Raw genomic sequence first — 144,179 nt, 5'->3', positions numbered from 1 at the left:
TAAAATCACAATTTGCTTTTCTCTTAGCACTGTTTTAATGTGATGTCATAGTCATGTTGATAACCTCTGCAATATATTGGTGAATACTGGAATTTACTATTTGTAAGATCATGCATTAATATCACTTGCTACAGTAATGATAAAACTAGAGCATAAGATGCCACAATGAAATTAAACATTGAAAGGTTAAATTAGCTATGCAGTTGTAAAATGGATGACAATAAATTGTCTATACCATATGTTGTGTAGAAGTCTTCTTCTACATACTTAGGTCCTCAAAATAACACACACGGGGACTTTTAGCAAGGATTAATACAACAAATAATACAGATGTTGGTATAATCATAAAACCTGTACTGCCATCAGTCTCATGTGCCTATATTCATCTATTAGTTCAAATTTTCGTTCTTTTTGACTCATTTCTAAGCTCTGACAACATAGAAATCATATTTATGCATGATGTAATTTGCTTTATTGTCTGCATGCATGATTTAATTTGTCACATATCTGACTTTAGAGTCTTTTTTTTTCTGAGCATCGTGCATTATGACGGTTATTAGTTGTTGGCTATGATGGGTAAATTTGATTAGATCAGTGAGTTGGTTATATTGATAAATTCACATTGTTATGTGGATCAAAATTAGATTTAAAAAAAATGAGATGAGAAGCCAAAAAGCCTACACTTTGAACTTATCCCCAAATGAAATAATTGTGGTGTGCTCATTTCAAACATCAAGAATTTATGCTTCAGTCTGATGACTACGTAATAGACATAGCATCAAACCAAAGTGAATTAACTGATACTCCCTGCTCAGAGGCAGATCCATGAATTCCGTAAAGACGGTGCACATTTTCAAAATTAAAGGGGGGCGCACGCACTCCTCCCCCATCTTTTTACTTTTATTTCTTTTGTTTCAACAAAAAATGAAGTGGGGGGGGGGGGGGGCATGCACCCGGTGCGGTCCTCCCTGGATCCAACACTGCTACTCATGATTACTTTCATGACATAGGCCCTACTGTAAAATGAAGCATATATGGGGGAAAAGTTTCATTCAAGTTGACATAAAATAAACTTGGAGTCAAAAGGTGCCTGAGCTTTCAATCATAGCAGAATCTTCATCACAGGCAAACTGACAATTAAGCAGTTAACCATGACTGGAATTGCTCTGTGTGTGTGAATGTAGGTTTAAAATCCATCCCAGTAAAACATCCATCACACATAAACTGCAGGAATGATTGTCTAAATGAATTTTTGTTATTATAGCTAAAGATGCATGATATACAGGCAATGACTTTCATGACCAAGACATGTTTTGATTCATGATGTAAGAGTTCTGATTCAGATTCAATGTATTAAACTGAGATGTGTGTGCCAAATTTTCCTACTCACACCCAACTGTTGAGAGGCCCTGGAGTCTCTGCAGGCAGCTCTGTCTGCTGTCTGTCACACACCAGACTACATCAATAAATATCATCACTTGTTGATCATGCAGCAGGCAAATCAAATTTCTCTCTAGGTTCCTAATGCCTTCTGACAGGTGTAAGAGAGTAGAGCTTGTAAAGTTATCGCTGTGTGACCTGTATACTGCTTCATGCTCACAATACTGAGTGGTAAGTGCTTCCTTGAATAGAAGGCATTACTGTACCAACAAGCTGATGGTTAACTGCCCTTGTCAAGTGATTCTTTTAAACTTGTTCATTATGTGTTCAGTATGTCATCATGTCCTCCAGTTATCAATTAAATGCATGTGATTCCCTTTGTGGAGCAGGTTTGATATAATATTGAACTTGCTTTGAAAAGGTATAGCAGATCAGAAATAGGGAACATTAACCTGAACTCCATTGCTATCAGTTTTTTTTTTATGACTCATCATTGATCTAGGACCTATTCCCTGCACTTGAAGAAGTTAATTTCCTCTCTAAAATTAGATGATGTTGACAGATACGAGTGAAATGAAAATTGATTAACAGCAGCTCATGTTCCTGATTGATTTCCTTAGCTATTGGTGAAATACTTGATGTGCTTGATGAGGAATAAAAATCTTTGTCTAGGCAGTCTTTTCCACATCCAAGCCAAGTCTTCTGATGTAATATAGACCAGAAGTATGTTTATACTGTATCTATGCTTGCTTTTCTTTTAGCAAAATTCTATTGATTCAAGTCTGGTAGATTTTCTAAAGAATGAGGATGAAAAGGTTAAATGCTATATGGTATTTGTGTGTGTGTGTGTGTGTGTGTGTGTGTGTGTGTGTGTGTGTGTGTGTGTGTGTGTGTGTGTGTGTGTGTGTGTGTGTGTGTGTGTATGTGTGTTACTGAAACTGCATCTTACAAACAAACAAATAAATATAAAAAGTTATAACTGTAGGTCCTAAATGAGAGAATGACAGTGCCATACATACATCCAAGATTCAAGCAACCAAGCATATAAAGACATATTTCTGTGGGGGCGCTATGGCATAGAGGATATAGGCTCCCGACTCACAATTTGAGGACCCAAGTTCGATTCCTGACCAGTGCTTAAACAATGTCCTTAGACAAAATGTTTTTACTCACCATGTCCCTCTCGACCCAGGTGTATAAATGGGTACCTAGGGTAATAAAAATGGCAGGGCCCTCTGCACAGCAGTGGCAAACCTGAAAAGGCTACCCTGGATTAAGAAGACCCTATCATTATTATTATTATTATTATTACTATTATCATTATTATTATTATTATTATTATTATTATTATTATTATTATTATTATTATTATTATTATCATTATTATTATCATCATCACCATCATTATTATTATCATTATTATTATCATCATCACCATCATTATTACTATCATTATTAATATTATTATTATCATCATTATTATTAATGATAATAATATTATTATTATTATCATTACTTACGTACACCACATATTGCATACTTCTTTTTGTATAAGTCTTCCTGCTTTCTTCCTGTATTTTGTTTTTTTATTGCATATTCTCTGGGTATTGTAATTTTGATACCATAATACTGTGCTGCCTAATATCAGATATAACTTCGTTAAACCAAGCCAGCTCTTGCAAAACCAGGTATCAACTTGCCATGTAAATGATAGCATATAGTTTTGGGACAAAGTATCAGGTAAATGTTCTAGCATTTATAGGTTTTTTACTTCCAGAAAGAAAAAACAAATAAGCAAACAAAGGCATAGTAGAGTGTCAACTTTGCATAAAGCTCTTTAAAAAAGCCTCTGAAGCAGAGAGCATTCAAATCTTAAATCAGCATTACACTAAAGGCAATACATACAAGTAACTATCTTATCTGGAAGCATCAATGTACAGTAAAATACTTTTTGATTAGATCATTAGATTATGAGGTCTGAATCAGAGGCTAAATATCTACATGTCTATTACCCATCATCTCCACATCAGCAATTAGTCTAACAAGTGCAGACAGCACCTTTACTGTCAATGCTATTATTTTAAATCCTGGCAATCACTTGTCAGTGTGGCTTATATCATAGACTGTTACAAACTGTCGATGAGCCAGCGGAAAATCCAGTTTTAATCTTATTTAGCCCTTTTTACACTTGTGTTTCTTAACCCCGTACTTTTTCTGACCCAGGACTATCGTTATTCCCGTACCAATTTTTTCAGCTTTTTACACTTGCCAATAGATCCCCTACTAAGCTCTTGTCCTGGGCTAAGGAGAAAATTGACCTTTTTACACTCGTATATCCTAGCCCCGTACTTTCCAAACCACATGAATATTCATGATTACGCTGTGCACTGTACAAGTACATGCACGCACAGGCAGCACTTGATTACCTCGTTTCTGATTGATCAGTGGGGGGTCGGACTTAGTCTCCGTCGCTTAGCCCTGGATTATTTTTCCGTTCTGTTTACACTCGCTTGCTTGGCCACCACCGCAATTGCGGTGCTAACCCTGCTATTTTGCAGGGCCAGATAGTACGGGATTATCGGTGGGGCTAGCCCACTTTCGCAAAAAACAAGTGTAAACAGAAAGTGGGCTAAGGAAAGTCCGGTACCAATGGTGGGGCTAAGGCCACCCCCCTCCCCTAGCCCCACCGTTGGTACGGGACATAAGCCCTTTTTACACTTGTGTTTCTTAACCCCGGACTTTCTCTGACCCAGGACTATCGTTAGTCCCGTACCAATTTTTTCAGCTTTTTACACTCGCCAATTAGTCCCGTACTATCTCTTGTCTGTCTGGGGCTAAGGAGAAAACTGACCTTTTTATACTCATATTTCTTAGCCCCGGACTTTCCAAACCACATGAATATTCATGATTATGCTGTGTACTGTACACGTACATGCACGCACCGGCAGCACTTGATTACCTCGTTTCTGATTGGTCAGTGAGGGTCGGACTTCGTCTCCGTCGCTCAGCCCAGGATTATTTTTTCGTTCTGTTTACACTCACTTGCTTGGCACCGCAATTGCGGTGCTAACCCTGCTATTTTGCAGGGCCAGATAGTACGGGATTATCGGTGGGGCTAGCCCACTTTGGCAAAAATGAGTGTAAACAGAAAGTGGGCTAAGGATAGTACCGTTGGTACGGGACTAAGCAAAAATTTACAAGTGTAAAAAGCCCTTAAGCAAAAATTTGCAAGTGTAAAAAGCCCTTTTGTTATGTGAGGACTAAATTTTTACAAAGAGGAGAAGTATATATGAAATATCATCATGGATGAAAAGCTACTCTTAAGTCCAACAATAAATCTATCACAGTTATGATCTCTGAAAGAATTATCAGTGTATAAACTATACATATATCTCTGCTATGATTGTAATCTTAACTTGGTTGACTGGAGAATAGAAAGTTACGTATACTTGTAATAAAATGTGCCATACACACGTGCATTTGCATTGAAATGTATGCAAGTGAAATGGTATTGTAAAAAAGTATTGTATTAATAAGTTCTATTGAGAATTATGCTTATTTCACACTTCACAGCAGAATGGCAATCAATGTTTAAGTTCTGTTCCTGCCTCTCTTAGATCACATAAACACAAATGCAGATCTTTTTTTCATTGGAATAGGGCAAGGATAGATATATTTCTGCAATTTGATGGAAGTTTTATGTGTTGCCACATGACATTCATATTGGTTACAACCTCTTTCTGGGGATCACATGAGATGATAACTTTAATGTCTCACAATTCTTCCATTGTTCTGTTTGAGAAAAAAAAAATGTGATGAAATTCAGACAATGCATTTTGGTCCATGACTTGAGAAAACTACAGCTATTATCCTCTCACAGTCACGAGCCATCATCACATCTCTCAGGTAATTCATAAAAAGCGAAATATTCTTTATTATCTAAAAATGGGAAATTTATTTCAAAGACGTCATTACCTCATTTGATTTTTATTCATGTTTGTGACCAGAATCACTGTTTTAGGTTAATGTGTGAAACTTTGAATTTCCTTGATATTTTAAATTTTGTAACTGATTAATGAAACTACTACAGAAGCTCAAGTTTAATTTTGAACATGCATTGCAAGAAATGCTTGAAATCATAGTCATATGCGTGACATACCAATAGTTGTGCTACACACTGATCAGGACAGACTATTTGTGTGTGACAGTGCATAGTGTCATGGGTCTATATGAATGTTGGATTGTAGGAGTTATTTTCATCTCTAGTGTAAACAAAAACTTTAAGCTAAATGTAGAGGAGAGATAGGTGGATATGAAAATGAGAATGAGACAATCAGGGAAGAATTCATGTCTGGTTGGACAGTCTCCTGGGATTTTTGCAAGCAAACTTCAGAAAAAAGTTACCAAGTGCTCAAATAAGTCTGTGATGCATGTCACTAGGAATGTTTTCAGTGGAAATACAAGTCTCCTGCCATGCAAAGTACTCTCGGTTACTACTCCGTGTTCTCTAAAGTGAAAGCTCAAAGTAGCATATGGCTGCTGGGGAGGGACTAATAGCTCAAAGTAGCACATGGCTGCTGGGAGGGTCTAATAGCTGCAGTGACATTCTGAGGCACAGTGTGTACTCTTCTCCAGCTACAAACAATGTTTACAGCTGGCTTTGGTCTGAGACCTGCATGACAAGTTATCAAAAAAAAAAAAAAAATATATATATATATATATATATATCAATCTATTAAGGAGCATGACTCAACTAATCAATCAAAGACCCTAAGTGGATTTTCTGTTTTCATACAAGTGTTAGATTCAAATTCGTAGTTCTTGCATCAAGCTGTTTCAATTGCAACTGATGGACAAATTGCCCTATATCATCATAAATAAAAACAGATTATTGAGAGTTTGAGTAATAGCCATGATAAAAACCACTGGCATACATAACCAGATGAGACTCAAACCTACAATCTCTTGAGTGTGAGACAAACATCATATCCAACTGAACTTCCACCTGATCAATAGTCAGTGTTAATTCTAATCATGTAATCCCTTATAGCAGTGGATATACTGGTATTCATTTTAATGAGGGGGCACTGTGGCATAGTGGATAAGACTCCAGACTCAAAATCGGAGGACCGGAGTTCGATTCCTGCCCAGTGCTTTCGTCCTTGGACAAGATGACTTTGCTCATGATGTCCCTCTTGACCCTGGTGTATAAATGGGTACCTGGCAATGCTAGGGTGATAATAATGGCATGGCCCTCTGCTAGAGCAGTGGCTACACTGAAGAGGCTACCCTGAATAAAGAAGACCTTATTATCATTATTATTAATGAGTAATTCTTGGCATCAAGCTGTTTGCAACTGACTGATGAATTGCCCTTCATCAACATGAAACACCAGATAAAATTGCCATTCAAGCTGTGAATCAGTTGCAAAGTGTCAAATTAACATGAACGTTCTGTTGCATTATTGATCATTTATATTTTTACTTTTTTTAAATTTTCCTATACTACGTATAAAATGTTGTATTTTGTAATTGTATGATTTTTTACTTCATGGACTCACAGAAGAACAGCCATTGGCTGAAGTGAGTGACCTGTGGTGAAATGAAATAAACTCAAACTCAACTCAACTATATTGTATAGCACTTCACAGGATTATATTTTGTTTGCTCTCATATGATGTAGCACCAGAAGTCTTTATCACCTTCCTTGGTAGTGTGCTGCTGTACTCAGAGAATACAGGTAAACATAGACCAAAGTATTTCCAAAGGAATAACTGGACAATTGTCCTATGATGCAGTTTTGGGAATGTGATTATGATCAGACTTGTTCAAAATCTCACTTTCTATCCCCCTTTGTGAATTCCATGAGCTGAATGGTGGATACCCTAAAATGTCTATAACACAAGACTACCAAATTCACATTTCTAATCAGAAGATGCTAATCCTTTATTATTTTTCTAGCCTTTATCATACCAAGATTAAGATAACAATCTGTCATAGGGAGGAGTTGAAAGAATTGAAAGTTATTATACTTATCATTTCACAAGTTTCAGTTTCTTACTGAAACTGAAACTGAAACAATCCAGAGGAAATGTATAATTTCATATTTTGTTACTATTGAATACCTTGGTAGCCCTTATCAGAAACTCCCCTTTATTTCAGCCATGAGAACTAAACCATGATTCATAATGCACATCACACTGCTGTGATAATGTCCTATAGACACAAGTCCACCTGAGAAAAACTGCTAGATGAAATTGTTTGGCTGAAAAATATAAAATGTTCTATTTGACAGAAATGCCATGTCTTGACCACATCCCCTTTAAATTTACAGTCTAAGAATGATTGTAATTTTGGACCTTTTCACATCTGAAAGAAGGATGATACCAGCTACTCACTGTATGTAATCTTAATTCAAAGCTGATTTCTCAAACTGTTATCAGGTGACCGGCTATTTTACCAGCTGTACAGTTGAACATAAAGTGCGACAAGTCATATTCTATTACAAAATACAGAGTTTGGAGCACATAAATAACTTCAACTTATGGAGACTATAATAGGTGACATGAATTCACATGAATCATAATTATAGTTATAGCAATAAAATACGAAACTTAAAGTTAAAAAAAAAATTGTGATATTTGAGCCAACCTGCAGCAATTATTCATGTGAGTGGTTCGAGCTTTAATACAAAAAGATAACTGTTCTAATGAAATGAGAAAGTTTCACAATTTATGGATTGCATGTTAAGCTCACTCATCTCAACTATCAAAAAGATATCACTTACAAATAAGAAACTGAATAGTATGCATTCTACGTGCTACACTCTGTGTATCTGCAGCTGAACGTTTCAACTTTAAATCATTGGTATTTTTATGCTATACAGGTTGTGTGATCACTCATGCAAATTGGTTTTATCCACGATGTTCCCATTAGTAAACCTACTTCCCAGATATGATTGATATGAGAAAAGAGTGCTTTACTGACCTTTAATGGGTAAAAACAAACACTGCTGTCAATGTAAAGCCTTCACCTCCCTGAATCTGCTGATACTGCCATGTTTCTTCTTCCATAGGCCTACAGGTAGGTTACCACCTGCCAAGACAGAGGCTCACCCACAATCACAGCATAGACCAAGATATTCTGTCTCCACTCATGACAACGTACATGTACCTCCTGGATTCCTGAAATCCTCTTCTTCCTTAGGCTGCACAGGATTGCTAATTCAATCCTAAAACAAAGATAGGTATTCTACTGTACCTCACTCCATGTGTGCTTACATAATGTATGAGGCTGATGGACGGTTGGATTTCCAAACTCAGACAATACTCTAATACCACAAACTTGCAAACAAGGTATAGAATGTAATCAAGTTGTTGGTGAGTGTGGCCAAAGTGGATCAGGTTTCCATGCCAGTATGGGAATTTGGACGATAATGAGCCAAACAGTATTGATTGTATGTAAAATGAATCCTAAAAAAAGGAAACGAGATGCCAAATTGGATTGGTCGATAGATAGAAAGAATGGTATGAGCAGGAGCACAGAATTTGCCAAAACTGTCTAGCTTTAAAAGTAAACACAATCAAGTCTTCATATATTACACATTTTGAGCTTGATTTTGGACAATCTTGTGGTGGGGCTTTCTCGGTTGTTACAGATTCCATACACCTAGAGGTTTGATGATCCAAAAGTGAAAAGAGTTTGTGAATCAAAACATAATTATGTGGCATTATTCTAGAGGGTCATTATATGAAAGGAGGGTCATTATTTCAGAGGTTTGTACTTGCGAGAACGAAATAAGGTTTGTTAATCTACTAGTAAATCTTCAATATAACAAACCTTATTTCATTTTTAGCAGGCCTACATAAATCAACTGGCAGGTAAATGACCATATTTCAGCCACTCAAGGGAAATGGACGTCATCCTTGCAGCAATTGTCATCAATACGTTACTAGGGCCCCTTTTTATCAAAAGATATAATCGATTTTAGTAATTCCTTACCACACAGGCTGCCATAGACTTCCCATAGAAATCAACTTTATGATCAATTTTAACTCTTCATAAAACAGGGCCCTGGAATACATCAGTCTACTGAAGTCATCCTTTCTAGTCTTCACATAGCAATCTTCATCCATTACTAAACATTCTAACAACTATACAAACAGAGAGTAGAAATCGTGATTCTAATAAGGCTAACACCATTTAAAGATAACACACATCAACTTTTTAGTGTAGGTAGCACAGTGATAATGGTAGTGGATCTATCCTTTATGTCACCAGGGCAATGCTTCTACTTGATAAGGCAGGTCAAAGTTACCTTTCATTATCACAGCTACACATCTAAGGAAGATAACAGAAACACATGATAAGTTGAAATTTATAGACTGGGAAACAAAAAACCTAAAATGGATGTTCTTTGTTACAAGTATGAATCTAAGCAGATTGAAAGATGTCTATAAGATTATACCTAAATTTCTTTATGTGACTGAACCATCTTATATTATGTGGAACAAACAGTGGAAATTAAATCACCATAACCACTGGCATTAGAAAATGATCAGACTAAAACAATAATCAATTCACTCCTTGAGATTACTTTATTAATGCATATTAATCTGAAATAACTAAAACTACTGCTGACTATTTCAAACATGTTTGTAGGGTTTTCATGCACACTTTGATATAATGTAGGGTGCATACTGACCAACTTGAAAGAGAAAAGGTGGGTGAGGTCAATTTGTTTAAAATAATGTCACAAACTTCTCACATTGAGTATTGGATATGCTTTTAAACTTTGTGTTGATATATACACACAAAGGGAAACTCTGTTGCAGTACCTGAAAACTTGAATAAATGCATTCATCGCTAAACAAAATACCTTTTTGTACTTTTAATGAGTTATCAAAAAAAAAAAAGAAACATATAGTAGATGGGGATCCAAATGATGATGTAAGGAGAGCTGTGTGATCACTGCAGTTAATTTTGATATACCATAAGACTGAAATATTAGAAGGCTTGAAATGATACTGGTATGTAACTCCCCAGCTGTTATTTTTTTCAGGTTGATATCACTTTCCAATATAACCGCAACTACGTTCCTACTGTTCAAACAAAATAACTTGACAGCACATTATTGTTGAATGTTACATGCTAAGTTTTCTGTTTACAAGTCTGTGCCAAGAGTGACAATAGGACCTACTGCTGACGGTAAATAAAGATATGATTCTACAAATATCCCACACATAAACACACAAACATACACACACACTTATGCATGTACAAAAACTAAGTTAATAATTGGCAAGACTAAAAAAAAAAGAGTGTAACAAATCCTAGCTGCACTCTAAGACTTTGAAAGAGAACCCTATAGAGTACTGCTTCCATGCACCTGAGAGGAATACACTTAGAGGCTCCCTCTTTGCAGCCATTAAAATGCATCTTTTCATAAGTCACATATATTCAGCTAACATTTCACAGACTCTTTGAACCAGGAGACATCAGAATAAATGAAAAGTGATACAATGCATGGATCTCCATTTAGGGAAGCATCGGATTCTGGAGACCACTCTTCCACAAATTGAAGATTTGTTCCCATTCTCGCTGTGCCAATTGAAATGTATTACCAGTGGTAGGGTACAAGGAGCTTGCACTCAGGCAGCAGGGAAAGGAGATGACACACAATACAAGCAGAATATCACTTTCAAACCAGGTCAAGGCCGCTGGCTCACTCAGCCTATGCTATGTGTCAAATCACTTTCACCTTGGTTGTAATATGTTTGTCTCGAATGTGTGCTGGATTGCTTATAGTATTGCTTTGCTATATCAGTTGTAATGGACAAGGAAGCATTATGAAGAGCAGTTTATGGTAGTGTCATGTTGATTGAAACTTTTGTGTGGATTTAATATGTTTTTACACACATTGCACAGCAGCACAGCTGAAACTCTGAAAACTATATCAATTTAATACTCTCATCACAGCTGTGTAATGACAATCAAACCTGCCTTAGCAGCCACCTGTCTATAGAGGTCACCTGCCATATGTGGCCCCTTGAGAGAAAGACCTTGTTAAAGACCCTGGCTATTATAGCAGCCACCTTAAGTGTCTTTAACAGTTACTAGTACCTTTTTTCATCTCCCTTGGGTACCAGCTAGAGACACTCACAGGTATGACTGTAAATGCTAAAATTCTTATATTTATAACAGTTCCTTTCAGCCAGCTCATTGAAATCAGTTAAGATGAATTTCAGATATTCTTGTCTCCTTTTGCACATTGATAGATCAATATTTTTATATTCAGAAATTTTACAGTTCACTTCGATTCCTAATGTCTGTCTTCCTGATCTTGTCCAAAGATTTGGTTTTACAACATCAGATAAGCCTGAAATCAGAGATGTGTGAAACGGTTCCATGACATTTGCTCCTGGGAAAATTACTCCAATGAAATATCTGTAAACTAGGCCAAACTTAACCCGCTGAGGACGAGTCCCGAGTATGCTCTGGCAGGGGTCTATGGGAAATGCCTGCTGTAGCAAAATCAGTCTGTCCTCAACGGGTTAAATCTACACTGTATACCCACAAACATAACCCCACCCCTATTCATCCTAATCCTCACATCAAACCAAACTAAAAATCCTATCACAACCTTAACCGTAACATTAAGTCATTGGAGAAAATAAGACCAGAGCAATGTCCCACAAGCAAATGTCATGTCACCATATGACACACAAATTATCAGCATGCAAGAGCACTGGTGTACTCTCTTCCCTTCTTATTGAATACATGAAATTATCACCTGCTCCACATTGAACAAGTCCTAAAATATCAGAAGTCAAGAATTTTATGTTTTCTCCACATTGTTCTATGTTAATAGTTGAAGAATATTGTATAAGATATCATCTGCAAGCAAGGATGGTGCAACAGCTAGCAAAGGATTGACCTCACTGCTAACCAGTTTCTCACACAGCCCATTGACATAAATGACAGCAGTAGAAATGGCACGCCCATTAAACTGTCTGTTTGTGTATGTTTGCATGACATCATAGCTGTCACTGGTTTGAATGCAGTGAAGCATTCCAGATGGGCCAGGAATGCAGACAGAAGCTAAGAGTATCTCTCGCTAGTTCTCTCTCAACACCAAAGGAGAACTTCTCACAATAGAAAAGCTTTGAGAAAACTAGAACCTGGTAAACACTCAGAAATTATGAGCTGGTACTAGTTTGGTTCTGAGCATGTCTATTATACATTGTGTGTGTGCCCCTATGCATCGATTATATGATGAACAAGACATTGCCTAATCTACTGAATTAAAATGCACAAAGATTGAATGTGTATAGAACCCTGTAGTGGTAACTGACATATTAACCTGAATATTTCATATTTGTGATGCATATAGGTAGGCCTACAGCAACCATCGGCAATGCTTTGATTCTTTTTAATGACAATAATATTCAGGATCTGTTATATTCAGCAAATACTACAAGAGTAAGGAAGAATATTTATGATTCTGGATTAATTACATGTATTTTTTCCCTTCAAGTAAATATGCGCTCTTCCCAAAGAGTTTGATCCCAGTATCTGGCCTTAACTTTTCTGGATTCCACTATTATCCATCATTCATGGGCTGGTACAATATTCTCAAAGCCTTTTGTAAGCACAAAGCAGCACATAAGTTGGAGCTTAAATGTCGATCCCTGCTATGCAATGAGTATAATATTCATTCTACTCACAATACTGGCAGTATCACTATCAGGTAGAAAGTTATTTTACTCATGTGATGGTTTTGTCAGGAAGATGAAAGAGAGGGAGACCAACAAGGTGTGGTCAACTTTGCTGATTCAAAGAAACAAATGCACACTAGGAGTAATAATTGTTGCTCAATTTTTTTCTACACCATCTGATGAAACATACAACTTTAATGATATGTAAATCATCCCAGCAATATAAAATTTCAGGTAAAAGTACATTTGAAAGTAAAATATAGCCAATTACTTAATATTGTTCAGTGCAATATGACTTTAATAAACAAAAGTGATGGTCCACTCTGAAGGATGCAAAATGTCAAGGTGGTTATCTGGTAGAATGAAATACCCTGAACATGTAGTCAAATTAGTTGGTGTTTGTTTGTTTGTTTGTTTGTTTGTTTGTTTGTTTGTTTGTTTGTTTGTTTGTTTGTTTGTTTGTTTGTTGTTTGTTTGTTTGTTTGTTTTTGCCTGCCAGGCCACAGTGGTTTCACAAGCTTCTTTCAAACATACTGAATTTTCACCTTGAGATATTTTCTTCAAGATGACTGAATATAATATAATATGTGTAATGATTGATTCATTATATCCAGTCACTTATTTATAAAATTCTATTTGTTGAGAACATAACACTCCCTAATTCTGCTTTCCTTTCATTCTTTGGTACCCTTTGTCCTGCTTTTTGACTTCTTTCTTACCTCCCATCTTGTTCTTTACCTGGTTTTTTTTTCTCTCTCTCTCCCTCTTCACCTTGTCATTCCGTGTAACCAAGGAGGTGGAAGACCTCCATGATGTAACACAATATCACTGTTTTACAAGATCTTGTGATTTGTCACTTTAAAACTTTATGAAATTTTGTTTGCACATGTTTGACAAAATATGCTATGAAAGTGACAATAATCACTGTAATGATTGTATCATTATAATTGATGTAGATGGATAAATCTATAAGGCCTATAGTTCCTCAGCCTATTACAGGCTGTGATTGATTCTTATCTCTCTGACGTACATGTATTTTGGTCTTCATTCTCGCAGCTGTTTATTAATCTTCTAGGGTTCTACAGGTACGCTATCAGTGGTGAGGCATAAGCCATACTTGCAGAGCTCTGCCGGAGACCAGTTCCAGATTACATTGTCTTCATGAATGAGTTAGCAATACATTTTGTATGTAACTGAGAATGGTTTGTTCTCTTACTGTAAATTGCGACAGAAATGTATTCAACATTTGTGTGAGTACACTGTTAAAAAAGAAATTTATGCACTTCGTTTATAAAAAAAAAACCAATACTATTAATATCAGTTAAAACGGCATTTACATTTTATAGGTCAATTATTTAAAGGAAGTTTGATTAATGCAATTTTGATTATGGTTAACCATTTAATATAGATTTATATCCAACATCTTCAAATCCTCCAAAATAGATATCTAAGAACATCAATCAATGTAAATTTGAGATATTCAACAGATATGTTATATAAAAAGGATTTGATTTGATTTGATTTATTGGTTTCTGCATTATTATTGTACATACACATACATGCAGAACACTGTTGGTGCCATACAATCTACATAAACATTAGTTGTTAAACAAAGTAGTTTTCCTCATTGCCTTTACAATGCACAGCAAACGAATCAGCATATCACATATCATATAGATTTAATTTACATACTCCCAAAATAGTACTCCAATAACATCGAGATGACAAGAAGTTAACATTTTTATACACAGTGTACAAAATTGCTTACAGCCTATAACCCCTAAATGTATAGATTATATATCCGAGTTGAAATCTTTTACTCATGATTTCAGAAATATGATATTCAAGTTGCTGTATATCAGAGCGTGCTTCAAGAAAAAGGATTTATATTATCACGGCACAAAATTGTACAATGCACTGTCAACATGCCTGAAACAACACAGCGACTTATGTTCCAATCCCCTCATTTAGGGTACGGCTGTCATGTTGTTTATCAATAATATTATTGTATTTATTTACTTGATTACTTGGCAATCTGGTTCTAAGATTATTTTTGTTTTTTTTTGTATGTGAATACACTCTGTTTTGTGTTGTAATGCTCTGTTTTACTTAATTCTATGTCGTATTCATGTATTCTATGCTTCCATAAACATGTATAAATGTTTTGTAATACGTCATTTTACCAAGTGATATGACATGAGGAAGAACAACCCTACACGTGCTGTGCTGAAATAGATAAATGAAATGGATAAATGAAATGAAATGAAATGGAGCACAAAGCATTTCATGTGTACAGAAAGATTATTTCTATTGTAATTCCCATGATGCAACTAGGCTGACCTTCTGAAGACAAGCTGCTCAATGGATAAGAATTCAGTTGTGAGATTTATAGAAGTTTTCTGATGATATCCAACATGGACTCTTCTGTTTCCTACCCTTGAATTCTCCATCAAATTTGATTAATGAGTTCTTTGTCTCTGTGACATAACATTGGCTTCATAAATCACAAAGTGCTTTGTGAGCTGGTTTTTTAGCTGAAAATATAAAGATTGCAGTTTATCAGTGTGTCTGAGGCCCACATAGGCAAAGGTAGAGCATGTCCCACATCTCAACAGTCCAGATAATCTTTGTCCAGATAGAAATGTCATACAGCAAACAGTAGAGATCTGTCAAGTTAAAACAAAGCAAACAAAAATCATGGATAGAATTTGATGTGATTTATTGCAAATAACACAGAGCATTTTGATCAGGGTATCTCCCATATTTCATTATATGAGGGGAATTTCTCTATGAAATATATATATTTTTTTTAAAAATGTGAAATCTAGGAAGAAAGAAGTAGGCATCTCCCTGGTCAAATGTTTGTTGATGCAAACTTTGACAGAAAATGTTGAATTGTATGTTTATGCAATTAAATTAAATCACCCAGTACTATTTTGATATTCAAACAGTCTGAAAGAAAACAAAGGGGACATTTCAAGAGAGTAATAATCATGTATTGATTTCTACTTTAGTGTACCTGCATTTCTGCAAGAACCACGAGAAATCATAGGCATTTTCCATCTATCGAGAATTCTTCCAAATACTACCAGGCAGGGTAGCTTCAATGCAATATATAACTCTAATTTAATACCCACTTCGTACATGCTTAGATATATGCAGTCTCCCTATCACAGGCCTCCGCTGGAACAGACTGTGATGGTTGAGGTAGCCAACTACATACCACAGGATATCCTATGACACGAGGGCTACAGCCCAGCTAATGAATAAATGCATTAAATGTCATTTTCATTAAGGTGATTTGGCTCTGCCTACTTCATATTGATGAAGCTTGCTGGGTGCATATAAGAAAAAGTACCAGGAATGGAAGGCAGATTAAAGTTAGTCCTTTCTGACGTGCCTTATGAAGGTCAAATTGCCTCACGCTATGACTAGTTTATGGCCTCACTGCATTGCTGAATTCATACATGCAAATGGGAAATGAAATTAATTCATCCACTAAGAATATAGCCTGTAACTGGTTAATACCAATCCTGCATATAAATTCTGGAGTAAACCAAAGCTCTGCATCTGAGGAAAGCGGCTCCCCCATTGATTTCCTTACGTGTCTATTTGACTCTCTCTTCATCTGTCTCTATTTCTTCTCATGGGCTCTCTCTCCTTTCTCCCTCTCTTTATGCTTATTTTCTGCCCTTATACTAGCTTTTGTTATACCTTCAATGAATTCCATATTCATACATCCTTTAGATTGGAGAGTTGCAGAATTGGTCTGTAGTATTGGTCTTCTTCTTTTTCTTCTTCTTTTTGTTACTGTTATTTTGGTTTTGCATTGTCCTAATGTTATTATGTTTTCTAGTATTTTTGTATGAATAGCACTGCATGTGCTTTTAGAAACACCAGTGCCAGTAAGGGCCATATTAATGCAATAATGATGATGATAATAATAATAATAATAATAATAATAATAATAATAATAATAATAATAATAATAATAATAATAATAATAATAATAATAATAATATTCTATTGTTATTAGTATTGTTATTATTATCATTATTCTTCTTCTTACTATTATTATTATTATTATTCTTACGTTATGTAATTTGTTTCTTTCTGCTACTTTTCATGTGCTTCCTTCCTACATCCATTGAATGATTACTTTAATGTCTGCAATTGAAATTCTTTGTACATCAGATACCTCAAAAAATATACAGAAAATACATTGCAAGTACACCCAAAGACATTAAATTAGAGAAAAAGAAACACCAAACTTGCAAGCATTCTGATGAGATACAATAAATTGATCAAGCGATGTCAAAATATTGTCCCAAAGGCGTTTACAATGGTCTTATGAAGCAGAATTACATCATTCCTCAAAAAAAAAATACAACTGCATATGAAGAGAATTTTTTTTTTTTTGCATCCTCTCAGACTCAAACTGATTACCTGTGTACTTCACACAAAATCTGTTGGAGGAGAGGGATTTGCTCCCTATAGGCCTATATACACTGTATTTGCAAATTAAGTGGCTACAGCAATATTTTGAAGAACACATCGCTGAAGTTTGAAGAAAAGCAGGTAATTCTTTTCAAAATTGTATATTTTCTCATTCAGGTGCAATAAATGTGCCATCAGAAAGCTATTACAATTATGAGTATACATGTGATGTCACAGTAGTGGAATGACAAAAGAAATATAAAAAAGGAATCTACATATTCATTTTTTTTAGCATAATGAAACATTTTTGGCCTACTCTTTCCAAAGACATGGGTAATGATTACCTTTACACATGTAAGAATTTGATTGTGGAATGTGCACTTTTAAAATCAATTGTTAAGCATTTTTTTTATTAAAGAATAAATCATATCAATTAATTGATTTGCTAAAAACAGTATTCATTTTACAGATAATTTTCCCTTCCATCTTACATATGCACTAACATGAAATATGAAAAAAAAGTTTAGCTTTAGAAAAAAGATTTCTAAACCCTGCAGAATAAGTCGACAACATGCAAACAAACTTACCATTAGAATGCATTTATAACTTCATAGATCTTTCTTCCGGTCACACAGATCTCAAAATGGCCCATACGAATACTTTTCATTGTATTTTGGTCATTTCTATATGAAATCAATATTTCACAGCTATGTCACTCTTCCACTCACCAATGCTGTAAAGGTATTTAAGTGTGTGAGTGTGTGTGCACTTAGGCCTACTCCCTTATCTATGCATAATTATGTTTGGAAAACTTCCACAAATACACATTTGCCCAAATCATCCCCCCCCCAAAAAAAAAAAAAAACCAACAACAACAACAACAACAAACAAACGAACAAAATCCGTCGAATAGAAACTGACAAAGCACACTAAAAAGGAAACTCACAGCATAGTGTAGCAACATAACTAGTCCTACATAACCTCAGTCACTTGTAATTTGTTTTGCTGTACATTTTTTTTCAGCATATTCAACTACACATTATAGAGAACAATGACAAATTAGTTTAAGAGCAGTTTCAAGTACAAGGAATGGTGTAAAGCATACTAGTACTTGACATTTGTCCAAATCAGAGACTCCAACCCCAAGCACCTTCTGATCTGGAGATTCTCCCGCCTGAAACCCCTAGCTAGCAAACGGGAGACTCCAACTTGATGTGCACGAAGCGCGAAGTTCCTTGTGGCCGAGGTCCAGCTCTAGGGTTCTAGATGTTATCTCGTACTATCTAAGGCTTATCTTTCAACATACGATGACACTAAGTAAAAAATCATTTCAAGCGTGAGAAATTAAATCTCAAGCGGGAGAACAGGAGATTTTGCAAAAAATGGGCTTTTGGCGGGAGATCTCCCGTCGAAAGCGGGAGAGTTGGAGTCCCTGCCAAACTCAGTTGAAATGTATTACATACGTACATGTATCAGGTTTACATTCACCATTTTGGAAAAGTCTAAATAAACCTTTTTACTGACAATGTTATCACATTCTTTTCAGAGAATTGATGGAGCAATGGCATATTCAAAAACAAAATAATATCCTTGTCCTATATCTGTACCTTACCACCTGTTCTTGGTGTTTAATCATATAAATGTGAGTAAGGTTTTTATATTCGTTATGTTCTTGGTCAGCGGCTTTACACACATCATGAGACACTGCCAATGGATACAGGCACCTCATCAATTCCTATATCTGCCAGCGTGGGTCTTTGCATCACATACTATCAATGTAGGGGCCATTTTTGTTCTATTTTTATCATATTGCCCCACAGCACCTTCCAAAGACAAGCAACATTTTCTCAAACCAATAAAGAATTCAATAACATGGCAAACTTGCAGAAATTGTTTCTGTTGAGGAGTGGAAATAATTCCTTTTCCAGCATGACTGCATGATTGTGATCACATTAACTGGTATCGTGTGCTCGTAAAGGCTGGAACCAACGTATTGTAAACAAATCATACGTATAATACCACGTGACTGGAAAACATTCGTATGATCTCCGTACAGACTTGCCTCATCATGATGAAACACTCCAACCATGGCAGAAATCCTTATCAGGTCAGACTCCAATACATGTAATTGATGTAATTAATTATGGCTAATCACAGCGCAGCCGGTTCAAGACCTGCTGGGACAACCATTTCATATGGGGGAAATCGTCCAATAATCATCCATTATGTGTTTCTCTTTACACCTCACCTGACGTAGCGGTGCATGGTGCCGGTTTACTGATAGAAAACTTTGAATGAATCAGAAAAAAAAAAAAAAGTTTGAATAGGCTTGAAGCAGTACTAGCAAGTATAAGGAGAAAGAAAAGTAATTCACAATTTAAGAGACTAAAAGAGTCTATGGAAATTTCCTTACAATATCCTATAGGGCATATTCTCAAACTTATTTTGGGTATCAGTCAATCCCTTTCTGTTAATTTGTTCTTGTTTATTATGTTACTTTAGATTTTTCATCACTCAACCTGAAAATATAAGACACACACAAAAAAGGATTTGTTAACAATATGAGGAACATAATTATTTACACCACTTTCCTTTACAGCTGTAGGAGATATTATAAACACAGGTAAGCATGCCTGTACAGTGACAGGGCAATTAAACTGCACATAAATTGAATATGAGACCATTCTGAAGCAAATAATTTTCACACATCAATAGATAATGTACTCTTAAATGAATCCCACAAAGATGGGAACAATCATCCCCCAGCATTCCCACTGATTTCCACTGATCAGTTACTAGCCATCCCCTCTAAGGTTGAAAATTGTCAAGGTCAGCACATGGGGGGGGGGGGGGGAGGGGTTATTATATTTGTTAGAACACTGGTTACAACATGAAGAATTGAGACCTATGATGTATTGTTTGGGATAGGTACATGATCATTGTGTTTGTATCACATTCCATATTTCAGTAGGCCCTAATATTGAAATTTTGAGTTTGCAGATTGATAATAGGGTACCGGTATGACAAACAAATGACATTACAGGCAAAACTTGTGTGAAAATGACCAAAAATAAAAAGGTAGTCTTTAGAAAATGGTGTATTTTCAATGATCTCTGTTATGTCTATTGTTTGATGCCTATGTCATATAGTACATGTACATGCAGGTAATATGAGACTATTAAGCTCATTTGCATAATTGGCATGAACATGCATACAGAGAAACCCAGCAAACTTTGTTTTGGGGGAATTACCAACTATTCATCCTTCCTTTAATGTAACATTTGCACTACGAGTAATCAAATATTTTTGTTGACAGTTAATATGCAAATTATGACATCATCGCAGAAGTCTAATATGAGACTGTGCATGGTAGACATTGTGTCAATGTTAAAATGACAATGAGATTATTACGTAAAGTTCTTCCGAACACAACACCACTGTCCAGATTTTTACAAAATAGGTACCGTGGTATCACATGTTGCACAAAAGTTCAATGAAAAAAAATAATCCTGATAGGCCTAGCTCAGTTGCAAAAAAAAAAAAAATTGTAAAAAATAATAAGATCCGCCGAAATATCACACAAAACATTGAGACCTGAGCAGTCTTTTATGGTTAAAACCATGAAAATTGTGAATTCAAATGTTTAAAGTAATCGTGTACAGTAACTAACAAACATAAAATGACACTTAAACTGGATATTATAGCACACCAAATTAATAGTGGCATTGATTTGGAAGCACTCTATTTTAAGTACACAAATATTAATTCATTAGTGGAAAATTGAGCAAGGAAAATGGGATTCCTACATAAATTTACTTGTACATACAGCTGTGTATTGTACTTTGTGATACATTTTTTATACACTTTGAATATAAAACAAGGCAAGTGCCATAATGTGTCTCGCCCATTCACGTACAAGAAATTTTAAGCGAATGGGATATAACAGATAAAAAAAGAGATATAACAGATAAAAAGAGATATAAAAGGGTAAAAATTTAAGGCAAAAAAGAAACGTGCCATAAAAACTTAACATTGGGCCCTTAAAGTTCGTTGACCCCTGCCTGTGACCTTTGACCTTGTGGAGACCATCCACTCCCTAAGGGACATCTACCATCAAAGTTTGGTCACAAATGGAGTTATGGATCAAAAGTTATGACCCATAATAGAAATGCGCCATAAAAACTTAACATTTGGCTCTAAAAGTTTGTTGACCCTTGCCTGTGACCTTTGACCTTGTGGTGACCATCCACTCCCCAAGGGACATCTACCATCCAAGTTTGGTCACAAACGGACCTATGGATCAAAAGTTATGACCCATAATAGAAACGCGCCATAAAAACTTAACATTGGGCCCTAAAGTTCATTGACCCCTGCCTGTGAGCTTTGACCTTGAGGTGACCTTCATATATGGTAACATGTGAAACTTTGTATGACCCCTCTTCCCTCGAAGTTTGATTGCAATTGAAGCCCAGAGTAAAGAGTTATTGAAGTTTGTGTAGCATTACGGACAGACGACGGACGGACGGACGACGGACGGACAGACGCCGCAGGCGATCTCTTAGTCTCCCCTCACCTCTGGTGGGCTCGACAAAAAAAACTGTCAGAAAAGAAAATGAGGTATTTTGACGTTGGCTGCAAGTTAATGAGGCAAGTCACTTGAAATCAGTCAGATGTCAATACAGTGTGTGCATCCATATTCACATTGGAAATTCACTTGACTATCACACTGAAATGTAGCTTTACAAATTACATATCATTGCAGTCATCACAAAGAAAGTTATTCTTGAGAAATGCTCCAGCATCCACATCCTTGACACTCAATCCAGTCAACATCTCCCTCATCCTCATCACAGAAAAATGCATCACAATAGTGACAGAAAGTTAGCGGATCCTTGTCAGCCTCTTGCGGCACTGTTTGTGTTGCATGCTTGGAAACTGTGGTCTTGGGTGCCTTTCCTTTGCTGCTACTTGGCTTTGTTTTTCCTTTGGTCTTTGGTGCTTTTCTTTGTTGTTTAAGTCTTTGGATTTCACAGATATATTCATCAGTGGTTAGTTCTCCAGACTTATGTTTTTGTCTCTTGTTTATCTGTTGTGGGCGATTTACTTTGGGAATGGGCTGCAAATCTGAGGACAAATTTGCATTGCAAGTGCTGGGTTGATACACCAAGTCTAAAGGATTCTGCTTACTTGTACTGGCAGCTGCCTGTAGAACTTCTGATACAGCTGGTGATTGACCAGTCACTGGAGAAGTGGCAGGAGCTGGTGTAACAGCCACTGCTGGTCTACCTTCACTAGGATCTTCACTGTCCTCTTCACTCTCCGTCACAATGTCCATCTGTTGCTCTGCCTGTTGTACAGTATGTTGAATGAACTCTCTTTCAGTCGTCTCTGATGGCATGTATGCGTCTTCTGGGATGGCATCGGGGTTAAAAGGATAGATGCCACATGCATGGAATCCAGCCGTGGCATTTGCCAATGTTGCAGTCTTTTTCCAAGCAGCTGTGAAAAGGGGGCCAAACCTGTGCTTGGTGATGTTCTGCTGAGGGTTCCTTCGCTTGAACAAGTTTGTTACTGTTTGAAAGTTGCTTTTCAAACTTTTGTACACTGAACGATCAAGTGGTTGCAGATACTTAGTTGAGTGACTAGGTAGGCACACAAGTATAATTTCATTGGCAATGCAATACTCCAATACTGCAGTGCTCCTGACATGGGATGCGTGTCCATCAATGATAAGTATCACTTTGCCAGCTATCGCATGGTTGCGGAAAAATCTGAGCCAGTCCAAGAAGATGTCAGCATTCATGTACGATGTGTCTGACATAGCAAGTTCTGAAGAAGGGGGAAGACCATATTTAAACTCGTCCCACTTTCTCTTTCCCTTCATTATGATATAAGGGGGAATATAATGTCCTGTACCGCTGCAACACCCAATAACTGTTACATTTTCACCCCTCTCTGAGTTGGTAATGGCTACGACAGACCGCTTGCCTTTCTGAGCCAAAATAGTTCCAGGTCTGTTTATCATTGGAAGACCTGTCTCATTGGCATTATAGATCCGTTCTGGTGCTTGATGTAGGTTTTCTCTGTCCAATATATCCCCAAGTATATTGAAATATTTGGATACCTCAGTTCTGTTCATGCCGCTTGCTCTTGATTTTGAAAGTCCTTCAGCCTTTCGTGGTACAATGTTGGGGTGGCGCTTTAGGAAGCCAACCAGCCAATAGCGCCCTGCAAGTTTGGTTTCCTTATTGAAGTTGTGCGAAAGGTTGTTTCGCTCTGCATATTCATATGCTAATGAACGAACATCAAGTCGACTTAATCCATATCCTCGAGACTCCATGGTAAGTATAAGTTGTGCCAAGTCATTTTCACTCTCTTCTGACAGCGCTGGTTTTCTGCCAAGTGGTACAGATGACTTTCCATCTTTCAACTTTCTGGCGAGTGTACTCTTTGGAACACCATAGGTTTTTGCTGCAGTATCCATGCCTAACTCTCCAGATTTGCATGCACTGATGGCCATCTGCATGGCATCACCTGACCATGAAGCACGATTGGTTTTCCGTACATAATTTACCGGCATCTGCATAAAGTAAACAGGAAATGGCACAAAACATTTAATGACTTGTTAAAGGGACTGTACAGTACTGGTTGAAGTGGGGATTCATGTGTTTTACGTTCCTAAGGGTGGGATTTCACGGAGCACGCGAACGATTTGCGAAGGACGCGAATGGAAAAATCCAGCATTCGTATCTTAGTCTGCAAAAGATCGCCAAACGAACGTGAGGGTTCGGAAGCATCATCAATTGTTCGCGAATGTCGTTTTTACTTCGGCGAGAACTTCAAAAAAGTTTGAAATATTTTGCGAACCTTTTCCGCACACTTGGTCGTGATTTGCTCGTGAATTGTTCTCGAAAGTGTCTTTAAAGCCTCGTCATATGCGCAAGACCTTTGCAAGACACGCGCGATGTTCGCAAAATGTTCGTGAAACCCCAAACAGACTCCGAAACTTTGGAGAATGTCTTGCATATGTTACGCGAAATCTGCGAAGTTTTTCCAATCATTCTACGACGTAATCGCAAACTGTTCGCGTACCTTTTGAGACATTCTCGCGAACGTTTAGCGCACGTTATGGGGGGTGTGTGACCTATACGTTTTCTACAAATAAAAATCATAGCATACATCTAAACATCAAACAATTATTAACAACAATAGTAACAAAAGAAATTAAAGACTAGCAAACAGAAAGAAATGTTTGATATACAAAAAGAAATCGCAGAATACACTTAAAATCAATCTTAAGTATGTAAAATTTCATTTGAACTATAGAGATTGTGTGAGGAACTGCAAAAAGAAAAAAGAAAAGATCAAATGCTTTACTAGTGGAGATAAGTCCTAGGAAAAAAAAATGTAGGCAAGCACACTGTAGAGAAATGAGAGAAAAGAAAGGAGAAATAGAGGAAAGAAAAAAAAAATTCAAGACAGCTTCCACCTCTCCTTGGGTACATTTTCTCCCATGATTATTGAAAACTTTTCGTTGTTTGCATTTTTACGTTGCGTGTTCTTCGTGTACGTAACATGCTGTACTTTAGCAATGATACACACGACATTCGCACATACGTCGTGGAAACTTCGCACAAATTGCGCAAGAATAGATTTCGGCTTCATTGTCGGAAAACATTCGGAGAAAAACTTTTCCGAATGTTGGGTTTTGTCATTCGCGTCCTTCGCAAATCGTTCGCGTGCTCCGTGAAATCCCACCCTAAGTGAGCTAGATAATGAGAAACCTCTTATGAAATATGAAAGAGCATGTAATTTTAAGAAGGATGCAACGTTTATTTGATGAAAATTGGTTTTCAAATGGCCAAGATATCCAAAAAAGTGATAATAATAAAAGACTACCGGTACAAGCCACAACTTTATTAGGATCTCTTTGTTTCACCTTGTTTTTGGATATCTCAGCCACTTCAAAACCGATTTTCATCAAATAAGCTTTTGATACCCCTTAGAATTGCATGCTCTTTGACATCTCATGCAGTGGTTTCTGAATATCTCGCAAAATGTTAAAAGCTAAATCCTCATCTCGACTAGAACTGTACACACCCTTTAAGATCCGAGGTGACGTAATTGTAATTCATTTACTTCATTTTCCTTATCTAAACTAGAGAAGCACTCTGAGAGCGCAGACCTCCGCCAAGCATGCAGCTCATTTCAACCACTGATCTTGTTCTTCCATAGAGATATCAGTGATTTCCACCCATACAAACTTATAGCATTGTGCGCTGAAAGTCGCCTGATCCCAATATCCCGGGTCCAGAAGCCTTTGTTACGGTACGTCATAAACCCTCAGCTACATAGCGCGCCTCGCCCTAGCAGAATTAAACTATTGAAAGCAGGCACTTTAGTGCGCGCATGCAAACCTCAAAAGTCAAATACGCGCAGCCTGAACAGTTAAAATATCAAAAATCCTTCATAAATTCCCCTAAATTCTTGGATCACTACCAAAATTCAATCATTCGTTAAGCTGGTATCATTCTAAACCTTTCCTTCAAGTTTCATCCAAATCTGTTAACTCCTTTTTTACTTATTTTGCACACGGACAAATTATAACTAGCTAACAAACACAGTAAACCAACGCCCAATGGTAGCGAAAACATAACCTCCTCCCTTGGCGGAGGTACATTGTAGGAACCCTAATAATTAATTTCTAACTTGATTAATAATGCTTGCAAGTTGGTTTTGAACCAAATAGGAGAGGTTTCCAAAAAAATGTAGCCACTAACATTGACACCAAACATCATGAAATGGGTACAACGTAAAACCTGTCCGCCATATTGACGTCTCATATTACCTGCGGTGGCTGCAGCTTGTTGCAGCACAGTTGGTCCCCTTTGAAGCCATATAACACGTATCTTTAGTGCAGGCAGTACACAGACCAATACTACATTAAACCATTCAATAAGCTTACGTAAAAAATGCAAAGAATTGAGTTCACACACAATAACTTTACTTACACCAGGGTAATTGGCGAATGTCAAATTTTATATCAAGGCAAAAAAAAAAAATAGTGTAATTTTTACATACCTTGTCAGTATTTGGTGATATTCTCAGCAAACTTTCAGTCAGCGAACAGGAGAAATATCAAGAACTAAGCACGGCGATAATATCAAACTATAGATGGCGCTATGCATTTGAGAAGTGGTTTAGGTGGAGTAATAGGGTTGTTAAGTCACGTGTGCCATATTACCTGCAGTCTCATATTACCTGCATGTACCATATTGGAATAAAGAAAATGCTAGTCATAAGAAGGCCATTCCCGAGTAATTCAGGACCATGATAGCTTTTTACGCTTTAGTCCTTTAGCAAATTATACCCAAGAAAACCCCAAATTTCATCCATTCTTACAAAAAAATATATTTAACTGAAAATGGAACAGAAAAACAAAATGCAAAATCTGACGGACGTGGTTGTCATTTTCCGGTTGCCGTGGCAACCAGCAATATCGGATATAGCTGAATCATATATCAAAATGTTTATAATAATATTTTCCCCAAATAACATTAAGGAAAAGTCACCAAATTTGACTGAAATTGGGCAAAGGGCGAAGGAATGACAAATGGAAATGAAGAGTTTGTTTGCAAATAAACGATAAGTCCATTTGCCAAATGGAGATATTTGCGATTAAAGGTCAAGAATGATAAGCATTTTTTTTTGCTTCTTTTGACCATAACTTCAAAAATGTATAACCTTTATAGGTAGTGACCAATAAATCATTTACTGGTAAAAGGTATTATTTTGTACTTTATGACAGAGACCGTACTTTAAAATCTTCAAAAATGGACCAATCGGTTTTTGCGAACAAACTCTTCAAATATAGTAGGGAGCATAATGTGCCCCTTGGGGCTTTATAGGGTTAAATCCTCCCTCCAAGGAAGGACCTATAACCCCTGGCCACAACGGACAGTAAGACAAGCCAGTCTTACAACTTACAAGGTAACATCACCCTATTACGGACCAGGGGAAAGATGGCGGACTTGCCCTAGCTGCAATCGAAGTGGGATGAAGAACCTGAAAAATAAAACAAAACAGTACAATATTATTGAGAAGATGGCAACGGTACCTCCATCTAGGCATATCACAATCCATAAAAACAGACACTCGATTCACAATTTACCACTCACATTACATCAGCACTATTCACCATCAGTTTTTATGAGATTTTTCTCCGTGTCTGCATGTAAACGGGATGCAACCTACGAGTAGATTGGGAGGCGATGGGGGAAAAAAGAAGATACCAAAGAGTGTTAACGATCACCTCCGCAAATACTGCAGTTCTTGCTAACCATCATCGTGTTACCATCGCGGCACACGAGTAGCCTCACAACCTGGCGTAACCATAGTAACTGCGGCAATGATGTAAGGAAATGGTGGACAGCTGCCTCAGTCTCCTTTCCGGAAGATATCACATGATCACTAAACGTCGCCAGAGGGAGGGAGGTTGTTTCCTATCCTTTCTTCTTCCTCTCAATTTACTAATTAGGCCTTAAGTGTGACGCTTAACATTGCTGCAGGCAAACAAAGTATTCTTCATGAACAACATTTCATTTTATCCAAAATAATGGACCCCATTATGTTTCGTTTTGTTTGTTTGTTAGTTTGTGGTGCTATTGTGACAAGCTGATAATATTATGGGCGTCCTCCAAGAGGTGAATTTATCCCTTAACAGCTTTGGAATACAAAGAATGGTACGGAAAGAGGAAATAGACATCTGTTACAAATCAAAGACTTGATTCTTGTCGCTTTTCACTGAGTGTTTGTGTGTAAAAAAGCAAATATAAGAAAATGAAAAATAATAAAACTCACGGTAAATATGGAAAACCGCAATATGAAAACAATAATAAACCCCATGATATGGTGAGCGTTCGAATGATATATCACAAAGTTAAATCTAACATTATATACCCTCAATTTTTCTAAAAGTTCACTTTGCACTTTTACAGATTTTGACAGATTTGCATATTGACAGCTTAATTCTTGATGCAGACCAGTTTTAGATTTAAAAGACTAGTATTTGGGGAAGTTTTCATACCTGGATTTTTTCTTTGATTTTTGGTATTTTGTATTAAGAATTTGCAGTACATTTTTTTTTCCTCAGGCATCTTTACAGTACATGACCAAGCTCCTTCAAAAGGCTCAAAGAATTACATGTTTTTGCATATATCTTAGTAACAAGTAGAAGGAAGGCGCATTTTTCCTGTAAAATTGAACATATTTATTTATAATGATATTCTTGTGTCAAATATGCCAAATAGAAATAACAAAACAGAGGCAAAAGTTTAAAAGGGTTGAAATGAGATAAATCTAAAGATTGCAAAGGTGAAGAATTGGTGGTTTGCTGGCATCTTAGACTCATCATCCTCTTCCTTATCGCCACTATCATAGTCATCATCAACATCATCGTCACCATCATCATCATCAACATCGTCATCATCATCATCATCTTCATCAATATTGTCATCATCATCATAATCACCATCATCATTATCATCGTTATCATCATCGTCATCACTACGAATTATACCACAGAGGTGAGAGGAATATTATATGTATAAACATATGTTTATATACAGTAATTATTTAATTTACTTAATTAATTATCTAATTTACTTAAATGATGCCTCGCTCGGATGACCTCACCAGTTTGATTAACTTGTTACTTTTTTAAGCATTTATACCATAAGTTAATCATAAAACATTATATACTATACTTTGTACATCCCGTAAACATTGTAATATTCTCGATATTTTGAATTTTGCATGTTACGTCACTTCTGACTTTGATACACTGTACTAAAACCCTATGTTATATTTTTGGAACCCACATCCTACAAGCTTTGCTTTTTAGTGGGTTCCTCATATTACACGTTAATTATATGTCCTTATACATTTGTGCATTATTGGTTCAAACTGACCATTGTGTGAAAAAACTTTTCTGCTTCAAATCAAATGGAATATAAAACTTGTACGAAATGTGGAATATGGAACGTGAATTAAAAAAAAAAATACGAGCCGTAATTTCCCCCTTTGTATTGTTAATTATGTATATTTATAGGATTTATATTTTTGCATAATGTATTTATCATTATGTATATTTTCCTGTTTTTTCTATAATATTGGATGTGAAATAATTATGATTATGTTGGGTGGATTTAATGCAATTCATTGGTAGTGAATTTCGGTAGATTCGTATAATTGAACGAATGATTAGAGTTATTTGTGTGTGTGTGTGTGTGTGTGTGTGTGTGCGTGTTTCTTTGGTTAAATGTAAGATGCTGATATAAGTTCATTTTAGTGGTTTTTTTTTTCTTTTCGTCCTGAAACAGCTGTTCATGTATCATGTTTGTGTGTAAATGTACTTGTATACATGTATATATTTGTGTAACTGTCAATTGTGGTGTGATGGACCGGGTCCACTGTACTTCTTTCCTTGTACTTACCTGCCTGTGGGCAGGTAGTATCCTAGGAATATTCATCACATGCTTTAATTTGCAAAGGAAATAAAGTATATAAAATAAATCTTATACTAAGTACATAAGGATTGGGAGAATGCAGTAATATTAGCAGAACACATCAATGAAACTTGAGAAAATCAGACAAGGTCAGGTATCCGTTTAAACTTATGAATTTTCGACGTTTTACTGCGGCCATCGCTTGTGATGTATATATGTAGAACAATATAAAGAAATAATGAAAATTCTACAATTATTTTACTTTTCTCGTATGATAAAATAGCACTTGACTTGCACTGAGGGGAATAAAAACCTTTGATATATTATACGTCAGTAACAAGTCGATGGAATGTAAACCTATATATATACCCCCCCCCCCCCTTTCCGCCGCTGTTCTCAGCCTTTTATTTTCATCTCATTTTTTCCAGCGCGTATCGGTTCAAGCGACGTCACGTGAGCGTGTGACGAGGAGCGCTGGTCAGAAACTGTTCACATGATGGCGCACTTGCTCGTGCGAGAATGGTACGACTTGGACTGCATTTATTTCGTCCATGAGTTTTAGACTTTGGATTTGAACATCTATAAATTAGCTATACTGATGGGTACAGAGTTTTAAAATTTATATCAATTGGGATAGGAATAAGAATACTAATTGTATTTTCAAAATTCAAAGCAAATCGGAAAAAAAAAAACAGAGCCGGGGGGGGGGGGGGGGGGGGCTACATTTTTTGCATAATAACTACATAGGGTGTAACCACTTTGCCACCCCCCCCCCCCCCCTCCCTCCCCGTACCTCGGAAGCGGTATCAGAAAAAAAAAAATGTGGTCAAGCTTTTGCCGATTTGCCAGCCGATGAACTTGAAGGGAATACAGTACATTACGCTGCAGACCCTCCTTTTTTTTTTGCTTGCTTACGGATGAAAATACAAACTGCCCCCCCCCCCCCCTCCTTAAAAACGCGGCGACGGCTGTAATGAATAAGTTGTGATGACATGAGAGTGTATGATTGGGTCCTTAAAGAAGAAGAACAATAGATGAAAGCATAATATACATATTTATACATTCTACATACTAGATATGTCTAAACTTATTATTGCTAATTGTAGGGTTGATGGCATCGCTAAATAATTACTGGAATGTGTGAGCCTGAGCATACGTCATCATTCTTTTTTTGTGCATTCTGCTTGTATGGGGTTTTTCAAAAAATATTACTGATTTAACTGCTCTTAAAGGACCACAATAAATTCCGCGATACACCGATTTCACTATCGATTCGAGCTTCAAAAAGATGATCAGCATAGTTCCAAGTTCATCGGACGATCTCGCTTCACCGGATAGGCCTATTGTACCGCGGTATACTCCTGACAGGCTGACACGTTTATTGTGTATGGTAGGATAGAGACTGCGATCCGATGCACTTCGGCGGATGTCCTGAAGAAGAAGAAGACGAAGAAGAAGAAGAAGAAGAAGAAGAAGAAGAAGAAGAAAACAACAACAAAAAACAAACAAACAAACAAACACACAAACACAAACCCAAACCCCAGTACAAAAACAGAACAAAGATCAAAGACTTTGCTTCGGCCTAGCTATTAGAAAAAAGATCTTTGTGGACATAATATTATATTCCAGCTGATGTAGACATTTGTCATTGATGCCGTGTAGAGGCATCACGATTGTGAAAGGAAGGGTTTCTAGCTATTAGATAAAAACATGTTATAGGAGAATGAAACCCAATTAAATTAGGCCTATATACTGGTGGATTTACGGAATGCAACTCAATAGGGGCCTACACACAAAAAATTACCCGAGTCAGTTGACTCATTTTAGGTCAAATCTACTGAGTCATTGCTGTTGTGACACACCTTTTAAGTTCTTCTGAGTAAAAAGACTCGTTTTACCGAATCTAAAGAGTAAAATGACGCACATCGAATTACAATAATGAGCCACGAAATCGATGACTCATATTGCATCATCTCTATTTGACTCAGTAACTGTTATAAATGAGTCAACCGACTCATTTTATGTGACATGTGAGTCCAGTGAGACGATTATAATCGATCATGTAATAACTTCAAGCAAAAGAATTAACTATTTTTCAGAGAATATTTTCTGATATTTCTGATTTTGCCGCGGATGGTAAATTGCATAATTTTTAAATATTTATAATTTCATATAATTTATGAAATATTCAGCTCTGTTATCAGAACAGAATTCTTGAATAAATGGATAGAAAATATATTTCAAAACAGTAACCACATACATAAATACAATTTTAAGACATGGGTATATATTAGAAGCATTGTCTCGTGATGTGTAGTTAGGTGTTAGGAATAAGTTAAGAGTAGGTTAGGAATAGCTAGTTACGAGTAGTGATATAGGCTACCACAAGATATAGGATCTGATTCCTATACTCCGTCTACGGTCGTGCTGCATGCGTAGGTCAGCGACTGGATCAGCATGCTGAACAAGAGACGTTTCAATCATTTTGCGTTTCGATTCTCGCACAGTGAGTCGCTTGACTCAGCATACTGAGTCGCTTGACTCATTTAGTGACTTTACTGAGTAAAAAGACTCAATATTTGGCAAAAGTGTGTCACCATGCACAGACAAACTGAAGACTCAGGCAAATGAGTCATTTGACTCAGCTGTTTGACTCAGCTGTTTCACACTTGGGTCAATAGTGACTCAGTAAGCGTGAGTAAAAAGACTCAATATTTGGCAAAAGTGTGTCGCCTCACGGACAAACTGAAGACCCACGCAAAGAGTCATTTGACTCAGATTTTTTTTTGTGTGTGTAATACACAGCGACGGTCACACGAAGAAAAATATTCCGTTGTGCCGCCATCACCGCAGAAAAGACAACATGTAATTTGATGTCACGTGCGGACACTATAAGGAAAAAAAAAAACCTAAGAAACTTGCCAAACAAACATTTAAGTCTATTTTCACATTTTCAGCCTAGACACAGCAATTGACTCACTTCATTTTAGAAGCAGGGTGATTTGAATTGGGGGGCTACAATAACATGGATAGGCTAGGTTATGGTACTAGTAAAATCACCAACATGTTCGAAGAAATATCAAGTATAATTAGGCCTACTGGTACAATAGGGCTATTACTTTCATTAAGAATTAACTTTTGTGGAATTCTCTCTTTTTACTTCGTTGTAACGATTTTAATTGTCCTGCCATGCATACAATGCAGTGACATCACGCACTTTCTTCTTCACCAACAATTTTTACGGTGGCACCAAAACTTAAAGATTATAGGCCTAATCACTAGGTCTACATTCCCATTTAGGTCCTCATGTAACTTTTTAATGCTTTGCTCAATATTTCCTTTCAACTTCGCAGTGATGCATTCTAATCTGATATTGCTGTATTCACTCAATTCAAATGTAGGCTATATCAGGACCTATTTGGGTTATCGATTTATCTAATATCATTGCCGTGATATTCACAATTTCAGCTTGTACCTCTGATGAGGTATTTTCATATTTTTATAATAAAAATTTAATCTACTTGGTAACCATGTCTTACATCATTAGAGCTATATGGCCCTATTATGAATAAAATATCCCTGGTACTAACTAGGTCTATAGGGTGTAGGCTAAGCCCTAATGCAGTTGTAGGTATAACTGTATACATCTAACAAAATCCTATAGGATTATGTTAGATTAGATGTTATCAATTGCTTGACATATACACGAAACACTGCATACATCAAATAATTCAACACAAAATCAATTTTGTCAACTGGATCCCAGTTGATTCCAGTTGAAACCAGTTGACAATTGGTACCAGTTGATTCCAGTTGGACAAATACCAGTTGATACTAGTTGATGAATACCAGTTGATGATATCAGTTGATTTCTAGTCACTCATTCCAATTTCCTTATTGAAACCAGTTGCCTTAACTGGAATCAACTGGTACCAGTACCAGTTGCCAACTGGTTTTTCGACCTGGAAATGTCGCCTTTTATTATTATCATCACTTTTGGGGGATATCTTAGCCATTTGAAAACCGATTTTCATCAATTAAACATTGAATCCTTCTTAAAATTACGTGTACATGCTCTTTCATATCATAAGAGGTTTCTTATTATCTCACTCAGGAATGTTCAAAACATGAATCCCCACCTCTACCAGTAGGGCCTACTGTATAGGCCCTTTTAGGGTATGGTCTGTAAAATGGACTGTCCCAGACCCCTTCACAAATTCGTACCAAAGATGCCAAAATAAATGAAGAAAAAATTAATTAAAAATCTATGATGCAGTTTGGCAAAAACAAACTGAATAGCTGTAGATATTAAGTATGAATTCATTTACAAACTGCATTTTGGTTGGAAGATGAAAGCTTTTACGCATGATGGAATTTGAGGGGACTATATTTCATTGGCTGCATGAACAGAAAAAAAGGTGATGTTTTGAGTGAAAAGAACTCGTAGTCTGGCTTTGCGGACCCTTGGACAGAATTTGAGCCGAAGAACCCACCGTGGAAATTTGACGGATGAAAGGATATAATATTCTCACTTATCCAGGTTAGTGGAGATGAAACACCTCATTTCTCCCAGCTACAATTTTAAAGAATTTTTTGAAATTTGAATTTTAACACACGTCTCTATGGGGAATTATTTACCCGTGTGAGCCCTTTATATATAGTCATTGTGCCAAAACAAAGTGTTGGATAATGGATATAGAATTATAGCAAAAACATAATACGAGTGTGGAAACGGAATACGTATAGGATTCCCATAATGCGCTTACATAGGATGACAGCTGATGCAACACCATTGTGAGATTTCATCAGCTGCCGCGTGTCTCTATTATTTGCATTTCCTCTTATTTTAACGAGCTGTAATTACTGTAACAGTTCTTGAAGAGTCACAAGCCATCGAAATAACATAGCCAAATCTTGTTGATGGAGGGTCAAGAAAATGAATGAAATAATAATTGATATGTCAATTTATAATCATCCAGGTCTTCAAAGAAAAAAAAGAAAAGAAGAGGAGAAATATGTGCAACTCAGAATGGTTTACTAGTATACAAAATCTCGCAAGTGTGTACGCGCCTATACCCATTGGCGTGTACGTGTACGGACCGTGCGTGCGTGCATGCAAATCGAATGAGCTTAGTGCACTGTCAGTGCGAACCTGAGTGCGAACCACATTTCTTTTTCGTCGACGGCCCGGGGATCGGAATACAGTAGCGAAAGAAAACATGGCGGACAGTATATCTGCAGGCGTGGCAGGACTCAACGTGACAGACAAGCCAAAGGCATGATGCTGACTTTGTAGCTATATTTTCGCATTTACAGAACACAGTTAATGTTTGCTCTATGTTGTCCAATAGACTATACCGCCTTTGCAAGCGTGGGCTACTTCTAACACGCCAAAGAAGAATGTCTGTGGTTAGTGCTTCGATTTGTACGTGTGTATCTAGCTACACGACATTGCACACGTGGGACTAGCGAATAATCAGCAGCGCTCCCATTTTAGTGCTTTATTATTTCTCTCGTTTTGCGCGAAGGGCAAGAAAAATAAAGAGTTTGAATGCAGTGGGCTATTACACGTAAGCCCTAGATAGATTCTAGGGCTTATCTTTCATGATCATCTGTGGTTCACCAGCTGTTCAAGCGCCAAAAGGACAAGGTTCAGCGGCGCGGCGCCAGTCACTGCCCAGATGCAGATGGCAATCGTGCCGCGTACCGCGGATGCAGATCTATGCCGCCTCCTGAATATTCTTGCAAACCTTCGTCCTTGGCCTTGACAAATCCAACTCCCGCCATAGCGGCCGACCCACCCAGCCGAGCTGAGGCACCACACCAAGGGCAAGGCGAGGTGTGGTGGCTCAACCTGCTCAGCTTGGCTGGGTGGGTCGGGAGTTGGATTTGTAACAATACATTGTGAACCTATATTTACGTGCTTGTGTGTGTGTGAACGAACCACAGTGCAGTGTGGTTCGTTGAAGTTATAAGTATTGAATTTAGACATCACTCTACTCTCTTTTTGTAGTAGGCCTACCCACGGCCACGTACATGTACATTGTATATGTAACGTTACAGACACAGTGAGTACATCTGCACATTGTACATGTACTTTGTGTGCCCTCGGGTTGCACATCATCTGAAATTAATTAGCCAGTCACTGACTTGATCGAGAGCATGGCTTCTGCTGCTGCACCAGTTTGCTAGAATAATAAAATGCAAGTCCCGCAACTTTGTGTTTTAACCCATTGATGACGGTTTGATTTTGCTACAACATGCTCTTCCCATATAGACACCTGCTCAGGTATACTCGGGACTCGTCCTCACTGGGTTAACACAAGTTCCTAACGATGTCACTGTGCTGTGTCAAGTGGTGTGGCAGAATTAGTGGGAGAGGGGGACATAAGGAAGTCTTTCCAAGATAAAGCTTATGTGATATTTCTGATAATATCTGCAATATTTGTTATTACAAATTATGTATGTAATGAGTGCAGTTTCATTTCTCTTTTTTTTCTGTCATATGATAATATTTCTTTAAAAAACCTGGAAAATGTGTACGTATGATCTGTTTGTGCATTCAAACTCTTCATTTTGAGATTTACTGTCTCATCTGAACTGTGTCCTACCAATGCTCACAGTATGTACCAGATATCACGGCAGATAATGTCTATTTGTCTCCAGTCAGACAGTAGTAGACTTGTTCAGAGATGGTTATGTGTATGTACATGTGAATGTTCACATGATATCAAAACTTTTAATGTTCATTGTAAAAGGTTGCCTGTCAAATAATTTTCAGTTTTACCATGTTGATAAGTGTTTGGGTGTATTTTATCAATTGTTGACTTAAAGGAAATGGAATTCCCTTAAGCTTGGGCTGGGACTAAGTTTAAACATGTGACCAACACTACTTTTAGCTCACCTGGTCCTTAGCTGAATGGCTCAAGGGATTTGTAAATTGTACCACATATAGGGGTAAACTCGGCCTGGTAGGTAAAATCAGCCACTAGCGCCCTCATTACAAGTGGCTGAGTTTACCCATAACGATTGTAATTACTTATCTGGTATCTGTCTTTATAGGTTATGTGTTTATTAAGCTTGTTAACATTTTGATCTTCTTTAAAAGTGGTGTCTAGATTTAAACCACACTTGGTTGTCAAGAGGGGCAGGGGACATAACTATTATGTTGGTAGTTCCTCACAAAAGGGGTGGGGGGGGGGAGGGAGTGCTAGGGCATTGCCCAAATACGGTACCCTGAAGTAGTACAATGTAATATTGTTTAGATCACTGAGCTTTTTCTATCATTTGCTGTTTGGAGTCTCTTGTGTGTGCATAAAAACATTGATCGTGTTTTTAAAGACTGGTGGCTGAAAAAAAGTACCTTGTGGCAGTAAAATCAATATTATAAGCTCCTGGGTTTTTAACACTGTGGATTCTGCTAATGACTAGAAAAGCAACTTCCAGTGTTAAAGCAGCCAGAGATTTTAGTAGAACATATCATGAGGTAGGAGTGCTTCTCAGCTCCCATGGCTCTGGCAGGGTAAAACAATAATGATAATAACAGTAATTATGATAAAAGAAATTGTGTTCCTCTGTAGTAGCTTTTGAATGGAAATGTGTTGAGTTGTAAAAGTCTGAAAGAAAGAAAAGAGTGAGGCATAAATGATATCTTTTGAAACCGAGCTATTACTGCACTGGGTTATTGTCGAGCCCGCTGGAGATGAGGGGAGACTAAGGGATCGCCTGTGGCGTCTGTCCTTCCGTCGTCTGTCCGTCCGTCGTCTGTCCATAATGCTACAAAAACTTCAATAACTCTTTACTCTGGGCTTCAATTGCAATCAAACTTCAAGGGAAGAGGGGTCATGCAAAGTTTCACATTTTACCATATATATGAAGGTCACCTCAAGGTCAAAGCTCACAGGCAGGGGTCAATGAACTTTTAGAGCCCAATGTTAAAGGACAAGTTCACCTTCATGTACATGTGGATTGAGTGAATGCAACAATATTAGTGGAACACATCAGTGAAAGTTTGAGGAAAATCCGAAAATCCGTTCAAAAGTTATGAATTTTTAAAGTATCTGCGCAATTACTGCTGGATGAGAAGACTACTACAGTTTTGATGTCACATGCGTACAAGGATATAATGAAAATAAAAAGAGAATTTCACAAAATTTTACTTTTTGAATAAAGTGCACATTTCTTGGACTTGTTACTGATGTATGTTAAGGATAATATTATTCCCCTTGCCTTCTGAAAGAGAGAAGTCGAGTGTTCTTTTGTTATGTGAGAAAGGTGAAAATAAGGTGAATTTTCTTTATACTTTCTTTATACCGTTGTACTCATGTGACATCCCAAGCTACATCGTATAGTAGTCTTCTCATCCAGCCATGACTGAGCAGAAACTTTAAAAATTCATAACTTTTGAACTGATTGTCAGATTTTCTTCAAACTCTCACTGATGTGTTCTGCTAATACAAACTGTATTGCTGCATTCACTCAACCCACATGTCTATGAAGGTGAACATGTCCTTTCTAGTTTTTATGGCGCATTTCTATTATGGGTCATTACTTTTGATCCATAACTCCATTTGTGACTACATGGTAAACTTGGATGGTAGATGTCCCTTGGGGAGTGAATGGTCACCACAAGGTCAGTGGTCACAAGTATGGGTCAACAAACTTTTAGAGCCCAATGTTAAGTTTTTATGGTGCGTTTCTATCATGGGTCATAACTTTTGATCCATAGGTCTGTTTGTGACCAAACTTGGATAGTAGATGTCCCTTGGGGAGTGGATGGTCACCATAAGGTCAAAGGTCACAGGCAGGGGCCAACAAACTTTAAGGGCCCAATGTTAAATTTTTATGGCACGTTTCTTTTTTGCCATAAATTTTTACCCTTTTATATCTCTTTATCTGTTATATCTCTTATTTTTTCAGCTGTTATATCCCATTTGCATACAATTTCTTGTACGCGAATGGGCCAGACACATTATGACACTTGCCTTGTAATTAAATTCATAGAGCATGGAGTATTAATAGGAAAAAAGTCATTATGTATGATTATGCATTATAAACATACAGTAATTTGAAACTTACACCGTGTTTCACTTCAGAAAGATCCGGAAACAGCTCTTCAGATCTGGTGTTAGCAGGAGATATGAGAAGCGTGCAATCTTGTCAGTCTAACTTTTCAATATCTGCACTCTTTCTGTGTATCTTTGTTGGTTTTTTTTTAGCCTTTTTTTGAGGGATTTATCAAACAGTACGTTGTCTGTACCAAGTGTTTGCACTTACATTTAAGTTTTGCCACAGCTATATGAAATGTTGAACTGCTTCATCAAACTGACTACTGTGCAGTGTAAATGATTTCTATGGTACGTCTACATGCATTGCATTCCCCCTGATTATCTCCCTTTTCTCTGTGTAGGAAACTGTGGCTTCTGGTCATGGAGAGGCAAAAAAATCCAAGCAAAGCAAGAAAAAAGACAAAGGGAACAGTGCTGAAGGACATGAGGTTGGTTCAGACAAGAGAAAGAGAAAGAGAAAGAGAGACAGTAGTATTGATGCTATGAAAGTGTATCTGTACACAGAAATTCAGTTTTCTGACATTGTAGGTTGTTGGTAATATCCCTATTAAATATAAGAGTGCAACGTCACTCACATACAGAGATAGCAATATATAAAGAGACATAGAGCAATTTCTAAAATGCCAAAAATTACATGCGCCTTGATCTAAGAGTAATTGTCTGGCGTTATCGACTGCATTCAATTGCGTAGTTCGATAATTTTCTGTACGATCAGTGTACCACGATACTCTCAAAAGACGCAAACGCACGCACACGTCCACGTCCACAGCTAGGTTGGTGCTGCTGCGCCGCGCCACTGACCAGGCAACTGCGGCAGCATCTACTCATGGGGATGCATAATATGGCTCGATGAGGCGATACCGATAGACGGTATTCAATACAGTACTGTGTGCAGACGGAGGCGAACGAAGAAAACGTGCACACCCCGAACTCTACATGACCATACATTTGAACTTTCTCAAAGGTCACCCATGGAGGGCGCTATGTACCAAAATTTTATTAAAGAAATACATAGGAAATATGCTAAAAAACATGATTTTTCCTTATACGGTAATTTCTTTGTACTCAGTATATATGTATGCCTATACATTTGTAGGCATAGAGTTGAACCAACATTAAAAGACAATGACAGTACAGTGACAGAAATAGCACAGAAATTTGACTAAACCTTGGGCTTTGCATCACAGTCAACCTCGGATACCTCGACGTCGGATAAGCCGAATATCACTTACCTCAGGTGCAAAATGAAAGTCCCGATTGTTCCTATGGAGTTTCCGTGTATTAAAATTTGTGTAGCTCAAAGAAAATAACTCGAAGTTCGGTTACCTCGAAGTGAAATCTAATGTCCCGATCTTAATTAACTTATTGTTTTTCCCAGCATGTTGCTCGAATCGAAATTGCAACATCACTCAGCATCTCCGATTAAACGCGCGTGGACAGCGGAGACATGTCACAAATTTTTTCACATTCGACTGTAAATATTCTTAACAAATCGCGCGCCCAAAGAAATACCCGGTAGGCCTACACAGCTGACAAGAAAAACACCCAACACCTACCTACTACACACGTACACGATATGCACATAGCACTCGTGCAAATGGAGTGCTTACGTTAACACTACGCTCTTTTCTTTAACCACTGTGTTCTGATTTTTGATCGTGATACCGAGTCGTCATACCGTGCGCGTAGATTTCTCAACCGTCGTGGCGCACCTGCTTAGGTGTTGACAGTTATATCTTTGGCATTAATCACGGTCCACTGTTCTAACATTAATCTCCTGCATAGTGCTTTTATTTTAACTTTTTTTTGGCCTTTCACGAAGTTTGTTTCATTTATTCTTCCCCGAGAGCGCAAGCACTGGATTTTTTTTCTTCCAGCAATGCGATTATGAAAATAGTGTGGTATATGATCTGGAAGTATAGGCCGAGCATAATAAAGAATGAAATAGACAGGGCTCCACACTGACTTTATCGGGTCACCAATGTCATTGATTTTTATTTTTGGTGGTCGAAAGTAAAATCTGCTGACGCAAAAAAAACACACCAAAAAACGGGGAAAACATTAGAAAAACTAAATCGGTCCTACTACACATAGAAAAATTAATATTAAGCATTACTGAAGTGATACAGATGCCCATGTCTTAAACAAATGAATAGAAAATTCAATCATCTTATTCTGTGTTTTAAGATTTAGCAATTAGGCGTAGAGATTATTATAAAAGTTGATGCTTATACTAGGAGGTTAAAACTTACGTTTGAAATGAGAAAGTGGGAGCATTTGCTGACATTTGTTAGCATCCGAAAGTTACCGTTATTCATTTCTTATTGTAAAAGCAATCATCCAACATATATTAGTATGTTAGCATCTTACGGAGCCAAATATAACCGTTAATCATTTTTAAATGTAAAAGCAAACAACCGACATTCATTTTAGCATCTTGGCGGAGCTGAATGCTATCCTTATCCATTTCCAAACGTGAAAGCAAACATCCGCTATTTGTTTTAGCATCTACATTTGTAACTGAGTGCATTAATACCGTTAATCATTTCCAAATGTAAAAGCAACAATCTGATATTTATTTTTTCATCGTACGGAGCAGAATATTACGGTTATTCATTTCAAACATCCGACATTTATTTTATTATCGTATCCGGAGCCGAAAGGTACTGCTGTCCACTTCCGAAAGTGAAATGAATCATCTGACAATTATTTTATCATTGTACAGAGCCGAATGTTACTGTTTTTCATTTTTGAACGTCAAGGCAGACATCAGACATTTATTTTACCATCAACGTAGCTGAATTACTGTTATTTATTTCGAAATGTAATAGCAAATATCCATTTTTTTTTCACATCGTATGGGGCAGAATGTTACCGCCATTCACTTCCAAACATGCCAAACGTAAAAGCAATCATTCGACATGTATTTTAATAACTTCCGGAGCTGAATGTTATTGCCATTTACTTTCTAACGTAAAAGCAAACATACGGCATTTATCTTATCATCGTACGGAGTTTGATATTATTGTTATTCATTTCAGAACATTAAAGCAAACATTCGACATTTATTTTAGCATCTTCCGGAACTAAATGTTATTGCAATTTACTTTCATATGTGAAAACAAACATCCAGCATTTATTTCATCATCGTTAGGAGTTGAATATCATTGTTACTCATTTACGAACGTCAAAGCAAACATCAAACATTAATTTTACCATTGAACGCAGTGGAATGTTACTGTTATTCATTTCGAAATTTAAAAGCAAACATCAGAAAGTTATTTTAGCATCGTATGGAGCAGAATATTACTGCTATTCACTTCCGAACATAAAAGCGATCATCTGACATCTATTTTAGCATCTTCCGGAGCCGAATGTTACTGCTATTTCCTTTCGAAAGTATATAAGGAAACACCCGACATTTATCAAACCATCGTATGGAGTTGAATATTAGTTTTTCATTTCCGAACGTCAAAGCAAATATTCGACATTTATTCCAGCGTCTTCCGGAGCCCAATGTTATCCTTGTTCATTTTGGAACGCAAAATCAAATATCTGACATTAGTTTTAGCACCATACGGAGCTGAGTCTTATCGTTATTCATTTCCAAAAGTATTAGCAAACATCCGACATTTATTTTAGTATCATACCGAGTCAAATATACCGTTATTCATTTCCAAAATTAAAAGCAAACATCTGACATTTATTTTAGCATCTTACATAGCTGATTGTTACCGCTATTCATTTTCAAAAGTAAAGGCAAACATCCGCATTTTTTTGGTGGCATGATCAGGCCACCAAAATCTTTTTTTTTCTGAAATTTTAATTTCAATTCTGATTTTCATTCAATTCATTCATATAAAAGTCGATCCAATTGACAAACATGCAAACAATCAGTAGGCACTACAACAGATACTATGTTGAACAACGATATTATAAACTTCGAATAAGTCGAAGAAAATTCGACGTACGCGTACCTCGAACCATTTTCTTCAGTCCCGACGAATTCGAGGTATCCGAGGTTGACTGTAATTTATAAGTCTTTCACCAAACAGTCAAATTGGTTTCACATGTAGTGGTATTTTCACCACCACACAAGTTTTACCTTCGTTCTTTTGACATATATTTTCCGGAAATATCATTTTTTTAAAGAATACATTCTTTTTTTATACTTCATATTACTGTGTGCTGTGTGTATTGTGGATAATACAATGTATGTACAAATTGGGTAACTGCAGCTTGTCTGATTTGCATTTTATAATGAGTTGCTTGTATCACTCATTTAGGACAAATTAGAATGTTGCAACTTGCCTACATGTGTTATCTGATTGGTATAAACTTGCTTACTTGCCAGCGTGAATTGTAGGGAGTGTTACAACAGCAGTAGTAACAATAATGACATGTACCACAGTGCTTTCCAGGTAGTGTAAAAGTGGAATATTTTGCACAATTATCACTTCTCCTGCAGTGCAGCATTCCTGCCAAGCATTTCTGTAGAGGAAAAACTCCACTATTGCAAAGTAACTTTACTGCCATTATATGCAATGCACTGGATCACCAAAATGTGATTAAACAGAACAAATAATGATAGTCTTGTATTTGAGTGCACTAGAAATTACACATGAAGACGTCAGGGCTGATCTGTATTTTCACACTTTTCACTTTGCTTTCTTGAATTGCAGAGCATACAATCACAGTATGGAGTGTTAAACTGGAAGGGCAGCTTTTTCTTTAAACAAGCCATTTATGTACATGAATTGATAATATTTTTGCTTCCTGCAGATGAACCCATGGCCAGCTTACATCCAGGAAAGGATTGACCTGTTTGACCAACTCAAAGCTGCATCTGATGCTGCCCTAGCAGGTGATTACCCAGTACTGTCTGCCTCAAGTCTCCCCTCCATTATCATGCATTTTGTTAACTATAACTCTATGTGCTCACAAATTTCTTTGCATTGTTGCCCAACTCTAAAATCACAAACTGTTGAAGTCTTCTTATCCAGCAATGTCAATGCATTGATTTATTCTACACCAAAACTTCAAAAATTCATGACTTTTTAAGGTATTGTCTGATTTTCATCCATCTCATGGATAACTGTTTACTCCTAATATTTCTCCTAGCCGTGAATCCACATGCCATTTGGGATAAATACTCCTGTGAAATTATTCCTTACAAATTATTTTTAAAGTAAGTGATTGATAAGTGCACCTCTTGTTGAATAGCCATAATTTTCAAGTCTTTTCTGCAATACAGTTCGTTTATTGAATATAATGAATGTTTGTATTTATATGTAAAGTGGTGTAGACCATGTAAAATTCGAATGGATGACACATGTCCACATCAATTTGAGAAGAAAAATGTCAACTTCATGCAATAGTAACAGCTTCGTAATGTACAGGTTTCCATTGAATTCATGGATAAAGCCATTCAGGGCCAAAGTAAAGTTTGGAATATCAAAGACTTTATTTTTACTGAAAGCTCTATTTAGAACTTCCCTGAAAACATGATATGGGCAATTCCACGGTAACTCGCGTTACAAATAATGGGTACATTTTTGGGATAATGTGCCAATATCTTTGTAATTGGTGGGATCTACAAGTTACTTTTTTTATCATGGGTTAAGTAGACATACACCAACTAAATGAATCCAAAAAGAAAAATAAAGGACAAACATGTTGGGATTCTGGAATCATTTAATTTCGGTAACTCGCGTTACACAAAAAGGACATGGTCAATTCTATGAAGACCTCTTTTTGGAAAGTCTCCTCATACTAGACAATCTTGATAAAAGTTTTCCTACCTTGATTTGATAGTAGGTTAGGACTCATAAATTAACAATATCAAAGTTGAGTAACAATGACCTGGAAAAATGTAAGGAGCCTTTATGTCGGTAACTCGCGTTACGGTAACTCGCGTTACATTATGTCCACTAACACAGGGTGACACAAATTGATAACATACAATTGTTCTGATGGCACTGAATCTTGTGTTGAATATTCTGAGAGATGCTTATTTGTGTAGATAGTAAAATGAATAAATGTTAAACAAATATTTCACTAATAAACCCAGTAGAAGAGTGCGTTTAAGACTAATAAGAGCTTCACTCCTCGTAGAGACCTTGAATATGTTTGAATATATATTACTAAATGGTTTACAAATAGGTGTATTAAGTGTATTGTAAGTTTCAGAGTGTAAAGATGAAAAATGTTGAAAGTCTTTTTAAAACAAAACATAAAAGTATCAAATCCCCTATACAAGTTTACAAAACAGCTTACAATCTTTCAAAAATTGAAATCCTATCTTTGTGAGGAGTGAAAACTAAAGGTACATTTCTTTGCAACTGATTGACAAAAAGACCAGTTCGTAAAATTTTCCACTTTGTGCATGAACAAAAAAAAAGGTCATTTGTACCAACAGGCATTTTGGTTTGTAAATTCACTGAGATAAGCATCTGTGATGCGATGATTATTCATGCGATCCTTATGGGCAAGTCCAAGATAAGGTCCCCTCAGAAGGCAAAATTTCATCTTTGCTCAATATTGACATGTTTGGTATCATTTTGAAGCTTATGAGTTGAAGTTTTGATTTCTGTGGAGGAAAAAATGATATTATGTAAATTTATGCAAATTTTAAGGGCTTCATTTGCATATATGTGAAACACAGCGTTACGTATGGGACATTTATAAAAATTCATATTAATTCAAAGGAAAGCAAATAATATTTGATTAATATGTGGACATAAGAAGTTCATCACATAGTTTAACTTGGCATGAAAATTTAGGGATTATGCAAATGATTATGCAGATTAGCTCGTGTCCTATCATGAGATGTCCCATACGTAACAAAATGAGGTCATTTTTTTAGGTTTTTTCTGAAATTGCTAAGGTTATTTTAATGCCCTTTTGGAAAGTTCTAATTTATTGTTTAGAGAAATTAAATACCAGAGAAAAAAGGAAAAAAAGTAAAAGAAATATTTTTTATTAGGCATTGAAATAATGTTACGTATGGGACAAATGCGTTACGTATGGGACTTCCTCATACATATTGCATGTGAATGCATGTAGCTAGCTGGGAAGGTCTCTCAGTACACAAATGGTCAATCATCCTGAAGAAAGCATCCCAACATTGTACAATGTAGCTACTTTTTGAGTTATAGACACTTGAAACAATACATGAACTTGACTGAACAATTTTCAGAAAGGGGGAGGGGAAAATGGCAAAATACACCATGAAAAATCAGCATTAAAGGGATGGTATAGTTTTTTGTAGAAATGGGGATTCAGTTTTCAACATTTAAAGAGATGATTGGAAACAAATTATATGAATTACTTAAGAGCATAAAATCCTAACACTAGAGGAATTCAAAGTTTATGTGATGGAGATCCAATTTGAAATGGTTGTGATATATAGAATAAATATATGAAGTAAAATGATTTTTTTTTTTATTGCAAGTGATACACAAATTGTCCTTATTCAGTTTTCAGTAGTAGCCACAACAAAATTCATGGGTATACATACTGAGGTGTGACTCGAATCAATGACCTGACTGCTAGACAGACATCATATATCTACTCGATCACTGGGGTTCCACGCAGCAGGTATTGCTTATTTATTAAACTTAATATTTCTTGTGTCAAGTTGTTTTCTATTGAAACTAAATGGCAAACTGCCCTTCATCAATGGAAGTAAACACTTTAAACTACCAGGTATTCAATTTTTCAGTAGTAACTATCCTGATAAAAATAGGGCATACATACTCAGGTTGGTCATAAAAAATATAGAATATGTTTGAATGTGATTATGATGGTAAATATCTGGGGAATATTGTTCCCTTGTCAATCTGGATCAGTATTTGAGTAATTTCAACTGATTCCACCTCAATAATTATGCAAAAATTTGTTTATGGATATTTTGCAAAATTATTTTGCAAAATACCCATAAACATGCTTCTCCACACACTAAACGAATGGGGGACAAAGGGCATGCATACCCAGGTTGGTCATAAAGATATGAAAATATGATTGAATATGATTATGATGGTGAATATTTGGGGAATATTGTTTCCTTGACAATCTGGATCAGTATTTGAGTAGTTTCAACTGATTCTACTTCAATGATTATGCAAAATACCCATAAACATGGTTCTTCACACACTAAATGAATGGGGGACAAACTGTCCCATACGTAACTGTCCCATACGTAACACGTCATGTCTGTCTTTAATTAGAACCTGTAATTAGAGCTTTTTGCCTAATGACATGAAACTTACCTGTGATAATCTTGAGTATTGTGACTTTCATCACAGTGAGTTACAAGTTGTAGAATGATATACTTTCAGAGAGTTTTGAGGTTGAAAAAAATGTTCAAAAAAACAACATTTTTCTGGTCCCATACGTAATGGCACATATTTTCTCTTCTAGAATATGATTGTCAAGGTCATTTTTCTCAATTTTTCACATGATTATACTTCTACTAGATATCAATCACCATGATGAAGTTCAATATGATCAAAGGCCATTAACACTATTTTTCAGGTCATAAAAGTCTCTGAATGTCCCATACGTAACGTGCGCGTTATCTTGGACTTGCCCTTATTTAAATGATGCCTGCCAGCACATCCACCTGACAGCAATATAAAATGAAATAAGCTGTTACTGCATTCAATACAAAACAATGAAATGGATGCCTACTAAATTATAAACTGATGGGAGTAATCTGATCCCCTGATCTAAATGCAAGTTCATTCTTTTTTTGAACAGAAGTTCCATAAATTGCTATGTCATGCAAGCTTATGCATTATGCTGCTTTGAAAACAAGTGAAGTGCCGAACCAACTGAGAAAAAAGAAAGGTCATTTGTACCAATGTGTACATGAGCTACAGTGTAATTACGAACTGGCTTATTACCCTACAGTTTGTACATCGATGTAAATAGCCACTGAATTGATCAGTGTTTTAGTAGTAGCCATGATAAAAAAGTCATGGGCGTACATACTCAAGCAGTATTCAAACTTACGACCTCCTGATCACAGGACAGGCGTCATTTCCACTAGACCACCGTGCTTTCACTCGACAACAAGTGCTGGTTCTAATCCTTATAGCATGCAGTGGGTACTGCGTAATTATTCAAATTAATGAAATTCTTCCGTTGAGATGTTTTCATTGCAACTGATTGACAAATTGCCCTACATCAACGTTAATAAGCTCACTGAATTGATCAGTGTTTTATTAGTAGCCATGATAAAATATCATGGGCATACATACTCGAGCAGGATTCGAACCCACAACCTCCTAATCTCCGGACAGGTGTCATCTTCAGTAGACCACCAAACAAGGATTAGAACCAACACTTGCTGTGCTTTATAGCATTCTGTAATAAAAATTCTGTAATACTGACGCAGTAAATTCAAAAGATAAATTTAATGGTCTCATTCACTGCTGGATACATGTACACATGCAGTGATTTAGCCAGGCTACACTCTTCAATGTGGCATGTGATCAGTGGCCTTGATGCTAATCACAGTTTATTAGGCTGCCCTCCTTTGTTTCAGTCCAGCATAGTGTGTATAACACTGCATTTGATTGTTTTCACCACAATCTAGCTCAATTAAGTGCTAAAATTTGCTTATGTTGAGCGAAACTTGTGTTTATAGTTGGTAACTCGCGTTACATGCCGGTAACTCGCGTTACATGGTAACTCGCGTTACACTTTTCATTGACATTTTTTAATGTGATAACAGTGTTTATTCAAGTCAACATCCTGTGTTCAGTATAAGGGTTTGATGAATTTAGAAAATTATGATTCCCAACAAATTACCTCCACTGCTTTCTTCAGAATGAAAAATATTTCTTGTTTCGGTAACCTGCGTTACATGGCTCAAGGGCTGAACTTACATGTGGAGATTAGAATTTTTTGAAGGTGGCATAAAAATTTCCTCATGGGAGACTGAAGTAGAACCAATTTGCTTCTTTAAAATAAATCAATTGAAGTGCTAGCAGAATTTTTCTATTAAAAAAAATTATATTAAGTTAAGCATGCATTTTAGCAATTTGGATGACTGAAAAATTGTCTTCAACATTTGTAGCTGTTTCTCGGGAAATATTTGACCGATTGATATAATTCTTTGAGTTTCTTTAACTTCAATATATGGGTAATACATAATGAGTAATTCTTTTGCAATATGATAAAGTTGAAATTTTAGCGCCATGTCCACATTCCCATGGAATTGCCCATATGCAGTCGGCACATAATGGGTTCAAAATTATACATTGGTTGATAGAGAAATTGGAAACTTCCACGGGGTTCTCATCATGTCTTCTGATCTGTAAAAGAAGAAATGAACTCTGTACTTCACAGTCCATTATAAAGATAATAATCCTGTGATTCATTCTATCTCTGTATGCCCCCCAAAGCCAAGGAATCGTGTCTAGTCAAGATAACGTTACCTGATGGCAAAGTGGTTGAAGGTCAGTCTTGGCGCACCACTCCATATGATGTAGCTAAAGGCATCAGGTAGGTGTCAAATTGTACCAAAGTTTCTGTGCAAGTGCCTAATGTCTGTAGTGTCTCACTTAAAGTGTATCTGTCATGACTTAAGGTAGGGCTGGACGCTAACCCTTTTTTTCTCTGTTGGCCCATTTAGGCCACTAAAATATGTAGATTTGAAATTTTGATATCCCAAGATAAAAACAAACATAAAAATCCATTGAAACTTGCTTGCCCATTTGGGCCACCAAAATACAATGTATATCTTTTTTGAAATTTGGTGGCCTAACATCCATTTTTTAGTGACCGGGCCACTGCTAATATCAAGCCCTGCTACCACAAGGATGAATGTCAAGTACATGTGTGTGTTTTAGCTATCTGTCCGTTTTTATGCCTCCGCCACGAAGTGGTGCCGGAGGCATTATGTTTTCGGGTTGTCCGTCCGTCCGTACGTACGTCCGTACGTCCGTCCGCTTTCGTTTATGCGATAACTGGAGTAATATTTGCTGGAATTTTACCAAACTTGGTCCAAGTATGAAGTATGATAGGGCAATTATTTGATAAGATTTCGGGTGAAATCGGCCAAAGGTCAAAGGTCAAAGGTCAAGGTCAAATCATGAAATTGCATCCGTTTACGCGATAACTCAAGACTGCATCGAGCAAATTTCACCAAACTTTGTTGGAGGATGATGTATGATGGGACAATTACTTGATTAGTTTTTAAGTGAAATCGGACAGAGGTCAAAGGTCAAAGATCAAGGTCAAATCCTAAAATTTATCTGTGTATGTGATAACTCAAAACTGGATGAAGCAGCTTTCACCAAACTTGGTCCAAGGATGATGTATGATGGGACAATTAGTTGAGTAGATTTTAGTGACATCGGCAAGAGGTCAAAGGTCAAAAGGTCAAGGTCAAATGCTACAAATGTTGCAATTTCCCCCATATCTATGCAATGCCCAAAAGGTATTTTCTTGAAACTTGGTGTGGACATGTACTACTGCGTAAAGATTCTCCAAGGAGAGTTTCATGTCATAAGGTCAAAGGTCAAAGGTCAAAGGTGAGGTGAAAATGTTGCAATATCACTTTTCTCGCAAATGGTTCAATGTATCTTCGTGGAACTTGGTAAATACGCATGTACTGACTGGCAGGGATTATCATGGGAATTTAGGGGTCATGGGTCAATAGTCAGGGGGTCAAAGGTCAAGGTCAACTCGTCAAAATTTTCTTATTTCCCTCATATACTAGTATATGCAATGCTTGCATTATTAGTTTCAAAACTTAATACATGCATTACCTAATGGAGATTCTCTGGGAAATTTCCAGCCAGAAGGTAAAAGGTCAGAGGTTTAGGGTCAAAGGCCAGGTTTCAATGCCCCCCCCCCCAAAAAAAAAAGAAAAAAAAGAAAAAACAAAACCAAATCTATTTTGTACCATCATTACACTCTTTCTTCATACCTTGGAAATTACTCAATGCATAAACTAATAAAAAGGTCCATCAGAATTCAAGTAAAAATTCTCAATTCCCCAAATATATGTACCTGCACTGCTTCTTGAAAAGATTATAGCAAACCCAGATCAAGACATTTCTGACAGACCTGTCATTTCAATATTTTGCCAGTTATGTGAAACTGTCATGGATCACACATTGTGAAGACATTGTACTATACGCCTATTGGGATAATCATGCATTATGGCGGAGGCATCAGTCGCCATAGCGACATTTCTAGTTTAAGGTTTTAGGTTACTTAAGGCGATAATATTTTATGTTGGATTCACTTTGATTACTGCATTTCAGTTCTTTTGATATTAGAATTTTTGTTTTGTGTAGATATCTTTATCATTTTGTACGTACAATGTGTATAAATTACCAATATACCATGTGCATAATTTGAATAAGGTGCTCTTGTCATCAATTCTTCAAAGAAAAAAAAAGGCAACATGCAAACAGTGATTTCCATAGAAATGATAGAGGCAATTAGAATCTGTAGTGAACAGTCTATGAACCACACTCCCCAGTGCAATTTTCTGTAAAGGCTGTACATTCAGTGTGGCTGTCATTCATTAGAAACTGCCCTGAAATGATGTGTCTGGCAGCCTGAATCAAAAAATGTGAAGCATGAAAAGTTTGTGTGAAAAACCTGTGTTTTTAATGTTTTGGGACTTTTTTTTTTAGCAACATGATGACAGAATAAGATGATATGGGATGAGTGCATGAAATACATATGAAGCATAAGGTGTAACACGACTGATGACGGATTTTTTCTTTTCATATACCATTTTTTCATTGTAACACTTTTAATAACTAACTTTACTAAGAGAGAAAAAGGTGTAATTGATTGATTTAAAAACAACAACAACAATTTTTGTTGATTTTGTCTTACCCTGTCATGTGATTCGCAGTCAGGGACTGGCAGACAACACAGTCATATCCAAAGTGAATGGAGTGTTGTGGGATCTAGATCGGCCGTTTGAGGAAGACTGTTCATTGCAGCTACTCAAGTTTGACAGTGAAGAAGGCCAGCAGGTCTTCTGGCATTCCAGTGCCCACATTTTAGGGGAGGCTATGGAGAGGAAGTATGGTGGCTGTCTCTGCTATGGACCTCCCATTGATAATGGCTTCTACTATGACATGTTTCTGGAGGGACAGTAAGTACAATGTATCAGTATGGACTAGCTCTTTGCCAATCTCTGCCTGTCTGGCCATGTGTTATTACCTATGTTCTCTGCTGATTTCACTGATAGTTGTTGCAGTTTATAATTTGAGTAGCATTTAATGTTCACAGACAAATGCTTGCAGTGTCTCATGTAATGCAATATTTTCTGCAGTAGATATTCACATTCCAGTAGAGTGAGATGGGGCTGAAGCAACTTGGTTAATAAAAAGGCACATGTAGCATTATTGCGATGAAAATGTCATATGTCCTTTTAAAATATGTGGTAATGTTAAAAGAGATTCTGAGAGCCATGAACTCTAAAGGCGTTGCATCGAAATCATACCTTGCAGGATCCTGCAAGGTATGATTTTGATGCAACGCCTTGAAGTCATCATTATTGGTTTGGATCATTTAAAGGGGAAATCCAGTCAAAATATAGAGTAAGATATTACAAGTTCAACGGTATAAATTTGATCGAAATTGGATGAAAAATAAGGAAGTTATGACATTTTGAAGTTTCCCTATTTTTAGGGGGAAACAGTTCTTGAACAGTCAATATGAATATGCAACCTATGGCAAAGTGTGCATGTCATTCCCTCACAACTTTACCATATATAGTTTTACATAAAATTGTGAAATTTCCAGTTTTTCGTTCACATGCAATTATGCCCGAGACTCAAATCCTCATATATCTAACTGATCACTATTCCCAAGCTATTCAACCAGAAATAACGTCATGTTTCAGACTTCAGTCAGAGAGAAACATTGAATTTTCATTTTTTTTTTTTTTTTTTACATGCGATCAATGGAAAATTGTGAGGAAATGACATAGTTAGCTCACTCATTTACATATTCATATCCACTGTACAAGAACTGCTTTGCAGAAATTTGCAAAACTTCAAAATGTCATAACTTCCTTATTTTTCATCATATTTCAGTCAAATTTTCACAGTTGAAAACGTAACATTTTACTCTTTTTTTATCAAACTAACTTATATTTGGACTGGATTTCCTTTCTAAGGCTTGGGGTCAAAGACTGATGAAAACTTTAAAGATTACCCTCATTTGCTACAAGTAAGTCTCTAAAACAGTGCCCCCAGTCACTTCTTTAAAGGGGATGGCTAGTAACTGATCATTGGGAATCAGTGGGAATGCTGGGGGATGATTGTTCCAATCCTTGTGGGATTCATTTAAGAGTACATTATATATCTATTGTTGTGTGAAAATTATTTGCTTCAGAATGGTCTCATATTCAAGTAATGTGCAGTTTAATGTTTCCAGGCTAGCATGCCTGTACAGTGACGGGGCATTAAACTGCACATTACTTGAATATGAGACCGTTCGGAAGCAAATAATTTTCACACAACAATAGATATATAATGTACTCTTGAGTGAATCACACAAGAATTGGAACAATCATCCCCCAGCATTCCCACTGATTCCCACTGATCAGTTACTAGCCATCCCCTTTAACAGGATTAAATTTCAAAGGGATGGTATAGTTTTGGTGGAGATGGGGATTCACATTTTCACTCTTTTGCGAAATAATTAGAAACCAATATATTATTAAAGAGCATGTAATTTTAAGATGATTTGAAAGTTTGATGAAAATCAGTTTTGAGAATGGCTGAGAAACAAAGTGGTCCTAATAGAAGGTAGGACCCACCTTTTATTAGGATCACTTTTATTTGTGGATATCTTGGCCATTTCAAAGCTGGTTTTCATCGAACAAATTTTGAATTACTTTTAGAATTGTATGCTCTTTAACATTTCATGTCAGTGGTTTATAAGTATACAGCAAAAGGTTAAAACTTGAATCCCCATCTCAACCAAAACTATACCATCCCTTTGAAGCTAAAGATTTTGAGGTTGATATCTGTAGAGTCAGCTTTTAAATGTGATTTAGAAGTATGTGACATAATGCCTTCTGGACTAGCTACCAATTAGAAAAACAGACTTGGGGATAGAGAGAGGTTGAGTAAATCCATTGGCATATTGTAAAAAAAACCCCACAAGTTCTTATCCTGTTTCTCCCGCAATTCTACAAGTGCCCTCAATGCCTCCAAATGAGATTCTTTGCAGGTCGACAGAGAATGGACAGGTTGGCAACATTTGTGAATGAATAAAACAGAAGTTCAACTTTGTTGATTTTCAGTCTTCAGTGTACAAGCATTGTAAATACATGTTGCTGTTTTGTTGATTTCAGGCAAGTTTCAAGCAATGATTTTAACAGCTTGGTGCAAATTGTGAAGTCGATACAGAAAGAAAAGCAGCCCTTTGTGAGACTAGAGATAACCAAGGAAGACTTACTCAAGATGTTTGAGGTATGTTTAGAGTCCTGCCTCAAAACAATGGAGATCAACAGGAGTACCAGTGTTTCACTCATATACAAATTGAAGTACATTTAAAAGCACATTTTGAGGTGATATGTGCCATTGAGATGAAAAAAAAAAGAAATAAATAAATTGTGAAAGTGTGCATTCTCCTGTATGATAGACCTTTAAAAAAGTAAGTAGGCAACTTTTTCAATGAGTTCATGGAGGGTTCTTGTTCAGTTGAAGCATGGCTACTCCTTATGTTGATATTGTCAGGGTAAACACAGTAAGTCAGCTGTATGAAGAGAGGAATGATAACTCAGCATCCCCAGTTTAACCATCCCTTTCAAAAAATGTTTCCTTGCATGAGAATTAATGGACATTTTTAGATTTTCCCCTTGAATTGCCAGCTTTGAGAGGAATCAGTTTGAAAGGTTAAGTGCTAATATTGATGTGTTGTGTGTTATGATTTGGAAATGCCTTCAGAATGAATTCTCAGTACTACTGATTACTGACATGCAAAAAAGAAAAGAAAAGACAAAGACAAAGACCAAAAAATAGTTTTGGGGCAAGAAATTATGTATTACTCTACAATGTTAGCTGCATTGCAACTTGTTAAATATAGTAATGTGGAAATATACTTGTTCACTTCCATATTCTTGAGTTTCCTGATACCAGTACTTTTTTCCCCCAATAGGACATTTATGTACTTAATATAATTGCCGAATCTCTTATTCACTTTAATGTGATATATTATGTGTCTTTTGTCAGAGATGCGGTGTGTATTTATTCTATGTGTGTTTATTTTTCCTGTTAGTACAATGAATTCAAGAAACGTATCATCACAGAGAGAGTCCAGACGCCCACTACCACAGTGTACAGGTCAGTCGTGTTATCAGCTACCAATGTATTTCATTGATTATTATGGTGATGATCCATAGCATTTGTATAGCGCCATATATTTGTTGTGGAAACATTCAAAGGAGCAAGTGACAAAGACAGATTACAGGCCTGAATGCAAACTATTTTAGAGTGGAAGAAAAATCTGTTAAAGGGTATTAAATATGTCTCTTCAATCCTGTCATACATTTGTACTTCTCCGTCAGGTAGTGACTTGGAATGTGGTTCAGAGTGCGTATATCCAGACAGTTGCACTGTTGGGCTTATAGTTTTGTTGAATTTAGTGAAGTGATACAACTCTCCGTCAAATGTTACAGCCACTACTTGTATAATCATTTAATCATATGACACTTAACTTTTCATGAAGAATTAGTTATGTGAGGTCCATCCAAAATTGACAGCATCCTTTATCAGACATAGTTATACATGATAATTGTATACAGCTACTTGAGATGAGGCTTAGACTTGTTGATGATTTTATTTGTGCACATTACTAGATGGGAGTGACTGGTTTATAACCCTGTGTCTCTCAGGTATTGAATTATGTTCAAAGTGAGCATTAACTTTTCAATGTTGATATGCTTGCCAGTCAACCATCGTCTTTCTGACAAGGGCTGGTCAGCTGCCAACAGACCAGAATTTCTGTAACCTTGGGTCTGCAGAGATTGTGTTATGACAACAGCTAATTGTCTCCCAGTGCTCTTTTATTTCAGAACTTCGTAGGGTTTTGGGGGCATACATTACTCATGATAGTAATGCCATGGAGCAGAGATAAACACATTCAGTGAATGGTATGTGTAGCTGGTAGACTTTTCAGGAGCTTGGCACGTTCTCATTCTTTAGTTAAAACTTACCATGTTATGATTAGACTGTGAAATAAGCATGGCTTGATTTAATTTGCTTTGCCAAAATACTGGACAGTACCGTGAAAACATATAAACTTCCTTTAGATTTTAAAATGTACGTAAGTAAACAAAGGTCTTGTATTCCCTCTTATAGATGTGGCCCACTGATTGATCTGTGTCGAGGTCCACATGTTAGACACACTGGGAAGGTCAAGGCATTTGATGTAATCAAGGTAAAAGTGCTGATGCCAGTTTATGCTATGTAATCTCTCTTATTTGACTTGAGTCAACTGAAGGAAAAATGACAGCTAAAAGTGAAAGTGAAATCTTTCTCACAACACATTGTTTTTTAGCAAACTATTGTGCGACAATTTCCAATTTGAGGTACTGTTTTACATGTCATTTTCACCATCTTTACTGTGTTTGTTCTTCTTTCAAGACTATATTGAAGAGGAAAACAAACATTCAAAGGTTCATCATGTGAAGAGACTGATTATAAAGCTTTATGGTCTGATATATGTAACTCTCTTGCAGCAATTTCATGAAATGTCTCCACAGGTAAGCAAAAAAGTCAGATACGGCTGTACATAGGAACTTTGTGGCTTTATGATGTTAAGACTTTTTTTCCCCCCCAAATGCTGCAGCACAGCCTTAGCAGAGTGAAATTGTGTGACAGTATTCATCATCCATTCATTCTATTGCTTAGTAAAACTTTTGGCTTTGTGTGAATGTTTAATGTCTCATCAGAACTCTTCTACATACTGGGAAGGCAAGGCAGATGCTGAGAGTCTTCAGAGGATCTATGGTATCTCTTTCCCTGACACTAAACAGTTGAAGGAATGGAAACATATACAGGAGGAAGCTGCCAAGAGAGATCACAGAAAGATTGGCAGGGTGACTAGTCTTTCCTCTCAGCACTGTTACATGATTTTATTAAATACAGTTTATCAATAAATCCTTTGTTTTATATGTTTTGACTTTGTCAGCGAGTCTATTACATATACTTGTACATCGAACATGCAGTTACACATGCATGGATGAGAGGAACTCGTGAAGAAATGTTCATTTAGTGTATAATACATTTGGGTCAATGGCCAGAGAAGATATAGCGGAATTGCTAGACATTGTCTTGTGTTTGGACATTGTTTATAAACTTACCAGGTAGTGAAGCTGAAATAGATCTTTATTTTACATACACTCATGACATGTGGTATTCATTTAAAAGTAGACTACAAGGAGATATGCACAGTGAATGACATTTGTTTGTCTTATGAAAGGGGCAAACATATGTAATCTTTGTCACTGAGTGAAAAACCATGCATATTACTAGTTCCGTGTAAATCACTGAGTTACACACATATTAGGATTGTATACATGCAGATCTGGACAGCTTTTCAAGATGATTGCAGATTAACTGTACACTTTATACATTGAATATCAACCCAAAATTCATTAGTAAAGACACATTCTTGAGCAGGATAAATAGGAAAAGTGATGTGTTTATCACTATAAGGGGATTTTTGAAGTAATGATTAAAACTGGAAATTAATCTTATCACTAGGTACATTGTAGCTTCACTATGTGTGAGATCATGTTCCCATACTACCTTGCCATACAACTGATTTGTTATACAATGATTGTATCTTTATTGCTGCAGGAACAAGAGTTATTCTTCTTCCATGAGCTGAGCCCTGGTAGCTGCTTCTTCCAACCCAAAGGAGCTCACATCTACAACACTCTCATTGACTTCATCAGGGTTAGTTGCTTAGCATCTCTAATACACAACAAAGGATTGGTCACCAACCATTTTAATGTATTTTTTGGTGTATTTCAGTTATTTGGTCACCAACCATTTGAAGGGAAACTCCCATGCATAATTAAGTTCTTTCTAAGAATGCTTTGAAACAGAGAAAATGGTCAAAACTTCCCAAATACTGTGCAAAGGCTGTTATAATATTTTGAAATGTAACATGATTATTCAAAACAGTTTTATCAGTCTCACTCACAAATGCAAATTAAAACAATGCATCAGGCCATTGCCTCACAAATCTCTTTACGAGATTTGTGAGGTTTGTGCCCAAGAATGTCATAAAAACCATTCTTTTTATTAGTGATGTACCAAATGTGTTCCCCTTAACTTGACAGGGTCATCATTGAAACTCTGGAATAATGTAATGCCAGTGATGAAGATTTGTTTCCCTGAATTCATGTAGAAAGGACAAATAAGTTTATATATGTGCAAGTAAAGGACTTTTATGAAGCCGTGACATCACCACCTTATCTCATTTGCATATGTATCTGACTGACGTTAACATTTTCTAGACACACATATCTTGGAACACTTTTTTTTTTGGGGGGGGGTGGGAGGGGAGGGGTTCTTTGTTTGTAGTCAGATCATACAAAATTTTTTCACAGTTTGGGTGTTTGATGTAATTTCATGTACCAAAGTCAATTTCTACATCATGGAGTTTTTGTTATCTTAAGACTGATATGATGAAATTTTTGACACACGCACACACACACATATCATTCCTCGGCTGGTTTTCAAGTACTTGAAAAAAACCCCTAACAAACGAACAAATAACCTAAAATGAAAATCTCAAAGATGCCACTATACCTGCAAATAAATACTGTAAAACGAGGAATTTTCGCGTGCATTTTAATTTTGCGAATTTCGCAAGCGCCAAGATTCGCGAAATTAAAATGCACGCGAAAGTTTTTGTCTACACTATAATGCATTGAATGCCAGTGGCAGTTCGCGAAAATTTCATGCCGCAAAAAAGGCCGTCGGCTCCAATTCCCGAAAAATTCATGCCGCGAATATGTCATGTTTTACAGTAGACTTAAAATCTTGATGCAAGATGGATCTCGCAAAGACAGCCAATACCATCAAGTTCAGATAAGCAAGACACCACCTATTGACATGGATGGTGCAAACTTGGCTGGAAGAGGTCATGAAGGCAGATCATTATTAGCATGATAGAGAGTAGTTACAATTCAAATTATACTATGTAAGATTATATGGAATGTTTATCAGAAATGATGATGAAACAGCATTTGTATGGCGCCATTTATCTGTAAGAAACATTCAAAGGCGCCCAGCTCCCAAAAAGTGTCACACATCATTCACAAAGTTGCCGGAAAAGATGAGTCTTCAGTGCAGACTTGAATGTATTGAGGCTGCTGCAATTCCAAAGCTGAACTGGTAGCGAGTTCCACAGACGTGGTGCAACAGAAGAGAAGGCTCTATCCCCATAAATGACCATTTGTTATCTATAGTATGTGTTATCAAAGTAAACTAGCTATGATTGGAATAACTGATGTCCTGCAGGTATTACTTGCACTCTGCATCACATGCTGAGTGTCGTATTTACGGTACGAAAAAAAAAAAATGAGATGGGGCACAATCTGATGGTAGATACATTGTACTGTCTTACTTACCTCACAGTCTGAGTACAAGAAGCGAGGCTTTCAGGAAGTTGTCTCTCCAAATATCTACAACAGCAAACTCTGGATGACATCTGGTCACTGGCAACACTATGCGGTAAGATATAAAGTCAGCTGTAAAGAAAGGTGGAAGGAGTATCTCGCTATTAAGTCAAAGTCATGTAGATTTTCAGCACATTTGAAAGAATGACACATACACACAGGTGTATAAAGCTTTTTGAGTTCACCTGAACCAAAGGCTCAAGTGAGTTATTGTGATCATTCAGTGTCTTTTGTGTGTTGATGTGGAAACAAATTTACGAAAAACTAGGTATCATCTCTAGGATGGTAGAATATATATTTGTACTAATGGAAACATACTTGCTGTGTGTGAGAATGAATGGAAGTTGAACTTCTGATACTTAGATGAGCACTGGACTCACCGAGTCTCCTGTCGTCTATGATACTGTAAGTACACACGCGAGAGCAGATTTGAGATTACTAATCCACATTTTATTGTGTGTCATTGGGAATGAATATGAGAGAATTATGCTCAGTTGATAAGACTCAGCCGGACTCCACGAATGACGTGCTCCATGTATTAGTTTGTGTAGAACAAGTGTACTTTAGTATTTATTTACTTTTCTGTGTTTGGTGTGTCTGTAGATCTTGTCAGCAATTACTTTGTATTCTTATGATACCCTTTAGAGAAGACGCAAATACCTGTAGTGTAGATTTTAGACAAGTAGCCTCTCAGGACATTGAGAATGTTATATTTGTTACTTTTGATTAAAAGTTACAGCTTGAGTAGAAGTGATGTAAATATGTGACCCTGCACCACAAAACAAACAAAAGGTCGCCAGATATGAATTTTTAGTTACGACCATATTCTGAAAGAACAGACTTTAAGCTTTAAAATGGTGTATAACTCAAGTCAAATGGACTCTCCTAACCTATCTAAATATTGGAAAGAAAGCACATACACAGGAAAAGTGTGAGCTGAGAAATGAGGCTCTGAAGTACAGTGTTTATTCAAGCGCTTAATCTTTACCAAGCCGTGCTGGCTGTGCGATGAATGGGGCAAAAAACAGGAAGTAAACCACCAGAGTAATAACAATGAAGTTCGAGGGATTATCAGATTTAAGCATGCCTCATTAACACATTCTGACCATAATTAATGCCAACTTTCAAACCAGTAGCATTATCCTTTCAAAACTTATTAGAGTTGAAAATGAAGAGTGTGTACAAGGTTTTTCAGAATTGAAAAGGGGACTCTAAAGACACACCTAATCACACTACGTGTATTCCACCAAAAATGTTCGAGATAAACTGCTAAAAAAAACACACTTTTCTGCGCGTTTTATGATCCCAAATTTTAGCATAATGTAAAAGAAGACTTGCTCGTTCAGAAAATATGAAAAAGTCAAGATCGGCTTGGTTGACCCATTTCACTCTTTTTCAGTCCTCACGCAAAATCAGTGTTTGCGACTTTCTGTTCGTTTTGTGATGCACGGTCGCATATGTTTTGATAAGGAATGATAGAGTCCTGCTCTTTAAAGCAAACATTTCCTTTGCAATTCTTCTGATAACTCTTTCTGTGAGGGTACAGAAGACAAACAAGTAGTAGCTGTTACAAACACTATTGTGCCTCTCTTAAAGAAGAAATCCACGACCGATACAAAGATTATTCATAATATAGTTAAGAAATCCAGGATTCCGATGAGCTTAATGATATACCTCACTTTATAACTGTTGCAGCAAACAAGATTTTTACATTTGGGAATATTTTCAGCCAAACAGTACAAATTGCTGTATGGAATCGAAATCAATCACGTGACCCGATGACGTTTCACCCTCACATTGCTCGAGCGAAGTTTATTTGCGGAGGAGCTTAGGAGGAGCTCAATACACGTACAGTACCTTGCGCAGCTGCGTTGTATACACTGAGCCACATGCATGATATGCATGCTGTTCGACATCGTGCGTGCATCATAACATTGAGCGAAGATTCCGATGTGTCAGGCATACGGGTGTATGAATAAGCCTGGGAAAGGCAAGAAAAAGAGATACCCAACCCAGATACCCAACCCAGAAATAGAAAGGGAACGGTGTGCAAAATGGCTCAACAACATTGGAACGGATAAATTTGATGTGAAGACATACAAATTTAATCCAAATCGAGTCATATGCGAAGACCATTTTGAGTCGCACTGGTTCCAGGATGACATTCGTGATGGGATATGCGCATCAGCACTGCCAGCAGCGGCAGCCCTCTCGGTCATTTCTTCTTGATTCCACTCTGGTTGGAAAGCATATCCAGGTGGACCCGACATGACACTTGCTGTAAAACCACATAGAATGAATGTACGGCAGTCAAAAACGGAGATTAACAAAATGGGCGCTAATTAGAGCGGAGAGAAAATTATAAACGAAAGAACAAGCGATGTATGAACTGTATGCTGTACGTATGTATATGGTTCATGGTGTAGTGGGACGCGATGCAACGCGACGCACGCTGTGAGCTGAACGCTGCGACAACACACGTACATACACACACACTCACACATAGTACTTTATACAAGTGGCGCACACACACAATTTCTGTGGCAAACAAGGGCAGGCAGCGATCGTAGAAAACGGAAGTGCGGGTCGTACGTCATCGGGAATTGCATTGTGGTAGAGAACAGTCTCGCTCACTTTGCGTCTCGCAAAATGAAAATACTAAACAAAATGATTAAAAATATTTTCCGTCAAATATTTGTGAAATTAAGAGCATATCTGAGCGTTTCATATTTTTGTCTTTCATTTGAGCATGACTTTATTTAGTCCCAGATTTCTTCTTTAACAATGTTTGTTGGTGTCCACAACGATAATGTGGTTGTAGGTGATTGGTTAATGCACTTAGCAAGAGGTTGATGGAGCTAATGAAGTTAGTGTAGCTGCTTGTAAAGGGCAGTAATGCTGCTCAATTGCTAGCGCATCTGCCTCCCAATCAAAATGACCAAGGTTCAAAGTGGTTTGCCTTACATCCAACTGGAACCTATGGAAGACCAGCTACACATGGTGCAGATGAATATTGGCTATCCAGCCATCTTGTCATATGGAAAATTAAAACAAAACAAACTTGTTTGTACAGGGTTATAACCACGCTATGGATTCAACTCTCCTACCTGCCGCTATATGAATTCAAATTATCTGAGTAATGACATGTATAAAAAAAGAAAAAAAGAAAAAAAGAATAAATCTTATATTTGTATTGGGTGTGAATGGCCATCACTTCTTCATACCCTATTATTGTCCCCGCCGAACGAGTTCGAGCAGGGGACTATGAAACGGGCTCCGTACGTGTGTGTGTCCGTCCGTGTGTCCGTCCGTGTGTCCGTCCGTGTGTCCGTCCGTGTGTCCGTGTGTGCGTCCGTGTGTGATCAAAATCTTCAATTTGCTACTTCTCTGTCATTTATAAGCCAATTTTGATTCTGTTTGCTTTATATGATAGCACTACATGGGAGCTTTGAAACTTCTACACAGAATTTCAGTCGTGACCTTTGACCTTGACCTTTGACCTATATTGTACATTTTGCTACAAAATGCTACTCCTTCGCCATTTCTAACCCGATTTCGATTCCGTTTGCTTTATATGATGGCACTAGGTGAGGGCTTCAAAACTTCTACACAGAATTTTGACCTTTGACTTCTTTGACCTTTGACCTTGATTTTTGACCTATATTGTACATTTTGCTACAAAATGCTACTCCTTCGCCATTTCTAACCCGATTTCGATTCCGTTTGCTTTATGTGATGGCACTAGGTGAGGGCTTCAAAACTTCTACACAGAATTTTGACCTTTGCCTTCTTTGACCTTTGACCTTGATTTTTGACCTATATTGTACATTTTGCTACAAAATGCTACTCCTTCACCATTTCTAACCCAATTTCGATTCCGTTTGCTTTATGTGATGGCACTAGGTGAGGGCTTCAAAACTTCTACACAGAATTTTGACCTTTGCCTTCTTTGACCTTTGACCTTGATTTTTGACCTATATTGTACATTTTGCTACAAAATGCTACTCCTTCGCCATTTCTAACCCAATTTCGATTCCGTTTGCTTTATGTGATGGCACTAGGTGAGGGCTTCAAAACTTTTACACAGAATTTTGACCTTTGCCTTCTTTGACCTTTGACCTTGATTTTTGACCTATATTGTACATTTTGCTACAAAATGCTACTCCTTCGCCATTTCTAACCCGATTTCGATTCCGTTTGCTTTATGTGATGGCACTAGGTGAGGGCTTCAAAACTTCTACACAGAATTTTGACCTTTGCCTTCTTTGACCTTTGACCTTGATTTTTGACCCATATTGTACATTTTGCTACAAAATGCTACTCCTTCGCCATTTCTAACCCGATTTCGATTCCGTTTGCTTTATGTGATGGCACTAGGTGAGGGCTTCAAAACTTCTACACAGAATTTTGACCTTTGCCTTCTTTGACCTTTGACCTTGATTTTTGACCTGTATTGTACATTGGCTACAAAATGCTACTCCTTCGCCATTTCTAACCCGATTTCGATTCCGTTTGCTTTATGTGATGGCACTAGGTGAGGGCTTCAAAACTTTACACAGAATTTTGACCTTTGCCTTCTTTGACCTTTGACCTTGATTTTTGACCTGTATTGTACATTGGCTATAAAATGCTACTCCTTCGCCATTTCTAACCCGATTTCGATTCCGTTTGCTTTATGTGATGGCACTAGGTGAGGGCTTCAAAACTTTTACACAGAATTTTGACCTTTGACTTCTTTGACCTTTGACCTTGATTTTTTACCTATATTGCACATTTTGCTGCAAAATGCTACTTCCGGCGGGGACATATATTACGCACCGCGTAATTTCTACTTTTCCTTGTGTTTTCTGTCAACAGGAGAACATGTTTCAGTTTGATGTTGAGAAGGAGATATTTGCACTGAAGCCTATGAACTGCCCAGGTCATTGGTAAGTCAAAGTTTTATTTTTCTGTCTCCTAGGTGTTTGCATGTACAAAATTGTAACCAGAAACTATCAAAGAACAAGTATACTTGTAGAAATAAAATGTGTTTGAGATTTTATGATGAAAAAAGGAGAATTGAGGTGATATAATATATTTTAAACAGTTTAGGTTACATGAGCAGAAATTTTGAGAGACTTCATACCATCATGCCCTGTTTGCATATCTTGTTGTTTGTATGTTTATAATCTTTTATACTACCACTTACTTAGCAACTCCTCACCCAAACCTATGATGTTCATGTCTTTCTGGATTAGTATCTATCAAATTCCTAAGAATAGATCACAAGCTCTTATCTTTTTTTCTCAGACAAAGCTCCTGATTAGCATTAACAGCATTCAAGTTTACATTGTCTCTCACAGTCTCATCTTTGACAACCGCCCACGTTCATGGAGGGAGCTTCCACTTCGCATGGCTGACTTTGGTGTTCTTCATCGCAATGAATTGTCTGGCGCCCTCAGTGGTCTAACCAGAGTCAGGCGCTTCCAGCAGGATGATGCTCACATCTTCTGTCCTCAAGACCAGGTGACTAGTTTGTAGACATTCAGAATGAAACATTGATAACACAGTCTCAAGACCAGGTGACTAGTTTGTAGACATTCAGAATGAAACAGAACACAGTCTTCAGATAGTTTGTAGACATTCAAAATGAAACATAACACAGTCTTAAGACCAGGTGAATAGTTTGTGGACATCCAGAATGAATCATAACACAGTATTCAGACCAGATAAATACAAACTGTAGTTTGTAGACATTCAAAATGAAACATTGATAACACAGTCTTAAGACCAGCTTGGGGGGGGGGGGGGGGCATTTCATGAAGGAATTGTCGGATAAAATATCTGACAAGTCAATTATATCCCACAAGTTTTGAGAAATTCTTTAGTCTGATTGGCTGATTTCTCTGAACTTGTCGGATATAATTGACTTGTCAGATATTTTATCTGACAAGTTCCTTCATGAAATGCCCCCCAGGTGAATAGTTTGTAGACATTCAGAATGAAACATAACACATTCTCAAGACCAGGTGAATAGTTTGTAGACATGCAGAATGGAGCATAATACATTTTCAGACTCTGGGGGACTGGAGTAAAAGAAAGGGAAAACAAACAAAACATGTTGGATGGTTTTAAAGAACTCGGACCTTGGCTCTATCAGTTAAGTGCTGCTCATTGTGCCAGTGAGTCCCAACTTACTTGTACACTATTCTTTGTGTAGGGACCCCCTCACAAGCTTTGCTCCTTAAGGGGCTCTAAAACAATTCATGTTTTACTTAAGTACATAAATAGTTATATCTGTGTTTCATGGAATCTTGATGTATGTTTTGTTTTAGACAAAGTTGAAGTATTGAATGAAGTTGCAGTTGAAGTTGATGTTGAAGATGATACACAGAAGTAATGAGTAATTTGCACATTGTTGGAAGTTGAATCAAACTTTGTCTGCTACACTGACAAGATGAACTCCCAGGCTGGAAAATATTAGTGTGAGACTGTATGCAAACATGAAGTTGTCCTGTCCATCCAGTAGTTTGAACGCTGTTGTCATGTCATGCCTTGTGAAATTTTAATCCATGGGTGCTTGCAGATTGAGACAGAGATAGCTGGCTGCTTGGATTTCTTGAAGTCTGTGTACAGTGTGTTTGGATTCACCTACAAGCTTGTTCTGTCTACACGACCTGAGAAGTTCCTAGGAGAAATAGAGGTCTGGGACAATGCTGAAAAGGTGAGGGAATCTATTTGTGTTTGGCTGTTGATATACTACTGAACTATTACTGAGGCTAACTAAGGAATATTATTTGTATTTAGCTAGCGTGTGTTTGTACCATACTGACAAGCTTTATACATAGTTGTTCCTATTCCTCTGTACAGTGTGACTAAGGCAGGAATTTTATTTATGTCTGGCTGTTTGTTTACATGTGTACCATGTTTACAACATAATTTTTTTTCATTACAAGTTTGTATATATTTTGACTATCTCTAAACTGTTTTAAAATGACATGTCTTCTCTAGGTCAATTAAATATGGTCTTTCAATTGCTGTAGAACCTGCCCAAATGGTCACAGTTTATGTGAGACTTGGTATCATTAGTGTTTTCTGTTAGCTTACTCTATTGTGACAATGATTGTTAATGAGTAGGCATACCGTGTTAGTATACAAATGATGCACAGGATAGAGTGCGAGCTGCATCTCCACTAACGCCACGAAATAATCCTGTGCATCATTTGTTTTATAAAATGGGTAGAAAATTCGAAAACTAACGGCATTTTTCAGCGTTTTTCACGTACCTTTGTGGGTCAAGACGTCCGAAGATGTTCGTCCCTAACATTTACGCACGTCGCACTCGGAAATCTCGCACATATAAGTATGATGGGGGGTTGGGTTTCCGGACACTTGAGTTCCCGCATGAAAACTTACTTATTTTACATAGAATATGCACCCTTTACCTTAAAGACTTGATATAGACTCCTCATATAGGCCTACTAGACAACATACTCTGAAAACGGCGTAAGAATTAACCTGCTAAATCTTTGGATTTGCCCTTCAAAGTGACTCCATGTACGTGTCCGGTCCCACAACGCTTGGTCTACTGTACTGTATGTATCTCAGTATACGTACGCCACACATGTTGTGCACAAGGGAAGAAAGGCCGGCCGGCCGGCAGCCCGAACTAGAAGTTGTTTACAGGATTGATAGCGCGTATGCATGCAATACAAAGGAGCCGCCGCGCGCGCAGACGATCGGCAATAGGATTTAACACGCAGTGCAATGGGACTAGAATAACCAAAGCACACGTGACTCATTTCAGCGCTTCCTATTGGCTACATTCTTGAACCCATTTTATAATGGCTAATGATACCTAACTTTAATATGTGGATACCAGCAACAATGAATGACCAACTCATACCTGATGATTCTGTCTGCTACTATGTCAGTATGATTTGATGTATAAGTCTACATTGTATGTTGTCAGCAAATGTTGCTGACTAACCTCACACTGTATGGATTCTTGATGATAGCAACTTGCCCGCAGCCTGGATGCGTTTGGGGAGGACTGGAAACTCAACCCTGCTGATGGAGCTTTCTATGGGCCCAAGGTATGTATACTACTCTAATCTATCTTGTGTGCTGGGATGACTATAGTACATGTTTGTTTAAAATTTTCACATTGTTTGATTTTGTATGTTTACACAGGAAATTCCTAATTTATACAGATATCCCAATTTTTGGGCTCCAAATTGTGATCCTCAGCAAGACATTTTGATAAGATTCAGCAAAATTGTGAATTGTCAAATGACTTAATTTTGCCAAGGATATCGACCAGATTTTGATGACGTCACAAGTTGCCTACGCCCTCCATCAACCCGCCTTGCGCTCCAAAGGCCAGCGGGCACACGTCTTGCTTCCTACAGGGTGTGCAGTGTAGCTCAATCCGAAACTATTGCTTTAAGGAATATGGAAGACCATGTTCTTGATCTGAGTTCCAGAGTGGAAACTAATGAAGAGGAGGAAGGAGGAGATGATACTGAGTCATGATCCTTGGAATCAAACAGTTATGACATATATCTAGGTGATTTTGACTTGGAAAGAAATGATATGCAACCAAGATGCCGTTGCTGATGCCATTAATAGGGAGCTTTAGATTTTAGACGCGCGGACGTTCAAAGGAAAAAAACATGTTCTGAGCTTGCGCAGTAACGCGCGTAAAGTCAATCTATTTTTAGCTTGCGTCGCCTGAGTTGTTTACTACGCGTACTGGGCTATTTTCACGTCCACACAGTTTGCGACGTAGAGAGCTTCTTCATGCACTGATCATATGGGGGCGCGATTTTATTTTTTATACGTTGCGTCCCAGCGTAATCTAAAGCTACTTTTCCACACGACGCAGGGAGAGGAGAACGTCCAGCGCAAGCGTCGGCTCAAACGTCCGCGCGTCAAAATCTAAAGCTCCCTATTATGGCTGGAGTGTCAGCTGCATTGAACAGGGGCAGACCAAGCTATGTGAATGATTGTGATGATCATCAGTAAGGGAGGACAGTTTGCGAGAGAGAAATAAAGACATGTCACAGCTTAATTATTTACTGTAGTTCGTAACACTGAGAATAGGTATGCATGGCATTGTTGTTAGGTGGTATTATTGAATTTTTCCTTGTTTTTGTTGCACCTATTGCTCTGACCACATGCGGTGTACTAGACCTAGACTGTCCATTGCATGCTACCTGGGTGATGTACATTACATGCATCAATGTGAGTGGCTAGCCCACTCCCTTATTAACTCTTTATGTGCCATGGTGGAAACCCCCCGTGTGCCACATTATTCTGAGACACCAACGTAGTCATGCATTGAGAAAACATTTTGTTGTTTAAATCTATATAACTTTTACAAATTTCTGTTAAATTGCAGACGAAGTAAGCAAAGTTGTAGAGAAAATGCCAAGCTTTGCATTGATGTAAATTCTATGACAAATCTGTAATTGCTTTTCTTTCGAATGCCCAGTAGCTGTAAACATTAATGTAAATGTGTGACTTTTTGCACACAAAGTAGTCACAGAAACATAGAATTTGCAAGGAAATCCAGTATGAAACACTGCTTGTTAGTCAATCACCACATAAAAATGCAAGTTATAGACGAGAGGAACGGAATCACAAGAAACGCTTTCATTGTAATGTGGCATTTGGCGATTTATCGATCAGTTTAGGCGGGTTTGTGCGTTTGAGCGGAATATGCGAAGTTGGCACCCCGTCGACTGAGTCGGACGTGCGAACGTGGCACATAAAGAGTTAAACAGCTGCTTCTGCGAGGTTGGCCTGCTGGACAATACACACACTTGTGTACACTTCCAGACTGCTGTCACATGGCTGTAATTGAGCAGGAGCGTGACTTGCTGAGGCTCAGTGATACGGTGCAATTGACTCGCCAAAAGCTTTTGACCTCGCTGCCTGATTTGGGTAAAGTAAACAGCTTGTGTACGCAAAACCGCTGGGAAAGTGTTGCAGGACAATGGCAATATCTCACCTCAGAAGCCATCAAATGATAAAATATATACAGCAAATTGAAGGAGAAACTATGCTCTAACATGCAATGTTAGTTATTTTGAGTTTGATTGAGGATAAAGCTGTGAAATTAACGTCGAAACTTAGCTTCCAAAAAAGAAAATGAAACTTCGGTATATGACTTAGGGTAGTATTTCCATACTTTTTTCCAAATATCTTTTCTGTCATACACCGCTACAACAAAAGGATCCTAAAGTCGCTGATGGCTGAGCCGAGAAAATCGAGTTTGAAGTCACATCATCAAAATTGGTCAGAACAATCAGATTTCTGTTTTTGGCATAATTTTGTAGTCTAGTGTTTTGTTTATCATCTGCCGAAATTTCGAAGCTAAATGATCAAAGAAAAGGCAAGAAATCAGCGTTTTTCTGGGCCATGATTTTCTGACTTTCAACATAACAGAAACGTGTCCAAAGATTTGGATTTAGCGCCGCAGCTAGAGTCTGCCCCTAGCAACGAGGGAGTGATCTTATTGGTCAGTGCGTGGCATCCTAATTACTGATTTGTCGTGAGTAGACCGCTGGCGCTAAGCTTGAATGAACATTGTGGAGGTCACTACATAGGAGCATGCCTTCTATTGTCGAGTGGTGAAAACTGTTTCGCCTCCCCTTGATCATGATAGTGTCGGAAAGAAAACTTTGAAGGCGTTTTTCTTGAAACTGATTTCCTCAACACTTGACATGCATTAATAAAATCATCAAAATCTCCGCAACCAAGTGCTTTTATGAGTTGTGCTACAAAAGTAGAAGAGTAAGGGAATAATGTCATGTCAGAAAATTGTCCTCCCCTGACTTTTGGAGCCTTTTGTTGTAGCGGGTCACATATTTGTCGCACGGTTATGTTGGGTAAAAATCGAGATCGCTGTCCTTTGTGACCCATAGTGTAAGCCTTACGCAATCCCTTGTATTGGTTTTCGTGCTGCATGAAACAGTTGACGCACATTGCAGAGTTCGTCTCTCATCCACTCAGCACCTTGTGGACCTAAACCGAGCCCTGTTGCCGTGCACCAAACCTGACACCGCTGATTGGCTAAGCATGCGCTGACCAGTAGAAAACGCATGTGCCGGAGGATGATGTAGTTGTATATCTAGATGTGCATGTTCAGTATTTTCTCTAATAGTTTGGTTGTTTATTTGAGTTTAAAGCAGCTGCTAATTGCGCCATCACGAAACTTTGCAGGAAGTGAGTCTGAGGTGTACAGACTAGCAATATGTTAATCAAATGCATATTCATGCAGTAGCAGACTTGTGTCGGGAAATAATCCTAACCCTTTCCCACGATCCATTCAAACAGGAAAATACAAATATCTTGAAAGATACATCAGTATTTTCGCTCAAAATTCAGATGCAGGATGACATATTCATATTAGATACACATGTGAAGTTTCAAGGGATTTGATGGTAAAATAAAGGGAGATATGAAGAGGTGAACTTTCCAGATTTTTTGTCCTTTGCTCGGCACAGTGCTTTGATGACTGTTACAAATTCAAAAGTTTAGGCCCCTTTTCGTGGAGTTAATTGCACCATATCACTGGGCCTGTTGCTATCATCATCAACCTTCATTACTTTTGGAATGGATTGTGAAGCCATTTCACGAAAGTGTGGAGTTGGAATATAATGAAGACATTGATTACCAATGTCTGATTCAGATTTTTTTTTTCTGATTTCAGATTGTGCAAGCTGCGTACGCCGCAAAAGCATGCAAAGAGTGACAGTGAGTTGTTTTGGGCAATGACATGAAATTTGTCATCAATATCAGTAATAGTTCCTGATAAATGTTTTGGTTCAAAGTTACATGAGTGTTTGGAAAGAAGCTATCAAGTATTTCGTGTGATTTTCCTGCAGTTTGGTTGTGTGGAATTTGAGAAAAACATACAAGGATACAAACGTGCATTAGCGCCGATACATGTATGTATGCGTAGGTCGCTGTGAAAATAAGTAGGCCACTTGTGACGTCATCAAATTATAGGGCAATAGTCTGCCATGAAATAATTGCTTAGTACATTTGTGCACAAAATGAGGGTTACCATTCTCTTTTCTTGTCATGCTGCAGCAATCCTACAAAATTACAATATTTACATTAACTATGTTCTCACTTTTTAGTAAAGGTATGTATTATCTGCTGATTTTAGGATTCCCATTGAAGTTAAACTTGGATGTCGTGTACGTATCTGATGTTCATGTTTTAAAGTTTCTAGAAGTAAACCTAGGTGTAAATGTATGGTAAAGGAGAGGGAATGGGGGTGTTAAAGGAGAGGGAAAGGGGTGTTAAAGGTTGATTAATCTTGTAAACTACAGAAAGGGGGAACAACTCTGTTAAGTATTTGTAGAACTGAAGCAGCATATACCATGATGTATGCAGGGTGCTGAATAACAATGAAGAGTTTACATCTGTATATTATTTGTCAGGCATTAACGGTATTCAATTAAAGACTTGATTCGATTAAAGACTTTATTTCTTTTGGCCTTGAAGTATGAGTGTATACTTGTCTCAAGGACTCAGCCTTGATTTTGAGGATAGAAGTGAAAATTTAGTATATGGTTAATTTGTTGCTGATTTGCTAGATTGACATCACCATACATGATGCCCTCCGCCGGTCTCACCAGTGTGCCACCATCCAACTTGACTTCCAGCTGCCGATTCGATTCAACCTCAAGTACTCAGCGTAAGTTCATGAGAACATGATTAAAACATATTGTTGAAGTACTCAACAATGGAGCAGTATAGTTACTTCATGATTGCATTGAAGAAAACCAGAAAGTAAATGAATGATTGATAGTGTTATGATGATATTTAGTGCAGCAAGCACTATAAACAAACATTCTAAGTAGCTGATTTACTACGTGTAACTCACTTTTTGAAATTTGGCAGAGCTGAACTGCTGTGAGTACTGAATAAACTACTCTCTCATGGCCTGAATTAAAGCAGAATAATGTTATAATTTTCAAAATAGACATTAAAAACACGAATGGATATATTCATTGCTGCTTGTTTAAAGTTATTATTGTCCAACTATGAGATCATTTAACCTGTTGAGGACGAGTCCCATGTATGCTTGTGTACCTGAGAACTTTAATGAACTAAACATGCATGACTTTCTCACTGAGAATCTCTCACCTTGTGCATTCAGTACAAGTCATGTAGTTTCTCCTGTCAAATGTAATTTGATTTGTCAAAGTTTGATAAGTTTTTAGATAGGATGTGCTTTAAAGCATGTTGAAAAATGTGAGGCACAAGACAAAAATTGTGCACCTGCCCAAGTTCTTTTAAAATGCAGTTATGATTTTAAGTATGTCAGTAACTCCAAAATATATCCTGGATACAACCAATAGTTCGTCTGAAGTCTAGGACTTTATAATAGCCATGAATAGTTTGTAGATTATATCACATTGTCTGATGAGAGTTTGTCTTTGTTGATATTACAGGACTGATGGAACAGAGAAACGACCAGTGATTATCCACCGGGCTATTCTTGGCTCAGTGGAGCGTATGATAGCCATCTTGACTGAAAACTTCGGAGGGAAATGGTAAAAATTTCTCTCAAGCTTACTTCCTGTCATAGTTGGCTCATAGATAGATTTCTGGAAATGTTTGGAAATACTTTTAACAGAGATACCTTTTTGGTGTCGTACTCTGGTATTAGTCTAGGTGCCAGAGGCTGAACCTTGTTTTACCGTCCACCCAGTGTTTTCTGATGGTTTTACCCTATTTCGATGGTGCTGAATCCGAATCTGGATGATGCAACTCCTGCATCCTTGAGGGTTTTGAGATATTCAAAATGCCGCCAAAATGGCCGCCAAAACGGAAAATTCCCACGTATTTCCTTCTAGATGGTGTGAAATTGAAAATAATTGATGATTCTACTCTATTTGGAAGGTGCTGAATCCGAATCTGGATGATGCAACTCATACATCCATCAAGTTTTTGAGATATTCAAGATGGCCGCCAAAATGGCCGCCAATTAAAACCGGAAATTCCCACGTATTTCCTTCTAAATGGTGAAATATTGACAACAATAGATGGTTTTACCCCATTTCGAGGGTGCTGAATCCGAATCTGGATGATGCAACTCTTGCATTCATGAAGCTTTTGAGATATTCAAGATGGCCGCCAAAATGGCCGCCAATTAGAACCAAAATTCCCACGTATTTCCTTCTAAATGGTGAGATATTGAAAACAATTCATGGTTTTACCCTATTTCGATGGTGCTGAATCCGAATCTGGATGATGCAACTCTTGCATCCTTGAGGATTTTGAGATATTCAAGATGGCCGCCAAAATGGCTGTCAATTAAAACCGAAAATTCCCACGTATTTCCTTCTAAATGGTGTGAAATGGAAAATAATTGATGATTTTACCCTATTTGGAAGGTGCTGAATCCGAATCTGGATGATGCAACTCATGCATCCATGAAGTTTTTGAGATATTAAAGATGGCCGCCAAAATGGCTGTCAATTAAAACCGAAAATTCCCATGTATTTGCTTTTAAATGGTGAGAAATTAAAAATAATTGATGATTGTACCCTATTTGGAAGGTGCTGAATCCAAATCTGGATGATGCAACTCTTGCATCCATGACGTTTTTGGGATATTCAAGACGGCCGGCAAAATGGCCACCAATTAAAACCGGAAATTCCCATGTATATCCTTCTAAATGGTGAGAAATTGAAAACAATTGATGGTTTTACCCTATTTCGAGGGTGCTGAATCCGAATCTGGATGATGCAACTCTTGCATCCATGACGTTTTTGGGATATTCAAGACGGCCGGCAAAATGGCCACCAATTAAAACCGGAAATTCCCATGTATATCCTTCTAAATGGTGAGAAATTGAAAACAATTGATGGCTTTACCCTATTTCAATGGTGCTGAATCAGAATCTGGATGATGCAACTCCTGCATTGATGAAGATTTTGAGATATTTAATATGGCCGTTAAAATTTGCCGCCCAAAACGGAAGTTCCCATGTATTTCCTTCTAAATGGTGACAATTTGAAAGCAATTGGTGGTTTTCATCTTATTTTGATTGTGCTGAATCCAAAGCTCAGGATACAACTCTTGCATCCTTAAGGGTTTTGAGATGATAAAGATGGTCGCCAAAAATGACCGCCAAAAAACGAAAATTCATATGTAGACCCCCTATATCCTTCTAAATGGTGTAAAATATAAAACAGTTGGTGGTTTTACACTATTTTGAGTTTGCTGAATTTGAAGCTCCGGGATACAGCTCTTGCTTCCTTGAGGGTTTTGAGATAATAAAGATGGCCGCCAGAATGGCCCCTAAACGGCCGTCAAAAACGAAAATTTCCATGTAAACCCTATATTACCTTTTAAATGGTGTAAAATTGAAAACAATTGGCGGTTTTACTCTATTACGAGGGTGCTGAATCCGAACCTGGTTGATGCAACTTTCTTGTTCTTTTTTAAGGGTTTTGAGATGTCCAAGATGACCGCCAAAATAACTGTCAAAAATTGGAAAATTTTAGACCCTATTCAGCACCCTCGAAACTTGGTTGCTGAAATTCGTCCATTCTTCAGGGTTTTTAGACGTCCAAGATGACAGCCAATATATGTGGCAGAAATTCCAATGATAATATATTTTTTCTTAATGGTAACAATTTTAAAATGAATTGATGGTCTTACCCTATTTCGAGGGTGCTGAAGGTCTTTGAAGGTTTTGGGACATCTATAAATGTCCTGCATGAGCGGAAACTCCTTAACATTTGCTTATACTTAAATGGTGAAGTATTGTGCTCTAACGCTTTTTAGCAGTCCCCTCCATTTCCGACCTTTTCTTTGTTATGATTCAGTCACATTTTGTCCATGTATTTCTTCAACTAAAGTATGTTTATTGATTCATGTAAACATATGACGTGTATCTAAATTTCATTTGGAAATGTAAAAGTTACATTGTACTTAATGTGTTTATATGCAATTGTCATATTATATGCTTTGGCCGGAAATGAAATAAAAATGAAATGAAATGAAATGAACGCGAAGCGTGGGGTTAAAACCATGCAGGGTGAAAAGCGATAATTTGTATTCTTAAATTCAAAACTCAGTTGAGCGAATTTGTCAAATCAGCCAAAAGTTATTGACATCTAAAATGACTGTCACAATGATATCGTAATATACTGAGATATTCCGATATGTCTCAAACGGAACTTTAAGACGTACTGGAAAAAAAAGAAGTGATATTGACATCATACTGAAACGTACAAACACAAAACTGAAAATTTCTTTATGCATAATTGTTATAAAATAATGCTTTTGGTCGCCAATAATATGGCTCCACAGATGTGAAATTAATCCTTTTCGTCTATCAATAGAGTAAAATCAAATTATGGCATTTTGGTATTTGGTGTTGAAACTTGTCTTGCATTCTGACGAGTCTCACCTCGTATTCTTGTGAAACTTGTCGCATATTCTGATTACGTCATTGGAAATAGTTGCATCCATGACCACTATAGTAGATATCAATAAGGGTAATTTCAAAAGCACTATGCGCGATTATGATATTCGTAAGTACTGGATTATCAACTATTACCTTCCATGTTGTCGTTTTTTTTTTTCACGGCGCGTTACCTGTGATATAATTAACATATATATAATCCATATATACATATATAATGTTACATCATATTGCCGAAAAAATTGAAGCTTAACTATCAAAATGTCCCACTCGTGTCTTCAACAATGTCATCAAGACCACCAATATAAACCAAATAACCAATTTGAGTGTTCATGGATGAAGAGATTAAAACCGCTCATGGATTAAGGCAGGTAATGTTGGGTAATTTCAGTACACTTCTCTACATCACTATCACAATATGATTTAGATGAATATGTCTTGTCCATTGATTGTTAGTGTTCAAAACTTATCCATTGTATGTAGAGGAAACAGTGTAATCTTGCAATTATTCAAAAGCATCTGTAGTCTTGAAGGGTTCATTGCTGGCACACTTGTATTGAACCAACTCAATAGATATCCGGTATAGAGCTGGTTTCACTGTATATACAGCAAGTTCAAACTGTGCCATTGACGAAAACCTGAAATCTTTCATTAAAAAAAAAATAGGGTAAAACCATCAATTGTTATCAATTTCTCACCATTTATAAGAAGAAAATACATAAGAGTTTCCATTTTGGCGGCCATTTTGGCTGCCATCTTGATTATCTCGAGGTGCATCATCCAGATTCGGATTCAGCACCCTCGAAATAGGGTAAAACCATCCATTGTTTTCTATTTCTCACCATTTAAAAGCTAATACATAGAAATTTCCGGTTTTAATTGGCGGCCATTTTGGCGGCCATATTGGCGGCCATCTTGAATATCTCAATACCCTCAAGGATGCAAGGTTTGAATCATCCAGACTCGGATTCAGCACCCTAGAGATAGGGTAGAACCATCAATTGTTTTCAATTTCTCACCATTTAGAAGGAAATACATGGGAATTTCCAGTTTTAATTGGCGGCCATCTTGAATATCTCAAAAACTTCATGGATGCATGAGTTGCATCATCCAGATTCGGATTCAGCACCTTCCAAATAGGGTAGGATCATCAATTATTTTCAATTTCACACCATTTAGAAGGAAATACGTGGGAATTTTCGGTTTTGGCAGCCATTTTGGTGGCCATCTTGAATATCTCAAAATCCTCAAGGATGCAAGAGTTGCATCATCCAGATTCGGATTCAGCACTCTCGAAATAGGGTAAGACCATCAATTGTTTTCAATTTATCACTATTTAGAAGGAAATACGTGGGAATTTCCAGTTCGGGCGGCCATTTTGGCGGCCATCTTGAATATCTCAAAACCCTCAAGGATGCAAGAGTTGCATCATCCAGATTCGGATTCAGCACCCCCGAAATAGGGTTAAACCATCAAAAAACATTGGGTGGACGGTAAAGCAAGGTTAGGCCCAAAAAGTGGCTTTGGCACCCAGACTATATTCATTTTCTTTTGTGTTTTTGTGTGTGTTTTGTGTCTTGATATAGATTTATGTATTCTCAAATTTAAAGGGATGTTGATTGAACCAGGTTTTGAATCACCCATAATAAAATGAATCTTTTTTTTCTTTTCTTTTTTTAGATGGTTGTGTTTTGGGCTCCGTAAAATCTGTCAGTGAAACAGTAACATTGTGAATTAAAAAGCTTTCTCTCAAAGTTAACCCAAATCAGGTTGTTGCATAATGCAGTTTGTGTTAGCTGTTGGTGCTGAAGGCCATTTCACACATATTTACTATACTATGCTCTCTCAACTTCAAATTGATATGACTGACACTCATGAGAAGCAAGCTATGGAAAAGTATTATATCAATTGAAAGAGGAATTAATGGTCATCAATATAAAATGTGAATCAGCGTCCTGTGATGAATTATGTGATGTCACATCATAGGGATATTTACTTACCAAATACATAATATATTTTTGAATAATCAAATATTTAGATATAAACAATTATGAAAAAATATAAGGGACTGTGGGTTGTTAGGTAGAAATCACGAGCTATAAAATCTCTGGAAGTTACTTCAAGTTATTTCTGGTGAGGATTATCACATGGATTGATGATTGCAGTGTTTGCTCAAACTACAGGATATCTTGTAGATTGGCAGGTATGGGTTAAAATGAGTTGTATCAAATGGAAAAGTCAGATTTTATGTCGTGTCTCCCCAGAATCAAACAAACAACGCGAAGAGATTGTGCCCCCCCCCCCCATCATACTGTAGCATTTTTTCTGAGATAATCCCATATAATTTTATTGTACGCGTAGTGTGTGTGTGTATGTATATGGTATACCGTATGTATGTACATGGGTGGACATGAAATGGACATGTAGGAGGTTAGTTGAAGGATCATTGTCAGTACATCCATCAAATGGATATGTGAGACATTCTTGTCATGAATAAGCATGTATTAACTATTAATGCTAGTGCTGATAAATATCATTGATGTTCCCATACAGGCCATTCTGGCTGTCTCCTAGACAGTGCATGGTGATCCCAGTGGGGCCCATGTTCAATGACTATGCTACATCAGTGAGAGATAAGCTTCATGCTGCTGGCTTCTGTTGTGAGGTAGACACTGATGCTGGAGATACTATGAACAAGAAGATCCGCAATGCTCAGCTGGCCCAGTTCAACTTCATCCTGGGTGAGGCTTTATTCTCTCTACAGACAAACTTTTCAATGATCCCTTTGTGGGAGATTATTGCAGAATGTAACATGTGGTCTACAGTAACATTACCATGCTTGTAATAGCAGGATTGTATATGACAAACCCATATAATGTCATGTCATATTGTTTTTGAATGAGGAAAAGATGATCAGAATTTATAAAGAGAACCCACTAAACACGTATGTGACCATGCATCATAAAACCAGCAAAAGTCGAAATGACCCAATTTTATTCAAGAACTCACAATAATTGAAATGGGTCAACCTAGTTAATCTGTAGAATTTTTATTTTTTGAAAGAACACTTTGGGGGGGGGGGGGGGGGTCAATTTTACCCCCCCCCCCCCATCTTTTCCTCATCACAAATAATGTGATTGGGTATGTCTTAACCGTATTCTAACTGGGCTATTTGAGACCAAGTGCGATCGTGCGATTGCCGCAAAATTTTGCCTGAAGAGAGAGCCGGATGTCGACTACAAGATTACATGGTCATACAAAAGAAAAATTTCTATTTCTAGTAAATCAATTGTGCAAATTTATCCATCAAATCATATTTTCACCTATAACTCCATTAAAAAGACTGAATGATTGCTGAATTTTTCTGTAAGAGTTCCTCAAGACACATTGAACAATTTTCTTGTAAAAAAAATAGCACAATCAAAATCAGTTTCTTTTGTTTTTTATTGTTTTGTTAATTTCTTATGTATTCCGTTGTTTTTTTGACCTTTTGTTTTCTATTGGTTTTTGGCCAAAATTTGTTGCAGGCACTTTTTCAAGCTTATCTACATTAAAATTGATTAATTTCAATGGTTAAAAGTTGAAATCATCTGATTTATATCAATTTAACCAAAAAACACAATTTGCATTGGATTTGCACACGATATCATGAATTTGAGCCATTTTCGGGTTGACATGCATACGCAAAACATTACGTAACTTCAGAACGGTGTAACCGGACATCGCAAATTTGGTCTCAAAATATGTGGGAGACTTCAAAGAAAAAAGTCATGAAACGACGCGGCAAAATCTTTGCGCGTTGCGGAATCGTGGCGCGAAATGTCGAGGGGGGTCAAATTGCCCCCCCCCCCAGTTAGAATAGGGTTAAAAGGTCCCTCTACATTTTTCAAAACCCTTTACAGTACTCACTCTTCACTTTCAACTCTAACAATGTTTGAATGGACAAAGCTAATACGTACATTTAAAGTTGACATCAAGTGTAAATACAATGCTCTTAACCCTTTGAGGATGAGCTTATTTTGCTACAACACACATTGCCCATAGATACTTGACCGAGTATACTGGGGACTAGTCTTGCCCGTTCAGTCATATTGGCAAAACATGACTGTTCTTCCACAGGGTCCCATACTCTATTAAATTACCCCAAACTCAATTCTTGACATAGGAAGTGTGGAAAGCTCCATTGGAGAACTGTGTCATTGATGTACTGTGAGATTCTCAGGAGATTTGCCACTTTTACTTACAATGTATCTACATGTAGAATACATCTTTGCTCACATACAATGCAATGCAAGATCAATAGAATAGTTTGTGAAGTAGGCATGGAAAAAAAAATTGTAATGCGAATGCTTACGGTAAATTTGTTTCCTTTTGTTATAGTTGTTGGTGAGAAGGAGAAGACCAATGGTACAGCCAATGTACGTACCAGAGATAACAAGGTGCACGGTGAGAAGTCCACTGATGACATCATCATCCGCTTCAGAGAATTGCAGACCAGCCGGTGTAATACCAGTGAAGAGCCTTTCTAACCACCTCTCTGTCACATCAACAATGTCAGGTCAAACTTGGGATTCCATTGGATTGTGAAATATTGCTGATACACCATGTAGTGAGTGAGAGGAATAAAGCCTTCTGATATGGCTAGAAAGTCAAGACATTTTTTCGGTTCATAGAAACAGTTAACATAATGTACTGTTCAAATACTTGTAGAAGATTGTATAGCTGATGTTCAGATCTCTCATCTTAGATGATATGAGACACTTGAAATGCTGTATGTGTACAAGAGGTAAATAGGTATGGTGTTAATATCAGCTACACATCGTACATACAGGGGAAACTTGATATAACGAGAAGGTTGGGACCAAGTTGTTTTCCTCATTATAGCCTATATCTCATCACTAGGCATGAAAAAAGTATAACGTAAAGACATCAATTAGCACACATGGGACTACATATCAAGTTCCAATTAATGCTGATAACCTGGCAATGTGTGTTAGGGAATTACCTTTATGTATCCGATTTTTTTTTTTCCCAGTGAAATACAACATCAAGAATGTGCTTCTGTATGGATGTTCTAATTTGCAAATGCGTAGTTTGAGTGTAATCATGTCCTATTGTCTGTTGATTGGTATGTGTGGTTATATCAAGTGTGTGTTTTGTGTGGAAAGCTCGAACATGTTCTGCATATTGCTGCGTGTGTGTGTGTATGTGACACATTCTATATTTACATATGTCATGCCTGCGTATGTGAAGATGGGGAAATCCCTAGTAGAAAGCCAATCACAACATCAGATTGCCTCACACCTGCTATACATTATGATGATGATATGTATGCCTAGGGCTGTACATACTCCTAGCACACTCTCTGCATGTATACAAACAATATGTGTGCACACGTGCTATTAAAGTGGAGTGCCCTGAAGAAAATACTTGATGTGCGCAAGACACAATTTTTGCCCTGTTGCATCGAGCTTTACAATTCTTCAAACATGATTGCACAGGTGAAGTAAAGCAGCTGCCTTACCCAAACAGATTTCGCTTTACCTTGCTATAACAGATTTCATTAATTATGTTTGTATTTGTTTGAAAATCACTAAATTCATTTTGTTATAGCAGTTATTTCATAATAGCTGATCTAGCTATAAGAGTAACATTTTACATAGACTTGTGTGGAAGGAAATTCGGGACCGCAGAAGTTTTCTCGTAGTAACCAATATCTTGTTATAGCAGTGTACGTTATATCGAGTTTCCCCTGTATAAGAAAGAAAGCTACTTGAGCAGAATACATACATAATCCATTCCATCTTGATTGCTTCTAAAAAAAAATCTTTCTTCTTTTGTAGATGTGCTTAACACCATACATTGTCCATAAGGGGTTTTGTATTTTCACTGTGAGCTGCCTTTATTTTTGCTTGTTTCTCAGTTAAAAAGGAACATTTCTGTGTGGAATCATATTTGAATTACACACAATATTGTCATACATGAGAAGCAGATTGCAAGGTGAAAATGTACTGTGATAGAGTGACTGATATTAATCTTGTAGAGATCAGAGAGTTTATTCACTCTCTGACAGATATTGTCAAACTTCATGATGTTCTCTCCTTCAGAAATCTGTTTAAGTCGGCATTGGTAATTCTGGTATAGCTGATACAGTACATTTCAGAGAAGAATAAGAAAAAAAGTGTTCTGACAGACCAATATATTGAGTAAGGCAACTTTATCTGATGGGAGCAAGTTGTATTTCAGATTAAAGGCCGTGTCACACCAGCCTTGCGTGCGACTTGCAAAGAACAATTTTGACTATCCGGAGGTCCCCATAGATGATCCGCACATGACAGTACCTAGTATGTATCTCAAAAGTAGTCGCCCGGAAGTGCGCACGCATATTTTTTTACCCACTACCGTGTTTAGGCCCTGTCACACCTTTCCGGGCAAGCTACTCGGGCTTGTTACTTGTAGGGATTTTCTAGCATACCGGACATTCCTGAGGGCGGAAAAGGATTTGTGCGAGTCAGCGCATGTGTCTTACTTGCTGGACTTGCGAGTATACTGTATGACCTTTGTACCAGTCGCGTGGGGGCTGACAACTCAGTGAAGGAATTCCTCTAATGGAATGACTGAAATCTCACAGAATTTCATTATCTTGGCTGCATACGGGACTGCGAAGTACCTGCGTAGGAATTGCCTGGGAAGTACTGCCGCTAAGGGTCTCCTACTGGCATTCTGCGTGGACCTCTACGGGCATTCCCACGACTCACCCGGAAAAAGTTTTGGTCATGCTCAAAACTTGGCTGCGGTTAAATTGGACTTGCGTGAGCACCTCCGGGCAACTACGCGCTAGATGCTGTCAGGTGCGGACCAACTGCGGAGAGCTCCGGGGAGTAAATTTGTTTCCCCGCAAGTCAAGCCGCAGAAGTTCCCCCGTACGGTATGACAAGGCATGAATGAAAATTGCAAAGATTCTTGTTCGCCCGCTGAAAATCTTCTACATGCTGGAAACTACCTCCTCGCCACTGACAAGCCCGCGTAGCTTGCCCGGAATGGTGTGACACGGCCTTAAGAAGTGAAAATTGTTTTTTTTTTTTTTTAATTATTAAGAGCAAGACACTGTGACATATTTCAGCTTTGATTCTTGGCTCTGCAGTGAAGAATGACACTGTAAATGTTGAAACTACATTTGAAGAGTTTGTTCGCAAAAACCGATTGCCAAATGGAGATATTTGCGATTAAAGTTCAAGAAAAATGAACAGAATAATAAGAAAACTTTTGCTTCTTTTGACCCTAACTTCAAAAATGTACCTTTGTATGTAGTGACCAATATCATTTTAGAAGGTATTATTTTGTACTTTATGGCAGAGACTGTACTTCAAAATCTTCAAAAATGGACTTATTGGGTTTTGCGAACAAACTCCGCATGTATTAACCCATTGAGGATAAGCTGATTTTGCTTTATAACAAGCATTTCCATTAAGACGCCTTCCTGAGCATACACTGGACTACACAATGTACATACAGTATGTACTCTTCAACATGTTAAGTGTGCATTGTAACCCATGATGCTTTGACTATGATAAACATGATTTTAGATTGAGTTGTTCGCGTCATCATTATCAAATATCAATCAAAATATTCTGGAGGACATTTTATCATGTTCTTTACAGTAGCACCGTTAGAACTATACTTAAGTAATGTAACTACATAATTATGATGACTATGGTAAAAAGGATGTGTTACGTAGCTGTAAAGTGGATAGTGAATATTAACATGAATGGGCAGAATCACTCTTCCCTCTTGAAAGAGACCAGTATGGAGCTCTCCTCTCTAAAAGTGTCTTTCAATCCTTCATAAAATACTTGCACTGCATTGGATGATGTTTAATTTGTACAATGTGCTATCACTTTCCAAGAAATGAAAACTCAACCAGCAATCCTACAGTTCAAACTTGTCTGAAGACTTGTTGCAGTGTAGCATATTAGTTTGCATGGACATTTTTGTTTTATAGCAGGAACCTGTCATGTGAGCCTAGACATAATAATAAGTGTGCTAAACCTGTATAAAATCTTATTTTTAGGATAAATTGCACAGGCATTTTCAGAATGCCTTGCTCACATTTGCTTGCTTGATATATATTTAAGGAGATATGGGAAGGTATAAAGCTTCCTGTGTTGCTTGTTGTCCATGTGATTTATCTAATCTTCTTGTATTCATCCAGTTGTACTGGGTAAGAAGAGTCTCATAAGTACATGTATACAACCTTAACTATAAAGCCACCCTGTCAACTCACACTCAGCTATACTGTATTTGAAAGTTTCAGCGTACTTGTATAGAACTGCATGAGTGCTTGCATGAAATTTCTCCCTAATGCTTGAGAGAAAAAGCAATGCACAGTAATCTCATGTGATTAGGTGTCTTTGTATGTAAGATTACTAATTTTCATTGTTAGTCTAGAGAATAACTGAGTGAATGTTTGCCTGAACAAGTGTAAGAACTGCTCCTGATATGTGTATGTTTGAGTAAAACTGAAGAACCAAATTTATTGTCATGCTACAGCTGTGTGTGATTATTACTTACTGAGCGCGGTATCGTACATAATGTACATACAAGTGTATTATGACTTTTGAAATACTGTACTGTGTATCATACCTTGGGATACATCTGTATTTCTGTTCTCTACTTAGGAAGACATGAAATAACGCATGAAGTGGCTGTGCTAATCATTACATTTAGTGAAATTACATTTTATAGAATGTAAAGGTAACATGTTTTTGTGACTGAAAACTTTTCTTTTTTTGGACTCCATGGAAAAAATGGTCCCAGTTGTAGATTTAATGACAGTTAAGAGGTCAGAATTTTTGTTTGCTCAACATTTCTTTTACTTACCTAGATTTTTGGTTTGAGTGTCCTTCTTTTCAAAGTCACTCTCTGGTAAAGGGCTGAGGAAGCTGAACTCCTACTACATATACAATGTATCTAGTTTACAGTAGTCACAGATTTACTCTTTCTGGGGCAAGAGACAGGGTGTCAGAAATATTGCTGTGTTAATGAATTTTTAGAAGAGAGTGTGCAACGTTCCTCTGTATACATGTACATGTGCAAGATATACAATCTGGAGAAGGAATGTGGCATGACTTTTTGCCATCTTAGCCCAGTCTTGGGACTCACATGTGATTTTGATGATTCATTTTAAACAGTTACAAATGTATTATGTAAGTGTGATTTTCATTTTGTTAATGCAAATTCTTGTCAGAGAAGCACTGCTTTCTCTGTCCATGTAATAAATGTGGAGATTATTGGTATTTTGCCGGTATTCAAATTCAAATTTTCGGTGACATTTGCAGTATCATTTTTGTGTTTCTATACATGTAATAAGAATTATTTTAGGAAAGAATGCAAAGAAAACTATAATCACAATACCCAAATGACAGACCCTTACTGTAATATTTTGGCAACAGAATGTCTTGTAGGAGAATAATTGAAGACAAAAAAAACAAAACAAAAGAAAGTAGGCATTGATGGCACACTTCTTTGACCATTTCGTTCAGTCACATTGATATGTCAAGTTGGTCACGTTTGTGAATACGGTGAAGATTTCCTCACCACAGCAAAAGACCCCCTCCCTGAGAGAGAGAGAGAGAGAGAGTACAAAAGAAAAGTAACATAAAGATAGATGTGCGTATATCACCGCGTTCTTTCATCAACCAATGTCTTAATATCAATGAGATAGTACATGTAGAATCTCTTATTTTAGTATGAAGAACAGGCGGTCGGTTAAAATGATGAGCTTGAACCGGTGCACAGCAACAAAAAACAACAAAAAACAACAACAACAAAAACAAAGAACAAAAAAACCCCAAACCATACATTGTATAACTTGCGGATTTGTGTGCTTGTTTTACTTTTTCATTTTTTGCCAAGACTTCTGCGCATGAAAGATACTTGTAAGTCAACATTCTGAGCCCGTGATGTGAATCTGCGGTGACTACGCAGATACTTTCAACTTTCATAACTTTTGAACGGATTATCCAATTTTCCCCAAACTTTCACTGATGTGTTCTGCTAATATTGCTGCATTCACTCAATCCACATATCTATGAAGGTTGAATTATACTGTCCTTAAGGCGGTCGATGAATAGTAAGTCTAACCATACTAATATGTCAAATCAAATTTGATTTCATTATGCGCCAATCCATCAGAGCCCTTCCACTGCTATTCATCCCCCGGCCATCAATGCTTACTACACCTGCTGTATTACAAAGGCCCGTGCCGCGTGTCCTTGGCCTTCGACTAACGTGTTACAGAGTGGCTATGACGTCACAATGATGACACTTGTTACGAGGTGGGGCGAAGCTATATGGATATCTTGACGCACAACACAAGATGAACTTTGTGACGGATTGCGGTGTAGTACTGTATGTTGTTATCCTTTCGTCACACACAAAAAAAAAGAGAAAAAAAAATCACTCAGTGACGCAAATTAACAGGATTATGGGGGCTTTTATCAAGACTTGAATAGAGCACAGCGCCTTACCACTGCTCCCCCCCCCAAAAAAAAAAAACAACATAAGAAAGAAAAGAAAGCTTATACAGTATGCCGCTTGTCCCTTGGCAACTTTACTACTGGCAGTTGGTGCGTATTACAGAGTAGTTGTGACGTCACAATAATGTGGTGCGTACTCTTAGCGCGCAACACAAAACAGTCAACTTGTGTAATGTGTAAACTGATTGCTAGATTCCGTTGCTTTCCGTTCACTCACACAGAAAGCTAAAATCACCACTTTGAGGATTATTGGGACTTTCGGTGAGACATAAGAACACAGCTCCTTAACACCCCCCCCCAAAAAAAAAAAAAACAAACAAAAAAACAAAACCAACAACAACAACAAAACAACCCACAACAACAAACGAACAAAAACAAAAAGAACAAAAAAAAAAACAACTACCCAACAACAAGGGAGAAAAACTTAACGCGTGCCGCGTGTCCTTCAGCTATGTAGTTGATGCCTTAATGCGTATTACAGAGTAGTTATGACGTCACAAGGAATCTGGTAGTGAGGCGGGGCGTTAATCTCAGCGCAACACAAGATCAACTTTGTGACTGTTGTTGCTATTATGCTATTCGTTTACTTACAAAGAAGGAAATTAGCACTCAAAGTCACACAAAGCAACATAATTATGGGGGCTTTTAAGAGAAACCTTTGATAAAAAAAAAAAACTGTTTTAAATCGATACACCACGTAACTGTCAAATTAATCATGAACGGAAGCAAACTCACGAATAAGACAAAAGTCCAGTCACGAGGTAACCTTAAACACACAAGCAAGGAAAAGTCAATTCAGCAGTCTCGAGCCCCACATCATAGTTTAAATGCAATGCCTCCCCGAGTTGCCAAGAAAACTCCACATCGTGTTGAGAGGAAGAAGAAAGAAACTGGACGGCCTGCAACCACCGGTCTCATTCCATCTTCGAAACCATCCCGACTAAGCACTGTAGCCGAGACTTCCAACGTCAATGTCCGAGGGTCTTCTCTCACAGATCACGCATCGAGAGTCTTGGGTGCTGCTACAGCCCTGTGGCGCAGGAAAAAGCTTCATGACGTTATACTTGCCATCGGACATCATCGTGCAGGTGCACATAGATTAGTGTTAGCGGCGTGCAGTGAATATTTCTGCGAACTGTTCACATCTGAAGAAGATGACCCAAATTCAGACGGAGAACAGTTTGTATATACCCTCCATGGCGTCAGCTTCGAGACCGTGAAAATCCTTCTTGAGTCTATGTACACTTCATGTCTTCATGTCACGTATGACAACATTGACGAGATCCTAAATGCAGCCCTTTATCTCAAAATACCAACTGCTATAGATTCTTGTTCAAATTATCTCTTGGAAAACCTCACGTTTCAAACCTGTCTTCGCACTCTGGGTGTAGCAATCTCATTCGATTTGCACGACGTTTTTGAAAATGTTTGTACCGAAGTGGCTAAACATTTCGTCGACTTATCTCAGATGCCCGAGTTCCTGGACCTGTCTGAAGAACCACTGATTTGCCTCATATCCAGAGATGACCTACATATCCAAGATGAACTTCAGGTATGGAGGAGATATTCTGTAACGTGGATTGTTTATGGGGTCATACTTGAAAGTTTAGATTAACAAAATACTCCACTCTTAAAGATATCGTAATTGTCTCCACCTAGAACACTATGTGCCATTTGATGTAGTGATGCAATTTCTTCACACGAGAAAAACAAACAAAAATAATAACATATCTACACGTCGTCGTCGTCGTCGTTGGTATCCATTCGTCTGGAGAGACGATGACGTAGCGCTCAACCAGTGAAAACCCTAGTGTTGCGTAATCATAATATCCAACAACAGATCTTCATCACCATATTAAGGGCCTGTACAAGTAACTTCGCTCGTAAATGAATTGACATTTTGGTATTCACCGGATGATAAAATACGATAAATAGGGCCTACATTGGCGGATTTACGAAACAATGTATCGATTGATTGGAATCACAAAATGCTGCGTATAGCGTGATCAAAATTAATGATACGCATTAAAACAAGTTTCTTGCGCCAAAGTGACAAATGATTGTGTTCCGTTATACTTAATACACTTAGACCATCTGAGGAATTCGAGGAATATCGAGTAATATTCATGAAAGTTATCTATATAATTCTTATAGATGGTTTTTCAGGTAACATTCTGTATAATATAACGTATAACGTAGAAAAGGGAGGGGATAAGACCGGTAATTACACCCTGGCTAGTATATGTTTACCTATCTATTTACTTTTACTGTTTGATGGAACTTGGAATGTATGTGCTGTTTTGATGATAGAATCAGACGAAAGATGATAATCGAACAGAAGAGAAGTGAAAAAAAAAACACGTGGAAAGTTTTGAGTTGCCAAGGGCGGCCTTCGTGGGAGAAGATGAAAGATTAATATATTGAGGAGCTCAAAGAATAAGGGCTTATTCTTGTCTTTATATAAACAGGTCTTAAAAAGTCACTGTTGCTCGTACATGTATCATAATGCAGTGTTACATACCCCTCCTTTATTGAACTCTATGCTAATGACAAATTTTGTCTAGGTTTTCAACGCATGCATGCAGTGGCTTGAGGCAGACATTGACGGCAGATCCACGTACTTGGTTCAACTCATGCGTCACATTCGACTTCCGATGATCAAAGCAACAGAAATTGTGGACTTCGTAGAGAGTGTGCCGCTGATCATGAGGAATCCTCAGTGTGAATCTCTTGTGAAAGAAGCCTTGCATTATCACTGTCTCCCTCATCGGCAGAGTGTGTTGCAGTCTTTTCGCACCGTACCACGAGCAGCACGCATTGTTCACACAATCATAACAACAGGTGGACAACCGAGGCGCACAAAAGACCCCGTTAGTTCGGACGTCATGTACTACGACATTTTGACGAAACAATGGGAATTGTTAACAGTGATGGACCAGCCAAGACATCACCATGCAGGCAAGATGAGCTTTAATTTTTAAATGAGTCTGTCCCGAAAGGTCCTGAAAACATGATATCTTCGGGTTGATTGTCAGTCTGTCTGTCCCACACCTTGTTATAGCGAATATAGCGAAACCGCCCGAGAGAATTTTCATTGTACTTGGCCCATAATGTGGTTTGAGGTGTTGATGTGCAGACTAAATTTTTGGGTAAAGTCCCTCGATGTCAAAGGTCGTAAGTCATTTTGGCTACCAGTGATTTTTTTTTTTCCAATCGTAGCTTCATCTATACAGGAATGTGCAATTAATGATGATATGGCTTGGTAAGAGTAAAGTTGACAGACATTAATTTATTTCCCCGAAATGAACTCAATGAAAATTCAAAGGCCAAAGAAAGCGCTATTTCCACAGGCATTTCTTCAACTGGGTGTGTTTACGAGACGTAAGTTGGGGCACAGGGTAAAACTAAATAGATAATTATTTTCATGAACGTGGTGTAGGTCACATGTCAAAGGTCACAGTAATTAGGTTACAATGTAATTCTTCAGCCATGACGTCAGCTATGTCCAGTAGTAATAATTGAGGTCAATGTCGAAGGTCAGCAAATGTAACGACACTTGCGTAAATGTCATATTCTGGCCACAATATAAGTCTCGAAAGAATGTTATATGATACAAGGGATAGAAATGAATTGGAAAATCATTTGAGTAGAGTGTTTTTAAAGTCAACCACTGCCAGATTTCCTAGATCAAACGCGCCTTATCAATAATATTAGATAAAGAGCCAGGTAAGGCTACGTAATACTATGGCACCCACGATAGTGAAAATGCGTAAATAGCAGAGATAGCCCAGTCAACTGGTTGCTCAACAGTTGAATCGATCTAAGCCAGTTTTCTTTTACAATTGTGAAACTTAAAGTCAAATATATTTCTCCTTTACTTTTAATGCAAATCTTCACTAGAAACTATAAATTCATCGATAGTTACAGTGCAGCGTAGTTAAATAATGGCAACCTGCAATATCAGTTTGATTTAATCCATCTCTTTCATCAAAATTTATGTCTCATAAACTATACCATATCATTATTCTACTGGCTCATTCGAGTTGTGTATTGTCTAACATCTCAGTGCAGCAAATATCGAATGAATACACTAGTGAGCCAAATCAAGAACTGTCTCTCTTCTATGTAGCTTTTTATATTATGAAGACCATGGCGATTCATGTCGTTGGTAACTTCGCTGGGGAAATGATCATCAGATCACAATTAGTCATGCACATTCCACGCCAAGTTCTTCGTGAACTGCGTAATGGAAGCCCTACTCTTGTTGGAATTTGATAATATGTTTGCGTTGTTTGTTACTAACGTATGGACCTCTGTTAGAAAGAATGCCGTACCTGACCTATCGAGGGCGCATGTAGCGTACTGTTGGGAGGGGGGGGGGGGGGGGTGGAGGGGTTGTCTCAATGACGATGACCAAAATTGCCTGACAAGCTATCAAAAAAAGTTCTCACAATTCTTGCTGCCAATTTTCTCCCATATTGACTGACAAACAAACAAACAAACAAACAAACAAACAAAAAAGGTCTTCACTCCCTCCTCAGCATAGATCCGCCACTGCCTATCCACTGGTCCAGGTGGAAATGAATATATCATGAATATGTTATTTCAAGTATTTCGTATCCTATCCTACAACCATGATGTTAATGTTTCAAGTCAGACAAACGAATTTACATACATCATGGACTTTGTAATCTTTCCTCACAGAAAGTAAATAAGCCATACGCATTCCTAGACAATTTATCTTAACCTACACCTGGGCCCCGTTTTATCAAAAGATAAAATCCATTTTAAATGTCAATACCACACAGGCTGCCATAGACTAAAGCCAGGCTGACACTTGCACGACTTTTGGCCACGATTTTGTCGCGGCAAGTCGTGCTATTTTGGGGCACGAACTGGGAGGCTCCCGCACTGTTCACGACTAGTTCACGCATAGTTCACGACGGGTTCACGACGAGTTCACGAATAGTTCACGAATGCGTGCCTATCAGTGTCCACATTTACACGAACTGGCACGACGAATTCACGCATAGTTTGCGCATAGTTTACGCACTTCCCGCATTGGCACGACGATTTTCCGCAATTCGGACGGTGTCGTGCCGACTTGAGCACGCCATATAAAAAGGGGGCCTCCCTATACCCCTGGTCATTTTTGTATTGGCTGGGGAAGAGACAACATGCTGAATGCCAAAGACACAATCATTGCAGAGAAGAGAAGATGTCTATACCTGGCAGCTGCTCTAGGGCCGTTCTCCGAAAAACTGTGCAATTACAGTTGTACTAATGACAAAAATTCAACATCAAAGATTTCATTCATGTTTTATCAATTCAGAAAGTTTGATTCCTTAGGAATACAAAGCAATAAATGGGTGATTTTTAAAAGCTCTTAATTTTTCTAGAAACATTTCCAAACGCAGAGTCCTTTTTTATATTTTAGTACCATATCAGCTACGTTACCAGAGGTAACATCTTAGAAAATCGTTGATTGTCTGCTTATTTCTACCTTTAAAATGACAATGCTTATAGGTAAAACTACAAGCTCAAACATAAACAAACATCATGAAAACATGTTGGAGTCAGCCGTGATGTAATATGTAATAAAAATGATCCTACTTTATAAAGTGAAGGCTAAATAAAAAGCAAGAAAATAAATATATTTCGACTTAAAGTATGTTACCCTAATTTAACTTTGTATCTGCATTGGAATTATATCAAAATTAGGTCTCACGAATCGACAAACGATGGTAACGTATCTGACAAAGCACTTATATTTATTGACACATTTAACAACCGATTTACATCAAACCCAGATCACTCAATCATGTGATTACAAGAAACCTGATGCAAATAAGGCTAGACGTCATTAATCCTATAGTCATTCTGAGAGCATTGTGCAACCAAGGAAATGCTCTTTCGAGACTTTAACCATAATACTGAGTACATTTTATGTATAGATAAGATTCAAAATTATAATGAACAAAGGTATAGAGCGTTCATGTAGCCTCGTTTGCTGTGAAGTTGACAGCATAAGGTGGGTACCAGACTTCAGCCCTTAAAAGTTCTATAAAGTTGATTTCTACAGACAAAAAATTATTGTGGTATACAAAACGCTCACACTCACACACACACACACACACACACACACACATTAACTCAACAAAACAGAAATAAAATGGATTTCTAACATATACCCGAGGGCACTTTTTGTAAATGCCATAATTCTAAGGGATAATATTATAATTCTGGTTAAGATGAGGATTCCGTTTTTAACCTTTTGCAAGATAATCAAAATCCACTTATACTTATGAAAAGTTTTTTTTTTGATCATCGGTTTAGAAATTGCTGAGATGTCCATGATTAAGTAAAAGGGAGATGTTCAAATAAAAGTAGATCGGCCATCACATTTTGTTAGGACCTCTTTCTTTTACTCTATTCTGGATATCTTGGCCACTTCAAAACCGATTTTTCATTAAATAAACTTTTGATTCCTTTTAGAACTGCATGTTTTCTTATCAAGTCGTATAGAGCACAACCCACGCACAAAAGCGCGTCGCGCTTAACTTTGCTGCACGATACATTTCCTTGGTAACGTATCTGACATGTTTGATGGTAACGTTTCTGATGGGCCGTTACCGTTCTCACACTACATATGTATTATTTACAAAAACATTAATTTTCTTGAGCAATTTCTGTTGTGTGATTAATTATAACCGTAAATATTCAAAAGCTTTGCTTTCATATAAGAGCATACTTTTTTTTTAATGAAGCAAATTTTAAGTAACGTATCTGCTCATCGTAACGTTAGGTTTCCACGGCTTTCACGGCCACGCTGCGACGCGCACCAATTCTTGAACATGTCGTTAACTACTCGTGAACTCGACGTGAGCTGTTCATGAACTATTCGTGACAGTCGTGGTATGGCGCGCACTGCCACGCACTGGCACGCATCCTCCCGCATCGTCCCGACGAGTTCACGACGAGTTCACGAACAGTTTGCGCATAGTTCACGACCCGATCGAGAAATTTTGTCGTGACCAAAATTTTGAACATTTCAAAATTTCCGTCCTGACATGGCACGCAGTCACGACGGGTTTACGCACACTTCACGCCAGTTTACGACTAGTTTGCGCACTGGCACGACTCGAGTCGTGCCAATACGTGCCACAAAATCGTACAAGTGTCAGCCTAGCTTAAAGCTAGGCTGACACTTGCACGACTTTTGGCCACGATTTTGTCTTGGCAATTCGTGCCATTTTGGGGCACGAACTGAGAGGCTCCGCACTGTTCACGACTAGTTCACGCATAGTTCACGACGAGTTCACGAAGAGTTCACGAATGCGTGCCCATTAGTGTCCACATAGACACGAACTGGCACGACGAGTTCACGCATAGTTTGCGCATAGTTTGCGCATAGTTTACGCACTTCCCGCATTGGCACGACGAGTTTGCGCAATTTGGACGGTGTCGTGCCGACTTGGCCACGACATTACGAAGGCCCCCCCCCCCCCCCCCTGGTAATTTTCGGATTGGCTGTGGAAGAGACAACATGCTGAATACTTGTATATATTTGTTGTTTGCTGTTTTCTTGTTAATGAATTGCTATCTTATTTCAAAACATTTGTTTTTTTTTCTTTTTAGGCCATTCTCCCCCAAAATGTCAACAACCGCGATTTTCGTGTCGCCAGCATGTTCGTATAGATTAGATCGATATTTTGTCCCTCAGAAATCAATATTTTTAGTTCATCCGAGAGGCTGGACCTGTAAAATAATTTCAATAAAGATTATTGGGACCCCCAGGATAATATTAGAAATACGATTCAAAGTTTGATGTATAACCCTAAAAAACCCATGCATGTCGCCAGAAGAGGACGTGCTCATACAAGTTCCTACTCATTAACGTATCATCAAATCTTTTGTGCTTTATTCCATTGCCCCTCAAGTGCATCCCTGAATGAAAAATAATATTACATAACAATATGATGTTTTGATCTTTCTCCAGGAGGTCATAGGTATCATGTCGCTAAATCGCCGGCAGATACGTTACCCTTTTTGAGACCCTTAAGAGAAGATCAAAGTAAAGCCGCGTAGCACTGTAATTTGATGTGTTAAACAAAATCAACTTCACGCATACGTGGAACCATGATTTATTCATGGAATCTCTTGTCACAAAATATCATACTGATCCGAAGCCGTGGAAACCTAATGTTACGGTGAGCTGATATCAGATACGTTACCTAAAATTTGCTACATTTAGAAAAAAAAAAGGTATATGCTCTTATATGAAAGCAAAGCTCCGGTACTTTTGAGTACTTGAGGTAATGATTGATCACACAACAAAAATTACTCAAGAAAATTAATAATATAAAAATTATTACATTGAAGAAACTCCCATCTGAACCTTCACCCCTCTGAATAATATCTTGCTTTCTTTCAAAATTATTATTTTTTTTTTGTAAATAATAGTGTGCGAATGGTAACGTATGTGATGTGCCGTTACCATTCGCACACTATTATTTACAAAAAAAAAAAAAAACTCGTCAGATACTTTACCAATAAAAGTATATCTTGCAGCAAAGTTAACCGCAACGCGCTTTTTTTTTCTTTTGCGCGGATTTAACCGGTTGACATCGTGCTCTATACGACTTGATAAAAAACATGCCGTTCTAAAAGGATTTTAAAGGTTTATCTAATGAAAAATCGGTTTTGAAGTGGCCGAGATGTCCAAAATAAGGCAAAAGAAAGAGGTCCTAACAAAATGTGATGGCCGATCTATTTTTATTTGAACGTCTTCCTTTTACTTAATTATGGACATCTCAGCCATTTCTAAACCGATTATCATCTAATAAATTTTTCATAAGTACAAGTGGATTTCAATTTTCTTGCAAAAGATTCAAAACTGAATCCTCATCTAAACCAGAACTATACTATCCCTTAGAATTATGACATTTGCAAAAAGTGCCGTCAGATACACATTACAAATCCATTTTATTTCTGTTTTGTTGAGGTTTTGTGTGTGTGTGTGTGTGTGTGTGTGTCAGCGTTTGGTACCACAATAAGTTTTTGTCTCAAAAAAATCAACTTAGGACTTTTAAGGGCTAAAGTCTGGTACCCACCTTACGTTGTCAACTTCACAGCAAACGAGGCTACATGAACGCTCTATACCTTTGTTCATTATAATTTTGCATCTTTAATCTACATAAAATGCTATTATGGTTAAAGTCAAGAGCACTTCCTTAGTTGCAAAATGCTCTGAAAAAATGACTGTAGGATTTGATGTCTACTTTTTTGCATAAGTTTTTTTTTTTTTCAATCACATGATTGTGTGATCTGGGTTTGATGTAAGTCGGTAGTTTAATGTGTCACTAAGCATAAATGCTTTGTCAGATACGTTACCATCGTTTCTCGATTCGTGAGAGAGAAAAAGAAACTAAAAAAAAAGAAACAAGGAAGAAACAAAAAAGATATGAAAAAAGAAACGGAAAAGCATGGCGCGCACTGCCACGCAATGCCACACATCCTCCCCGCATCGTCCCGACGAGTTCACGACGAGTTCACGATTAGTTTGCGCATAGTTCACGACCCGGTCACGAAATTTTGTCGTGACCAAAAGTTTGAACATTTCAAAATTCTCGACCCGACATGGCACGCAGTCACGACGGGTTTACGCACACTTCACGCCAGTTTACGACTAGTTTGCGCACTGGCACGCCTCGAGTCGTGCCAAGGCGTGCCACAATATCGTTGCAAGTGTCAGCCTAGCTTTACTGTTGAAATCAACTATAATATAATCAATTTTAACGCTTCATAAAACAGGACCCTGCCCATTTTAAATAAAACATGAATAAATAAAACGTCTGATAATGGTCTTTCCCACATTAATTTACTTCTTTGGTACTGCTTCTTCCCTTTGAATGATTATTATGTATGTTCTACCGGACGTTTGACAGCATTTCTTACGGCACTGCATTCCACAGCTGTGGCTCTAGGCGGGTTTCTCTACGTGGCTGGCGGGCGAGACACCACATGTTCAGGAACACCTCTGCGATCAGCCTGTCGATACGACCCCCGCATTAACTCGTGGTTGCGCATAGCTGACATGATTAAGGCCAGAGAAAGCTTCCAGCTCTGCGTTCTTCGCGACAGAATTTATGCTGTGGGTGAGTCGTTTCTTCAGATGAACTTCAATGATTTGCATAATAACTACATCCTATAGCAATGGCTTTCTGCCTTAAAGAGCTGGTTATTTTGGACACTCGGGATAGGACACGGCCTGATGGACACACCCGTCCCCCGCTTCAGGCAGTCAACCAAGCACGTATACGTGTTTCGGATTCTTAGAGATTCCCCCTATTAAGGTAAGAAAGGGGTTAGGATTCTGTCCCTCTATCACGAGATTTTGGGAGGGAAGTCAGCAAATTACCCCTATCGAAGTTTTTGCTCTGCAGCAAAACATGCACATCAGTGTAAGCACATAGTGGAGGTTGGGCTAACACCAAAAAAAGAAGAAGAAGAAAAAAAAAAGACACCCCCCGAAAAAAAAACCCACAAAACACAAAACACTACTCCTATTTCGGAATTTTTCGGGGGTTTGAAACTAACCCTATTCGGAACCCTGTTTCAGGATTGTTTCTAAAGATATGAAAATTACCCCTAATCAGAAATATTTTAGGCAAAAAATACTACAAGACCACCACTTAAACGATTTTTCGTGCTTTCCCCCCCCCCGACTAATTGACCCCCCCCCCCCCTCCAGAAAAGAAAAACCTTTCCCGAAAAAAACCCCCCAAAACAAACGGGAACGTGCATACTGTACAGGTGATCACATGGGGGAGGGGGGGGGGGTAGGACACTGAAACTTGAAGCACAAAATAACTCGATACTCACATGGTGGTAAGAACAAGGAGGGTCAAAAGATTGGAGTCACAACTGTCTCATTCCCTTTGAACCCATGTTCTTAGCCGCCACCCCCCCCCCCCCAAAAAAAAAAAAAAATGTCAAGTACAGTTGTATGTGGCAACTGGATATGCCTTGGATAAGACGACAGATGGTTAATGCCATTTTGATGACAAGGCACTTTGTAAGGAGGAATTTGTATTTATGATGATTACCTTGCGCCATCCGTACATACTAATATAAAACATGAGCGATACATAGAAATTGTGCGAAGACTGAAATATAATGAAAGGAAAGCCAGCTTTACTCAACCGGCAAGGTTCGGGCACTAATCTTACATTTTGATTCATGAAATGTGGACTATCGTTGTAGATTGTACCAAAATATCAGTTTCATTTGCAGGAATTAAAGGAAACCGAAACCTAAATGAGGATTTACTGAAAGCAGCAAATATCAGAAGAACATGTCAGTGAAAGTTTGAGGAAAATCGGACAATATTGTTTCGAAAGTTATGAATTTGTATATAGTTTCCGTATACCGTCATCGCTGGATGAGAAGACTGCTACAGTCCCCCTGCTTTTTAAAGGAGCTAAGGCAAGTGCTTTTTCACTGTGTTAAAAGAGTGAAAATACGCTAAAGTTTTATTTTATTTTCTTTCTATTGTTATCAAGGATGATGTCGTGAACTGTAGTTGTCTTCTCATCCAGCGATGACGGCACCGAAATCCATAACTTGTGAATCGATTGCCCGATTTTTCCTAATATTTCACAGATGTGTTCTCCTAATGTATTGCTGCTTTTATTCACTCAATCCACGTTTGAATTTATATTCGGGTTTCGGTTTTCTTTCAAGCGGAAAAATTAAAAAAGCCGCTTTTTAGGAGGGTACAGCTCCACAAGCAACATAATATGACACTGACTTACAGTTTTGAAGACATTTTCTCGTACAGCTTGAGTACAGAGTTTCAGACTTTAAAGTGAGTGGGATAAGGAGAAAGAATGTTTTCAAAATTTATAACAAATCACAATGAACAAGGATGATGACATAGCAGTTTCAAAATAAGCATGCATGAGTGGGGGCTCAAGGAAGCAGAACAAAAGAAGAGAGCATGCATAAATTCTACACAGGTGACCTTGTTAAGAAAGGCGCGGTATTGTAATGGAATATTGCGTTGCTACATTTCAAGTTTGAAGTTTCTTTATTTCACCAAAGCAAGGAACACATGAACAAACACATACATGAACATTCGGATATGATTACAAACATATCAGTGAAACAGTGAAAAAATGCAAAAAATACAATGACAATTCTACGCACATAGATTTTACAGGTTTGCTATGGTATAGCAGCCAGAAAGGAAATGTCCCTTATTTTCAGCTGACCTAAAATTCTTCATTCAATTTCAATTATCCATAATGTGTTCAATGGAAAGTAAAACGTAAGAACAGGACAAGGCAAAGACAAAACAAAACACACAATGGCAATAACAAAATACAGGATGTCTCAAAATATAAGGGATAAAACATACTCTTGGCTTCAATGAGTTTGGGTGTAATTATCGAGGATTTTTTTTTTTGTAACCAGATTTTATAGCCATTTCTAAAATATGTGAGCCTCCTACTCACTCATTCTTTTGGTGAAGCTGCTATGTCATCATCCTTGTTCGGTGTAATTTATTTTGGGGTTTTCAGAGTGTATTGGTTTCTCTGCTCAAGGACAACAATTAACTCCACAAAAGTAAACTGGAGCTGTTTACTACATGATGTGAAATTATGAAAATCGTCTGGACTTCTCCTTTAAGAATCGTTGGAGGTATCTAAATGAAATTTGGCATATGAGTTGCCAAATATGCATAATTATGAACTGTCGATTTTTGGGAGCACACGCTTAAAGTCAATGGTCAAAGTCAAATTCTGAAAGTTTCACTATTGTCCAAATATATCTGCAATGCCTGAAGGTATACATTCATGAAACGTAGTATTACATGTATTATCAGGTAGAAATTCACTATATGGAAAGTTTTGGACCATGGTATTTTAACGGGGTCAAAGTTAAAAGTTTTATTAAAAAGGTAAAGTGAAAAGTTATTTTCTGAAACTTGATTAATATGTATGTACTGCTTTGATTTATCTTGAGAAATTTAGGATCATTTGGGGTCAAAGGTCAGGTGAAAATGCTCAAATTCTGTTGTTTAATGCTCTCTCCACACATTGAAAATCATACTCATTGCATAAACTTACTTAAAGGAAACCCAAACCCAAAGAGAAATGTGGATTGAGTAAAAGCAGCAACATTAGTAGAACACATCAGTGAAAGTTGCAAAAGTTATGAATTTTAAAGTTTTGGTGTTGGAACCGCTGGATGACGAGATTATCTAGAGACTATGACGTTTGTGTGGACAACAATATAAAGAAAATATAAAGGAAATTACACAAAAATTCAAATTTCTAGCATAATTAAAGAGCACTTGACTAACTGATTTCAGAAAGCAGGGGGAAAATTGCTATTCTTTACATAATTTTTATGTCAGTATAAAGTTGATGGAATGTGTAATTTTCATGAAAAATTATTTGTGTGCGTATGTGTGTGTGTGTGTGTGTGTGTGGAATTCCCTTTATATTTTCTTTATATTGTTGTCCACACATGACGCCTTAACCTCTAGTAGTCTCCTTATCCAGCGGTTGCAACATCAAAACTTTAACAATTCATAACTTTTGCATCGATTGCCCGAGTTTCCTCACACTTTCACTGATATGTTCTACTAATGTTGCCGCTTTCATTCAATTCACATTTCTCTTGGGTTTTAGTTTTATATAGGTATGATATGCTACTGTGCAATGATTCTGTAAAGAAACATTTTTTTTGGAGGGGTCAAAGGTTAGTGATAGTGTTAAAAGTTCAATATTTTCCCCATATCTTCAACATAACTCGTAAAAATCTGAAATTACCAGTAAGAAGAAGATGCTAAAGATGTGAAAATTCCTCCGCCTCCTTCTCCTCCCCCTTAGCCCCTATCCTAGGGCACTCCTTGATCCGCCATAATCAAACATGAAGGTTCGGTCATAAATGTCTTCATAGTTTTCGGTTCGACAGAAGAAGATCAAAGAATTCCAGATTTTAGGGACTCTGAGGCTTCGACTGCCCCCAACATCCGTTGGCGGTGGGGGTGGGGGGGGGGGGTGGGACTCATTTAAATAAATACTTTCATATCACCGTAAAGATGCTATCTGCCAACTTTGGTGAAACTCCATTGTGGGGCTAACAAGAAAATGAAAACAGTGAAGGTTCATGAGTAGTTCGTTAGTCGTCGAGTTCATGAATAATACCATGGTATATACCATTGTTACGTAATACCGTTAACGTACATGATTTCCACATTTCCCTGCGAAATTTAACGTTTTTTCATTTCCCGGTTAGACGTTTTTATATTTCCCGGTGAGATGTTTTTTATATTTCCCGTCGTGCCCGTTATTTTTCGTTTTTACAAATATCGGCGTTTTTACAAATCCCGGCTCCACACGGTGTTCATTTACCCTCCACAGGAGGACGATTGGACGACACGACCTCATTACCTGACGTAGAGCGCTACGACCCTTGTCGAGACGTGTGGGAGCCCGTGGCGAGTTTAAGTGATCCTAGGAGGTGTGTGGCGGTCGCAGCTCACAGTGACCGACTGTACGCTGTGGGCGGATCAGGTGGGTTGCTTGTTCACGAAAGCTCTATGACTCTGAGGTCTACGTCTGTGATAGCTATTAGGATGATTAGCAGTTGTACGCAGCTCTGACATGACGATCGAGCTAACGGTAGATGACCTTTAACAGTATTCAGGTACCTTAACTCCAGGCTGGTATGTGGTGCAAAAGGGCTAATTATGACTGTTCCGGGGAAAAATCATTACCCGCATTTGATACATGAATCGGATGGGTCCAGCGATCCAACTCTTTGACAGTTAGTAGCAAGTCAAAATATCCCATTTTAACCTACATCAGGTTGATAATGATACCACACAACATTACATTACTAAATAGCAACCCACTGTGCAGACTGTAGGCCTACCTTGTATGTAACTCTCTGTGTGCTGCATTTCAATGCATAGTAATACATGCTTAATGGTAGAGGCTTTCATGGTGGCCAAGTCACCGGGATTCGATGATAATTCTTTTCCCCTCAATGTCAAATTTCTGTTCTCTGGGTCTTTGTCATTTTAAGTGGGGAATAAAACTAATATTAAGGTTCTCCCTTTTCAAAGGCATTGTCAATTTTTCTCATTTTTGTTTAAAGGAAAACCACTATATATATGATACATATGCACATATACATATACATATACATATACATATACATATACTTTTATGACAATCGTGATCCACTTCAGGTTTATGGACCAACTTCATCGTCAGATCTTCGTTGCGTCATGATTTCTGTGGACCCATCAACATTATTTTCTTATTATCTAGTCATATGTGCTTTTACATCATTTCACTTCAGTAAACTTTAGATATTATATTACTGCTTAAATTAATGTTCTGTATATGAAGAGCGTGCTTCCAAAAGGCGCTAAATACATTGAAAAACGATGGATTTAGCGCATTTCGGAAGCAAGCTCCTCATATATTAACACATTTTTATTTTTATTTTTTTTTTTTTTTGCAAAAAGCACCGTTGCGTTAACAACTGACTACTGACAGAAGCATAATACGACCTACACAGTTATCATTTATTGCGACGTTGGAGCATTGCTTATAGTCGTTGTACTTGTCTTCTGCAGGAAATCAAAGAATATCGAGCAAGGTAGAATACTTCGATCCGGACAAAAATGAGTGGACATCTCGACGGCCATTAAGTACACCGCGATTCTTTTCTCTGCTGATACCATTTGGTGACTACCTCTACCTCGCCGGTGGAGCCACGGTGGAAAGTGGCGGCACTCTACGTTGCCTTGAGCATGTAGAACAATACGACCCTTCAACAGACACGTGGCGTACACTTGCTGCCATGGCAACCCCTCGTGCAGAGGCAGCAGGCTGTGTCGTGGATGGACGGATATACATGATTGGTGGATACAACTGGGAAAGTAAATCCTGGCTGAACTCCGCAGAGGAATATGATTTTAACAGGGATGAGTGGCTTGCCTTCACTAGTTTCCCGAGAGCTTTAACTGGTGTCGCAAGTTGTACACTTACCTTGTACAAGTCTCCACCATGAGGCATATACTTTGTGTAACGAGTACCGAATTACCTTGGTATTTTATCCCACCGTTATTCAGCAGTTTGTGCTCTCATCACAAAGGAACTCATGACAAGGCGTAGTTGTGTGAATTCGTTAATATTTACAACCAATAAATAGGAAGAAACTTCATTCATCGTGATAGAATTAACGCAGTCATCTTCCGAATTTATGCTGGATCTCGTCACAGAATACGAAGCTATGATGAAAAGAACTTGGTTATTCAAGTGATTGGCTACCGGCATGTGACATTTTCCAATTGTCTAACCCATTTGAACCTCGTCCCTTATCTAGGAATAAATCTCTAATTGCCATCCGATAGGAGAAAATGTTTTGCTTATTACTTTGTTTGACTTCATATGGGGTGATGTAAAGGACGAATGACATCTTTATAAGTGTAGAATGATCTATTGCGCTCGCATGAATATGTCGCGTCGAGTTGACTTTTTATTCTGCAATGTAATTTTACTATGAAATAATTTATGAAGGTGAAGACTGAGAGCAAGGAGCATAAACCCAATATTCAGCCGAAAAGTCGAAAATATGTCGGCAGCTGTCTTTTTTTTGTGATAAACGAAATTTAAAGATGTAAAAAGTAATTTCTTTTGATGGTATCAACTATAATCATTTATTGAGATAGACCTATATGAGTTATAAAAGGCTTGTTTCTTTCTCTCTCACACGCACGCACACGCACAAACATCTTCAGAATAGTTCTATTGCTGGTGACAAATAGAAAACAAAAACTGATGTACATCTTGTAGCTCCTGATACACACACAGAAACAGCTATGGCATGAGATTAAAATGAGATGTCGGACATGTCTAGTATTGTGATAACAATTATTTATATAATATCATTTTACAAATGTGGAGAAAAAGAACAACAACTAAAAAGATGTACAGTCGAAGATTAAGGAAACATTCGGTCTTATCTGGATAAATAGAAAAAGCTTATCTGGATTTAATGTATCACCGGTAATACTTTGATTACATCACATTAGAGACCCGTAGGGATATCCAGCTGCCATTACAGAGTGAATAAAGTATAAGATAGGACAATATATCATCGGTAATACTTTAAGGTAATTACATTAGAGACTCGTGGGAATTTTCAGTTGTCACTACAGCTTGAATGAAATAGTAAAATGTATCACATTAACTATTTAGAAAGGGCCCCTATGAATATCCTGCTGTCTTTACAGCTCGAGTGAAGTACTTGGTAAAATTAATGGCCTGTTATACTTTGAGGTAATCACATTAGAGGCCGCTAGGAATATCAGGCTATCATCACAGAGGGAATGAAGTAGTCCGTATAAATGACGTTTTTCAAATTTTTGTTTTTCAAATTGATTGATGCCTTATAACCGTAGATCTTGTGAGTTAACTTGATTGGTAAGTTATTTTTTCTAGGATATACTATCCTTATGTCTTTTGCTATTTTGTATTAAAATCGGCATACTATCACATGCTTACTAGGCCTACTATGTGAACAAATCTTGAAGATGTAAAAAGTACAGAAAAATTCTATGTGGACGAATAGACAGAAAGGTTTCCTCTAGATTTCAATAACATACTCCTGAACGTGACTTTCCCAACGAAATTGCTCATTTTGGGGTACACAGAAGTCACTTTGTACTTGTCACTTTTGGAGAACATACAAGTCCCTTTGGGGATACACGTTGGTCACTTTTCGTGGACACGGAGGTTACTGTGGGTTTACCATAGTCTCTTAATGGGGACATAATGTATGTCTCTTTTAAGTGGTTCGGGGTAAAAATGTCAGAAGTTAAAATGTCAGGGATAAAAATGTCAGAGGTAAAAATATCAGAAGTGAAAATGACAGAGGTAACAATGTCAGAGTTAAATGTGAGAGGTGATAATGTGAGGGGAAAAATATCAGAGGTAATAATGCTAGAGGTCAAAATGTCACAGGTTAAAAATGTCAGAAGTACAATGACCACCGCACTTAAAAGAGGGAACGATAAGGAAGGGGGGGGGGGGTTCAACCAATCCGAGGAATTTTGCCACCATATAATTTCCATTATACATCAGTAAGAAGAATAGGTATAGGTGTATAGATAGAGTGGGGGGCTTAATCCCTTGCTCTAGGGGAAGTCGTTAAAAAGATGAGGGTATGAATGGGGGCTATATGAAAATAGTGAAAGGTGGGAATTAATAGGGTAATGGAGTTACGTGTCAGGTGTACGGGAAAGAGAGAGGATAGATGTGATTGTTGGCAAACTGTGAAATTATATCAGTATTTTATTGGTCAAGTTGAAGTTTGACGTATTTCTTCACATCGTTTATAGCGTGTTTGGTGGAAGAGGAGAGAGCGTCGACTGATACTATTTTTTTTTTTTAATGCCAAGAATGATGGAAGTGGGAACCTGTAGTTGTAAAAGTGTATGAATAACTTGGGTGCGAAGGGAGAAAACATCAAAACAACAGGTGTAATGTATTGCATTTGTAGAGACGACAATTTTGACAATGATTATTTTTGATTAAGGAATTTCCAGTTGGTGATAGCAGACAGCGATAAAAATATTTGCTGTCCATGGTGTGTGGGATCAATGCTTTGGATTGGGAATAAGTATTTTCCAAAATTTAAGACAAATTACAAGGAAAAAACATGACAGCTTCGCCATAATTTATTTATGAGAGCATGAGTGCGGGCTCAACATGCTCAAGGAAGCAAAACAAAAGAAAAAAGCATGCATACAATTTACAGAGGCGATGTAATGGAATTTACATTGGTACATTTCTGAAATATGTGAGCTTCTATGTCAGTATCCTTGTTGAGTGAGATATATATATATTTTTCAGATTAGCGGTATTTCGGCTCAAGCACAACAATAGATTTACAAATCTAGACATGACTCTAGCTGTCGATTTATATACTACATGTTATGACATTATGAAAATTGTATGGACTTCCTCTTTAAACACAGTCTAAGCTGGCCCAGAAGATCGTGAGCATGCGATATTTGAGACAGTCATAAAGAGCACTTTGATTTGACGTTAAAAAACAAACTCTTTTATGTTTAGGTTTGTTTTTTGTGTATTGTGAATTGGTCTGGTGTGACAAAAAATATTGCTGAAGTGTAAATTTACATGCCGTTCATGCAAGACTGAAGAATGTCCATCGAACTGACGAAATGATTGCACAACAGTAACAGAAACGCACACAAACAACACATCTGTGGTGAGTTTTTATTGTTTTTTGTTTGTTTTTTGTTTTTTGTTTCGTGTTGATTTTTGTTTTGTTGTTTTTTTTTGTTTGTAGACGTAACAGATTCGACTGGCAGGGTTATAAATGCTACATAAAAAGTCTGATATAGTCGCAGTGTACGATAAATACGGTAAATTGCAAGACGCAGCTGGTCCGAGCAAGTTTATATTTTTGACTTCGAGTGCACTCAAAGCACTGGCCAACAGGAACCAAATTATTGCATCGAACAAAAGTCACAGCGAACGTTGCGACTGTGATTTGGAGAGGGAGTGTCAAATATTACGCGGTGACGAAAGAAAAAAAAATTCAGAAGATAATGCTGACAACGAGTTTTGCAAGGGGCTGTTTGGTGATGAATCGAAAGTCGATTTTAGCGCACAGTTTAAACGCTACGGCGGGTTATTTGTTTAAAAATATCTTTAAGGAATCTGTATAGTGCCAAATCTTATTTCTACCGGTAAAAAGATCGTGCCAATGTTTGTATTTTTTTTTTTATTAAAGGGGACCTCCGGATGATTTTCAGACTTTTACATTTGAACAACTATAAATTAGTTAAACTGATTACAGAGTTTCAGAATTCATAGTGATTGGGATGAGGAATGAGAATGTTTTCAAAACTTATATCAAATCACAATGAGCAAGGATGATGACATGGCAGCCTCACCATAAGAATGCATGAGCTGGGACTCAAGGAAGCAGAACAAAAGAAAAAGGCATGCATAGATTCTTCACAGGTGAACTTGTTGAGCAAGCGGTATTGTAATGGAATTCCATTGCTACATTTCTGAAATATGTGAGGCTCTGATGTCATCAACACTGTTCAGTGTAATTTGTTTAAGATTTTCAGTTAATTTGTTTTTCTGCTCAAGAACCACAATAAATTCCACGAATCTATACATGGAGCTGTCGATTTATGTACTACATGATGTAAAATAATGAAAATCGTCTGGAATGCCCCTTTAAACGCGCTTCGTCGACTCTATCATATTTTTGCCTTTGCCTCTGGCTGCTATACCAAACACATTTGTGCTGTTAGAGCTGAAACAAAAGATATTTTTGGCATGGTTTTTGTTGTTGTTGTTGTTGTTTTTGACGCGAAAGAAAAAGGGGAATACAAAGATTCAATGTCTACCATAACAGAAATAAGTTTTATACAATCTAAAAGTTTTGAGTTACAGAACCCAGGCATATTTGCCTTTTTAATCGGTATAGGCCCTAGCAGAGAGGTTGCTTTTGGCAAGCAAAGTTGTTATGGGAAATGGGATTTAGGTTATCAGTGACGTAGATATTTTGTGTCACGCGTTGCTTCAAGGAAACCAGGCATGACGAATGGTTCCTCCGCTACCACTGCTACTGTTGCCACTGCGCAGACTCAGAACAGCGAACCAGGAAAGCGACCGAGAGCGATCATTGTCAAATTCTGTTCCTACCGTAGCGGAGTGCAGTGCTACACGCTCGTAGGAAATTGAAAGGCTCCGGCATGGCAATTGATGAGGCACTAACTTCCACAAATCTGGATCTTCTCTGGGCGGCGAAACACCACGAAAAAGTCAAAGAAGCGTGGTCGATCGACGGCAGAATCTGTGTATTGCTGCCAGCGTCTGGCGGAAAAACGATCAAACGGATAATCAGAGGTCGAGATGAACTTAATAAACTGTGAATGTGAATCATGGACACAGAACACTTACTGATGTTGCATTCCAATTTTACTGTATGCATTTTTACTGGAATATAAGAGACATATAGCGTTCCATTTTTTTTTTCTTCATACTTACCGTACTCAACTCAATGCTCATATGTACACTTTATATTGCATTTCTTTTGTGTATCAATGATTTTTTTCCCGTCGTGCTTTCTTACTGCATGCTTGTATTTCTTTTTATATTCGTGTCAACCCATTTTGTGTCTAACTGTTCGTGGTACTGATTTATGTCATCATACGAGAGATGTATTCTATGTGGAAGGCAAAATAGTTTTACATTAAATGTCAATAGTTCTGAGTGCAATGATTGCAGATATGATAATATCGATAATGTGAGGAGTCTTCAGGATGAATCTGTCAATGAAGCTACATATCTCTTGCCAGATGAATATAATGACATATCTCTCAGCACTGGTAAATCATTTTCATTGGTTCATTTTTATTGCAGAAGTCTTAAAAAGAATTTTCATAAGTTTGAAACAATAATATCCGCGAAAAATAAATTCTCTGTCATTGCTCTTTCCGAAACGTGGTTAACAGAAGATGAAGTGATGCCTGTGGATGGGTACTCATACGTGGGTAGCGAGAGAAGGGAGAAACGAGGTGGTGGTGTTGGTTTTTATGTAAGTAATGAAGTAAAGTTTGTGATACGTAAAGATCTTGATGTATTTAATGACAGTATTGAATCAAGTTTTATAGAAATCCGTACAAAATATAAAAATGTTATACTTGCCGTTATTTATAGACTACCTTCTCAATCTATTGCTGAATTTTTACGATATCTTGAGAACTCATTAAGCAAAGTATGTGATGAGCAGAGAGAATGTCTTTTATCCGGTGATTTTAATATTGATTTACTGAATGTTACGTTATGCTCAGATGTTGATAAATATGTTGATGTTTTGAAGACGTACTCATTTAGTCCATTGATACTTAAACCAACTAGAGTAACTGAATATTCAAGTTCATTGATTGATAATATTTTTGTAAATAGACCTGAAATAGTCAAAAGGGCAGGGATTATAGTTACAGAATCTGATGTAAGCGACCATTTGCCTGTATTTTGTCATTATGATTTCTGTAATATTGAAAGTTCTGAAAAGATTTATAGACGCAATATTTGTGATAATAATATGATGCAATTTTGTGAAAAGTTAAATGAGATTGATTGGAATAATGACGTAATGCAGGGGAATGTTGATGAACAATTTGATAAATTTATGAAAGTGATGATTCAATTGTATAATCAGTGTTTTCCATATATTGAAAGTAAACGGAAGTGTAATCACTATAAAAAACCATGGTTTGATAATACTCTTAGGAAAATGTGTAATAAGAAAAATGTATTGTATTCGAAGTATTTAAAGAATCCAACAGAGTATCGAAAGGCTGTCAATATTGCATGTAGAAATAAAGTTAATGCTGAGTTACGTCAAAAGAAGCGAAATTATTATTGTAATAAATTTAAGAATGCTCATTATGATATCAAAGGTACGTGGAAAATTACAAACAGGCTTCTTTGTAAGGTGAGGGAAAAAGTGCAATATCGCATTTTGCAACCGAACGGGCAATTCCTGTGTGATCAGTATGCCATTGCTGATACATTTAATGTATTTTTTAGTAATATAGGTTCAAAAATTGTAAATACAGTTCCATCTATATACCTCTTCACATTTTACGACATTTTTATCAACAAGTAATAATCCTCACTCTATGTTTTTAAGGCCCATACAAGTATGTGATATTCTGGAAATTGTACAAAATTTAAAAACAGGTAAAAGTCCTGGATATGATGATATTGATAGTTGTGTTATAAAGAGGAGTATTATTCTATTTGTAAATCCCTTGTGCAATATGTTTAATGCATCTTTAAAGGATGGTGTGTTTCCAAAGTGTTTAACAATAGCAAAACTTGTTCCTGTCCACAAAGGTCTTTTAACAAATTAACAAATTATAGACCTATTTCTCTTTTATGTGTTTTCTCGAAGATATTTGAAAGGTTGATATATAATCAGCTGATGAAATTTTTACATGAAAGAGATATTTTATATTCGAAACAATTTGGTTTCAGAAAAGGGTATTCTTCATATACATGGCTTTAATGGAATTAAGTAATAAAATAGCAGAGTCTTTTGAAAATAAGAAGTTTTTGATTGGATTATTTTTAGATTTGTCTAAAGCTTTTGATTGCATGGATCATAGTATTCTTATCAAAAAGATGGAAATATATGGAATCAGAGGTACTGCATTGAATCTGTTTCGGAGTTATTTATGTGATAGAGTGCAGTATGTGTCCATAAATGGTATATCGTCTACATATCGTTGTGTAAATATTGGTGTTCCTCAGGGATCTGTTTTAGAGCCTTTATTATTCATTATATATGTTAATGATTTGCATTTTTCAAGTAAGTTACTTCACACTATTGCTTTTGCAGATGACACTAGTTTATTTTTGTCTGGTAATGATATGAATGTTCTTAGTTCAACTTTTAATCATGAACTTTGTTTAGTTAATGATTGGTTTCAAGCAAATAGACTTAAATTAAACGTGGATAAAACATGTTGTATGCTTTTTAAGCCTAGAAACAAATATATTGTAAATGAAGTTGATATATGTATTGATAATTGTAAGATTTCTTTTGTTAAGTCAGTGAAATTCCTGGGTGTAGTAATTGATGAAAAATTAATGTGGAAGGAACATATTGATATGGTATGTGTGAAAATAAGGAAAACAATCGGTGTTATGAATAGGCTAAAGCATATTTTCCCGTTCAACATACTCGTTAGACTTTATCAAACCTTGATCTTGCCGCACCTTACCTACTGCAATATTATATGGGGGAACAGTGCAATATGCCATTTGAATCGAATTTTAGTTCTTCAGAAGCGTGCAATAAGAATCATAACGAACTCGAAACCATGCATAATTCGCATTCCAGTCATCTGTTTGAAAAATTAAATTTTCTGAAAATATTGGATATTAATAAGTCCCAAACTGTTTGTTTTATGTATCTGTTTAGAAATAATATGTTGCCATGTTTTTATGATTTTGATTTTGTAAAGAATAATGAAGTAAGTAGATATCGTACAAGACGGGGGGAAGATTATAGATTGCCCAATTTCAAGTATGAGTTCTCACGATCCACAATAATATATATTGGCCCTAAGATGTGGAACAGTCTCCCAAATAATATCAAGCAGTGTGTTTCTATATCTGCATTCAAGAGAAAATATAAAGAATACGTTGTAAATATCATATACGTGCAATAATGCCTTCCTGTAATAATTTCCTTTATGCTAATATATGTATATATCAGTAGTTGTCGTTTTGTCTTGTTTTGATTTGTTTTGTTCTTTTTTTGTATTGCGTCATGATTGTTACTGTTTACTAGGGAGAAACCTTGACAGGTCAATGGCCTTTGCTTCTTCCTCCACAAACCCTGTATTGCATATGATTGACATGTTGTCCTGTATTGTTCATTCTTTTTTTTTAACCAGTTGTGCAAGTTGTGGAAATAAATGAAATGAAATGATTTAAATTTAGATCGCTCTTTATTGACATTACTAAGAGATTCCGACGGCATTGCCATACATACCTTTACAAAATGCTTCATTATAGCTGCAGCGTGTTATTTGGTGTAAACACGCAATGTACTGCCCAAAAAGAATATAGGTTTGCTCCTACCTGAGGGTAACGCCTTCGAGATATTCAGGCAGGGAAGCCAGTCATGGCATGGAGTGGTTTCAATACATCAAGAAAATGGAGAACGTGCACATAGGGTATGCGCAAAACCAAGATGAGATGGGGAAAAAAAGTGAGGGTATGAGAAAACAGAGAGATGAAAGTGTGGTGGTAGTGAATGTGGGAATGGTATACGTTAACGTCAGGTGTACGAGATAGATGTGATGGTAGTGATTGTTGGTGAACGGTGAAAATGTGACGGCATAGGTCAAGTTGAAATTTGACAATCTTGTTCACATCGTTTATAATGCGTCGGTGAAGGGGAGAGAGCATCGACGGGTGTGACTTGTTAGAGTTAGGGAAATACGTGAAGAATGATGGTAGTCACGTTGAAAGATATCGTTGATTACGATGTTAGGGTAAAACATGTGCGTGGAAGGGTATGATATAACTTGATAGTACTGAGTAGAAAAAGCGTGAGTTGTGATGTCGTATATAGGCCTAGGCATTAACTTGTTTCATCATCGTTTATCAAGCCTATTTTCATCTCGAATAGTTGCGTTGGTACAGTGGTGGAAAAGAAAAAGAGCTTGATACACAGGATGATGAAACCATCATGGCGGGACAGGAGGAAAAGCCCCTACAAAGCTGTGATGGAAAGCTTGGACTAAGATCCAGGTCCTGGATCTTAGTCCAATGTAGATGGTAACGATAGCATGTCGGACTAGACGGACGCAGCTAATGTGAGCTCCCGGAATTTTCTCCTAACTACCTTTTTCGCTACCATTTCATGAGGTGCTGTATCAACGAACTGCAGTATAATAAACCTGCAAATATCATCTTTCAAAAAAGGACCAGTTATCAACATGAATACCCGCGCTAAAACTGGAAATAAAACAGGTAGATCTGTAGGACAAAATACCCCCTTGAGTGACACTTCAGTTGACACAATCAGTGACAGCGAAGCCGCCCCAAGCGATTTTTTCCCGTAACCCTAACGCGTCGAAATTGCCCATTGTGTCACTTGAGCAAAGACTATCAGTGTACAAGTTGGTTTTTTGTACGCATGTGCGTGGACTTGTTTGTTTGTTTGTTTGTGTGTGTGTGTGTGTGTGTTTTCACTTCACGTCATGTCATCGCCATCGCGTTCGGCTTTGCCTTAGGTGGTATTTCTGTAGTTTTGTTCGCCGTCTGCTGACACTTTTCCTGTGTCTCGCGAGAACTATAATCTTGTATATCTTTTGTGTCATGTGTAATCTTTGAGTATTGTATTCACTGGTATATTGTTATTTACTCTTTGTTTGCTACTCTCATACCCCAAGAGGGGGTCGAAAGAGTCAATAAAATTCACAAAATTCACAAATATTTAGGTCTGCAGCGATTGCTATTGTTAACATTGATCATGTTTATTAAGTCCCACAAAACCAGATTCGAAGAGGGCACTTGGTCTTGGGTAACATGGATGAACTCCTGGGTTAATTTGGGTTTATCCTCCAACTTCACAATGATTCAGAAAGGCGTAGTATAGGCTCCTTTTTAGTTCAGGTTCATATATATCAACGTATATGATTATATTCTCATGCAATAGCATCCATGATGAAGATGGGGAAGGGAAGAGAAACTGCGGAAGGGGGGGGGGGGGAGCTAGTAATCATCGAATTTGATCGATGAAATCTCACTACAAAATATTTTAGTCTAATCAGCTTTATAAAATGGCATTTTGGATCGGCATTTAAAAATCAAAAGATTTCCATCAAAATCAATTCATTTTCCCAGTCCATGCATGTACAAAATTGCTCTAGTATCACGGTTTGAATTGCGCTATCAATAATTTTTTGATGTTCACTTTATCATTGCCAACTCCATAGTCCTTCTCATCACTGACCATCGTCACCTCTACATCACGACCATCATCGCAGGAAACAAAAAAACCAACAAGAAATGTGGATTGAGTGAAAGCAGCAACATTAGTAGAACACATCAGTGAAAGTTTAAGGAAAATCGGGCAATCGATGCAAAAGTTATGAATTTTTAAAGTTTGGATGTTGGAACCACTGGATGCATGACATCATCATGACAGTTTAACGTTCATGTATTTTCTCTTATAAGCACTACACACAAAGTATTGCGGTGTACTCTTCCTCTCCATCTCTCTCTCTCTCTCTCTCTCCCCCTCACCCCTATCTCTTCCTCTTTCTCCTTCCTTCTCTTTCCCCTCTCTCTTTCTTGCTTTCGCACCCCTCTCCCCTCCTCTCCTATACCGCCTGCAACATTGTGAGACTCTTTGATAGAGAATTATATATTTACATTACCTGGAAGATTTATACCAATGCAATATTTTTGATATGTTGAGAATGACTAATATATAATTATTTCCGTAATTTTACAGTATATGTATACATTTTACTGAAAATGTTTTTTTCTCTCTTTTTACTTCCCCTGGCAGCCACAATTTTTTATAGCAATATTCTACGAATATCAGTTTACTTGGAAAACACACAACTCTGTCTCTTCCTCCTTCTCTTTATTTCTCTCCCCATCTCTCTTTCTTGCTTTCCCACCCCTCTCCCCTCCTCTCTTTCTGTACCGCCTGTACATTATGAAAACTCTTTGATAGAGAATGCTTACAATACTTGGAAGATTTACAGCAGTGCAATATTTTTGTTATGTTGAGAATGACCAATACATAACTATTATTGTAATTTTATAATATATGTATACATTTTTATTGGTAATGTTTTCTTCTTTTCCTTTTCATTTACCCCGGCAGCCACAATTTTCTTTTTGCTAAGTAATATCCAACGAATATTACTTTACTTGGAAAACATACAACCTTTCAACAGGTTTGCGCAGCCATTTTTTTCTTCAGTGGTAACTGTTGATAATTTGAATTTGTTCATTTGATACTGTTTTTAATTCCCGGAGATATATTATGAGAGTATATGAGAGTATATGAAGCATATTTTATGATATCACACCGCATCAGATTATCTTATGATGCAGAATCTATAATTTTGTTGTACTCCCATCAATATTTGTAAACATTCATTACATTGTACATTTGACTGTTTGTAAACATTATGTGATCAAAACGCAGTTTAAGTGTGACGAATGTACACTTATAATCAGTAATGCCGTGTGGTGGGAGAATGAGAATTTGTAGTGTCTGTATGCGTTTATGTGTGTGAGAGTCACTTATTGGATGTGATGAAGAGATGATTGTGTGTATGTGTTTATGAGTGTACCTGTGTTTGCGCGTGCGTGTGTGTTTGTGAGAGAGAGGGAGGGGAAAGATGTGAATACAATGTAAGAAAAGGAAGTAACCGCATGGGTCACTTTTGATCAGTTTATGTTTATTCGTCACGTACAGTGTGTTGAATGTAGTGAATGTAATATATCTTATAATGAATAATGTTGTAAATGATGTTAATTGTTATTTTTTAAATAGTGATGAATGATTTGAAAATTGTAAATACTTTCATTTTTTAATCAACTATGTATTGTGTGAACAAATGTTGCTATTCAGCCTGTTGGCTACGTGAACATTTCATTTAATAAACCATACCATACCATGTGTGGGAAACAACATAAAGAAAATGTAAAGAAAACAAACATGTTTTCACTTTTCTTGAGTAATGGAAGAGCATTTGATTAACCACTTTCATAAAGTAGAGGGAATGATTACTACCCTTAACGTAAATTATGTCAGTATCAATTAAGTTGATGGAATGTATAATTTTATCGATTTTCTGGTGGAATTCTCTTCATATTTTCTTTACGTTGTTGCCCATCATGGTCTCTAGTAGTCTCTTTATTCAGTGATCACAACACAAAAAATATAAAAATGAAAAACTTTGCATCGATTGCCCGATTTTTCCTCAACTTTCACTGATGCATAATGCTAATATATTGCTGCGTTCACTCAACCCATATTGGTCTTTGGGTTTTGGTTTCCTTTAATATCAACCAATCATCACTACCATCATTGCTTTTATTAGATTACCATGCACGACCATAAACATCATTACTATCATTTCACAACTGGATATCATCTTATCACCACGATTATTACTCGTATTACCATCGTATACATATCCCCACAAGCAATACATCTTCCACCACTATCAATACTTTTTTTCCATGTCATCAATCCATCAACAACAACTTCAAGAAATCTCTTTCAAAGTTCAAGTTCCGCATCATCATCATTATCATCAGTCTAGATAAGCATTGCGACTGGCAATATATTCATACTCTATCCCTCCCTCCAATGCGCACATGGCCTAGCACCCGTAATTGAAATGATGAAGAGAAACGATTGAATATTAAAACACTGATTTGTTTGTTTGTTTGTAAGAACACTAGCTGCATATAAACAAAATAGCTGGTTACCGAGCGCGCTCCAAAACTCGAGTGTTCTTGTTATACTCGCAACTTTTTATAAACTTTATGCTCGATATATTATAGAAACAAACACCTGGCTTTAACTGGTATCAGATTCCCAGGTGGGTTCATGACTTTAAATGTGTATAAACCATTTGTTGTCGACTGACACCCAAAAAGGGAAGCCATGCGTGATTTGTTGTCTCGAAGTCGTGCAGTATCGTACACATAAAAAGTGATGAGATGTTAGAGCTGTGATAGAAGTTTACCAGTATATGAAGTTTATCAATATCAGCATAGCCACATGTTTACTATGTGTGAGAGAGAGAGAGAGAGAGAAAAAAAAAGAATCAAACCCACAGCTCCGATTCTCAAGTAAAACACATTTGTAGGAGAGATTTGAAACGATCGTCTTATAATGTGTTATTTGGCACAAAATAATTTCACTTATTTTTAATAATATTAATCGATAACCAAATGAAAATCATTTTGCCCGATATAACTTTGCCAAATTTAAGATCTTTTCATTAAGTTGGAGCAACGAGCATTAGTTCAGAGTCACAGAGGCTACTCTCGAGTTTGTATGAAATACATTAATATGAAACTGATAACTATAAGTTTGAACGATGATAGCACCCAAAATATCATGGTTACAGTTCATTATTGAGAAGGTTCGTTATTCAGAAGGTTCTTTATTCCGAAGGTTCGTTATTCCAAAGATTCGTTATTCCGAAGGTTCTTTATTCCGAAGGTTCGTTATTCCGAAGTTTCGTTTTCCAAAGGTTCGTTATTCCGAAGGTTCGTTACGGACCTTATTTCATTGTCGGATCAATGAACCTTCTGAATAACGAACCCTATTTTATTTTCGAATTAACGAACCTTCGGAATAACGAACCCTATTTCATTTTCGAATAAACGAGCCTTCAGAAAGCGAACCCTTTTTTTTTCGGATAAACGAACCTGTCATGATATGACACTTTCATTTGCGATACCAGGTCTTTCCTATTGTGGTTATGATTGTCAAACAAGCGTTCAAAGAACTAGTCATAACTCAGTCAGTTTGAGATAACATTCAATGTGAATGATACTATGGCTTTTATTCTCCCAGCTGCCATACTGCAAACTGCCAGCCAAGGGCATTGCCAGATCTTATAGCATTCCACAATACGCGTTACCATAGTTGCGTATACAAGTGAGGCGCATATTGACAATGACATGCGCGTGAACTGCGCATGTGCTTAACACATTATTACATCCCTCCTTTCATATAAAAAGAAAGAGTGTACTTGAGTACTTGAGGCGTTTCACAAATATACATTACTTGTAGCCTTTCTACCACTTTCATTTTTAACTTTGAATTGGATATCAAAAAATCAAAACCTTTGCCAAAATAAGGTTATATGTAAATACAATCATATCAGTTATAAGCACTGAACAAATAGCATGCATGTACTGGAATTGCATTCATGCAACAACTGTAAATCTTAACTATGTACAATGAAACTGTAACAACGCCTTTAACACTGGGTATGAGAAATCTGTATCACACAATATGTTTACTTGAGCAGGAATATAATCAATCCTACTGGAAATGTACAGAATTTCAATACAGCATGCACACAGTTATCTTCAATAATTAAATATGACATAACTTCACTCTTTTGAACTTCTTTCATTTTTTTAAAGTTACTGTGTGAATACATGCTTTATTTGAAATTAACATGCAAGTTTAATCATGGATGTTTTCACATGCTTTCGTCAGACATTTCAATATATGTGGCTTGAGAAACCATTTTGCGAATTATACATTGTAAATATTGTGCAATCCATATTACTTATTCTGATACAGAATATATTCTATCAAATCCTGTCAATTGCTAAACCAATTCCTGTAAATTATACGTCTCATGGATGAACACCATAAGTGCAGAACTGTACAAACTCATCATATACAATGTCTAATCCAAATTATTACCACTGTTAAACCAGTGTATAAAATTAATGCTCGATTAGACGATCAGGCTTCTTGATCAGGCGTCCTGATCTGGTGCGGTAAGCTTTATTTGTTTGCTTGTCAATTTCACGTGTCATGTTGCTTCGAGGAAGTAAAAGTCTGCTGTCTTCCTGATCATCGGGAAATTGATCTGCAAATCGAACACGCTTCTGTTGCATTCCAAGACTACGCAGGTGTCTTCTGTTACGGCGTAGAACACCTCCGTTGGGGGTTTGCACAAAGTATGATCTGGGTTCCTGGCATTGTCCAACTACTATTGCAGGATTCCATGTTCCAGATCCATGATCAAGCATTGTGACCTTCTGACCCACAGAGAGTGGTGGTAATTCACGAACACCTTTGGAGTCAAAGTCTCGTTTCTGTTTCTCTTGTCGATTTCGAAGTTTCTCGCTGACCTCATGATGGTATGATGAGTTGCTCATCTTTACGGGTAAGTCACTCCGAAATTTCCTCCCCTGTAGTAGTTCTGCTGGTGAAGGCAAACTACTGTCAATTGGTGTTGTTCGCAAACACAACAGGGCAAGATGTGGATCACCTCCAGACAGTTTCACTGTCCCCAGTGTCGATTGGACTGTCTGTATCGCTCTTTCCACAAATCCATTGCTCTGTGGATAGTGTGGGCTTGATGTCACATGTTCAATGTTCCACTCATCGGTGAACTGCTTGTATTCTCTGCTGGAGAATTGGGGTCTATTGTCACTGACAATTCTCATAGGAATGCCTTGCTCGCTGAAAATGTTCTTTGTGATCTGAACAATTTTCGAGCTATTGCAGCTACCACTGATCTTCCGGACGACAGGAAACTTCGACCAATAGTCTGTCACTATGAGATACTCATCACCGTCAAAGTGGAAAAGGTCCGTTCCAACTGTTTCCCAAGGATGTCTGGGAACATCGTGTAGAAGGAGTGGTTCCTTCTGTTGAGCATTCTGTAGTTCGTTGCATGATCTGCAAGACCTCACCATATTCTCAATGTCCTTCGATAGTCCATCCCAGTAGACACATGTCTTTGCTCTGAGCTGTGTCTTTGACGTTCCTTGGTGGCCTGCATGAAGTTTCTGCAAAACTTCCTGCTGCATAGGCTTAGGTATGAAGATTCTTTCCCCCTTCATAATGAGACCATCCTCGACTGTCAAGGAGTCCCGACACGACCAGTAGTGACGCACCTCTTTGGGGACTTTCTTCACATTTTCAGGCCAACCTGTGTGGATGACTTCCTTCAGTGTTCTGAGGTCACTGCATCTGTCTGTCTCTTCTTGTAACTGTCTTAGCTTAGTGGGAGACACATAGATTGCATGTATTGTCTTGTCGAATTCCATGGTTGATTGTTTCTCTGGATTGATCCTAGACAAACCATCTGCCAAGGCAACTTGTGGTCCTGGTTTGTACACGAGCTCAAAGTCGTACGGTTGCAGACGGAGAAGCATCCGTTGCAGTCTAGGTGGAGTGTTGGCCAGATTCTTCCTATGGATACTTTCCAATGGCTTGTGTTCAGATTCCACTGTGAATCGTGACCCGTACTCGTATGTGTGGAACCTTGTGCAGCCAAACACAACTGCTAACATTTCTCTTTCAATGTTTGCGTATCGACTCTCGGTCTCTGTCAATGCTTTGCTTGCGAAAGCAACTGGTTTCCCCTCCTGGAGTAAAGCGGCTCCAAGTCCTCTGGTTGAGGCATCTACTTGTATTGTAGTGTGCTTCGAGGGGTCAAAGTACGTCAAAGTACACATGGATGACACTAGAGACTTCATGTGCTCGAACGACTTCTGGTGTGATGGCGTCCATTGCCATTCACTGTCCTTCCTAGTCAACGCTCGTAGGTTCTCAGCATTCTCTGCGAGATTTGGGATGAAGGGAGACATGTACTGCACCATCCCAAGGAACTGCTGTAACTCTTTCAAGCAACTAGGTGTAGGAAGGTTGGTGATGTCTGCAATCTTTGCAGGATCTGGGTGTACACCCTCTTTGTCATAGAGACAACCGAAAAACTTCACCTGTGATATCTTTATATCACATTTGTCTGCGTTGAAGACAAGTCCATACTTCCGTCCAACAGTCATGAGGTTGTGGAGTGCTTTGTCATGTTCTGCCTCATTCTTTCCAAAGACAATTATGTCATCTGCGATGCTGATAGTACCTGGACATTGCTCAAGGATTTGATCCATCTTCTCCTGGAATATGTCTTGAGCCACTTTGATTCCGAATGGCAGACGCTTGAACCTATACCTGCCAAAAGGAGAATTGAATGTCGTCAGGTAGCTAGATTCCACGTCAAGCGCGATGCTCCAATATCCATGTCTGGCATCGAGCTTCGAAAACACCTCGGCTCCATGTAACTGGTGGGTAATCTCCTCAAGTGTTGGAATCTTGTGATATGTGCGTTTACACACCTTGTTGAGGTCCTTTGGGTCAAGGCACACTCGTAGCTTTCCATTGCTTTTTCGGCTAAAAGCAAGTGATGAGACCCAATCGGTAGGCTTGGTCACCTTTTCTATGACCTCGATCTTTTCCATCCTGTCCAATTCTTCTTTCAGTTCCTCTCGTAGGTGGGTGGGAAACTTTCTTGGAGGATGAACAACAGGCTCAGCGTCTTCTTCTAGAGTGATATGGTATTCACCTGGGAAACGTCCAATGCCATCAAATCGATCTGGATATTGCTTCATGAGATCATCTTTGGATTGAATCAAGTTGTCAATTTTCTGGCGCAACTCGCAGTTCACCTGGACTAGATGCATCTTGACTGATCTCTGCAGTCCGAGGATAGCAGGTCCTCTTGTGTCCACAATGAAGAAACTATTGCGGAACCACTTTCCATCTTGGTACCTGCAGGGAAGATCGACGCAACCATATTGAGGTATTACTGTCTCGTTGTAGGCAAACAACTTGACGTGCTGCTGTCCGACAGCATATTCTAGAGGGTATCCTTTGTCATCAAGAAGTTTAGGAAAAGCCTGCCTGAAATGACGAAGTGGTAGCACATTCCCCTGTGCTCCTGTGTCCACCTTCACTTTCAGGGTATGATTTCCTGGAGTGCCCTTCAAGTGAATGTTTAGAGTGGCAAAAATCTCATCACGTTCCACCAGAACACTGTCAACCTGCACATCGCCGACTGTGATAGATTCAAATGTCATTTCCTCAAATCCTCTCTCAAGATCATCTTGGCTTGCAATAGGATGGAGATCCCTTGTTGAGGCTGGGCTACGGCTTCTACTGCGTCCCCTTGAACCTCCTTTGTGAGAGCTACCTGTGTGTGCTCTGTCTTGTTTACTGTGTCTCGACTGTGAAGATCTGCATTGCTTCTTCCAGTGTCCTGTCTTACCACATTTGTGACACTTTGATTTGAATGCAGGACATTTCTTTGTTGGATGTCGCAATCCACAATTCCTACATGGCTTTGATTTGTGCACTTCTTGCACTGAGGCTCTATCCAGACTGTGCAGTTGATTCATATGGGAGTCACTGGCCTCGTGTGTCCTGGCAATCGTTGCAGCTTCATCTAGCTTCAATTTTTTCGTCCTTGCTGAGTAGTACCTTTTGTACTTCGGGATGTCTGATTCCTGCAATCAAGACTTCAATAATCCTCTCCTCGATTGTTGCATCAGTCTTGAAATTGCACTTTGCTGCTTTCGTGCGGCACCTGAGAATAAAGTCATCTACGGTCTCTGTTGCCCCCTGCCTGTATCTCTGAAATTCTAACCTGTGGATCCGAAAATTCTCCTGGGGCTCTATTTGGGCAGAAAATGCCTCCCAAATATTCTTTGGATCCTTGAGTTGTTCTTCAGACAGGTTCCATGTGTTGAACATGCGAAGACCTTCTGTTCCTGACCACAGGATAATGTAAGTGTGCTGTTCTTCTTCTTGAACTTTCTTAATTGCGAACCATAAACCAGCAACCTGTTTGAATTCTCGCAATGCTTGCGAACGGTCGGGGTTGGACCAGTCCATTCTGGGACACGGTATAGACCCACTTGCCATGGTGTATTAAATCCTGTAACAATTATCTCTCTAGAGAAATGTCATACTTGAGACATTGGTACATCGCGACACCGGAGGCCGCTTGACCACTACCGTGTACAGAAAGCCCACGCATACTGATCAGTACGTGGCTTACGACTCACACCATCCAAAGTCTGTGAAGCGCGGGGTTGTGAAGTGTCTCTACGAGAGAGCTTCACGCATCGTCTCCAAACCCCACTGCACTGCGCCGGAGAAACAGCACGTCTCATCAGCGCTCGTTTCGAATGGCTATCCGATTTCGTTTGTGAACCGCGCCTCCCGGAAAAAGCGCACCACTTCCGAGGAGCCTGCCCGATTTAACTCTACCGTGGTCCTCCCATATGTGGACAGCATCGCTCACACACTCCGGCGACGTTTGGAGAAGCACGATATTCGCGTAGTTTTCAAGTCCGATACCATCCGTAACCAACTGGTCCGCCCTAAGGACCCCGTTCTCCCCGACAGGCGCGATGGAGTTGTCTACAAGATTCCTTGCTCAACCTGCGACAAGGTCTACATTGGCGAGACTGGTAGACCTGTAGGTGAGCGCATGCATGAACATCGCTGAGATGTTCGACTTGGACGCACGGAGAGTTCCGCTGTCGCCGAACATGCATGGTCATCCGAGCACCATCCCAACTGGGAAAAGGTTAGCTACATTGCGCAGGACAAGCATTGGTACACACGCCGTGTCAAGGAAGCTATCCACATCCGTCTACACCCGAACAACATCAACAGGGATAGCGGCATTGACATCCCTGACGAATGGTTATCGGCCATTCGACGCCACTCGACCAACCGGTTTGAACCGGTTCGAGACAGCACGCCCCCCGCCACGGCAGGGAACAATAGTAGCACCGCGCCCGGTGATTGGCCATTGACAGCGGCCAACCACAATGCAGGAACACCTCGACCAATAGCAGGCCAGCGGCACCGGCCAATGGCAGTCCAGCTCGCGCCTCAGTAGACCCGGACAATAGCGCGCGCCCGGTCGCCCCGGGCGCGTTTTTTTTTTAAGACGGCACAGATTGGGGCATGGCGCGTGTTAAACCTATGGGAAAAACGTTGGGTTAGGGTTTTTGGTTATGGTTAGGGTTAGGGTTAGGGTTAGGGTTGGGGTTAGGGTTAGGGTTAGGGTTAGGGTTAGGGTTTGATGGTTAGGGTTAGGATTAGGATTAGGGTTAGGTTTAGGGATAGGGTCCCCGATAAATTTTTAGTTTCCCCAATCTGTGCCGTCTAAAAAAAACACGCGCCCCGGGCCCCCTTCACGGCTATATAAACCGCATGCAGCAAAGTCTATGTTCATTGCCTGACGAAGACTAGCAGTTCGCAGTCGAAATGTTTACAACGTTTGCACATCGTGAGACAACTGATTACTAGTACTTTCTTCATTCAAATGTCATACTATTACTCCAATAGTAATTTTGAATTGTTACATATGTTACAGATCACGTGCAAATACCTGAATTGTCATGCAAACGAACGTACAGTAAACATTTTTTAGTTTACCATAACTGTAGACCAATTTACGTATGCACGTAAATTCCACAATAGATCTATGCATTTACAACATTTCTTCAACAATTATGCATACGACCATAGCATTGTAGCCTTAGTGGATAGCTACATGCTCTATACTACTAGTTTCGGATTCTTTAGTCTAGACAAACCAGATTTGCATCACATGTATCGACAATTCAAATTTAACATCAAACATGGCAATCACAAATGAATAAATCAAACTCAAGTTCGTAGAATTAGAGATTCTTCACGAGCCCAGTTTCATCACTCAGTCCATCATCGCCGATAAACCATCCAGATTGTTTTTACTGCTAGTTCCTGGAACTGCTCTGGATTTCACAGCATAGCGTTCATTCGAAATTAAACTCTAAGCTACAACAGGTTTAACACGATCCTATTTACTTCAGAGTCAGACTTATAGCTTGTGTTTCTGATGAACTTGGTATTCAACCTGTGAGTTATAATGCAATGGTTAGCGTTAAATGTAGCTTATGTCAGTCAGTTCAATAACCTTAAACTCTAGATTGCTTGTTTGTTATCAGGCTCTTAATTCTTGCAATTTAACTTATCGCATTGAGTAGATGGGTCATCACATCCTCCTAGGTCGCCCAGTCACCGTTGTCACTAGTCTGTAGATCTAGTAGGCCTGCGGACGGTCGTTTCAGCAACGTGTGATGTGTAGTACAGTAGCAAGAGAAATCACTCCCGGTGTAGCGGCAGATAGCGTTCCGCGGCGTTTTTTGTTCCAAAACAGTATCCGCCGGCAGTTATCGTTTCAATCGGCAGTTATCGTTCCGACATGGGCTAAAATCTGCCGCGATAAGTTACGGCAGATACTGTACAGCGGCGGATTTTGTACGTACAGGCTACTACGTTGTAATAGCGTTGCTTAACCTGCCGCGTGCACGTGATCTTCGTCAGGGACTGTCGAAAGAGTTCCGCGCTGCGCGGATTAGGTTCCAAGTGGCTACTGTATTGCATGCTACCAATAGTTGCGCGAGCTTTACGGCAGCCATTTTAGTAAGCAAAATGCTGCATGAATCGTCACGAGATGGAGTGAATTCTGCCTCCCAATGAATACACAATATTCAGGGACTTATGCCTCTCTTTGAATACGCTACAGGGACTCACGGTTGACATTTTTATAATCTGTTGACATTTTTATAATCTGCGGACATTTTAGTAAGCAAAGTGCTGCATTCACCGAGGCATGATACCTGCACCATGTGCACTGGAGTGAATTCTGCCTCCCTTTCATTTTCTCGTTTGAAGGGGAGCCGAGGGGGGGGGGGGGAGGGGGGGGGGAGGGAGGGGGAGGGATCATAATGCTATTCAAAAGCAGCATTTCTGCCTCCTTATGGAATAGAATTAAAGATTGCTCTTTATTTTTTCATTTGTAATCTTTACAGTTATAAAGCTATATAAAAGAAATACACCTGTGTTTATAAAAGCGTTCTTATCCCATTTGTATTTTTCTCTCTCCCTACAGATCTCATCACAATTGTGTACAAGGCACCCTTTAGGTTTCAATAAATCTGAGACTTACTCTTCAGCCATGTGAAATTGTCCCAAAGTTATATCAATCGAGATATCTAATGCACAATTGTGGACAGCCCCCAAATTACTATTTTTCAATAATATGTGAAGAAATTTGGAAGCTTTATGTGACTTTGCACAAACTCTCCTTGGTATTTGACTTAGAGTTTGCTCCTCACATTTTCACTGCCCAAAAATCTCCAAACGAGGAGATCTTTTCTCATGCATGGCCGCTTCCTATCTTTTATTATATTTATGCAAATGTTCAGTTAGCTAGTACATAGAAATATTGATCTAAATTGCTGAATATAGTTCCCCCATATGTAAAACTTGAATTCTTCACTTTACAAGTGGCTTTCTAAATCAACATTTTGTGACCACTTTGTGTTAGGATAACAGTAAGAAGAGCAGAGAAAAATCTGGGATAGCCATGAGTGTCCAATCCACACCTTTTATTTAGAATCTGTCTTTTCTTTTTCTAAAACTTCTCTTTTGATGTCGAAATTAATATTTGGCAATCTTATAAACACTGAACGATTTCATCTTCATTTAATAGACATAGAAAAAGGTTGATGTTTCAGGGCCATCTTTTTTTCTTTAATAAAAACAGATGGGCAATTAAAAAAAAAAACAGATTCAATGATAAATTGAAATCCACTACTCATTTGAGATTTGTGCAAGTCAAAGATGATTTAGAACTCATAATCTTTTCAACAGTAGGTCCATTATATATACATTGTTTGTCATACCAAGATTGTAATTAATGGAGGAAACCTTTTAGAGCATTTTAAAATTCAAAGCTGCTTTCCCTAGTATCTTAAGGCATATGTAACTCATCCATCATTTTGACGTGAACTACATATTTTGATATTTGTGCATATCAAAAATAAAACCACGATAAATCAATAAAATGTGTTGCCCTCCCGAGCTTTCACAATTCTGAGCCAATATCCTGTCATTTACATCTGGGGGCGTTTCATCAACGAGTTCGTCGGAGGTTTTCACCGACAAATTTGCTATCAGCCAATCAGACGCAAGGATTTACACTGACAACTGTTAAAAGCTAATGAAATCCTTGCGTCTGATTGGCTGATAGCAAATTTGTCGGTGAAAACTCCGACGAACTCGTTGATGAAATGCCCCCCCCCCGGAGTACATTTATAATCCTCTATTAAACGTGTCAGTGAAAATTTTCAAATTTAGCAATATCTTCATAGCCTTATACTTCACACCCGTATATCAGTATCACGTGTATAAAGCTCCATCGCTCTACCATGGAGGTACAATCATCATTGCCCAAACCGCAGAAGAGAACTCTTACTTCCAGAAAACAGATCGCGGTTGTTGCAGACAGCTACAGTGCCAAATGATTTGTACACGCGTACACACACACACACACACAGGGATACGGCGCAGAACTAGACGTATTCGACGAAAATCGAGGCTTTTCCTGCTTGCGTAATGAATATTTATAAGATAATTTCTCGCATGGCTACGAAAAAAAAAAAGATACGTGCGGACCAGAGCTAGCTGCTCCACATCAACCACGGAATACCGGTCTGGAGTGTAAGTGGAGGCAGCGAAACAGCAGCAGCGAGGGGCGGAAGCAGCAAATATAGAGGTATTGTACGTGAAACTCGAAATGGAAGCAGCGAACAAGCAGGGGCGCATTGGCAGAAGCAGCGAAAAGAAGAAACCACAGTGAGAAGCAACGATATTAACGATACCTGCGCTTCAGAACAGTATCCGCCACTGTTAGGACACGATCTGCCGGCGGATACTGTTTTAGAACAAAAAACGCCGCGGAACGCTATCTGCCGCTACACCGGTCGCCTCCGAGGAGTCAGCACCGTGAACCATTCAGCTCTGATCCAGACGTCGATCAGCTACGGTAGTTTGAACATCCGGTTCTGTCCTCAATCATCTCTGGTAGATTAGATTATTGACATCTAGTTCTGATTTAGACCTCTAGGCTAGGTCTAACTCGAAGTAACAGTTAGAATCTATTCGTAGTGAAGTAATGTGAGAGTCTGGTAATTAAGACTAATTAGGTGACCGTGACCCTGACCCGCATCTATCCCATAATGTACTGCTACATGTGGCTGTGCTAATGTGTCTGAGAATTAGGGTCACAATGATGATGCAGTCTTGTCATCAGCTCCTCATCATGCTCTCCGTTTGAGGCGGATTTCACCCTCACAAGAATGAGATCCCATGTCACTGATATGAGTAAGTGTTCGTGAAAATAATAAACTCTAGGTTTTGATGTGTTTTATGATGTTATGAAAGACAATAAAGAAGTTTGGTAGCATTTTGCAAATGTCTTCAAACTTATGCACACGTGAAAGTTTAACTGTGCCTGCCTTAGAAACTCTTTGCTCTACACACACCTAAGCTTGTGTACATAATGATAGGAGTGTGTATGAGTGTGTGTCCCAGGCCTGCGCTAATGTTGGATGCACAATCACAGTTGTGTTTTAGAGCACATACCATGTGTAAGACAATGAGAATAGCTACTGCGAAGACAAAGAGTGCAAATTAAGCATGATTTCAATTGTGCATCAATTCAGATTGTTATATGGTAGATCTATCCTGACTGCTTGGATGTATACTATGTTCTTTTGCTGCAACTAAGTTGGGTAAAAGGTGATGATAGAACATTGATGCTACTGGTAATCAAGTATAACAAATGAAGGTTCAAGAAGTGATGGTGTGCTAGTTCAGGCATAATTCACTAGAGCTTAGAGCTGTCACACAGGCAAAGAGATGCAGCCTGTGTCAGAAGATGCAGTGTAGACTAGAGAGCAGAGTCAAGTAATGTTCTAGGTTGTTATAGTTTGATGTAACTATATTTCTGGCTTTATCTAGAGTAGAAACATGTATATGTGTTCTTGGTATAGAGAGGAAAAAGCTGAAGTTGAACAATATGCACTGACATGTGTGTATACACCTCAAAGTATTCATTGCATTTGTTATGTTTATTGTCACAGCATAATCAGTGCTAGCTGGGTTAAGAACCTGGAGGTTGTCTCCTACCTGTACGTACTCTAGCTGGATTGAGTATTTGGATCGGTGAGTTCAAGCACAGTTAGCAACTAGTGTACATTGTATTCTTTGACATTGTGTGCACATTTTACACTTTTGTATGTCATATAACACAACTATGTTCAGTTGGCTGTCAGTCAGTACAGTAAGAAGTGGGACAGCTAGTTTGATAGTTCAATTCAATGATATGCTTATACTGTTTGTGCAAAGTGCAAAGCAAGTGACTACAAGTACACATAGCTACTGCTCAGGATCAAACTTTGTTATAGTAGGAAATGTGTATGATATCTAATATGCTGACATGTTTTGTTCTAGTTACTGAGAACAATGTTACTACTTGGAAATGACTATCTATATGCAGTGACAGGCATTTTAGCAGTAATTGGCTGCCTATTTGTTATCTATTGCATTCAACAGAAATATGGCTGTATACTGTAATCTAGTCTATGGATAACACAGAGAAAGTTATTCAGTGACAGGGGAGGATTGAGTGATCTATTCCAATGACTGTTCTAGCATATTTGTATGTCACTACTTCAAGAAGATTTTGCAGTTCTTCTTTGATATGATCTGTACAGGCACTGCTAGATCTATGTTAAAAGAGTTCAGACGAGGGAAACTCAGTTGCATTATACACTCCTAAGAGTATGTTTCACATTAATGCATGATATTTTAGCCATCCTATATGCACTATGCATATGAGAAACATGTACAGTTTGTATGTAATTTCATATTCCTATTGTGAAAGACTAGGGATGTGATATCAGTCTAGCTCTGAGTTGATAGGGAAATTCTGTGAGCATTGATATGATATAATTGTTTGTTTTAATAGTTTGCCATCCTGAACAAGTGTCAAAGGAAAAATTTTGGATTATTGCTATCCATGATGCTAACCGTGTTTTGATTTGTCTGCTCTGTTTATATACAGGGGCTGTTTTGGCTGTTTTGGCTGTTTGTATTTTTGCTCTGTTTTTGACTTGCTTTGGTCGGCTGAGGTACGCCGTGCAAATAAACGTCGAGTCACCTTACGGCACCAGAGTCCACTCGTCCTTTGTGTGTGCAGTAGAATCCCTACCTCTCTTCAGTGGTGTCAGGAGTGGGATCCTGGACTGGTGGAGACCAAGTGCCGTGGCGAACAGAACTGGACAGAAACAGCCTCGTTCCATCGTTTAAAAGCAGAGACTCATCCAGTAGCTTATTAAGTGTATTGTACAATTGGGTAGTATTGTTTGTGATTGAATAAAGTCTGTATAAGATTTGATTTGATCTGATTTTTTCCTCTTGTACATACTAACCATCAACATGAGTACAGGTTCCCAAGCAAGTACTGGCACGTGCAGCTCATCTGAGAATGTACTTGGTAGTGTGGACATGATGGCCAGTTTTTTAGACAGGCGATGGGGTTAAGTGGAGTACCCCTTGGGAGACTGTCGAAGTTTCGTGGTCCACCCTACAAGTCAGGAGAGCTGGGGTTATCCGAGTGGTTGGAGGAGTTTGATGAGATCATAGCTCCATTGAATCTCAGCGATGAAAAAAAGGCCCGCACCCTCATTGATCACCTGGTTGGACCGGCGAGAGAGGAAGTGATGTGCTTGTCGGAGGATGCGAGACGCAAGACCCAGGACATCAAAGACGCCCTTCGTCTCTGCTTTGGGCAGCACGAGGATGCGCAGTCGTTGAGCAGCATTCTTCACAGCAGAGTGCAACGTGAAGATGAGACACTGGCGGAGTTCAGTCGGGTGCTGCTAAGACTGTATGGGAGGATGGAGGCTGCAGCAGCAACAGAGGAGGAAGGAGAAGCGCTCAAGAAGCTTAAAGACAAAACGCTTTGTGATCAGTTTGCGAGGGGAGCAAGAGAAGTCTGGATACGTCGTGAGCTGAGACGGATTCAACTCTCAAACGCCAAGGGATTCGAGGGCATGCGGAGGGAAGCTCTGCTCCTTTTCAGAGAGAATGAATGTACTTCCCGACAGACTGGAAGGGTGAGAGAAGTCTCGGTAGAGCCTGAAGTCTACAATGTGGCTGCAACCTCCCAGACACAGCAGATGATGGACGCTCAGAAGGCCATCATAGTGGAGCTCTCACAACTTAAGGAGGAAGTGGCACATCTTCGCATACAGGTCCAGGACTTTAAGCAGACTCCTCGACAGAGACGAAGGCCATTATCTGAAGTAACGTGCTACCAGTGCAAGGAGAAAGGGCACTACAAGAAGGACTGCCAACAGGCCGCTACCCGCGCAGATTCATCCCAGAACACCAACCAGGGAAACTAGGCAGCTCTGTTGTTGAGGGCAGAACATCAGAGGACTTAATTTCCATGCCCATGGCAGATTTGGATTCTCGAACAAACGTAGGGAGGGTGGAATGCAAAGACGGGAAGCCTGAGCAAGTAAATCTTCACAGCCTGTTAGTGTCTCCAAGCCCACGGGTGGTGGCAGAGATTGGAGGAGTTGCTGTAGGATGTATCCTTGACACAGGCGCGGAAGCATCCCTCATCCCTGTCGATGTGTACGAGTCTAGGATGCAGACATTAGGGCCCCTTGGGAGCATGAATTCCTCCATCAGAATTGTGGGTGTGGAAGGAAGAGAGATCCCAGTACAAGGGTATGTGCAGGCTCCAGTCTCCATAGGAAGATACAGTGCCATGGTTGGATTCCTGGTTGCCCCCCAGAAGGTGGTGCATGGGACCGACAAAGTAGACTATCCAATTTTGTTAGGATGTAATGCGCTGAGAAGCTTGTTGAAGTCAGAGGAGGACTCAAGTGATCTTGCCTTGGCAGCGAGAAGTTTAGAGATGCCCCTCATGGGCCGGCCTACACGTCTTCCAAGCCGTCAAGGAAAAACGCAGGTGGTGACGGGTCCTTCTGTGGAAACCTTCCCCCCTGGATCCGTGAAGGCACTGCATTGCACTCTGCATGCAGATCAACAAGACAAGTCTGAAGGTCTGTGGCTGGTGGAAGGAGAAGACAAGAATCACAATGGCTTGCAGATACTGGAGGGTTGTGTGCCTGGAAGCCAGGGCTTTGACATCCTTGTGATGAACAACAGCACAAATGATGTTGTACTGGAGCCTCACACTGTGGTGGCCTCAGCCGTGGGAGTGCATGGCCGCAAGGAAGTACTTACTCGATGTAAGGCAGAGACCATTGAGGTTGACGTGTCTGAGGTGTTGGTAGAGCAGGGAGTTGCAGCATCAATGAGTTGTGTTCAGCATGATGATCCCACAAGTAGTACCATGGCGGCTGGGAAAGTGCATGCCTACCAAGATGATCTCCCTGTTGGTGTAAACCTACCTGACATGGATCCGCAACAGACACAGTTGGTGAAAGAGTTGCTACAGGTTAACAGGGATGCCTTCTCGACTGATGACCTTGACCTAGGACTGTGTGATCTCATACCCCATGAGATAAAGCTGATGACGGAAAAGGCAGTGAGACTGCCTTACAGACGAATCCACCCTGAACAGATGGCTGAAGTGCGGGAACTTCTTCAGGACTTATTGGACAGGAACATCATAAGGAAGTCAACTAGTCCGTATGCTAGTTCAGTTGTCCTGGTTCGCAAGAAGTCGGGCAAACTCAGGCTGTGTATAGACTACAGGCAGCTGAACGCTATCACAGTTAAAGATTCGTTCCCGCTCCCGCGAATCGAGGAAACCCTGGAGGCGATGACTGGTGCCAAGTTCTTTTCATCCTTAGACTTGTCGCATGGCTACTTTCAAGTAACCATGCATGAACAGTCCATTCCGCTGACAGCGTTCAGAGTCCCTTGGGGTCTCTACGAGTTCTTGAGACTTCCACAAGGTCTTTGTAACAGCCCAGGAACCTTTCAACGTGTGATGGAGCAGATCTTTGGAGACATGAATCTGCAGCAGCTGGTCCTGTATCTAGACGATGTGTTGGTGTTTTCGCGGACATTTGAGGAACATGTCTCTACACTGAATGAGGTATTCCAGAGACTAACGAGACACGGACTCAAACTGAAGGGACAGAAATGCAGGCTGTTCCAGACTGAAGTCTTGCACTTGGGCCATGTAGTCAGTGCAGAAGGTGTTGCTGTAGACAAGGATAAAGTGGAGCGCATCGTGACTTGGCCTGTGCCCCAGACCTCCACTGAACTTAGTTCCTTCCTAGGGTTGGCCTCCTACTATAGGCGGTTTGTGCGTGGCTTTGCCGACATGGCAGCGCCCCTTCATCGACTAGTTGGAAAGAAGTCGTCGCGCCGCAAAGCGGGGAAGAAGGCTAACTCAGAAGATGTCACGACTTTCCAGTGGACCGACGAAGCACAAGAGGCCTTCCAAAAGCTCAAGACTGCATTATCTTCACCCCCGTGCTTGCATATCCACAGTTTGACAAGGAATTCTTCCTAGAGGTAGACGCATCACTGAAAGGTCTTGGAGCTTGTCTCTCACAGGCTGACGAGGGTGGGAAACTGCATCCCATCGCTTATGCAAGCCGCGGGCTACGAGGGGCTGAGCAGAAGTATCCGGATTTCTCCAGTTTCAAGATCGAACTGTTAGCCTTGAAGTGGGCAGTAACGGAAAAGTTCCTGGGATACCTGCTCTATTCTCCATGTACCGTCTTTACGGACAACAATCCGTTGGTTCACCTGAAAACCGCACAGCTCGGTGCTACAGAGCAGAGATGGGCAGCGCAGCTGGCTCCGTTCAATCTACAGATCCGGTACAAGCCAGGGCGGTTGAATACATGTGCCGATGCTCTAAGCCGTTGTCCTGCCAACAATGAAGCAGTTCGAGCAGCTATAGGATGTGTAACTGACTGCAGTGTGTTGCCAGTGGAGTTGCTACCAAGTGATGAATCACTGAACATGACAGCTGAGCCACCAGAAACACTGCCATCTGTGCTCCCGTCATATACTCATGAACAATTGGCAGAGATGCAGTGTCAGGATGAGTGTCTGCGGATTGTGTGGAAGTGCTTAGAGGAGGGTTGGAATCCAGGAGACCCAGTAGATTCTTCTTGCCCAGAGGTCAAAGGATGGCTGAGGCAGCTTCCTAGGATAGTTGTGAACAATGGTGTCCTGTACCGACAGGTAACAGATGAAGAGATCGGTCCAGTTAGACAGTTGTTAGTCCCTAGATGTCTCCGCTCGAAGGTGTTAGAGCAGGCCCATGATCACTGGGGGCACCAAGGAGTGAACCGGACTACTGGCATTCTCAAGACCAGATGCTTCTGGCCTGCGTTGCACCAAGATGTCAAAGCCCATGTGAAGAAGTGCTTCACTTGCACCGTTGCCAAGGCTCCGAGTCCAAGTATCCGCACGCCCCGGAGGCACTTACTAGCATTCCAGCCAATGGAATTACTGGCTATAGACTTCCTGAAATTGGATCGTGGTACAGGAAATCTCGAAGATGTCCTGGTAATGACAGATGCATTTACGAAGTATGCCCAGGCCGTTCCGTGCAGAAACCAGACAGCAGCTGTAGTCGCCAAAGTTCTGCATGACAACTGGTTTGTTCATTACGGTGTTCCAATGAGAATACACTCTGATCAGGGACGCAACTTTGAGGGTGCCTTGATTCAAGAACTCTGTCGCCTATATGGGATCCAGAAGTCCCGTACATCGCCATATCACCCGGAAGGGAACGGTCAAACAGAGAGGTTTAACAGAACGCTGTGCACAATGATTCGCTCCCTGTCACCCTCTGACCGAAGAAAGTGGCCAAGTTTGATCAGTCAGCTGGTGTTCCTGTACAATTGCACTCCGCATCAGGCGACAAAGATGTCTCCCCACCGTCTAGTGTTTGGCCGAGAGCCACATACACCTCTGGACCACCTACTGTCAAATGTAGAGATGCCATGGAATGAGGATTTTGTGGCGAGCCATGCAAAGTCCCTTCAGCGAGCTCATGAGTATGCGAGACGACATCTCGAGCAGTCACAGCGAAAGGCAAAGGATGCACATGATGCACTTCCCATGAGCACTCCAATAGAGATTGGAACCAGAGTACTCCTGAAACAGTGTGCATTTGAAGGGAGACACAAACTCCAGGACAAGTATCATAGGACACCCTTTGTCGTGACGGCCGTTAACGATGCTCAAGATGTGTACACAATTCGTCCATCTCTCGGTGGTGCCGCCAAGACAGTACACAGGAGATTGCTAGTGTGTGATCCCAGAGGAGAGGAGTTCCCAGCACTTACACCTGATGACTTGTCACAAGAAGCTATGGATGATGGTGACAATATCCCCGTATCAGATGAAGTTGAAGGTGACGATACTGATAGCCTTCTAGGTGGAAATGGTAGAAGCAATGACCTACCTTACTGGATTCTTCATGGTGACACAAGTGACACTGGTGAGGAAACTAGTGCACCAGCCAGTCCTCGAAGGTCAAACAGGACAACAAAAGGCTTGCACAGTAACCCTTTCCATGTTCCTAGACCAGTTAAACCGCCATAGAGAGGGAGTAGATTGTCACAGAATGTTGTGACTTAGTTGTGATCACAATTCACTTTGCATATTATGTGTCTCTGTTTTGCACACTAAGAGTGATACCGCTAGTGATGGGTGTGAAATAACAGGTTGCTTTCAAAATCTCTTGAAGCTCTTGTGTGTTACCATGAGTAGATTACTACTTACTCGGGTCGTGTAAGGTAATCGCGGGGAAGTTTGAAGTAATGTGAGAGTCTGGTAATTAAGACTAATTAGGTGACCGTGACCCTGACCCGCATCTATCCCATAATGTACTGCTACATGTGGCTGTGCTAATGTGTCTGAGAATTAGGGTCACAATGATGATGCAGTCTTGTCATCAGCTCCTCATCATGCTCTCCGTTTGAGGCGGATTTCACCCTCACAAGAATGAGATCCCATGTCACTGATATGAGTAAGTGTTCGTGAAAATAATAAACTCTAGGTTTTGATGTGTTTTATGATGTTATGAAAGACAATAAAGAAGTTTGGTAGCATTTTGCGAATGTCTTCAAACTTATGCACACGTGAAAGTTTAACTGTGCCTGCCTTAGAAACTCTTTGCTCTACACACACCTAAGCTTGTGTACATAATGATAGGAGTGTGTATGAGTGTGTGTCCCAGGCCTGCGCTAATGTTGGATGCACAATCACAGTTGTGTTTTAGAGCACATACCATGTGTAAGACAATGAGAATAGCTACTGCGAAGACAAAGAGTGCAAATTAAGCATGATTTCAATTGTGCATCAATTCAGATTGTTATATGGTAGATCTATCCTGACTGCTTGGATGTATACTATGTTCTTTTGCTGCAACTAAGTTGGGTAAAAGGTGATGATAGAACATTGATGCTACTGGTAATCAAGTATAAATGAAGGTTCAAGAAGTGATGGTGTGCTAGTTCAGGCATAATTCACTAGAGCTTAGAGCTGTCACACAGGCAAAGAGATGCAGCCTGTGTCAGAAGATGCAGTGTAGACTAGAGAGCAGAGTCAAGTAATGTTCTAGGTTGTTATAGTTTGATGTAACTATATTTCTGGCTTTATCTAGAGTAGAAACATGTATATGTGTTCTTGGTATAGAGAGGAAAAAGCTGAAGTTGAACAATATGCACTGACATGTGTGTATACACCTCAAAGTATTCATTGCATTTGTTATGTTTATTGTCACAGCATAATCAGTGCTAGCTGGGTTAAGAACCTGGAGGTTGTCTCCTACCTGTACGTACTCTAGCTGGATTGAGTATTTGGATCGGTGAGTTCAAGCACAGTTAGCAACTAGTGTACATTGTATTCTTTGACATTGTGTGCACATTTTACACTTTTGTATGTCATATAACACAACTATGTTCAGTTGGCTGTCAGTCAGTACAGTAAGAAGTGGGACAGCTAGTTTGATAGTTCAATTCAATGATATGCTTATACTGTTTGTGCAAAGTGCAAAGCAAGTGACTACAAGTACACATAGCTACTGCTCAGGATCAAACTTTGTTATAGTAGGAAATGTGTATGATATCTAATATGCTGACATGTTTTGTTCTAGTTACTGAGAACAATGTTACTACTTGGAAATGACTATCTATATGCAGTGACAGGCATTTTAGCAGTAATTGGCTGCCTATTTGTTATCTATTGCATTCAACAGAAATATGGCTGTATACTGTAATCTAGTCTATGGATAACACAGAGAAAGTTATTCAGTGACAGGGGAGGATTGAGTGATCTATTCCAATGACTGTTCTAGCATATTTGTATGTCACTACTTCAAGAAGATTTTGCAGTTCTTCTTTGATATGATCTGTACAGGCACTGCTAGATCTATGTTAAAAGAGTTCAGACGAGGGAAACTCAGTTGCATTATACACTCCTAAGAGTATGTTTCACATTAATGCATGATATTTTAGCCATCCTATATGCACTATGCATATGAGAAACATGTACAGTTTGTATGTAATTTCATATTCCTATTGTGAAAGACTAGGGATGTGATATCAGTCTAGCTCTGAGTTGATAGGGAAATTCTGTGAGCATTGATATGATATAATTGTTTGTTTTAATAGTTTGCCATCCTGAACAAGTGTCAAAGGAAAAATTTTGGATTATTGCTATCCATGATGCTAACCGTGTTTTGATTTGTCTGCTCTGTTTATATACAGGGGCTGTTTTGGCTGTTTTGGCTGTTTGTATTTTTGCTCTGTTTTTGACTTGCTTTGGTCGGCTGAGGTACGCCGTGCAAATAAACGTCGAGTCACCTTACGGCACCAGAGTCCACTCGTCCTTTGTGTGTGCAGTAGAATCCCTACCTCTCTTCAGTAGACTCGCCCGATCCATGTCCGTCTCACATGTAGGCACTGTACGTAACACGTAACGTTAGTCCTCCGTAGATGCAGCTGTAAATTATCGTGCAATTAACGCGAAGTTAATGAGACAAATCTGTCCAATTCACGATAAAATTACGTTTCTTTGGTTCCGCCTTTAGCCGCTGCCACCATGTCAAACAAGCGTTCAAAGAACTAGTCATAACTCAGTCAGTTTGAGATAACATTCAATGTGAATGATACTATGGCTTTTATTCTCCCAGCTGCCATACTGCAAACTGCCAGTACCAGCCAAGGGCATTGCCAGATCTTATAGCATTCCACAATACGCGTTACCATAGTTGCGTATACAAGTGAGGCGCATATTGACAATGACATGCGCGTGAACTGCGCATGTGCTTAACACATTATTATAATGATACACATTGTAAGTGACTCAGAGCGACTGGTCAAGAAACTAGCGAGTAAAATCATTCATGAGTCTCATACATGTTTCAGCGTGTTTCTACAGAACCCCAAATTCCGGGTCTATCGGATTGTATCCGATAGAGGGGGCTGTAGAAACACACCAGTAACGGTTTCTTTCCGATGCATGCAGATTCCGATACCCATTCCGCTTAACTTAACCGTCTAATGGCCCAAAACCATTAAAAATGTACAATTCAGGTTTTGAAATTGTGAAAAAATAAAGTTTTCTCAAAAACATTCCGACAACGAAAAATTGCTAGAGGATACATTGAATTTCAACTTAAACAAAAATGAGCAACAAATGTTGTAAACTTTTTATGTTCTGAAATTTGAAGCTGAACATGAAAATTTCACCACTGTAACTTACGTTACTGCGCTTATTTTTCTTTGACCATATTCATACTGTTTAGGGATGGACAATGCAACTATCCTTCTATTGGTGGATAGTTTCGAAGATATGACCATTCTTATTTCAATGTGCCTGCTATATTTTTCATTCATTTGATGAGTTACTGTAACCGTGAATTAAGATATTGATAGATATGATGGAGGTTGTTAACTATGTAAAGTTATATTGTTTCCTATATTTTTTTTTATTCGTACACATAGAAATTTCAGAAAACTGCCAAATGATTTTAGATGGATTTGTCCTACACATATTTTCAAACAATCCCAGTCACCATATGACAAATGAAAATGTGACTGTTTAAACCTTGGTAACGTTTGTTACGCATATGAGTCACGTATGTTACATAAATATATTAAACACTAAAAAAGAAGATAAATTTTAAGAGTTCTAATAAATATCAAGAGTACAAGCGTTGCAAGACCTTCAGGACTTCTGGAAGCAGATTTATTTAATTGTCGTCTCATGTTATCGTCCTTATAGTATATACATTTGGCCTAAAATGAAAAATTGGAATAAAATATTTAAATTTCAAGAGTTTATTTTGTCTAAATATTATGAGTTTCACTGCAAAATTACCTGTTGAAGTGCCCTGTTTAAAACCAAAGGAATGCATTTATATAAGAGTCACAAAAGACATTGTCAAGAACCCCTAGAATGTATCAGTGTGTATTATAAACAATTGTAACGTATGTTTCAAATGTTTCCAGATTGAAATATTAATCACTCGAAAGTGGAGATGCATTGGAAAGTGCATTAAAAAGGAACGATACATTGCTAAATAACATTGCACAGTGTGAGTGCACAAGCTGGTCAGTACTTAACTGTTTAGCAAATTAAAGTTTACACCAATAAGGTATATCAGGCATAAGAGTGAAAAATGTGAAATAAATCACAGCAAGCCTATGAAGTTTAAAATGCAAACACCAGCACTGCTTTATGACTAATAATGCATGACTATCACGAGTTTCATTAATGAACAAACCATGCATTATTGTTGCTTAAAACGTACAGATTTCTTGGCACATTATTCAATAATGTGCCAAGAAATCTGTAAGTTTTAAGCAACAATAATGCTAGATTGGGTAATAGTCACAAAAATACAGAATTATAAACAATTTAAGAGTGGTTACGTAAATAGACAGCTTTCTCACGGTTTTAGATTGAGAGTATAACTGACATATTATGACACATGCACTAGTCTATAAAGACAAAAATGATAAACACAAAAAGGCGCACCTTTCATAATTTGGATACCCCCTTTTTTGGGGTGGGGGGGGGGGGAAGAGGCAATGGAAAAGGCATAGAAATTTCAGAAGAACAAATTGCAATTCTATTTCCATTACATAGAATAAAAGTTCAGTGACATATAAAATGTCTTCAATGTATATTACATCATTGTAAAAGACAACTATAAACTCACAATCTGGTCTTTTTCTGCACAAGGCAACTTTCAATAAAAGGTATTCTGGGTAAGAGCCAGTGTAGGAGAGAATAATGCAAAAGTGGAGAGTTGTATTACAGTGAAATGATATAAAAGTTGGTATAAGAGCGTTAGTATGACGCTTTCTTCTATTTTCTTGGTTAAACTTCAAATTTTCATTAATATCTCGGAAGAGTTAGATTGGGTAGAATCTTTTTATGGATGATTTTCGGTGCATAAACAAAAAAATTCACATACATTTCATCCTTTCAATTTGATATCTACAAACCAACACTTTTATCCAGTACCTTTCATTGTAAAGCATACATAAGAATACATCATTGGCAAATTTTTTAATTTGTGAATCAATTTCCTTGTCAATCCTTGTCAATCCTTGCCAATCAAGTCGACATTATCACCTTCATTCACCCTTTGCTGAGATCGGTTTAAGTCTTCTTTTATTTTCTTGCCGAAGGCTCTGTGTTTTTAACTCTTTCATTTTTTTTCTGCGCTCTTGTTTTTCCCAATTCTTAAGATTTTTCACAGGAACGTAATACTTTTTTACACGTTGTTTCTCGGATTTACTCTCTAAAGAAATCGAGTGAAAGTATTCACTCTTAATGGGGTGAATAAAAAAAAAAGAGTGAATCTAGAGTGAAAATGTTCATTTTCACTCTTCAGAGTGACCTCAGGGACCACTCCTAAATCTTCGAGTGATCCCTGAGCTCACCCCAAAATGAGTGAAAATGAACTTTTTTCACTCAAAATTCATTCCAATTTTACTCTAAATTCACTCTTTTTTATATTCACTCCATGAAGAGTGAATATTTTCACTCATTTTTTTTTAAGAGAGGAAGGAAGGCTTCTTCTCCAATCTTTTCCTTTATCCTTCTTCAGTAATCGGCCTGAATCTTGGCTCTGGATTTTCCAATTTTGACCTCTTGGAACCCAAAGAGTAATGATAAGATTCCCTTAACAGAGAAATAAGAAAATCCATACTGCAAATCAGAAATAAGATATTCTTACATAATTACGTAACCTACGTTACCTCTAATTACAAGGAATGAAGTGTCACATAATGAATTTGGTGGGCTACAATCACTATAACTTTGAAGTAAATGATATGATTATTAAAATGAAAACCATTATTTTCATCATTCATATATATCATTAACGTACATATTGGATTGATTTAGAGTGATTGAAACCTACGTTACCAAGGTATTCAGGGCCTCATTAACAATGATTATTGCCAAAAAGAATGGATAGTGCAAGCCTAAAATTGAAATATGTTTTTCATTTGTTTATTTATGGATATAAGTCTCTTTTAGGATAAAGCTTTGGTGAAAAGTACGACAGTGTACATGCAGATGTGAGATTGAAACCTACGTTACCTTAAGTGAAACCTACGTTACAATATTGACCCTATGTTTAGGTTCCTTAATGTTGTATGTTGTATAAATATCTGAGTGAGATGGAAACTTGTTATTCTCCTCGACAAAACAAACACCAAAGTACTTGCTTATCGATTAGTAAAAAAGTACCAATATTTGAATGTAATTACGCTAAACATGACTTTGAAAATATATATACCGTTCGCTCATATACTGAGAAAGATCTCGTGCAGTCCATTCCCTGTGAGTCGTCAACGTGATGCGCCATTTTGTCGCAAGGACTGTTTCTAAGGAACTATGGGGTAAGATGGCTGTAGATACCACTTTTTATCGATGAATGGTTGCAATGTTAGTGAATCTAATTAAGATTATTTTTTCGGGGGTAACGTATGTTTCGGTAACGCATGTTACATCTGACCTTCGATGTGACTTTTTCAAGCGATTAGTAATGGCTCATAATTGAAAACTCAGTGGAGAGATTGGGGTACCGTATGCCTATGTTTGGTATCTTCCATGTAACATTTTCATTTTTAATTTTCCATAGCGGTGGTAACGTATGTTTCATTTCTTAACCATACGGTCTGAATCATGTTAGTGCTTGTAGCTTTTTCTCTGCAGCAGATAACCAGGTGGCACAACTATTGTTTACAGCATTGGACGAGACATTTTTTTAAGTTTTTAGGACGGATAATTCACAATTTCAACCCCAGGGAATGTTTTAAAGGAAAACTTGAAATCATGGTAACGTATGTTTCACAGGCCTTTGCGACAAATTTGACCTGTAAAATAATTCAACTGAATAGTTTTCAATTATATTTCTTTTTATTATAACCTGTAGACAAATGGCTTAATTTGCCTTAGAACAAGTTTTAATGAAAAAAGATCATGCTTTCATTTGCATAATAGTAACATATCGGCAAAACTATTAATTTGCGACATGCTGTTTTCGGCGGGTTTACCATCTTTATGAATGCATAACTTCTGAAAGAATCATAACTGGATGTTCAAATTCTCGGAAGTTCTAGTTAACAATGTACTAACGGTAAGTATTACCCGAAACTTATGACAATCGGTCGTTGCTTTATTTTTTCTTTGGTAAAACTATTGCGACAAGTATTTCACTGAATTGTACATATTTAGTGGTTTAGAACCTAATGAGGTACACTGTAGTTCTTTCCGGGGCAGTTTCCAGTATCAGCGCTGTAGAAACACGCCAGGTTCAATAATCCGATACTGACCCGGAAGACAATCACCAGTTTGACATACACGTGTACGGTAATGTGGCCATGACTTTTATGTGCATGCATGTTGCAGCTATTTATCTATAATGTTGAATAGTTGGGTGTCTCCAACACGTCCGAGTATCAGGTTAAAACGTTACTAGTCACAATTTGCCTCAGATTTGACAAACTTGTAAAGAAAATACTCTGAATTTTAACATAAAGAAAAGACACACGAATAGGGGCAGGGGTGTTATTTTTACACAGTTGCGCTGTAATTTTAAAACCAAGGCAACTAACACTAGATCTAGCTGTAGTATTTATTATAAAATGGGTTCAAGAATGTAGCCAATTGGAAGCGCTGAAATGAGTCACGTGTGCGTGCATTATTTTCTTCAGGTATGCACTAAGAAGAGTCTCTCTTCCACCTCCCTGGCCTGACGTACGTCACAATGTTTTACACTAGCAGTGCGCACTCAATCAGTTGTTACAAGTGCGTCACGCGCTACTATACGCGCTGTCAATCCTGTAAACAACTTCTAGTTCGGGCCGCGGGCTGCCACAACAGCCGGCGGCCTTTCTTGTGCATAACAGTACGTGGCGTACGTATACTCTTATACGTACGTACAGTACTTATGTGCGGGATTTCCGAGTGCGACGTGCGTAAATGTTTGGGACGAACATCTTCGGACATCTTGACTTTTGAGCGAGTGCTACATGTAGCTGACTGGTATTGACCCACAAAGGTACGTGAATAATGCTGTTAGTTTTCGACCCATGTTATAAAACAAATGATGCACAGGATTATTTCGTGGCGTTAGTGAAGGTGCGGCTCACTCTCGAGTATTGACAACGGTTGCAAACATGCACTCGGCTGCGCCTCGTGCATGTCGCACCATTGTCAATACTCTCGAGCGCGCCGCACCTTCACTAACACACTCTATCCTGTGCATCATTAGTATAATAGTAACCGTTCTCATATTCTCTAGGCCTAACCGCTAGAGTTTCTAGGTCCTAATACTTTTTAACGTTAGATTCGAGCTACTAGAACCATACGAGTACGACTAACTTGTTACATTCTAATTGACAATACTATACTAACTAGCGCTAACAATACGTGTGAGATGCACATAGAATCTAGTAACGCTAGGGGTCTATTAAAAATAGATATTCTCTAGGCCTAGGCCTAATACTTTTTAGTTCGGAAAAGACAAACTCTAGGCTAAGTCTAGCGTTACCAAACTAGTGTTAGGGTTTGTATTACGAACTTTTTGTCGTTATTCTAAAGGTTCGTTACTAGGGTCTAGTAGTTAGTTTGTTAATCCGACAAAGAATCAAATAGAAATATGGATCTTGGTAGGGCCTATAAAAATACGACGTTTCGTTTAATAATTGTCCGAAAATGAAAGGAAATTCAAACATTCATTTACTGAGTATCGAAACATTTGAAGCACATTTTGTCAATCCAAAAGTGGAAAAAGTGAGTCCACTTGGGGTGTAACGTTTCGAATATGTCTAGATCCTAGTTAACGTTAGATTTAGCATGTTAGAGGCAAGGTGCCTACCTAACAAACTTTACCGTACGTTAGAATCAACGCTATCTAACGTTAACCGTTAACTGTTTTGTAGGCATCCTAACAACAGCTATTCTGTTCTAAAATCTAACGTTGACTTGGAATATATGACTAACAGTTCTTTAATGTTCCATAAGCCCGAGTTTCTACCCGAATTAAATCCTACCTGCCCGAAGAAAGAGGTCGAACACAGTTAACACTAAGTCAACGTTAGCCCTCACGTGTAATCCAATGACACACAGTCGATCATTTTAGTTGTAGGGTCTAACGTATCAATAAATAGGCCGTTTGTGTTTAAGACTCTTAACAGTTTAATATAGGCCTAGGGTGGTATTCTGAGACCGTTTTATCTCTGTTGTAAGTCTGTTGTAACAAATCGGTATTCTGAACACCGTTTTATCTCTGTTGTAACTTCTGTTGTAACTTCTGTTGTAACTTGTGTTTTATCTTGCGCACTCTTTGCCTGCGCATACCATTGTCTTAGGGTATGCGCACGCGCGTAACAGTGGGCGCAAACCTGAAAACCCATTAGATTACACGGTATTCTGAAAACTGTTTTATCTTCTGTTGTAAGTCACGCCCCGTGCAAATTTATGCTTCTGAGATAAAACAGGGTGGAAGGTGTTTTAACTCCGTTGTAACTGTCGTTTTAACTTAGGTTAGATAGTGAGATAATTCATCAAGTCAATATTGTGGTATGCGAGTTCAAAATAAAAAGATATACAAAAAATAAAAGCAATGTATGTACAGAAAGGCAAAAGATATAGCAGTTTGACAAAATGTAAACTCATTCCACAATACAAAATTTGGTAACAGTAACACTGCAAGTATACATACGCGTTGTATAAATGAACACAAAGGTTACCGGCACCGTCGGCAATTTATTTTAACCACTATTCATTTCAAAAATGTGTTTCCAAATATTAAACATTTTTTT

At 38.3% G+C, this 144,179-nt stretch overlaps 4 protein-coding genes across 4 annotated transcripts; 3 read left to right on the top strand and 1 right to left on the bottom strand.

Annotated features, from left to right (window-relative positions):
- Nucleotides 1–22,285: 22,285 nt before the first annotated feature.
- On the bottom strand, nt 22,286–26,646 carry LOC139707983 (uncharacterized). Its single transcript, XM_071619975.1, has 2 exons — nt 26,615–26,646; nt 22,286–24,113 (listed from the first exon to the last, which is right to left on the bottom strand). Exon 2 carries the CDS (start codon nt 24,111–24,113, stop codon nt 22,311–22,313), a length of 1,803 nt encoding a protein of 600 aa, XP_071476076.1. The 5' UTR covers nt 26,615–26,646; the 3' UTR covers nt 22,286–22,310.
- An 8,699-nt stretch (nt 26,647–35,345) lies between these two features.
- Nucleotides 35,346–81,168, top strand: LOC139707993 (threonine--tRNA ligase 1, cytoplasmic-like). The gene is made up of 19 exons (XM_071619984.1): nt 35,346–35,448; nt 39,449–39,535; nt 43,890–43,971; nt 49,520–49,619; nt 51,994–52,239; nt 54,454–54,571; nt 55,380–55,444; nt 56,462–56,540; nt 57,055–57,201; nt 57,965–58,063; nt 59,756–59,851; nt 64,654–64,724; nt 65,139–65,301; nt 66,362–66,499; nt 67,794–67,871; nt 72,390–72,490; nt 73,251–73,352; nt 78,791–78,978; nt 80,618–81,168. Exons 1-19 carry the CDS (start codon nt 35,377–35,379, stop codon nt 80,764–80,766), a joined length of 2,181 nt encoding a protein of 726 aa, XP_071476085.1. The 5' UTR covers nt 35,346–35,376; the 3' UTR covers nt 80,767–81,168.
- Nucleotides 81,169–89,354: 8,186 nt separating this feature from the next.
- Nucleotides 89,355–102,873, top strand: LOC139707968 (kelch-like protein 9). Its single transcript, XM_071619959.1, has 4 exons — nt 89,355–89,733; nt 96,750–96,932; nt 101,211–101,363; nt 102,437–102,873. The coding sequence occupies exons 1-4, from the start codon at nt 89,355–89,357 to the stop codon at nt 102,871–102,873; spliced, it is 1,152 nt and encodes a 383-aa protein (XP_071476060.1).
- Nucleotides 102,874–121,817: 18,944 nt separating this feature from the next.
- On the top strand, nt 121,818–122,869 carry LOC139707967 (uncharacterized). The gene is made up of 3 exons (XM_071619957.1): nt 121,818–121,862; nt 121,916–122,440; nt 122,552–122,869. Exons 1-3 carry the CDS (start codon nt 121,818–121,820, stop codon nt 122,867–122,869), a joined length of 888 nt encoding a protein of 295 aa, XP_071476058.1.
- Nucleotides 122,870–144,179: the final 21,310 nt, after the last annotated feature.

This window comes from Diadema antillarum, unplaced genomic scaffold (genome assembly GCF_040938485.1).
Source record: "Diadema antillarum isolate AM-2024a unplaced genomic scaffold, OU_Dant_1.0 seq00001292_RagTag, whole genome shotgun sequence".
Classification (NCBI taxonomy): domain Eukaryota; kingdom Metazoa; phylum Echinodermata; class Echinoidea; order Diadematoida; family Diadematidae; genus Diadema; species Diadema antillarum.
Note: the sequence above shows the minus strand (reverse complement) of the source record. Positions and strands in the feature narration are given on the sequence as shown.

What these genes read in the sequence shown, in the direction of transcription:
- LOC139707983 (XM_071619975.1), bottom strand. Translation starts at nt 24,113, where the DNA reads ATGCCGGTAAATTATGTACGGAAAACCAATCGTGCTTCATGGTCAGGT.
- LOC139707993 (XM_071619984.1), top strand. Translation starts at nt 35,377, where the DNA reads ATGTTGTCCAATAGACTATACCGCCTTTGCAAGCGTGGGCTACTTCTA. An exon ending in AGGCATTTGATGTAATCAAG is followed by an intron (nt 56,541 to 57,054) that starts GTAAAAGTGCTG and finishes ATGTCTCATCAG; the next exon opens with AACTCTTCTACATACTGGGA. An exon ending in GTCACTGGCAACACTATGCG is followed by an intron (nt 59,852 to 64,653) that starts GTAAGATATAAA and finishes TTCTGTCAACAG; the next exon opens with GAGAACATGTTTCAGTTTGA.
- LOC139707968 (XM_071619959.1), top strand. Translation starts at nt 89,355, where the DNA reads ATGCAGTGGCTTGAGGCAGACATTGACGGCAGATCCACGTACTTGGTT. An exon ending in GCCAAGACATCACCATGCAG is followed by an intron (nt 89,734 to 96,749) that starts GCAAGATGAGCT and finishes TGCATTCCACAG; the next exon opens with CTGTGGCTCTAGGCGGGTTT. An exon ending in GTACGCTGTGGGCGGATCAG is followed by an intron (nt 101,364 to 102,436) that starts GTGGGTTGCTTG and finishes TGTCTTCTGCAG; the next exon opens with GAAATCAAAGAATATCGAGC.
- LOC139707967 (XM_071619957.1), top strand. Translation starts at nt 121,818, where the DNA reads ATGCTTGCGAACGGTCGGGGTTGGACCAGTCCATTCTGGGACACG. An exon ending in CCAGTCCATTCTGGGACACG is followed by an intron (nt 121,863 to 121,915) that starts GTATAGACCCAC and finishes TTATCTCTCTAG; the next exon opens with AGAAATGTCATACTTGAGAC. An exon ending in TTGGCGAGACTGGTAGACCT is followed by an intron (nt 122,441 to 122,551) that starts GTAGGTGAGCGC and finishes AACTGGGAAAAG; the next exon opens with GTTAGCTACATTGCGCAGGA.